This window comes from Chenopodium quinoa, unplaced genomic scaffold (genome assembly GCF_001683475.1).
Source record: "Chenopodium quinoa cultivar QQ74 unplaced genomic scaffold, ASM168347v1, whole genome shotgun sequence".
In the NCBI taxonomy this organism is placed as follows: domain Eukaryota; kingdom Viridiplantae; phylum Streptophyta; class Magnoliopsida; order Caryophyllales; family Amaranthaceae; genus Chenopodium; species Chenopodium quinoa.
Genome location: NW_018742616.1, coordinates 4,801,866 through 4,946,044, shown reverse-complemented (window position 1 = coordinate 4,946,044; position 144,179 = coordinate 4,801,866). Strand labels below are relative to the sequence as shown.

General features: G+C 35.6%; 9 protein-coding genes and 2 pseudogenes across 10 annotated transcripts; 10 read left to right on the top strand and 1 right to left on the bottom strand.

Moving 5' to 3' along the window:
* The first annotated feature begins 17,639 nt into the window (after positions 1-17,639).
* Positions 17,640-24,842, top strand: LOC110721703 (prostaglandin E synthase 2-like). The gene is made up of 6 exons (XM_021900905.1): positions 17,640-18,179; positions 22,580-22,714; positions 22,808-22,895; positions 23,148-23,242; positions 24,032-24,199; positions 24,292-24,842. Exons 1-6 carry the CDS (start codon positions 17,840-17,842, stop codon positions 24,450-24,452), a joined length of 987 nt encoding a protein of 328 aa, XP_021756597.1. The 5' UTR covers positions 17,640-17,839; the 3' UTR covers positions 24,453-24,842.
* Positions 24,843-32,435: 7,593 nt separating this feature from the next.
* On the bottom strand, positions 32,436-34,653 carry LOC110721359 (probable BOI-related E3 ubiquitin-protein ligase 2). The gene is made up of 2 exons (XM_021900495.1): positions 33,863-34,653; positions 32,436-33,309 (listed from the first exon to the last, which is right to left on the bottom strand). The coding sequence occupies exons 1-2, from the start codon at positions 34,154-34,156 to the stop codon at positions 32,758-32,760; spliced, it is 846 nt and encodes a 281-aa protein (XP_021756187.1). The 5' UTR covers positions 34,157-34,653; the 3' UTR covers positions 32,436-32,757.
* Positions 34,654-45,336: 10,683 nt separating this feature from the next.
* LOC110721392 (glutathione S-transferase T3-like) lies at positions 45,337-53,784 on the top strand. Its single transcript, XM_021900526.1, has 2 exons — positions 45,337-45,506; positions 53,355-53,784. Exons 1-2 carry the CDS (start codon positions 45,337-45,339, stop codon positions 53,782-53,784), a joined length of 600 nt encoding a protein of 199 aa, XP_021756218.1.
* Positions 53,785-55,000: 1,216 nt separating this feature from the next.
* LOC110721390 lies at positions 55,001-56,347 on the top strand. Its single transcript, XM_021900525.1, has 3 exons — positions 55,001-55,435; positions 55,502-55,816; positions 55,928-56,347. Exons 1-3 carry the CDS (start codon positions 55,001-55,003, stop codon positions 56,345-56,347), a joined length of 1,170 nt encoding a protein of 389 aa, XP_021756217.1.
* Positions 56,348-60,704: 4,357 nt separating this feature from the next.
* On the top strand, positions 60,705-70,066 carry LOC110721702 (protein FREE1-like). Its single transcript, XM_021900904.1, has 10 exons — positions 60,705-61,965; positions 63,948-64,034; positions 64,123-64,254; positions 66,549-66,680; positions 67,476-67,541; positions 67,652-67,762; positions 68,612-68,704; positions 69,275-69,308; positions 69,514-69,584; positions 69,679-70,066. The coding sequence occupies exons 1-10, from the start codon at positions 61,054-61,056 to the stop codon at positions 69,754-69,756; spliced, it is 1,716 nt and encodes a 571-aa protein (XP_021756596.1). The 5' UTR covers positions 60,705-61,053; the 3' UTR covers positions 69,757-70,066.
* An 18,578-nt stretch (positions 70,067-88,644) lies between these two features.
* On the top strand, positions 88,645-98,865 carry LOC110721701 (GDSL esterase/lipase EXL3-like). Its single transcript, XM_021900903.1, has 5 exons — positions 88,645-89,085; positions 92,130-92,260; positions 92,885-93,118; positions 96,482-96,737; positions 98,326-98,865. The coding sequence occupies exons 1-5, from the start codon at positions 88,800-88,802 to the stop codon at positions 98,517-98,519; spliced, it is 1,101 nt and encodes a 366-aa protein (XP_021756595.1). The 5' UTR covers positions 88,645-88,799; the 3' UTR covers positions 98,520-98,865.
* Positions 98,866-100,813: 1,948 nt separating this feature from the next.
* LOC110721700 lies at positions 100,814-103,449 on the top strand. 2 transcript variants are annotated; one of them, XM_021900901.1, is made up of 3 exons: positions 100,814-101,122; positions 102,071-102,538; positions 102,645-103,449. In XM_021900901.1, exons 1-3 carry the CDS (start codon positions 101,012-101,014, stop codon positions 103,281-103,283), a joined length of 1,218 nt encoding a protein of 405 aa, XP_021756593.1. In that variant the 5' UTR covers positions 100,814-101,011; the 3' UTR covers positions 103,284-103,449. The 2 variants fall into 2 exon arrangements, with proteins under 2 accessions (XP_021756593.1, XP_021756594.1); XM_021900902.1 differs by having other exon boundaries at positions 102,018-102,538.
* Positions 103,450-114,757: 11,308 nt separating this feature from the next.
* On the top strand, positions 114,758-119,377 carry LOC110721389 (protein MID1-COMPLEMENTING ACTIVITY 1-like). The gene is made up of 8 exons (XM_021900524.1): positions 114,758-114,847; positions 115,236-115,673; positions 116,227-116,612; positions 116,834-116,943; positions 117,172-117,243; positions 118,555-118,661; positions 118,758-118,851; positions 118,962-119,377. Exons 1-8 carry the CDS (start codon positions 114,758-114,760, stop codon positions 119,012-119,014), a joined length of 1,350 nt encoding a protein of 449 aa, XP_021756216.1. The 3' UTR covers positions 119,015-119,377.
* A 902-nt stretch (positions 119,378-120,279) lies between these two features.
* LOC110721699 (SKP1-like protein 14) lies at positions 120,280-122,016 on the top strand. Its single transcript, XM_021900899.1, has 2 exons — positions 120,280-120,711; positions 121,332-122,016. The coding sequence occupies exons 1-2, from the start codon at positions 120,406-120,408 to the stop codon at positions 121,506-121,508; spliced, it is 483 nt and encodes a 160-aa protein (XP_021756591.1). The 5' UTR covers positions 120,280-120,405; the 3' UTR covers positions 121,509-122,016.
* Positions 122,017-124,537: 2,521 nt separating this feature from the next.
* On the top strand, positions 124,538-126,347 carry LOC110721698 (annotated as a pseudogene).
* A 7,583-nt stretch (positions 126,348-133,930) lies between these two features.
* LOC110721697 lies at positions 133,931-136,962 on the top strand (annotated as a pseudogene).
* Positions 136,963-144,179: the final 7,217 nt, after the last annotated feature.

Genomic DNA, 144,179 nt, shown 5'->3' with positions numbered 1-144,179 from the left:
AATGCATTCTACAAAGCGAATTGAATCAAAAGAAAGTTAAACACGATCAAACAAAGCTAACTGAATCAAATAAAAGTCAAACATATTCAAACAAAGCTTTTTGAATCAAATGAAAGTAAAATGCATTCAACGAATCTAATTGAATCAAATAAAAGTCAAATGCATTCTACAAAGCTAATTGAATCAAATGAAAGTCAAACACATTCAAAAAAAGCTTTTTGAAACAAATGAAAGTCAAATGCATTCAACAAAGCTAATTGAATCAAATAAAAGTCAAATGCATTCTACAAAGCTAATTGAATCAAATGAAAGTGAAACACATTCGAACAAAGCTTTTTGAACCAAATGAAAGTTAAATGCATGCAACAAAGCTAATTGAATCAAATGAAAGTCAAATGCATTCTACAAAGCTAATTGAATCAAATGAAAGTCAAATGCATTCTACAAAGCTAATTAAATCAGATGAAAGTGAAACACTTCAGACAAAGCTTTTTGAATCAAATGAAAGTCAAAAGCATTCAACAAAGCTAATTGAATCAAATGAAAGTCAAATGCAATCTACAAATATTGAATTAAATGAAAGTCAAATACATTCAACAAAGCTAATTGAATTAAATGAAAGTCAAATGCATTCTACAAAGCTAATTGAATCAAATGAAAGTCAAAGACATTCAAACAAAGCTTTTTGAACCAAATGAAAGTTAAATGCATGCAACAAAGCTAATTGAATCAAACGAAAGTCTAATGCATTCTACGAAGCTAATTGAATCAAATGAAAGTCAAACGCATTCAAAGAAAGCTTTTTGAATCAAATGAAAGTCAAATGCTTTCAACAAAGCTAATTGAATCAAATGAAAGTTAAATGCAATCTACAAGGGTAATTAAATCAAATGAATTCAAACACATTCAACCAAAGTTTTTCGAATGATATGACAGTCAAATACATTCAACAAAGTTAATTGAATTAAATGAAAGTCAAATGCATTCTTCAAAGCTAATTGAATCAAATGAAAGTCAAACACATTCAAACCAAGCTTTTTGAATCAAATGAAAGTTAAATGCATTCTAAAAAGCTAATTGAACAAATGAGAGTCGAACACATTCAAAGAAAGCTTTTTGAATCAAATGAAAGTCAAATGCTTTCAACAAAGCTAATTGAATCAAATGAAAGTCAAATGCAATCTACAAGGCTAATTGAATCAAATGAATTCAAACACATTCAACCAAAGTTTTTCGAATGATATGAAAGTCAAATACATTCAACAAAGCTAATTGAATTAAATGAAAGTCAAATGCATTCTTCAAAGCTAATTGAATCAAATGAAAGTCAAACACATTCAAACCAAGCTTTTTAAATCAAATGAAAGTTAAATGCATTCTAAAAAGCTAATTGAACAAATGAGAGTCAAACACATTCAAAGAAAGCTTTTTGAATCAAATGAAAGTCAAATGCTTTTAACAAAGCTAATTGAATCAAATAAAACTCAAATGCATTCTACAAAGGTAATTGAATCAAATGAAAGTGAAACACATTCAATCAAAGCTTTTTGAATCAAATGAAAGTCAAATTCATTCAACAAAGCTAATTGAATCAAATGAAAGTCAAATGCATTATTCAAAGCTAATTGAATCAAAATGAAAGTCAAACACATTTAATTATAGCTTTTTGAATTAAATGAAAGTCAAATGCATTCAAATAAGCTAATTGAATCAAATGAAAGTCAAACACATTCTACAAAGATAATTGAATCAAATGAAAGTCAAACACATTCAAACATAGCTTTTTGAATCAAATGAAAGTCAAATGCTTTCAACAAAGCTAATTGAATCAAATGAAAGTCAAATGCAATCTACAAGGCTAATTGAATCAAATGAATTCAAACACATTCATCCAAAGTTTTTCGAATGATATGAAAGTCAAATACATTTAACAAAGCTAAGTGAATTAAATGAAAGTCAAATGCATTCTTGAAAGCTAGTTGAATCAAATGAAAGTCAAATACATTATAACCAAGCTTTTTGAGTCAAATGAAAGTTAAATGCATTCTAAAAAGCTAATTGAACAAATGAGATTCAAACACATTTAAAGAAAGCTTTTTGAATCAAATGAAAGTCAAATGCTTTTAACAAAGCTAATTGAATCAAATAAAACTCAAATGCATTCTACAAAGGTAATTGAATCAAATGAAAGTCAAACACATTCAAAAAAAGCTTTTTGAAACAAATGAAAGTCAAATGCATTCAACAAAGCTAATTGAATCAAATAAAAGTCAAATGCATTCTACAAAGCTAATTGAATCAAATGAAAGTGAAACACATTCAAATAAAGCTTTTTGAATCAAATGAAAGTCAAAAGCATTCAACAAAGCTAATTGAATAAAATGAAAGTCAAATGCAATCTACAAAAATTGAATTAAATGAAAGTCAAACACATTCAAACAAAGCTAATTGAATCAAATGAAAGTCTAATGCATTCTACAAAGCTAATTCAATCAAATGAAAGTCAAACACATTTAAACAAAGTTTTTTGAAACAAATAAAAGTCAAATGCATGGAACAAAGCTAATTGAATCAAATGAAAGTCAAATGCATTCTACAAAGCTAATTGAATCAAATGAAAGTCAAACACATTCAAACAAAGCTTTTTAATCAAATGAAAGTCAAACACATTCAAACAAAGCTAATTGAATCAAATGAAAGTCTAATGCATTCTACAAAGGTAATTTAATCAAATGAAAGTCAAACTCATTCAAACAAAGTTTTTTGAAACAAATAAAAGTCAAATGCATCCAACAAAGCTAATTGAATCAAATGAAAGTCAAATGCATTCTATAAAGCTAATTGAATCAAATGAAAGTCAAACACATTCAAACAAAGCTTTTTTAATCAAATGAAAGTCAAATGCATTCAACAAAGCTAATTGAATCAAATGAAATTCAAATGCATTCTAAAAGGCTAATTGAATCAAATGAAAGTCAAACACATTTAAACATAGCTTTTTGAATCAAATGAAAGTCAAATGCATTCAAATAAGCTAATTGAATCAAATGAAAGTCAAACACATTCTACAAAGCTAATTGAATCAAATGAAAGTCAAACGCATTCAAACATAGCTTTTTGAATCAAATGAAAGTCAAATGCTTTCAACAAAGCTAATTGAATCAAATGAAAGTCAAATGCTATCTACAAGGCTAATTGAATCAAATGAATTCAAACACATTCAACCAAAGTTTTTCGAATGATATGAAAGTCAAATACATTCAACAAAGCTAATTGAATTAAATGAAAGTCAAATGCATTCTTCAAAGCTAATTGAATCAAATGAAAGTCAAACGCATTCAAACAAAGCTTTTTGAATCAAATGAAAGTTAAATGCATTCTAAAAAGCTAATTGAACAAATGAGAGTCAAACACATTCAAAGAAAGCTTTTTGAATCAAATGAAAGTCAAATGCTTTTAACAAAGCTAATTGAATTAAATAAAACTCAAATGCATTCTACAAAGGTAATTGAATCAAATGAAAGTGAAACACATTCAATCAAAGCTTTTTGAATCAAATGAAAGTCAAATTCATTCAACAAAGCTAATTGAATCAAATGAAAGTCAAATGCATTATTCAAAGCTAATTGAATCAAAAGAAAATTTAACACGATCAAACAAAGCTAATTGAAACAAATGAAAGTCAAACACATTCAAACAAAGCTTTTAAAATCAAATGAAAGTCAAATGCATTCAAAAAAGCTAATTGAATCAAATGAAAGTCAAACACATTCAATCAAAGTTTTTTGAATCAAGTGAAAGTCAAATACATTCAACAAAGCTAATTGAATCAAATGAAAGTTAAATGCATTCTACAAAGCTAATTGAATCAAAAGAAAATTTAACACGATCAAACAAAGCTAATTGAATCAAATGAAAGTCAAACACATTCAAACAAAGCTTTTAAAATCAAATGAAAGTCAAATGCATTCAAAAAAAGCTAATTGAATCAAATGAAAGTCAAATGAAATCTACAAAAATTGAATCAAATGAAAGTCAAACACATTCAAACAAAGCTTATTGAATCAAACGAAAGTCTAATGCATTCTACGAAGTTAATTGAATCAGATGAAAGTCAAACACGTTCAAACAAAACTTTTTTAATCAAATGAAAGTCAAATGCATTCAACAAAGCTAATTGAATCAAATGAAATTCAAATGCATTCTAAAAGGCTAATTGAATCAAATGAAAGTCAAACACATTTAAACATAGCTTTTTGAATCAAATGAAAGTCAAATGCATTCAAATAAGCTAATTGAATCAAATGAAAGTCAAACACATTCTACAAAGCTAATGAATCAAATAAAAGTCAAATGCATTCTACAAAGCTAAGTGAATCAAATGAAAGTCAAACACATTCAATCAAAGTTTTTTGAATCAAGTGAAAGTAAAATACATTCAACAAAGCTAATTGAATCAAATGAAAGTCAAATGCATTCTACAAAGCGAATTGAATCAAAAGAAAGTTAAACACGATCAAACAAAGCTAACTGAATCAAATAAAAGTCAAACATATTCAAACAAAGCTTTTTGAATCAAATGAAAGTAAAATGCATTCAACGAATCTAATTGAATCAAATAAAAGTCAAATGTGTTTCGGGGTTTTCTGATGTCCTGCGGGAGAGTTACAATTCCGAGACTGGAACCGGACGCCTGTACCTGCAAAATAACGGAGACTCCTGAGAGCTCCGCCTCCAACGGTCAAGTTAGTACCTGATTAAGGAGTAATTAATACGGAAATTAAAGTAATAAGACCTCTCTAGGTGAGAGTGTTTAATGTTGGTAATCTGCTTTGTTAGCGAGATTAGCCGGTTATTAGTGTTCCGTAATGTTTTTGTTCTTCTCTGTTCTTCAGGTGAGATTAATTGCTTGATCAATTGCTCTCTCAATTGCTTCATCCCTTTTAATGAGGATTAATTAAGTATTTATAGTCTTGAGAAGCGTGCCACTCTCTAGGTTTAGGGTAAACCTAGGGCTGACCGGGCCTCTAGACAGGATTGGGCCTTGTTGGCCGGTTTTCCCATTTGGCATGGGTGGACACGTGGCGTGCCTCGATTTGTCCGTAGAGGACGTATCTGTGATTGACACGTGGCAGGCTCCTATTGGCCTACGTGAAGGACACGTGGCGGAACCTGGTTGGTCCACTTGTCAGACGGTGATTGGTGGATAAAAATCCCCTAATCATTTGCCCCTCACAGGTGGCACGTGACTGGTCACGTGTCGCCTGTGACAGGTGTCGCACGGTGACAGGCGACGGCCTGCTACAGGTGTCACCTTGCAAACGGCCGAGAGATTTTCCCGCCCAAATTTTGAATTTGGAAGCGACCCTTCGCCTTCTCACTTTGCCTATATAAGGAAGTGCTGACTTCGGTCATTTTCACATTTGAGAACTTTGCGAGAACATTCGGACCCCTGAACTTGCTCTGACATTTCGGACCTTTTCTGCCTACCGCCTGTTCTGACAAGCCGACTGCACCGGATTTCCAGAACTTCATCAACCGTCACTCGTTCAGGTAACTCAGTTCTCTTACTCTTAATTTTCTTTTTATTTTTTGAAATGGCACCACGGAAGCACACGACACGACCTAAGTTAGTGATCAGCCGGTCACCGGGGACGGCTGAATCTAGGACTAGGAGTGCCGCCTGCCCTTTTCTGGACCCATCTTTGCCCTTTATACAAAGTCCGACTGTATCTGTGTCTATGTAGAACGTGATGGCCAGAACAAAAAAGACTGCTATGATCTCAAACTCAGACGGCTCCTCCCAAAGGGTGCTCATTAGTGAAACATCTGACCAGGCGCCAGATGTAGAATTGAAACGAGGCGGCTGCCAAGCCGACAGTTCCGAGAGAGGGGCCAAGGTGGTCCCTTCCCATTTTACCGCTGATATGTCTAATTTTCCTCCTGCTCCTTCTAAGGGAGAGGAGGCGGGCCCCTCTGGGAGAGGGGAGGAGTCGTCCTCTTCGGACTCGTCAGAGGACGAGTCCGAGTCCAGCTCTTCTGGCCACAGTTCTCCAGGCTCAGAAGAAAGAAACAGCCGCCTACAAGAGGCGAGACTTTCTCATGCAGTTGAGAAGGGGGACAATTGGGCGGAGCCGTCCGCCTCTTACAGAGAGGAAAACGCCCCCTACTACTGCATGGTACCCCGGGGCCGGATCGCAACCATGCAAGACAAAGTGGAGAGCTTTATTGCTAACCACAGAATGGGCCCGGAATTTTTACTGTTCGTGCCGGATCCAGAAGACACTGTCGTCTGGCCGGCTGGTACCAGCTATGATGACGGCTGCTTTGGCTGCTATGTGGCGGCCATCAAAGCTGGACTGCGCTTCCCATTACATCCGGCTGTTCAGCGGATTTTAGATGGGTATGATTTGGGGTTATGGCAGTTAGCCCCCAACTCTTGGGTAAACGTACTCGGCTATGTGGCCGGGTGCGAAATGTACGGGGTGGAGCCAAGCTTTGAGGCTTTCGCCCACATGAACTATCTCAGCCGGACCCCTAAGTCGGGAAGTACCGGCTGGTATCAATTAACAAGCCATAGGGGTTACCTCATGACGAGAGGTAAGGCGAACAAATGGAAAGATTGGCGGAACACCTTCCTTATCATTGAGGGTTCAGACACGGAGCTGAACCAACGTTTTAACAAGTGGAATAGGGATCCGCCTCTTCTCGCAGGCGGCCGCAGCATGCCGCCTGTTCCCGCAAAGGCTAAAAGAGAGATCCTAGACAAAGGACTCTCCAAAGTAGAGACTAGGGTGAACTCTACTTCAGGGGTACGAGAGCAAGTACCCCTAAACTGCGTCCCGAGCTTCAAGTGGCTCTATGACGAGTACTTTTTGGCCGCCTGTGGCCTCAGCAGTCGGTGCTCTAGAGGTAGCCGGCCTGTCAAATACTCTGTTTTTTCACGCTTTGTTTACTTGGGATTTTACTAACTTTGCTGTTTATTTTTTGCAGCTGACGCCATGAGTAAAATAACAGCATCCAAGACTGCGGCGACCATGTTGCGGGCCTCTCTCATGCAACAGTCTTGTACCGACTCCCCCAACAAGGGGGCACCCTTGGTAGGCTTCGAAAACTCTTCTTCTTTTAGGAGTTGTCTTATGCATATACTAACTCTTTTTATTTTCAGTCGGGCACTCCAAGAGCTTCTTCCTCGCAACAGCCGGACCCCAAGGCCCGGAGGACGACTGTTGCAAGCTCTCATGGGTCTTCCAGGAAAACAGTGGCGGCTGAGAAGCAGCCGGCCACTTCTTCTAAAACCCCGGCGGGGCCGCCTAGAAGTATGGACAATTACTTGTAAAAACTCACTTGCTTCCTTCTTGACTAGGTCTAACTTGCTTTTTTACGCTTGATGCAGCCGGCCCTCAGGGGCTTGACTTGGTTGAGGTAGCCAAGTCCATGATCAAAGTAGTTCCTCCTTCTGAAAGGGAGGCGGTCAGGGGTGCCGGCACCCTTGACCTTGATGGGATTGCAGGGGTCCTTGCTGAGGTATACTTTTTTGAGTATTTGAATTCCAGGACGCTTGTTATCTTTTTTGTTTGGAAACTGACGCCTGTTTTCTTTTTGTACTTAGGCCCTGCTCCGAGTGAACAGCCTTCGCAAGCCGATTGATCGGAAGAACAAAGAGGTAAAGGCCGCAAAAGCTATGGCCGCCTCTAACTGTGATAAGGCAATGTTTCAAATTGCCCAAAATGAAGTACTGACCATTGATATTCTTTATTATCAGGCGGCTCCGGCGCGGGCAGAGAGCGGCCCAGAAGAAGAATGACGAGCTGGAGGCGACTATCACAAATCTTAAGGCCGAGCTGAAACCTCTTCGCCAAAAAATGTACTCTTACGAAGCCATGGAGAAATCTTTGGCCAACGTAAAAGAACGCCTGGTGAGCCAAGAGAAGAGTCTTACCCAAGAGCTCTCGGAAAAGGCCGAGCAAGAGAAGAAAGAGCTCGTCCGGGAGATGATGGAAGACTCCGCTCAAATCCAGCGCATGACCTGGGGCCGCCTGTTCCCCAATGCCGACTTTGCCTCTTGGGAAAGAACGTACCGCCAGTGTTCGGAAACATATAATCAAGAGATCCTGGCGGCTGCTGAAGAAGAGGCGTTGGGAGATGCGTTGGAGGAGGAGGAAGAGCCGGTTGTGGCGCTTGTGCCACTTGGGGGTAAGGCATCAAAAGAGGATGCAGCTGAAGCCGAGTCCAGCAAGAAGAGTGCTGACCAGGCGGCAGCTGCTAATACTGAACTGCCCCCTTCTTAAGCTTAATGTATTTTTTCCACGGCCTGCGTGCCGTTTGCTTTGTATTTACCCGGCCAGGAGGCCGGGGCTTTGAATATTTTGCTGGTCTTTAATGACCGGCTTATTTTTAATGAAATTTTTGTTTTGCTTCAAATTTGTATAAGTATTTCATATCTAATATCCCATTGTTCACTAGACCGACTGTTGTACATGGCCGAACGTTGCAGACAGGTACAAATAGTTAGTACGCCGCCTATGCCCTGGACGACTAGTTGTCTGTTTCCAGGATAGACGATCAGTCGGCCATTTATTCAATCGGTATTCGAACTATTTTGTCTGGATCCTTTTTAGCAGGCTCCTGTCTTTTTGTAATTTTAACCAAGTAGAAAGTGTCTGACCAAGTAAATAGAGTATTACCTAGTCGCCAGGAATTAAGTGGTAGAGATAACAAGCGGCGGGTACCGGTTGTTTCCCTTTATTGCCAATGTTGGCTTTGAACTCATAATTTGTTAACCTAGCAAGAGTAGTGGTTGAGAGTCCCTGTTTGTTAAAAACAGGCGGACGACTCATACCTTTTAGGCTCCATACTAAGTTTGAGTGACTGTTAAGTTAACATAGGAGTTACTTAGTCTTCGTCACAATCTAGATTGAGTAGTAGAGGTACCAGGCGGTGGAGGCCGGCTGATCCTCTTGATTTGCCAATGTTTGGCTATTAACTCAATAGGTTACCTAGTAGGAATAGGGGTTTGAGTGCCCTTGTTTGTTAAAAACAGGCGGACGACTCAAACCTTTTAGGTTCCATACCAAATTTGAAGGAGTGACTATGAGTTAACGTTGGAGTTACTCAGTCGCCGTCACTTTTGTTTGAGAAGTAGAGGTACCAGGCGGCGTAGGCCGGCTAGACCCCTTGATTCGCCAATGTTTGTTGGCTATTAACTCAATAGGTACCCCCTGCATTTATCCCAAGTAATACAGGCGGTCATCTGACTCAGATGTCAACTGCTACCACTGGTTTGGTTAGTGATAGAGTTATCCTTGTCTCAAAAACGGCTACGTGGTTGCCCTTGGGGACAGTCGTATAGGTGCCGTGTAATTAGTTTATAGAACAATGTTCCACCCAAAAGGGAGCTGCTCTCTGCGACGAATTTCATCCGGAGGGATGCCGTCGGACGCCTGCTATGATGTTGGGACAGATCGTATTAGTTTTGTAGATTTGATCAGTTGGCTTGGCGCCTGGTCTGATCATTCGGCCGGTGGCCTTGGAAAGTTCTTGGTGAACGTAGGTGCTAAGTAAAAGAAGGGTAGCCGCCTGTTAGGCACAGGGTCGGCCAGGCCCTAATCTTTTTAGCTAAGTATTGTGAGTAAAATACTCAATGGAGAGTAGCCGACTGTAAAGGTACAGACGGCATGCCCCTCTGAAGATAGAGTGAAAAACTCAATGGAGAGTAGCCGACTGTAAAGGTACAGACGGCATGCCCCTCTGAAGATAGAGTGAAAAAACTCAATGGAGAGTAGCCGACTGTAAAGGTACAGACGGCATGCCCCTCGTAATACAAAATTGAATAGTAAGTGCAAACTTTATTAAGTAGCTCTTTACTTTACATCATTCAGAAGAAATATTTTTTAAGATTATCTACATTCCAAGTTTGAGGCAACGGTTGTCCGTCTGGTGTTTCCAGACGGTAGGTACCGTCCCTGACTTCCTCATAGATTCGGTAGGGTCCTTCCCAGTTGGGAGTTAGTTTGCCAGACTCATTAGCCCTACCAACTGCTTCCATTTTTCTAAGTACAAAGTCCCCTACTTTGAGTGGACGCCTGTGTACTTTTTTGTTGTATGATCTAGTCATTCTCAGGCGATAGATCTCATGGCGCAAAACAGCATTGCCCCTCTTTTCAGGAAGTGAGTCTAATGCCAAGCGCATGGCTTCCTAGTTTGCCTCTTCGTCATATAGCATTACTCGAAGAGTCGGCTCGTAGTGTTCTATTGGAAGAACAGCTTCCGCACCGTAAGTTAGGAGGAATGGAGTTTCTCCAGTCGCCCCTTTTTCAGTCGTCCTAATGGCACAGAGAACATGTGGTAGTTCATCCGCCCATAGGCCGCCTGCTCGTTCAATCTTTTTCTTGAGACCGTCTGAGATGATTTTATTAAAGGCTTCTACCTGGCCGTTTGCTTGTGGACGGCCGACAGATGCAAAGTAGTTTGCAATTCCTTGGTCTCCCAACCAGCTTTTGAGAACAGGCGTCTCAAATTGGGGACCATTATCAAAAACCATAGACATGGGAACCCCGAACCGAGTGATGACATTTTTCCAAATGAATGAAATTACATCTTTCGTCTTGATTCCCTTTACAGCCTCCGCCTCTACCCATTTAGTGAAGTAGTCGACTGCAACAAGTATGTACCTTCTGCCGCTTGTAGCAGGCGTATATGGACCCAGAATGTCCATGCCCCACTTAGCAAACGGTAGTGGGCTGTGAATGGTAGTGAGGTCAGTAGCCGGACGGTGAATTAGTTTGCCAAACCTTTGGCACTTGTCACATTTTTTCACCATCTCCATTGCATCTGCTTCCAAAGTAGGCCAAAAGTAGCCCTGCCGCCTTGCCCTTTGAGCAAGCATCCTACCACCTATATGAGAAGCACAGTAACCAGAATGAAGATCATCTAGTATCTCTCGTCCCTTTTCTGGAGTAACACACTTTAAGAAGGGTTGAAGGTACCCCCTCTTGTGAAGTTCTCCCTTAATCATTTCAAAACAGGTGGCTCGTTTTTTCAGTGCTGCCGCCTGTTGAGTATCATCCGGCAGTGTACCGTTTGTCAGATATGCCCTAATTGAATCCATCCAGGTTGAGCTTCTGTCTAGGATTCCAATAGGGCTTTCCTCGATGCTTCTCTTCTCCATTACTTCCCAAAAAACAGTTCGAGGAGTATCAGAGGAGGCGGATGATGCTAATTTTGACAGTGCATCTGCCTGGTTGTTTTCTGATCTCGGCACTTGGATCAGATGGAAATCCTCAAGGGAGCCGACTGCTTGTCGGACCGCCTGTAAATACTTGATCATGGCCGGATGGGTTGCTTCATATTCGCCATTGTACTGACTCACTATCAATTGTGAATCAGAACAGGCGTCTATTTTTCTTGCCCCTGCCGCCTTGCACATGCGGATCCCGGCAAGTAAAGCTTCATATTCTGCCTCATTGTTTGAAGCCTGAAAATTGAAGCGTAGAGCATACTCGAACCTGTCGCCCTCTGGAGACTGACATACGACGCCTGCTCCACAACCATTTGAAGTAGAGCTACCGTCCACATATACCTTCCATACTTGGTCTGGAACTTGAGAGTCAGGAGGACGAGTCATCTCTACAATAAAGTCAGCAAAGGCTTGCCCCTTTACTGCTTTTCTAGGCTCGAAAGTAACTTCGAGGCTCTGTATTTCTATGGCCCATTTGATCATTCGGCCTGACGACTCCATGATGGTCAGCGGCCGCTTGATAGGTTGGTCTGTATACACGACGACTGTATGTGCCAAAAAGTAGGGCTTCAATTTTTTAACAGCCATGAAGAGTGCAAGACCAAATTTCTCCACTAGGGGATACCTCAACTCGGCATTTTTCAGTACGTGACTGACAAAGTAGACCGGGAGCTGACAGCCGTCCCTTTCAGCAAGGAGAACAGCGCTTAACGCATGATCAGAGACGGCCAGGTACATGTAGAGAACCTCTTTGGGCAAAGGGCTGACCAGCCTCGGCAAGGAATGCAAGTGAACTTTTAATTTCTGGAAGGCGGCCTCAGCATCCGGCCCCCATTCAAACCTTGCCTTTTTCTTAATTGCCTGGAAAAAGTATAGGCATTTGTCGCCTGATCGGATTAGAAATCTTCCCAAGGCCGCCAGACAACCCGTTAACTTCTGAACCTCTCGGATGGTACGAGGCGACTGCATGTCAATGACCGCCTGCACCTTCTCAGGGTTCGCTTCTATTCCTCTCTGATTGATAAGGAATCCGAGAAATTTCCCAGACTCAACTCCAAATACACATTTCTTGGGATTTAGCATGACATGGTGCCGCCTGAGTGTGGCGAAAGTTTCTCGGAGATCTGACAGATGATCTTTCTGAAGTTTAGTCTTGACAATCATATCATCAATATATGCCTCGACGTTTCTCCCAATATGATCAAAGAACACTGTGTTTATCATTCGTTGGAAGGTAGCCGGGGCATTCTTAAGACCAAACGGCATGACCGTGTAACAGTATAACCCCTGATCAGTGACGAAGGCCGTCTTCTCCTGATCTTTCTTCCATAAGGGAATTTGATGGAAACCAGAGTAGGCGTCCATAAAGCTCATCAAAGCATGGCCGGCTGTTGAGTCGACCAGGTTATCAATTTTAGGCAGAGGGTAACTGTCTTTGGGGCACGCCTTGTTTAAGTCTGTGTAGTCTACACACATTCGCCAGGTTCCATTCGGCTTTTTAACAAGCACCACATTTGCAACCCAGTCTGGGAAGTAACATTGCCGAATGAACCCTGCATCAAGTAATTTTTTAACTTCGGCTGCTGCCGCCTGACTTCTTTCTTCGCCATGGTTCCGCTTCTTTTGCCGTACCGGCTTCTTTTTCGGATCCACAGCGAGTTTATGTACCGCCAGATCAGGACTAATGCCTGGAATTTCATGGACTTCAAATGCAAAGATGTCCTTGTATTCTTTCAATAGGTTGTGAAAGTCGTCACCAAGGTTTCTCAGAGCAGTCGTCCCAACTTTGACTGTTCGGTCAGGACGTGAGTCGTCTAAGATCAGGTCCGCATGCTCACCAGCCGGCTGAGGGCGGAACTCATCCGGCCGCTCCTCTGCCAATGATTGCTATTTTCTCGCTTTTCTTGCGGACTCTGTCTGGGACGCCTTTCTCTTTTTGCCGCCTGCTTCCTGAACAGGCGCATTCTCCTTGACATTGTCAAGGTCTGTTTTTTCTCCACTTGACCCAGTGGCCACAACAGTGGGCTTGACATCCGAGAGATAGCACTCTCGGGCCATCCTCTGATCTCCCCTTAGGGAGCCGACTGTTCCATTATCCCTCTCAAACTTGAGCAACATAAGAGACGGGATTATAACAGCCTTGGAATTATTCAGGGTTGGTCGACCCAGAATCATGTTGTAGGCCGAGAGTTCCTCTACTACTAGGAACCGGACTACCATGTGTCGTCCTTCCCCTTTTTCGCCCAGGCGAATGGGTAAATCTACTCGTCCCAGTGGGTGGACGACTCCTCCTCCAAACCCTATTAAAGGGTGGGAGGCCGGATGTATGCAGTCAGTCTGATATTTCAGTTTCGACAGACATTTGCTGCTGATGAGATCGGAGGAGCTCCCGGTATCTATGAGGATTCGGCCAACTCTCTGGTTGGCCACTTTACATTCAATAACGAGAGGGTCGTCATGCGGCCCCCTTACCCCTCCTAGATCCTCTTCAATGATGACAATCTCAGGAAATGTATATTTGGACGGCCGTTCTTGGTGAACGGAATTTACATCTAACCGCCTTATATTATCTTTGTTGCCCCTAATAGTGGGGCCGCCTCCTGAGAAGCCGCCTGCAATAGTGTAGACGACTGCATCATCTGTATCGGAGCTGTCGACCTGTTGATTCTTTTTGGCCGACAGCTTTCTTGAGGAAGTGTTCCCCGTAGATTTTTTGACATAAGTGTCAAGATCACCTTGCTCAGCCAGGCGGTCTAGGTACCGCATGAGACTGATGCAGTCATTGGTGTGATGACCAACGTCATCATGATAAGCACAGATTTTATCTTGGTTCCGGTTGTTTGCAGAACCCTTCATGGGGACCGGCTTCTCAATTGAGATCCGTCCCTTTATTTCTTTTAGGATAAACTGGTTATCCTTGTTAAACGCATACTTTGGGGAGTATGGTTTGAATTCTTTTTTCTTTTTCTGGGCCGGCTATTTAGAGGAATCAGCCGCCCAGACCTCTTTTCTTTTCTCATCTTTGTTTGACGACTGTTTCTGTCGTCCTTCTCTTTTGTCGAACCTTTTCCCATCCGACTGTTTTATCGTACACAGATCAGTCGCCTGTATATAGGCTTCTGCTTCAATCAAGGCCTCTTGAAGAGTCGCCACCCTTTTTCGAACCAAATCAAATTTGAAGGTAGACCCGTCTTTGAGACCTCTAAAAAAGTCGGTATAAGCTACCTCATCCGGTAACCCTTGAATCTGTATTCTCATCAGGTTAAACCGCCTGATGTAAGAACGAAGCCCCTCCTTCTCGCCCTGCTGAATTGTTCCCAAATCAAGGGTCGTTTTCTTCGCAGGGATGTTAATGGCGAAGTTGGAGGCAAACAAGTAAGCAAGCGTCCTGAAGCTGTTTACACAACCAGTCGGCAGGTTGCCGAACCATTGCTGTGCGATTCCCTTGAGAGTCGCTGGGAAACACTTGCACCAAGTGGGATCATCCAACCCTTGAAGGTACATCAGGTTGGTGAATGCCATCAGATGGTCTTCTGGGTTAGTAGTGCCGTCATAGGTGCCTACTAGTACATTTTTTACTTTGGCCGGCTGAGCGGCTTCAGTAATTTCCTTGGAGAAGGCCGACGGCTGTTCACCAAGTCTAAGCAACCATAGCTGCCAGTCCATAGGTTGGACGTTTTTTGCTGCAGGTCCACCAAATGGAGGTGGCTGCATAAAATACTGTTGTTGCGGCACAAATGGTAAGTTTGGTACCGCCTGGGCACTATGAAAGCCGGACTGACGGGAGGTGCCGCCTGACTGACTCTCATGGTACGACTGAGTATGCCTCATCGAGGCATTTCGCAAACTGTCTTGAAAGTCTGAAGTAGAAGCCGACTCTGACAATCGGTCACTCTTCTTCTGCTCTAGCAGTAGCCGAGCATCTGTGAATGTTTGCTTTGACCCGTCCGCCTGAATATGACGAACCGGTTTCCTATTTCCTGTAGGATAACGGAATTTTGTGAAATCAAGGGCAGGTGGCTCCCGCTTCCTAGATTTAGGATGAGGAGTCTCCTCTCGCCCTTGAACTGGCTTCCTCTTCAGTGAAGTGGAAGGTTTCTTGGCCGACTGCTCCTTGACTGAAGCAGGCGGCTTCTTGTTGATCAACTCTTGAATCTCTCCATTGAAGTCCCTCATGAAGGTCATGAGTTCGTTCCTTGTGATGGGAGCAGACCCATCAGTCGGCTGTTGCCGAGCAGGCGGTGCGCCTGCTGGCTCGCTTCCTGTTTGAAGATGCTCCCGTTCCCTCCTTTCGGTATGACGGGTACGTCGGGCCCTTAGGGTCCCGTCTGGAGCTGTATGAGTTTCAACTTCAAATTCACTTTCGGTGTCATGGTCCGACTGAACTTGAGGGTCGTTTAGGGGACGCCTCTCTTCAGGAGTCGGTACAGACTTGGATGCCATCTCTGAAGTACTCTCCCCACAGACGGCGCCAAATGTTTCGGGGTTTTCTGATGTCCTGCGGGAGAGTTACAATTCCGAGACTGGAACCGGACGCCTGTACCTGCAAAATAACGGAGACTCCTGAGAGCTCCGCCTCCGACGGTCAAGTTAGTACCTGATTAAGGAGTAATTAATGCGGAAATTAAAGTAATAAGATCTCTCTAGGTGAGAGTGTTTAATGTAGGTAATCTGCTTTGTTAGCGAGATCAGCCGGTTATTAGTGTGTTCCGTAATGTTTCTGTTCTGTTCCGTTCTTCAGGTGAGATTAATTGCTTGATCCCCTTTAATGAGGATTAATTAAGTATTTATAGTCTTGAGAAGCGTGCCACTCTCTAGGTTTTGGGTAAACCTAGGGCTGACCGGGCCTCTAAACAGGATTGGGCCTTGTTGGCCGGTTTTCCCATTTGGCATGGGTGGACACGTGGCGTGTCTCAATTGGTCCGTAGAGGACGTATCTGTGATTGACACGTGGCAGGCTCCTATTGGCCTACGTGAAGGACACGTGGCGGAACCTGGTTGGTCCACTTGTCAGACGGTGATTGGTGGATAAAAATCCCCTAATCAGGATCTACAAGCATAACACAAAAAGAACACATAATTGTACCTTTGAAGCGTGATTCCACGAGTGATTGAGCAAGAACAATGAGGAGATCTAGAACCCCAAACGTGATTCTTTTACTTGGTCCACAAGTACAAATTGAACCTCCACTAATGCTAGTTAGCTGTGATTAAACCCTTTAATCAACCTTCTACGGAGAGGAGAGGAGACAAACGAGCCACGAACCACCACCACCACCATGCGTCCACCGTGCGCCGGTGTCCGTACCGTACGGACAAGGGGGGAGGAAGAGAGAGGCGGCGTGAGAGAGAAAGGGGTTGGGAGTTGGTTGCTTGCTTCACAATTCACTGCTTAGATTAATTGTGACTTGTATGTCGACCCTAGGCATGAACTCTATTTATATATCACATATAATTAAAGTCCATATGAAACCCAAACTCCTAACCCAATTGTAACTACACCAGCCCTACTCCTTACATGGCTTGTCATTACCTCATGAGGCCCATTAATGGGCTTCATACTTGTTCAATCCAATACTCTTGTGTATGACCTCATAAGATCCATTTTATTGGGCTTTTGGGATTGTTTGACTAGCCTAAAGATCATTTATCATATCTAGCAACAGATAATGACGACCCAAAAGAATGAACTAATTATCTCTTTAATAGTGATCCTTGATACATATATAGTAATTGCACTTGACGAAGACATAAATCCTTCACATTCATCTCATTGATGGCACATGAAAAGTGATAGCCGTCTGATCTTAGTTACTCTAACGGTTGTTCTCATACATGAATACGTTCTTAATCTTCTCATACATGGAAGATGTTCTTACCAAGTAGTAATTGGTCTGATGGTATGATTATCATCTCACAAGCATGTGGTTGTGGGATCAATCCCTACTAGAGGTAACTTAGGGATGAGGATTCCTAAGGACAAAACCCGCATACCCAAGTAGAGTTAAGTATGAAAGATTTTGATCCAATAGGACGCCCTCGATCTAATAAGGCACCTTCTCCTTTTACAAATGCATGGTTAAATATGGAAAGTCATCAAGCAATTGTACATTATTACACCGTATAATATACACAATTACTTTTACTAATTCTCTAAAAGGATCCAAGTTTGATCTACATCTATATTCCCTATATAACTCAAATCCTTATAAACAAATTTAGATCACTAAATTTACATAGGGTGTACGATACCTAATTCTTTAAATCAAACTAACTTATCAAACCGATTAACCATCAACAAACCCATATTTTGAACCATTACATCTAAACCGATCTCGATCGAAATAACCCAATTGTCACCTCCAGTATATACCAACTCATGCTAGTCATTCCTATTGGCCCATCACTATAGTTACACCGACCTATGTCAAAAGACACGACGTAGCCAAATTTAGAGCCCTTCTTCAAACGACATTTCCCCCACTCTTTCTTTCTTCCCTTTCTTCTTCATTCTTCATCCTTCATCGCCGTTAAATCTCTCTGTCCGAGCTTCTTCTACCACCATCATACCGCTTTCAAATCCCCTCATCACCCCTCAAAATGAACAGAATCACCAGCCTTGCCGCACTCCGGCGCGCCACCGCCGCAACAGCCGCAGCTTCATTCTCCCAGACCCGATCCCTTCAGCAAGCGGCTCCCTTCAGCAGCTCCGCCTCCTCCCACTGGTTTTCCGGGAGGTTTATCCGTCACTTTGGGTCGACTTCTCCGGCATCTCATTCTCTCCCCTCTAATGGCATCGCCGGAACTATGTTCTTCTCTGTTGCTGCTGCGACCACTTTAACTCAAGAGGCTCATGCTAAGGAACCCATTCAGTCTCAAATTTTTAAGGACGTTGTTCTTTACCAGTATGAAGCTTGCCCTTTTTGCAACAAGGTTAAAGGTATTATATTTCTGCAATTTTTCAGCATTTTCTGCTAAATTTTTGCTTGTCTTTGTGTGGTTGGGATCGTTTTTCAATGTTGGTATTCTGATTTATGTATGCAGAGCAATGTGGAATTTATTTATGTTTGTGGGTGTTATTTCTTTAGTTTAAGCAAGGGAAAAATTATGCTTTTTGGTTGTGCTCACCAAGTGTTCGACGTATTGTTTGAATGAAATCAAGTTGTCAAACTTGGTTTCTACCGCAAAGAAGAATTTTGGCATTGATTACTTTCAGAAACACTTTCTATGATAGTTAGGGATTAAGTCGTGCCAGAGATTTTATAATCTATATTAGTGGTTTAGTCTTGTGCTTTTGTTGTTGGATATGGAGCATTTCTTTCTTGTTATATTGGTTAGAATAGGTTGATTGCCTTGAGATATAATTTGGAGATGCTAGGGGTCTAAGGGGATCTCTTGCTTGTGCGGTTGTGCCTAAGTTATTAAATGTGAGCAGAGGAGTTGATACACTTTACCTTTGAGGTTTTAGTGATATGCGTGGATGAGTTAAGACTAATATGGAAGAGTTTAGATTCGTTACACTTGAGCTATTAAAATATGCAACACACGGGGATGAAGAGCATTATCCTTCTGGTACGAGGCTATAAATAATGGAACCTTTGCTTTATGTAACCCATCATGGATTAGCTAACTAATACAATCCAAGGAGATGTGTCTTGCTCTATGTTATTTGTGATTTATTCTAATAGATGGCATAAAAAGAAGAAGATAGTAATGTGCCATTTGACCCGTAAGAGAGAATCATTGATGGATACTCTAAACTAGTGCAGTCCTAGGAGATGTGTCCTGCCTTATGTAATTTGCAATTTATGCTCTTTTAATGGATGACATAATGGAAGAAAATAAAATGCCATTTGATCCAAATGAGAGAGTTGATATACTTCAAGTTATTTTTGATGCCCTTCAAGTTCTAGGCCTTCTAGCTGGAACTAAGCAGGAAAAAAAAGGGTTATTGCCAGTTTGCCACAATAAGGTAATATCACGAATGCCCCTCCAACACTCTTGTTAGACATACTTTCTAGAAAGGGGATTAGAAATTGTATTTTCGAATCAACAATTATGAGAATGACCCATTTATATGGGGTTTAAGGGTAATGGATGTCATGATCTAAATTGTTGGGGGCTATTATACGCGTGAGGAAAAGTTTTGGGTTTAAGTAGGTTCACTATATTCCCTATCGAGGGTAATTCATCATCGTTTTACCTGCAATTGACCATGCTATGGACTTGGACCCTAAGCACTCTCCTAGACCAGCTTATGAGTTAGGGACAAATACTCCAAAATATGGAGGGGTGGCGGCAAGCAACTATAGTAAGGCTAATTCTTATGGACTCCTCCATAGGGAAGTTTGAGGGGGATGTAAGAGGTAGCGGTTTTCCTATAACAAGCTAATTTTCCTACTCTCAAGCAATGAGTCAATTAATATAGCTTGAATCAATTGGTTATGAATTATTGTAATCGGTTTATAGCCTCTCGGCTCGTGGACATCATCCTTACTTATATAAGTAAGCACGTAGAAACAACCTTAGAGTACTCAGTTTGATTGGATTTTCATTTGTAGATCGGGTCAATGGCCTTAGAATCAAAGTACCTTTGAGATGTATACTACATAAGATCAAAAGAGGGGATAAACACTAAGACTCAAGGTTGGATAATTGTCACATAGCTCAAAACAGTGTATAAAAGAGAGCTTTTTTTGCTCTAGGGAAGGTGCACTCAAAGAAGCACACCTCCGGTGAAATTTTTAGTTGTTTATACTATGTACCCCAATTTAAAGAGGCCCGCCCAAGACATGCCTAACCGGATCAGGACCTTTATTGCTTTAATGTGCATTGAGATTTTTTATACATCAGCTCGAAATTAACCAATGAGGCAATATATTCCATAGATAGTTTTCATACATTTTCATTCACCAAAGGAGCTATATTTCATAATGGCTAAATTTAAGCTAGTAATTAAGCCCTAAGGAAACTATTTTTTTTTTGTTTTTAAAATTTATACTACATTATTATATATTAAAAATATTTTCCTAATATAGTTTAAGATAAATTTAGCCAGAGTTATTGCATTTAAATCAGTATATTGTTTGAGAATTGATGATCAGAGTTTATAAGTTTGGACTTTAGACCAGAAATCAAAATTGTACATCATTTTGGGATGGATGGAGTGAACATGACTTCGTAAATTGAGATAAATGTACTCTCCATCATATCTCTAAATTGGATTAGCTCAGGGAAAGATGTTCACTTATATTTATTCACCCATAGGCTTCCTTGAGTCCTGTCATTCTATGTGCATGAGGTTTCAGTCTTCATGCATAACTTTCTTGGTTGTAGGCTGCTAACTAGGCAAACATGCACTACTCTTGTTCAAGCTATTTCAGGAAAACTATTACATATATATTTCTTGGTGCTTCCATATAATGCAAGTTGTGGCTCAAATGGAAGTTGTTAGCACCTCAAATGCTTCTTCTATTGCCAAAATACTGCAGTGCCCAATAGCTTTGCTGAAATTACTTTCCTGGCGTGTTATCCTAGCCTCGTGGCTGCGGCAATCTTCACTGGTGCCCAGCGTAGGTGTGCCTAGGTGCTAGGTGATTTGGGTAGAGCCCCTTTTTTTGCTCTAATCAAGGCGCATGAGGCACAGATAAGCAAATTTCTTTAACTGCTTTATATTGTGCACCTCAGTTCAAAGAGGCGCACCAAAGCACTCCTAGGCACAGCAGGACCTTCATCTCCTCATCATGACTTGAGCCTTTTTATACATTGCTGGCGCCTGTGGAACTGCTGGGAATCTGCAGTAGCTTCAGTTTCCACATTCTGGACAGCACTTGCTTCCATTAGGATCTCAGTTCAGAATTTATGCAAAACGGCATCTTTACAAATCAAAAATTATTGAGGTTTTTCTTTTTCCTCTCTCTCTCTCTTGCACATGCACTGACTATCGCAAAAGTTTTAGTTTGGAAGGTTTAACCATGTAATATTTCTATTTCGGAGCTTTCCTTGCAATTCTCGGAATAGTAGCTTAAACTTGTTTCATAGGCCATGGCCATGAGTCACAATAGGATTGAAATGAAAGCTGTCATCTAAGCTTAACCGTCCAAGTCTTATACCCCTGCTGTTTATAACTTTAAATATTGCAGCGTATGTGACTCCGTTATGGACAATTGGACGGTGGGAATCAGTTGCATTAGGGCAGGTATCCTCAATTGTGGCCTAGCCTATAGCCAATATGTGGTTCTCACTGGCCTTGTTGATGCTGTTTTCTAGCTTGCTGGAAACTCAAAGGCAAAATTGCAAGGCCTCCACAACTGGGGGCTGGACATAACGAGCCTTTGGTGCTCACTGGCCTTGCTGATACTCTTATGCTGGCCTGCTGTTCAAGCACAATGGCTGTGGTAATCTCCATTGTCAAATGTAGCTATCTGGAAACTGTAGTAGTTTTACTCCTTGGTTGGCTTTTAATTTATTTGTCCTTGAAACTCTCAAAATGCTTAAGATAAAACTGTACAAGGTGAAAACTAGCTCTTACTTTCATCTGACCTCTTTGCATCCTCTAGTTTCGAAGTGTAAAGTGAAGCAACAATCGTATTTAATCTTATATTTCGGGATAGCTGAATAGTAACTTGATGAGAATGACACTGTCACCAAAGATTCAAGGGAATTTACTGGACGTAGGATTATATTGAGCCAATCAACTTAAAGGCTCACTAATTTTGTTGCGCTTATTGTTTATTGTGAAGTAGCTGAGGGTCTTGCAAGTTGGGTCAAGGGTAATGATCTAACTGATTACCCCACTTATAGAGGGAGCCTCTATCTAGGCATTGAGGCATATTTGTTGCTGATGTTATAATGTCCTAACTTCTAGATCCAATCATGATCTAGTGAAGTTCGATCCAGAGTAGCTTATGTGAACTGAAATTAGAATTTTGTCCAATTACTGTACACTACTAGCAAGTTATGGATCTCCCAGTGCTCTTTCTCCCTGAGTCTGGATTATGCCAAGTTAAAGTGCAAACTACCTTGGCTCTTGTTTTGTTTTGGTTTGCAGTTGTAAATGTTGGTATTTGGTGTTGTGTTGCCACTGTGGACGTCTTGTACGCGTTCTTATTATTCTTTTTCGTTTTAATATAATTTTACTTCCGATATAACAGTGCATACTGCTCAGATAGTTGCTTGAATTTGAAAGGGGGAAAAAATCTGGTACCCAGATTGCCATTTGGCCCTTGGGCTAGTGTTTGACCTGCTCATTATAACATGTAACTTAAGATGATATTGTATTAACACTACTGAACATCTTGTTTACCATGTTTAAGTGTTTTTCTTTCCTTTAAATCCCAGCTTTTCTCGATTACTATAACATTCCATACAAAGTTGTGGAGGTTAATCCCATCGGCAAGAAGGAGATTAAGTGGTCAGATTACAAGAAGGTGCCTATACTGACTGTTGACGGTGAACAGATGATTGAGTCATCAGGTTTGTGATCCTGAATTTTTTAAATCTTCTTCTTAATATTAGCTTCTACCATTCATTAGTCAAAATCATGTTAATTTAACTCTGTGGTTGCAGAGATTATTCAATCACTTTACAAAAAAATTCATCCGGAGGGATCCACTGGTTCTAGCACAAGCACTGAGGAAGAGAAGAAATGGCTGGGGTGAATACAATCTCTTAATCCTTTAAGTTGTTGCCTCATTGCACCTGTGTATTAGGCGTGAATTGGTGGTTGTGATTTTATGCTGGCTTTCAGCTCATAAAAGAAGTCTTCACTCAAGACATTTATAGTTTATTTATATCTATTTTGATTTACAAGAGCTCTTGAGAATAGTTGACTAACTATTCCTGCGACTATGCAATTTTAGTGTTAGCTTTGAGTTACACATTGACTGAAATTCATCTCTGACTATAGGTGGGTGGATAGTCACTTGGTGCATGTCTTGTCACCAAATATCTATCGATCAGCGGGTGAGGCTCTCGAGTCATTTGATTACATCGCAACCCATGGTAAGTGCTTTAATGGTTTCCCAGTTTCAAAGTCTCAGTACTGCTGCATATTTCTCATTTTTCATGGACATTAGGACACTTTTCCTCTTTTTTGTCGCCATTGTCACATAGATGATATTCCAACTTCCAAGCATTAAAATTCACAATCAGGACCATAATCACAGTTGGGAATTCTTTCAATTGCCGGATTGAAAATGTTATGATGCAATTTGAAGTAGTACTCTTCAGATGATAGTATTAGAAACTATCATGGCAAACAAGTTCAGAGGGACCTGCACTGATGTAAACTTTGATGGTACATCTGTCTCCCAAGTTCTGGCAATCTGTCTAATTCCATTGGAGCAGTCGAAGAGATCCTGAATTTTTAGCTCACCCTTGTGTAAAGAAAGAATATTTTTCTATTAATTTGGAGGCACACTGCTCCAATATTATGGTATAGTAGGATTAGCTACACTAGTTACTAATTTAATAGTAAGACTGTAAGATTTTATATGAGTTGTAAGGACATTGTGGGATTGGTATGTGTGGCCAGAGGTTCACTGATATGAGTGACCATCAAACAACTTAATTGACTTTGGGACAAATTTAGTCGCATAAAATTCCTTGCTTGACCCATCTTTGATACTGCAAATGTTAGCTTGCTATAGCTTATTGTTGTTTGGAACTAAGTATGATGGTTAACAAGTAGAATTGTAACAGTGACGACATGACATGGGGGAGTTGGGACTGGAAGAGATCATTCTTTCTCCAATTTGTACAACTTTGGGCTTATTCTTGTGTAATGTGCAGGGAATTTTGGCTTCATGGAGAAGATGGTAGCAAAATATGCTGGTGCTACAGCCATGTATTTTGTGGCCAAGAAATTGAAGAAGAAGTATAATATAACTGATGAACGTGAATCTTTGTATCAATCCGCAGAAACATGGGTAGATGCCCTCAAGGGTCGGCCTTTTCTTGGTATGCATTAAGTACCTACCTGTTACTCTTTATTCGATCTAAGATATCACTGTAGATAATTTTATGGTTAACGTAAGATGTTATTGTAACAGGTGACTCAAAACCTAATCTGGCTGATCTTGCTGTGTTTGGTGTCCTGAGACCAATACGCAACCTACAATCTGGCAGGGACATGGTGGAGCACACACGCATTGGTGATTGGTACTCTCGGATGGAAAAAGCGGTGGGGGAATCTTGTAGAGTAACTGTGTAGCGCTATTATCATCCAGCATTCCGCCTCTCAGTAACTTTGTAGTCTTGTTTGTCTGGTTAAATCTCTATATGCAGTGATAGCTGAAGATATCTTAATTTCAAAAAGTAAATAAAGACTAGGAGTCATTAGACGTGTACCTCATATACACAGATTTGTGAGGATATAGACATTTTTTCATCGCATATACATTTTTTGCAGGGTTACACGGCTACCAGCCCCTATTTCTTGTAGGTAAAATTGCCACACCATCAGGAAGAGATATAGCTCGTTTCTCCCAGTTGTTGACATAAACGGTGGTTAAATGCAAAAGAAATGTATTCTTATTCATAGTATGCAAAAGATGCTTGGAAAAAGTTTTGGAGTTATTGCTGTATGCATTTTCAACCTTCTCATCTTTATTTTTTCTCATCTCTACACATCTCATGCTTTTTATTGTGACTCGACTAGTCTATTAGCTCAAGTACCTAAAATAGCTGAAAGGATACGGCTAATTCTCGGTTCTCCTCTGCAATGGCTGCAACTCGTCTCCAATTCTTGGATGTTGTAACGCGTTCACTGCTTCCTAAATCCCCTGAAGAAAAAACATTGTGCCTCATTCTGTATTTCTCTTGTCTTGGTGGTCATACTTTTTGCCCCTTTTTTAATCATCGACCTATCCTTCGGTTTGTATGTTTTTTTTCTTGCATTACATATAGATAGCACTCTATACTTTATTTTTGAAACAAATTAACATTATTATTATGAAACTACTTTATAGTTAAGATTTTAATGAGAAGTTAGTGAGAAAAACTTGTTGATCTTCGTTTTTCTTCCAAGATTCATACTCTATCCCATTAACACAATTTTCTTAAAAAAAAATCTATTTCACTTCAGCTGTTATATGATGGCTTTTATTACATCTATTCTTTGTTTTGTTTATTAAGTTATTTCAGGGTAGCATACTTATCCAGGGATAAATTGTACCGTAATAATATGACTTGATATCAGTTGTTTCAAACGTAATTTGAAGTTGAAAATCATAAAAAGTTAAATGGGAAAATATTTAAGAGAGGGAGTATACTCGTAGCTTTTTTCTTTGCAATTAATAAGATGTGTACAGTAAACAACACTGCTATAGTTTGTTGCCTCTAGTAGAGGCATGCAAGACATATTTTAATTTCCAAAATTTAGTAACTCCTTGAGTATTTGACAATCTCGAAAAGGAAACGATAGCTACTGGAAGATCTCTGCCAGATTTGTTGAACAATAACTTTCAGTTGAAACAACTTCATTGAGATTTTGAGGTTAAAGTACAACCTGTATCCCTGTTAATTTGTTGCAGTAACAGTAAGGCTGAATCACTTTGATACTTAATTGTCCTTTGGAAAGAGCAGTGTCTCTTTTTTGTATGCAGCAATAATTGTAGAGGATATTTCATTCCTGAAAGAGATCTTAATTATTTACATCACTCATGGACTGGGTTTACTATTATAGATATACAATGCTGGCTTTAAGGTGTACTATGGTGAAAATAAGTTCATCAAAGTTCATTTAAAATTAGAAAAAAAAACCCCAAAAAAATTCTAACATAATAATTTTAACCTCTCTTAAATAAATTCAAATAATACAATTTCAGACAATATTATTTCTTACAAAATAAAATTGAACCAAATGAAGCCTAAGTGTATTCACAATTTCACATCTAAATGTAACTTGGTTTAGAGGAAATGAGAGCATCATCTAACCATGAGGTTGAAGGTTCAATCCCCACTAGCGACAATTTAGGGATGGGATTCATCCCCTCCAAAAAAATCTCCCAAATTGTCTAAACCGGTAACCCAATGGTCGTTTAAACCCTATTTGTTGTTATTGAATTGTTGTTTAAGATAAGAATAATGATTTATTTTTTTTCTAAAAATCTTATATTAAACGGTTCCATGAGTCATTTAAGGACCAACATCTCTTACACGCTAGCTTGAGTAATGATTAATGAGACATGATCTCTACTTATTTATTTAATAATAAATTAAAAAACTAAAAATTATTGTTTAAAGTACAATAGTTAGCCTATAATCCCAAGTTTTCTCATTTGATAAGTATAAAACCATACAACATCAATATTGATTCTCATTTGATAGAGTATAAACCATGCAACATCAATATTGATTCACGCTTCAAACCAAAGGGTTCTCAAACATGAGGTGGAGAGGATATAAAATCAATTGTGGGAATCCAACCATAAGCTTAAGGCTTAGGTAAACTTGAGTAACTCTTATCAAAATTTATTTATAGTATTTTTTCAAAGATAAGTGAAAATTAAGCAAAGTAACTCACATCTAAATGAAATTGGAGCAATAATGTTAGTATTAAGGCAGTCCCAAAAAATAGGAACAACGTTCAAGGATTGGAAGAAGTAGATATATAGCTACTCTAGTCTCTCTGCCCTATGGTTATGGTTTGGAGTCATGCATGCATCTCTTTTTCATTATTTTCAATTTTTTTTTTTACTTTTTGAAATTGAAGGTTTATGTCATCCAACAAAACAACAAAAATGGCAGGTTTATCTATGAATTAAATTACCTAAAATACACTGTACATGTTATAAGCAACATAATGGATGAGGCAAAAGAGTGTAAACAGGAAACAGTGGACACCATAATTAGACTAAGCTGCAATGTTATGGTCTAGTCCATATAACCCTACTTACCTACTCATCCATCTAAATGTCCACTTTCAGTCTTTTCTGCAACTCATTATTTTACACTTTTTAAGTATTTCTGAAGAGTCTAAATTTGATCCTATTTTCACATAGGTTAAGCTAGATTTATGCAACAGATACCAAAAAAAGAGATGAAAAGCTTAAAAAGGTGATGTTTAAAACGAACTACTACAGTAGTATGCTACTATATTAAGCATTTAAAAATACTCCAACTATGATAAAGTATTAATGTACGTTTCTTTTTTGTTGATAGTAATAATAATAATAATAAGGTCCCATCCTTTTCAAATCTCTTCAGTCGTGTAATGGCGTAGTTGCCAGTACACTGTTTAAGGCCAATGTCAGACTAAAGATTTAAAGAATTTAAAGGAGGAATGCAGGCTGCCTAATCTTTTCTTTCTCTCATCCTCAATTCCAATACAATGTGACACAAAGTTGATTCAGAAAGGTTCCTTTCTTTTTGGTGGTGCATGTAAAATATTATAAGGTGGATTAATGGATTATGTTCTCTTCTATCTTAAAATTAAGGTCCAATTGATAATTAGCTAGCAGTTAGTTACTAAGAATTGATTTAATTAACTAACTAGTTGCATTATATGTTTGACGAGTTGGTATTCATTATTGTATTAGGAGTAGTTGTTTGTATTAAGTATTTTTTTTTTTAATGTTTAGTAAAAGTCATTTAATTGACTCTTTACCGAGCAATCATATGGTGGATTTATAGAGTCAAACCTCTAAATTAGTTAAATTAATTTATGTTTGGCAAAATTTAATGTACCAAATAAGTCCCTAAAATAAGTTTGCATTAGTCCCAACAAACTAAGTTCGAATAAGGTTTTGTTTGATTCATATGATTTTGTTGGAATTAGAGTGTGTTCTATTCACCTGATTTTTATTTATCTGAACTTATTAGACTTTAAAACTTAATTTAGTTGTAATTTGAACTTGGACAACCCTTATCAGAACTTATTTTTTCTAAACTGAACTAAACTAAACTTAACTTATTTGAACTTATTAGACTTGAAATAAGTGAAAATAAGGTGAACAAAACAAACCTTTTGTATGAGTTTATTTAATTTTACATTACATAAACTTATTTCATTTTATCTAAACTTATCCGGACTTATTTTTTTTAGTTCATTTTTTATGATCTTGCCTTATTATATCTGAACTTATATTTTCTTTGAATATTTAATATTTATTTTATTTGAACTTATTTTTTCGAAATAAGATAAAATTAGTACAATTAAAATAAACCAACAGACTTAGAGCCAATACATTAGAGTGTTGTTTTCTTTCTTATTATTTACACTGGATGTAAGCCCCTGCAATGCACATTTTTTTTAAATAAACCTCACGAAAGATAATTTTTGTATAAAATTTTGATTGATTAATTATTGCTTGTTAAAAATAATTTTTATTATATTGCGACCTTATTCGATGTTAGTCGTGTGAAAATTGAATTTTAAATTAATAACTAAATTTTAGGTATGATATCTTATTCGTCATATATTATAATAAAATATTTAATTTTAAAAAATATTTTTAAAAATAATTTAAATCATAAATCATGTAGTTTTTTTTTTTTTTTTTATTTTTTTTACCAATGTGACACATTATATTAAACTCTCAAATCTCATTCGTTTATTTTGCTTGCGTGCGATTGATTTTTTCAAGTTTTAAATAATTTTTTTTTCATTGGTCAAAATAATGCCTTTTTATATGTTATATTATTTGTCGAATTTTAGGATAAAAATTTTTGACGTGATTTTTTTTGTTTTTGTTTTTATATAATTTAAATAATCCTAAATCTAAATCACTATTCGTATTTTCTTTACCTACGTGGCACATAATATTAAACTCTCAAATCTTATTCGTTCATCAGTGTTATATATAGGCTCATGGTGTGGCCAACCACACACAATACGCGCTTTATATTTAATGTTAAAACATATAAACATTTATATTTTTAAAAATTTTAAATCCTAAATCATAGTATTTTACCTAGCACTTGAAATTACACTGTAAAATTTTATTCATTAGTTTTGTTTATATGACAATTTATTTTTTTAATACTAATATAAAATTTAATTTTTTTTCATTGGTCAAAATAATGTTCTTGTATATGTTATCTCATCTAATGGATATTAGGATTAAAATTTTAATGTAAAAAGAAGATTTTCTAAAACATAATTTAAATGCTAAATCACTATTTGTAGATTTTTTTTAACTTACGTGGCATGTAAAATAAATTATATGAAAATTCATTAAATTTGCATACGTGGCGTTTTTTTTTTGAAATAAATCTTTTGCTTATGTGGCGCACAAAATGCTTCAAAAAATGTCTATTTTATTTATATACTAGTTTTGTGCCCGGACGATGCCCAAATTGTTGATAAATTTTTTGGTTTGAATGTTAAAATTGGTCTTATAACCCCTTTTGATAATGCTAGATATGTTGAGACATACAATATCATATCGCTTATTTATATAATAATTGTACTTTTTATAGTTTTGTTTGTAAATAGATATCTATGTTATTATGGACTTGAAATTATTTTTATTGAACTTTGATTATTTTGACTGAACTCAAGTATTTAATTTATACCAAACTAAAATTATTTTTACCAATTAAAACTTATTTTTATTTATTTTTAAAAATAAATTAAATATATTAAAAATGGATCTTATTTTAAAGAACTTTTTAAAACAAATTTTGTTATGGAATTAGAACTGAGTTATAGGATATTTATTAAAAGTTATGATTAATTTTGTATATATGAAATATTAGAAGTATATCAATAATAAAACTCTATATAACATTTTTATCTTAAAAAATCTATCCATAATTCTCTTCCTTACGTGGCTCGACACTTGGAGTTTAATCATAAGTAAAGATAATTTTAATATCTAAAGATAATTTTTAGTTCTTAAAAAAATAGTTTTTTAAATAGTTAAATCCTAATAAATTACTATTTGTTGTTTTTACCTACGTGGCAAATTTCTTAAATCTCATTTGTCACTTTTGCTTGGGTGGCGAGTGAATTTTTTAATTTTAAAATAAAATACAAATCTAATTTTTAATTGGTCAAAATAATACCTTTGCTTATGTGGTGCGTCAAATGCTCTCGAAAAATGCCTACTTTATATATATATATATATATATATATATATATATATATATATATATATATATATATATATACATACTAGTTTTGTTCTGGGCATCTAGTTTTGTTCCCGGGCGATGCCCAGAAGCTTGATAAAATTTTAGGATAAACTTTTTGGGTTGAATGTTAAACACGGTCATATTAATGATGCTTGATATTTATACGATATCATGTTACTTATATTTATATAATTTTGTTTGTAAATAGATATTTATTTTATTATTGACTTGAAATTATTTTTATTGAACTTAAATTATTTTTACTAAAAATATTTTTACCAAACTAAATTATTTTACTAATTAAAACTTATTTTTACTGATGGTCTATTATATTTTAAATAAACTAAATACATTATAAATGGATCTTGTTATAAAGAACTTTTTAAAATGAATTTTATGATGGAAATAGAAACGAGTTATAGGATATTTATTAAAACTTAAGATTAATTCTGTATATATGACATATTAGAAGTATATCGATAATAAAATTCTATACAACATTTTTATCTTTGAAAATCTATCCAAAATCCGCTTACTTAGCATCATATGTGTCAAAATAATTCCTATTTGTTGCCTACCTGGCTCGACACTTGGCAAAAAACTGAAATGCCAAGTGTCGTGGTCTCGTGTCCTGACTGCGAGACCGACTTTATTTATTAGTGATATGATATGATATTAGATTTTAAAAAGTTGATAAATAATATGTTAATTCAAACAAATTAAGCTATATTATTGTCTTCACTAACTTAGAGGGCATTATACTAATTTTTTCTCACTTATTAAAACTTTGTTTAGTTGTAAAATAAACTTTGTAGCCTCATTAGCTTTTATTAGATTTTATTTTCTTTCCTATTTTCTTGAAAAGAAAATATTTTAAAGTAATAATTATATTATATGTATTTCATTTGTTTTCGAAAGTTCCTAATTTGCGTCGCCTTTAGCACAATTTCAATGCACATCTTTGACCATTATTAAAATCTTCTTCTATGCATGTATATATAAAAAATTGAAAAAGTTTATATTTTGAAAAATTACAGTAGGATGAATGTAACAATATTCCACATATGAAATATATTTCTTTGTATAAATCAAAAAATACGATGAAAATTATTTGTATTTTGTCCACATAAATAGTGAGCCGAACTTATAGTATAGAGGAAGACCGGGTGGTGCAAAAATATAAAACATGAAAGAGTATTAAATAATTTTACTAATCCATAAATTATTTTTGGCTAAATTATTGTGTGAACTTTTTGAGCGAAATAAAAATTAAGTTTAAATTTTGCTAGAAATAAATCCAAATCATATTTACATTCAATCATTATTGTTGCATATTTATCATTCTCCGTTTTAAGATAGTTACTATAGGATCTTCTCTCTTAGTGTGAATTGGCTTTTAGGTAAAAAAATTGCAAGATCCAAATATTCTAAAATAACACTTGTACCTATATAGAAATCTCTTTAAAAAGCATATATGAAGTTGTACAATGCATGTAATCGTATGAAAACAAATACTTTGTATAAGGAAGGTAAACCAATTCAATTTGTGTAAATGTTGTTGCTACACGTTATGAACACTTCCAAAGAGCAAGAGTATCATGATACGTTGCAATCAAAGAGTAGTGTCTAGTGTGCCTCCTTCCCAAGGCTAGTTTCTCACTACCTACCAAATTGTGTTCTTATAGCAAAGAAAACTTGGAGCTCTTAAGGGAGAATAGAAGAATGATCATGAGCCCTATATATGGCTAACTTTTTATTACCCCAAAAAAAAAGTTGGAATTATATAAGCTTAATTAAAGTTATATAGAGTACTAAATAAAATATATATAAAAGAGAACATTTATACGAGTTACAAGTTAAGAATTTGGATTGCAGTAACAAGTGCATAAGTCATAAGATTCAACTCTTTAATTTGTTGCACACACGTCAGTCTAACAATCATGCTTGCGATTACTACAAGTATTAATTGAAGTCAAATTTTTATTTTCCTTTCATGCCGAATAATGAATAGATACGTCATATGTAAGTTAGCGCTCAGAAGACGACAGGAATCACAACGAACCTATAACATAAATCGAGGACGGGCACATGAATTATCAACCCCAAGCACCCCCCCCCCCCCCCAACCAAAAATCAAAATTTATGGAAAAGAGGACACAAAATTCCAATACAAGTACTAAGAAAAACTTTTTCTCCGTCAATGCAACAGTTTCACAAAAGTTTACATCAGTCATCACCATCATTTCATTTCCACATCCACCAAAACTAAAATGGCCCCTAAAAAGAACAAAGACAAACAAAATTTGGGGCTGTCCTTTTTTGTACAAACAAAATACAACCACTACTAAATTAAACCTACTCCTAATTTTAAGTCTAAAAAAAAAAACACTAATTACTTATTTATTTAAATTTTTTATTTCTTTTTTTTTTGGATTTTTTTAGAAGAATACTTCCACACTATCCTGTTTAGCAGAGTAACAAACAGGACACAACCCAAGAACAGACTCACAGTTTCTGCAGCAACAAAGATGTTTACAGGGCAGAAATACAACACACAATTTTCCACTATTACACCATTTGCAAACCATCTTTCTATTTACTTCTTGATGATTTTCTTGAATAGCTATATCATTCTTGTCAATAGCTTCACATTCATTGACACTCTCTGCATCATCTTCAACACCATGATTACCATTAACAATGTCGTTTCGAGGCGGTGTCGAAAAGGCGAGGTTTTGCTGGATTACAAAGAGCATATTGTTTAGTTCAATCACCATTTCTTGTTTCTCCCTTGCAATACTCTGCCACATCTCTGTTTCTTGTTCTGATTTTTTCAAGAATTCTTCTAGCATCTTTGTTTTCCCCCTTAATTTTTCAAGTTTTTCATCTTTTTCTTTCATTATTGACATTGTTCTTGACTCAAAGGTGTTTATAAGATACTGCATTTGCTGCCTTTTTTGTTGGTGTAATGCTTGCTTCAGTCTTTCTCCCTATTTCACATTACAAAAAATTTAAGAGATTTACATAATTTCACTATTTTTTTTCTTAGAAAAATTTATAAAATAATTCATAATAAACCCAAAAAATGGAAATATGGCATAAATTCTGAAATTACACGTATAAAATATAACAGGTTGTTATATTAAACATGATTTTTTTTTTTTTCCCTCAAAAAAAAAAAACATGATTTTTTTTTTAAGAAAAATATAAAACAAGATTATTAAACACAAGTTATTAAAAAACAAACGTGGGTTATAAATTTATTATTGGTAGTTTTTTACACACGCCACGCCATAAATATAACATAAAAATAATTTAACAGATGGTTATTAAACACAAATTATTTATAAATCATATCATAAAAGTCTCTTCTATTTTTACTCCCAGTAACACAAATCATGCAAATATTCAAAACAAGCTTGGAAAAAATGTCATCGAACCTTTTTTTTAGGTAGGTAATTCTTATAAAACAATAAATCGTTACGTTAAAGTTTAGACCGTCTGATACAATAGTTTACGAACAACAAATTAACAATGGCGTACCTGGGCATGGAGATAAAGATCAATTTCACGCTTATGTTTATCAAGCAAAGCAGAAAAAGGCAAAGAATTCTCAGAAACAGCAGTTGTTGCAGTAGAAGAAGAACCAATTCCTTGATTATTACCAACGTTGTTATACCCCATTCCCATTCCGGGCTCGAAACGGTATCGCTGCGGTTGCGTTTGAGGTAGCCGTCGGTGATTTTGAATAGGATTAGAGAGATTGGGAAATGTTGGTATCATATTACTTTGAGAAAAACCCAGATTTTCTGAGAAAAATTCAGTCTCAACCGCCATTCTATAAGAAAAAAAATGAGATTAGAGAGATGTGGGTGGTTTAGTTTTTTTTACGGAGAGGTTTTATAAAATCAAATCAAGTTCCGCCAAAGCAATGATATTGCGGGGGTAGGTTATGATATGAGAGGAAGAAGAGGAGGGGGAGCAAAGAGCAAAGATTTCATGACTAATATTTTTGGTGTTCTTTTATAAGGCAAAAGTGAAGCAGATAAGGAAGGATTATAGGGAGTAATAATAATATAATAATAATAATAATGTAAATAAAAATGCTGACAGAAAGGAAAAAAATATTAAATTAGAAAAGAAAGAAATCGATCAGATTTTAACGTTGTTTTGATGGGTAAATTAAATTAGTAAAAATAAAAAGTAAAAAAAGGAGGAGAGAGAAAATAAGACGACGACGACGTACACATGCAGATATTGTGACAGTCAATCAGTCATAGAGGAAAGGCAGTAGGTCAAGTTTTGATTTATTTGAGGTGCGAAAAGGACATTTTCAGATTTTAGAGAGAGAATTTTCAGAGAGAGAAAATTATTTATTTTAAGGGAAAATAAATTAAAGGAAGAAAAATGTTTTGGATTTTTACTTGTCAGTTGGTCATTGGGAAATGTTGACGATTTGATTTACAAATTGCAAAGACTTTGATTTTTCTTCTTTCTTTTTTTTTCTTTTTTTTTTAAATTTTTTTTTATTTGGCTTTTTCATTTATTTTTTTTGGTGGAAATTGGCCTTTTCAATTAGTGTGTTGGAAATCTTTTTTTTTTTTTTTAAACCGTGTGTCGGAAATCTTTTTCTTCCTAATTTGTTGCTTTAGGTGACCCGTTGCATTTATGATTGGGACAAAGAAAAACAAACCATTATTATTAGAAAGAAAAATTATTTTAGGTGAATGGGAGTTGACATATTTTTTACATAATTATCTTAAGTTTTTATGATTTTACATTATGTGTTTGAGATATATTATGATCTTACATTACCTTTGACAACTCAAATTTAGGTAATTTTATTTCGGGGTTTCTAAGGTTTACAAATCTACCCATTTTGAAAATCTCATTCTGATTTATTTATAATGTTGACGTTCAAAACAACCTATTTAATTTTGAGATTGAATATCTCAGTTGATATTATTAATTTTTAAAATTGTAATGCTAACGCTAATATCTCAGTTGATATTATTAATTATTTTAATTGTAATGTTGACGTCGTGCAAAACCAACCTTTTCTCAAGATAAAGACTTAAATTTTGGATTCTCTCAAAAAAAGACTTCAAATATTTTTTTATTGTTTTTGAATATAAAAAAAAAACCTTCAATTTTGAATTTCTAAGTAAAAACCTTTAATTTTAAAATTTATAATTACGGTCTTGATAATTCCTTCAATTAAACTTCCCAAAAAATTAGTGATGGAATTCTCAACAAATTAAAATCAATCAAAAAATGGGAAAATAGTGATGGAAACAATCTCAAAAAATTAAAATCAAGCCAAAAAGTGGGAAAAAAAAAAGAAAAAGAAAAACAAACACACACACACAAAATTAATAGGTGAATGAGATTTGACATATTTTTTCTTTAATTATTAGGTTTTTATAATTATATATATATATATATATAAGAGACAAGTTTGTTGTATGCTGAAGGTATAGATTGAATTTTTCTAAGCTTGTCATTATGGATAGCCATGAAAGAACGTTTACTATTCGTTATGAAAAAGATGATCATCAAAAGCTGGTACGTAAAAGTTGATACAACATAATTTACAAAGTTAATCCATAATTGAAAATAATGATCATCCTTTGCTCCCTTCCTCCTTCCTTATTTAATGATATAGTAAAATTTACAAAGTTAATCCATAATTGTCACTCCCCTCTTTTCAGTTCCCTCCTCACAATATTCCATCTTCCTTTACATTTTAGCACTTGACTTATATAGTTTTACAATAATATTGAGAATATTTTTGAAAAGTACCTAATCCTTTTTTACATACTAAAGATGATCCTCTAAAGAGTTCTACATCTACCTCTTTCTCTTTCCTAATAAGTTAGAAGCCCCTCACGATTTTCCCAGTATATACGCTAATGAATTCCCCATTATATTATAGAAGGGGAAAAAAGGGAAAAATTCCACATTTGCACTCAAAGGTAATTGCATTAGTTCAGTAATAAAATACAAAATTGAACACAAAGCATTAGTTATATACGTTAAGAATGGTCTCTTGAAATGCTTCTCACCTCTTCCATCATCTGTTGCTCTAAAATCTATCTTCTCTTCCCCAACCCATCTATCCCTATACCACTTTATTTTTCTCTTTCTCAGACCCTTTCTCTCTCCCTCTCCCTTTCCCCCTCTCTCTCTATTTCTCTATTTTTTTCTCTTTTGACCGTTGTCTTTCTCTCTTGCCCCTTTCTTCTCTCTCTCTTCCGCTTTCTATCTCATTTTTTTTTTCCAACCTCTATTTCTCCCTTTCTCTTCTCGGACTCCTCTCCCCAGTCCCCTAACCTATCACTCTCTTTCTCTCCCGAGTCCCAACCCTTCTCCTTTCCCAGAATGCTCTCTCCTCTTCTAGCCTGCCCTCTTTCTATTTAGACTTGCCCTTTCTCCCTCTCCTGATCCCTCTCTCCCTTAGCCTATTTCTCTCTCTCTTAGACCTCTCCTCTTTCTCGGCAATCTCTCTCCTAACTCCCTCTCTTTCTCGATGCAAAAATGTTAAATATTTCTAGCTATGATTATCTAGTGTTAACCGAGAGATAGTACATTTCTTCGGATATTTTGTAACTTCACTTTTTGGAAAAAGAAAATAAAATAGATTGCAAATATTTTAAAAAGGTTTTAGGGGTAAAATATCTTGTAAATTCTTTGAATTTCTCATAATTTTAATTTTTGTAAATGAAAATATAATAGATTGTAAAATTATAGCTAACACTTGCTCCTTCCCCCTCGACCCTCCTTCCCTCCCTCTCTCCCAAGGTCTCTTTATTTTTCCCAGCTTCTCTCTATTTCCCTCTTTCTTTCGGCCTCCCTCTCCCTTCTTCTCTCCTGAGCCTTCTCTCTCTCCCAACCTATCTATCTCTTTATCACTCTATCTATCTATTTATCTTTCTCCCCTCCATCCCCTATTTCCTTTTATTGTTCTATTTCTTTCTATTTCAACTCTTATCTCTCTTCCGTGGTCATCTTTCTAATTCTCTTTTTATTTCACTATCTTTTTCTCTTAACTCTTCTTTCACTTTTTCTCTTCTTCCAACTCCACTGTCTATCTCTTTCCTGGTCACTCTTTCGTTTTCTCTCTCATGACCCCTCTTTTCTCCTGACATGCCTTCTCCTAGCCTCTCCTCTCTTCTCTTCTTCCCTCCTAACCTGCCCTTTATCCCTTGCCTCTTTTCTTTCACTTGGCCCCCTTTTCTCTTTCTAGACCCTCTTCTAACTTCGCTCCTTCTCACTCGACGTATCCCTCTTTCCTTGCCCCTCTCTCGCTATCTCACATGTCCTATCCTTTTTTTCTCTCTCTCTCTCCCTTTCTCTCCTTCTCCCCCTCCTCCTTTATATATATATATATATATATATATATATATATATATATATATATATATATATATATATATCTCCCTTTCTCTCCTTCTCCCCCTCCTCCTTTATCTCTCTCTCTCTCTCTCTCCCTCGGCTCTCTCCGTCTCCTTTTCCTCTATGTATCCTATTCCTTCTCCCCCTTTATCACGATTTTACCTTAAGTTTTAAATGTGTTATTAATCAATTTGACTTTATATACAAAGTATCACATTAATATTAATTTTTAAGCAATCAAGATTAGCAATTAAGTGACCATATCTCTCTTTCTCTCTCCTTTGTTTCATCCTTATCTCCCTCCCTCTCTACTTTATAATATTGCAAAATTTATTTAGATAATCTTAACTTGCGTTCAACTTTCATCCTCACTCCACAATTCCTACTTGCTCTCCTCTAATAAGGTTTCGATGTTCCCCAACCATCCTAGTTTAGCACGGTTTTTTTTCCATCTTCCTCTACATGTTTTACACTTAACTTATATGGTTTATTAAATTTTAGAATCTTTTCAAAAGTACTATTTATCTAATCTTTGATTACATTCCAAAAAATATTCTTCTAATTAAAGTTCTCTTTATCTCTTTCTCCTTCTTTTGTAGCCGTTGTACTCTTCTACAATTAAGCACTAAGAATGGTCTCTTAACGTGGTTTGTTCTCACCTAATCCTTCCTTTATTGTCCCAAGCCTCTCCTCTCTTTCTCTGTTTATCTTCCCTTGACCTTGTCTACCTGCTCTTGCTTTGAAAATTATCACTTGTTCACCTCTCACAAATTCCTTTCCTAGTATGCCTTCTCTTCTCCTGGCATGCCCTCTCTTGACTCCCCAATATATGGATAATTTGGTGGGTACAATTTGGTCTCACCTTTTTCCTTCTTCCTTTACATTTTAATACTTTACTTATATGATTTTACAAAATTATGTAAAATCCTTTTGAAAAGTATTGTTTACCTACTCCTTGATTACTACTAAAGATGATTCTCTATTGATTTTTTCATCCTTTTCTCCTTCCTTCAAACCCATCGCCATTTTACCTTATTTATTTCATGTTCTCAATTTTTTTTTTCTCCATTTTACTCCTCCATAGCTTCTAAGTCTCTTCCACAATTAAACACTCAAAGTGGTCTCTTGGATTGTTTCTCACCTCTTCCTTCCTCTGTTGCCCTAAATCCCCCCTTCTCCCTCCCTCCCCCTCCCCCTCTCTCTCTATCTCCCCACACACACTTTTTTTTATGGCTCTGAAAATTATAGATCAAACTTATACCCATATCACTCATTCATTCCTTTATTAGCCTATGGCCCCATACTCTTTTTCTTAGTCTCTTTCATTCTTTCTAATTCTTCTTTTCCCTATTCCATCCTCTAAAAGGCTTTGAAAATTATAGATTAGACTTGCTCCCTTTCCCCCCAACCCCTCCCCCCCTCTCTCCCCAATCCCCTTTTGTTTTCTTAGCTTCTCTCTATCCGCCTCTTTATCTCTTTCTCTCCCGGGCCTTCTCTCTCTCCCAACCCATCTCTCTCTCCCATCCCCCTTTTTCCTTTATTACTCTATTTTTTTTCTCTTTCGACCCTTATCGCTCTCTTATGGCCCTCTTTTTTCACTCGCTTGTTCTCGTAACTCCTCTTTCTATCTCTTTCTTTTCTTCCGGCTCCTCACGTAAACCTGAACCCTTTTTCTCACTTTCTATCTCTCTCCCTACCCCTCTTTCTTTCTCTCTCTCTCCTAACCCCTCTTTCTTTCTCACTCTCCTGACCTCTCTCCTCTCTCGGTGTGCCCCTTCCTCCCCTCTCCTAGTTTGCTCTCTATCCCTTGGCCCTTTTCTCTCTCTCAACCCCCTCTGTCATTCCCGGCCCTTCACTAACTTGGCTTTTTCTCTCTCGACACATCCTTTTATCCACGCTCCTCTCTCGCTATCTCCCATGTCCCTTCTCTTTCTCTCTCTCCCTTTTCTTCTCCTTTTTATCTACCATTCCCTCCCCCTCTATCATGATTCTATAGGTTGAATTTTTTGTTCTAAACATATTATTAATCAATTTGACAAGCAATCAATAAAGATACTTAATTTAATAAAAAGCTGGTTAAATGTGTAGGACAAGTTATTAAGTGATTGTTGACTTTAGGGAGTGATTATTGGAAGTATTAAATAGTGAGATTTATTTGATTTTTATCCAACCAACGAAAATTACAAAACAACCAACAAACCAGGTGGGACGCCTCAGTCTACATTAGTCAAGTATACAATATTGTCTACTTGTTATCTTAGGTGAGGCAACTTGGAAATGTGGCTGAACAACGTACTTTAGTTGCAGTGACTTAGGTAATTGTCAATGAAAGAAGCAGCGCATAGTCAAGTATACAATATTGTCTACTTGTTATCTTAGGTGAGGCAACCTGGAAATGTGGTTGAACAGCGTCCTTTAGTTGCAGTGACTTGGGTAATTGTCAATGAAAGAAGCAGCGCATATGTCAAGGGAAGTGTTATCTCTTGAACTCTGGACCTTAATTCTTGTTGCACTTAAACAGATTCCTTCCTTTTCTATTCGCTTAAAGTATGTATTTGTATTTTTATTTGCTTGGAGTGCAATGTTGTTTTTGTTTTGCTATTTGTCAATTATATTAAGGGGACTTTTGTAGGCTAAGTTCAGTTTTCCTATTAACAAATGGTCAAACCTTGAGACAACAAGCTCCTCAAACTGTGGTAGACAATTGTATACTGGACTAATGTATACTGAGGCATTTGGTAGCCGCATTTTTTTATATAGATTTATTTGAATAAGGAGTGATTATTGAAAATATTGAAAAGAATTGTATTTTTAGAATATTAATAGGGTAGTAAAAGCATATGTGGAAAAATAATCTTGTTACATTATATAAGTGGCTCCAAGCTTATTTTTTTATTTTACTTTCCTTAATTGTATTAGATACTTTGCTTTGGTTGGGCTTGGTATTTTAATGTAAATTATTTATTATGTTGTAAAGTTTTAGCCCAATCTAAAGGTATAATATGGAATATTGTATAATATTAATTCTTTTAGGTATTTGGAATGTTCATTGTGGTTTTTCTAAAAGTGATAGTTCTCATACAAATCGCAGAGTTCATAACTTAGAATGTGTCTAATTCTATATAATTATGGAAAGTTCAAATGTCAATTTTATTTTTTGTGAAGGTATACAAAAGGAAAAATCAGTAATAGCTTTTGTATATGCAAATACTCATAGTTTTTGTAAGGTGTACAATCTTTGATGAAGGTAATGAAATGGGGTACAAAGGTTGAAGGTAGAGGCAACCATGGGAAAAAAATTAGATGTAGTGTTAAAAAATGCAATAGAAGGTGCCAAGGTGGCAATATTTCAAGCGTTTGTTGTGGTGGCTAAGTTTGCTAATTATTTGGATTGGTTAGAACGGACTACTTTAGAGGGTACTATTGTCCTAAGCTAATTGCTCTAATTTTCTTAAGTGATCTCTTGATTTTTTAAAGTGATCTTTCTTAAGTAGTTTTTCTCCCACTCTTTCCTAAGCTAATTACCCTGATTACCTTAATTATCTTAAGTGATCTTTTTTAAGTGGTCTCTTGATTTTCTTAAGTGATCAACCTTTTCTTAAGTGACCTTTCTTTTTAAGTGATCTTAATTCTTAATTAATCTTTCTTCTTAATTGATCTTTATTTTCTTAATCAATCTTTCTTCTTGGGTGATATTTCTTCCTTCTTGAGTGGTCTTTCTTCTTAAGTGGTCTCTCTTTCTCACACACACGCACACACACTCAATTCAAGCATTTAGTAGCTCTTTTTCTTAAGCTAATTTCTCTGATTTTCTTAAGTGTTCTATCTCTTTTTGTTAAGTGATCTTTCTTAAGTGGTCTTTCTCAAATGATCTTTCTTAAGCAGTCTCTCTCGCTCTCTCTCTTTCTCTTTCAAATGATCTTTCTTAAGCGCACTCTCTCTCTCTCTAAGCTAATTGCGCTTTCCTAATCTAATTGCTCTGATTTCTTAAGTGCTCTTCCTCTCTCTCGCATTTTAGTAAGTATTTCATTCCTAAGCTAATTGTGTCTTATTTTCTTAAGCTAATTGCCTAATTTTCTTAAGTGATCTTTCTCATTCTTCTAAGCTAATTGCCTTAATTATTTTTATGTTATCTTTCTTAATTGGTCACTCTCTCTCTAAAGCCAATTGGCCCGATTTTTTTAAATGTTTTTTGTTTCGGGGTTTTTTGTGTCCCTCGAGAGAGTTATGTCACTAATTCTGGACTCCAGGCGCTTGTACCTGCAAAACAACGGAGAATCTGGTTGGGTGGAGTTCTGCCTCCGACGACCAAGTTAGAAAGTGTACGGAGAATGTAAAAAAGTGCGGAAAGTAAAGTGGGATCTTCTCGGATTCCGAGATCAGGTGTTTTTCTCTCATGTGAGAATTAATTATCATGCAATCATTAAATGCTTATGTTCCTCGTCCCTAGGTGGGGTAAATCTCCCTATTTAAAGAGTCATTGGGATTCGTGCTCCTATCTAGGTTACAGAAACCTAAGATTTACAGGCTGTCTAGGGAATTGAGCCCTGAAGGCCGCCAACTCCATATATGATATCTGCCTACCTTGTGTCTGGCCCTGGTAGGTCCACTTTGGGCTCTCCCTAGGGTGACACGTGTTAAGGCTAGTTGGTCCACGCGGCGGGGTAAAAATACCCAAATCATTTGCCCTTCACAGGGGTGACGTGGCGTGCCATGTGGCGCTTGTGACAAGTGTCATACATGGACGGGTGGACAATATTGTTCTATTTTACCTTCTAGAGTAAATGTCAGGATTGCCTCTGAGATTTTTACCCCTCTATATATGTTTCCTTATCCCTTCATTTTCGCATATTCACGAGAATTTTTCGGACAAAGAATCTTTGACTTTTGAAAGAATTTTTCTGTTTATGAGAAAAGCACCTGCCACCTGCAACTTGTCCGTCTGTTTCTTCAACCGACCAAGACTTTTTCAAGCGTCCTCAGTACCTTCAAATCTAAGGTAATCACCTGCTTTTCTCTCTTATTTTAATTTTATTTCTTTTCTTTTTGAAAATGGTTTCCCAAACGCACACGACACGGTCTAGGTTAGTGATCAGCCGGTCACCGGGGACGACTGAGTTTAGAACTAGGAGTGTCGACTGCCCTTTCTTGCACTCCCTTTGCGAACTTCCCCGAATCTGAGTGTCTCTGTGTCTGTGCAGGACACCATGGCTTGAACAAAACAAACAACCAGGTAGCAAAATCCGGACGGCTCTTTTAGGGCGCCTGTGAGTGAAATTTCTGATATGCCGCCTAGAATCCCAGTACCCCCAATGATTCGATTTTGCAAGAATCAGGGGAGGAGTTAGAGAGCGATGTCTCCAACTCTGTTCATCAGGCCCCTCATTCGGACGTTAGGTCCGACAACTCTGACGATGAATCGGAGTCGTCTACTTCTGGTAGAGTCTTTGAGGACTCTAATGAAAAGCGTTCTCGGTTGGAGATATCAAGAGAGTTTCTCTCCACTTAAATGGGTGAGGGATAAGCCGAGCCTTCTGCCCATTGCCGAGAACAATTTGCTGCTTAATACCACCACGTTCCCACAGGCAGGCGGAAGACTGTGGCTGACAAGGTGGGAAAGTTCAGAGCTGACCATGTCATGGGACATGGTTTTATTATAAGTGTCCCGGATGCTGAGGACACCGTAGTCCGGCCAGAAGGGTTAAACTACGGGGACGGATGCTTTGGCTGTAATGAGGCAACCATTCAAGATGGTCTTAGATTCCCTCTCCATCCGGCTGTGGAGAAATTTTAGATGGATACCAGCTCGGTATCTGGCAACTTGCCCCCAACTCTTGGGTAAACATTCTGGGGTTTGTTTCCGCATGTGAGATGCTGGAGGTAGAGCCAAATTTTGAGGCCTTTGCCCAAATGCACTATCTTAGCCGAACCCCGAAAGCAAGTGGGTCCAGATGGTACACCCTTTCAAGCCACAAAGGCTACATGATGACTGTCGGGAAGGAGTCCAAGTGGAAGGACTGGAGAATCAAGTTTTACATTATCTCCTCCCCTGACCGGATGAAGAATAAAAAATATAAATGGTGGAACCGGAATCCACCTTTGCTATCAAGCGGAGTTGAATTGCTGCCTGTCCCAAGAAAGGCTAGAGAGCAGATCTTGGACAAAGGTCTCTTTAAAGTGACCATTCGGTCCAATGAGGAGACTGGGGAAAAAGAAGTCATCCCCCACAGCTACATTCCCCGCCATGATTGGCCTGGCTGGCTGATAGGAATTACTTAGCCGCTTGCGGCTTGAGTGTTGAGAGGCCGAGAGGTAGATGACCAAATGCGTTTTGATTTTCAGTAAGACTTTGATTGTTTTGTTCATCTTACTAACCACTTCCAACTTCTTATGCACACAAAGTAATGGAAAATCTTTCGCCTCTAAGAAGCCGACCGCCCACTCCGCCGCTTATTATCGCTCCATTTTGGGCAAGCGGAAGAACGAGGATCCAAAGGCTCCCAAAACGCCCAAGGTGAGCCACATTCTTTAGTAAAGTAAGTTCGATTTCTTTTTCCTGCCTGTTTACTCATTCTGGTTTATGTTCAGGGCGATTCATCCAAACCTTCCCCCTCTTTTCAGCTGGACTCGAAGCTTCAAAAGCAGTCGGGCGGCGATGTGAAGACTCCTGGCAAGCCCAGGAAGCATGTGGCCCAGAAGCCTGAAAAGACCCACCGCTCGACTGGGGGAAAATAACAAGCAGGCCTTGAGGCCTTACAAAAGCCAGACGCCCATAATGTGTCGAGAGTGGTAAGGGTCCACTCGATGCTGCTGTTGGCTCAGCAGCTGGGGGAAGCAAACCCCCAAAAGACTGGGAGGATGCCGGTAGGAGCAAGACCCCCAAGGAGAAGGCGACTGCTGGAGGTATTACAAGTCTTAATCCCTTGCCCTATCCTTGTAGGGTCAAGTTCAATCAACAGTCGACCAACACTTCTGAAGACAGTCGGTCTATAGGCCAGATTTACGTCAACTACTTATAAAGTGTTGAATGTGCATATGTCCCCAAAGCCGGATATTCAGCTGCCATCTCCCCCGGGGACAGGAAGTCTATGAAAGGAGTTAGCTCCCTCAACTTTGATGCCATTCTTGCCCTCCTTGCTGAGGTACAATAACTTGTTATTTTTCTTTTTTGTGCAACTCTTCGAGCCGCTTGATATTAATGTTTTGCCACTTTGCCGGATGCAAGCTATGTTGCGGGTGAACGACGTTAAAAAACTGTTTGCTAAGAAGACCAAAGAGGTAAAAGCCGTGAACGCTCGGGCCGCCTCTTCTCTAGATACGACCGCATTTCAGATTTCTTAAAATGAATTACTAACCACTGATATACTGTATTCTCAGGTAGTAGCTAATCTGCAGGTCAAGGCCGATCTGTACGTAGGGAAAAGGCGGATATCTGAGCTGGAGAAGGAGATTAGGGACCTCAAGGCCAAACTCGAGCTCCTCCAGGAGGCGGATGCATAGGCAGACAGACTCCGCACGCGGGTGGAGAGCCTCAAGAAGAAGCTCAAAACCAGGAGGTCCATCTCGCAAAGAAGTATACCTTAAGAGCTGAGGAGGAGAAGGAGGCCCTGGTGAAGCAGATGATGGAGGACTGTGATGCCATCATGCGGATGACTTGGGAGTCCCTCTTCCCTGGTACTGACTATGACGGGTGGAAGCATCAATTTGACGCAGCCTCCCTTGAGTTCAATGATAGGCTCTTGAGAGAAGCCCAGGAGGAAGAGGAGGAGGATTCGTCCGACTCTAATGAGGGGTCATCCGGGGGGTCTAATTAGGAGGAGGAGCAGGAAAATGAAAATGACCGGCAGCCGACTAGGGAGAAAGAGGATGCGGCTGTCGATAATGGAGAGCTCCCTCCTGAAATTAAGTTGTTTGTTTCTGCGGTCAGACGACCATTTATTAATTTCTCCGGCCTGTGTACCGTCTATTTTTGTATCTTTACCGACTGAGGAGTCGGGTAACCTTGACAATTTTTGCCGGTTGTACCGGTTAACTCTTTTTTAGTAGACCATGGGATCGGCTAAGTTATTAAATGAATCATCTGGCCATATGTCCGGTTTTATCATATTGCACTTGCTTTTTGAATTTTTGATATGCATAGATTTTAGCTAAGTATTTAACTTGCTTTTTTTCTATGAATTTTTTCAATGAATTTTTTCACTATGCCGGCTGTTTTTGCCCCTGGACGGCTGTGCGCTTGGTTTCAAAGGTGAATTGATTGACCTGGAAATTTTTGATACCTGTAATTTTTGAGTCAATCAATCACTAAGGTGATTGCCCCAAACGAAGGGGATAGTCTTCCATCAAGCATCCGGATAGAGTATCAGACGGTCATCCGGATAATCTCATGAATCAATTATCATGAGATTTTAATCTAAGTTGGAATGACGGCCGGTTACCAGCTGGTGTCTATGAAACATGCTGTTTTTGTAGACCGTTTAAGTTTCCTTTAGATTGCTCATGTTAAACGGCTATGAGTGCGCCTCAGTGGGCTAATCAATCTTTTCCGTTTGCAATAAGTTTATAGAGCAATATACCACCCGGATGGGAGATGCTCTATGCGACGAATTCACCTGGATGGGCGTCGCCGGATGCCTACTCATGTTGGAGCAGACGATGATTTTTAATATTACCCGGCCATTGGCCTCATCAGATCGTTCTAAAACGAATACTTAGCTGCTAAGTTTTTTAGACTTAGCTTATATTTATTATTTGGAACTTTGCCGCTTGTATTGCCCTTGTGCAATAGCAGCCGTTTAAACAGTGTATCGAAATAAGGTTGTATCCAACCAAGATAGTAGCCGGTTACTGTTTGTTGTAGAATAGGCGGTGACCTTTAGCTATCTTGCTCTCATTCAAACGGCTGCGAGCTTATCTTAATCCAGACAGTCGGTAGGGCCGTTTGTTATTAAGTTTATAGAGCAATGTGCCACCCGGATGGGAGGTTCTCTCTGTGACGAATTCACCCGGATAGGCGCCGCCGGATGTCTACTCATGTTGGAGAGACTATTGGTTTTAATAAGGTCGTCTGCACATTGCACAGACGGTATTCCCTTTAGGAGATATATAATAAACAGAGTTGAAAATAAAAAGCAACTTTTTCATTGATAGGCTCTTTATTTTCAAAAATTTCGAAGTCTTAGAAGTAGTACTTTTTAAGTTATCTACATTCCAAGTTCTGGCTAGCTGCCTGCCGTCTGGAGTTTCTAGGTAGTAGGTGCTGCCTCTCACTTCTTCATAGATCCAGTAGGGGCTTTCCCAATTTGGGAGTCAACTTTCCTTGCTCATTGGACCTACTGGTTGCCTCCATTTACAGTAACACAAAGTCCCCTACTTTCAAAGTCCCCTCACCCAAGTGTGCACACCCCCCTAAGCTAGTCTCCTTATATTGCAAGGCTATTCTTGAGGAAAGACTCGGTCATGCAAAGTCCAAAGTCTTATCAACCAAATCTGCATAGTCGATTACTATCAACATGCTTGTAAAGATTTAATAATAATAATTCAATAAATCCTTTTTAATTCAATAATTCCAATCTTTATTATAACAACTAGAAACTCAGCTCTTTATTTAATTCAACATGCTTTCGAAATCAAACATTTTTAAAACAGGATAAATAATTTAATTATTCGAAACATGATATTAAATCAATCCTTCAATTTACTCATTAAAACCAATTATTTAAACATACTTTAGTTTTATTTCATAAATCATAATTCAATTCAATTTAATTCAATCATCATAAAAATCATACAAAATATGCTTATTAAATCCAATCAATTTCAAAGGTATCTAGCCACCTAAACGTACCTTTGATCCTTTCTAGCAACACAAACATGAACTTCAGTCACTCTTGTCAAACACACCCTACAAATTAATGTAACCTTAATCAATATAAGGTTAACAATCATCACCACAATTAAAATAAAACCCCCAAATATATGTACATGAACCTAATAAATTATTTTTCATAAACTTGAATAATAAATATTTAATTAAAAAACTCATTATTATTTTTATAAAACCCCCATAATAATAATATAATTAATTAAGAGAAGAGAAGAATAAGAGGTTGAAAACCAAGGAAAAGAGGAAGAAAGGTGGCGGCAAGGAGGGGCTGCAGGTGGCTTCAAGGTGGTGGTTAGCGTCGGGGAGGGTGGCAGCCGGCGTGGAGGTGGTGAATGGTGGTGGCGGCCGTGTAAAAAGCAAGAGAAAGAGAGGAGAGAATTAGAGAGATTAAGAGAGAAAATTAGAGAATTTGGTGTGAGTGTTTAGCTATGATTAAAGAGGTATTTATAGGCTAGCTCATGCAAGAATTATGGTAAGAGAATGTAGGAAAAATTATGGTAAAAAGAATTAAGGAAATTACTTGGAGAAGAGAGCTAAAGAATTATGGAAAGTTTAATATTAAGGTGACTAAGAAATAATTAATTTATGGAAAGTTTGTTGTCATGAAAAATAATATGGAAAGTGGCTTTGCTTGGGGAATAATCAAGGATGATATAAGGTAAGGAAATATGATGATAAAATATTTAGGAGATGGGAAATAAGAATTAATTAAGAAAAAATAATAGAATTAAGGAAGATAATTAAAAATACAAACTACCAAATAAATTACCCAAAAATCAAACAAGATGGCCGAAAATTTTGAGCTTCCATAGATCAAATTTTCGGACCTCTTTAGTAGTATTTAGGAAGTTATTTTGCTAGATTTTAAGGATTAAAAATGATTGTGTAAATAATATATATTGCATAAAATAATTAATTAAGAGAATACCAATTATTCACTAAATATATTAAGTAAGAAAATCAGATTTCCCACACTAGGAAAATCAGAAATTAATAGCCAATCATTAGGAATTTTCGGACCTCCTAATTAAATAATAAAATATAATTTTTTTTGCTTAATTAAAATATCAGAAATATGTACAAATAATCCAGTTTTTTAAATAAAATAAATGGATAATAAATCTTATCCAAAATCCAAAAATAATTATTAAGTTTTAAAATACTTTTGGCACCAAAATTCAAATATCATTTTGGCTCAAAAATTCAAATAGTGAAATAAATTACTAAAATACCATTTTTAGAAAATAATAATTAATTAATTAATTAGCAAAATGCGTTTCTAAAATACTAGGTACTATAATAAAGCTCAGCTCACTTCACCTTATTTTTGCTGAACTGAAATTATTTTTACAAAATTGAAATCATTTTTGCTAAACTGAAAATAATTTTACTTTTCTTCTGCTTGAACGCCTTAATCACATACATGGGGTCAGCTACATGAACCAACATGAGGACTTTCTAGGAGGTCACCCATCCTAGTACTACTCTCAATCATTGTGGCTCATGTTAAGTGATGTGACAAAGTTTTACACTACAGTCCCTGACCTACCGTAACCCTCCTCCTTTATCTAGGGTTGAGATTGGAAGCGGGAAACCCACTGGCGAAGTTACTGAAATTAAATTTACTTAAAGAATTGAAAATATTTTTACTGATTCTCTATCAAAATTATTCAGGAGCAGTTCAGAAGCGATGCCATTAGTTTAGGGGTGATTAATTCTTGTATTGAGAATTTAGATCTATTAAGGGATGATTGTAAGTGCTAAATGACTATTATTATTTAATGAAATCAACCCTCCCTATTCCATTCAGAAAAAATAAAAAAAATCTTTAAATTAAGTCACTGATTTTTAATGAACTAATTATTTTTACTAAACTGAAATTATTTTTACCGAATTGAACTTAATTTTATTGAACTGAAATTATTATTGAATATTTTTTTCTTTAAGGTGAAGTGAATAATAGTGCCTAAATAAGAGTGAAATAATTTCATAAAAACGAAGTGTAAGTGGGGTTAGTAGGAGAGAGAAATCAATAACTTAATACTAAAAGCGAAACTAATGATGACTCATGTCATCTGTTTCGGGTTTTTTATGTCCTGCGGGAGGGGTTACAACATCAAGACTAACCTCCGGACGCCTGTACCTGCAAAATAACAAAGACTCCCATGGGTGGGAGTTCCGCCTGCGACGATCAACTTAAAACGTGTACGGATGTAATAAGTGCGGAATGTAAATGGGATTAGGCTCCTCTGAGGAGAGGAGTGATTACCTGGCTGTCTGAGACAACCTCAATATCTGAGCTTTTAGCTCTGTGATTTGTGAGGATTGAATGTGTATTCAATTGAACCTATCTCTTCAACTGATGTAAATGATCAGTATATATAGAGTCTTTGGAATAGGTGCCTCTTAGGTTATTTAACCTATTTGATGGGCTTCCACCGTTTTACGGTTTCTAGGGTTATGGGCTTAAAGCCCGTTTTCCTCCTTGAATGACACGTGTCATGCTCTAATTGGCTCATTGAGCGCTCAGCTTAGGGACACATAGGTCCATTTGTCAAGGGTACTTTTACCCCCAAACATCATCCACTGGTTGAAAATTTTCCCTTCACTTTATCTTTCCCTTTTTTTTTGTCTATCATTCATAATTAGTATTTAGGTCCTGTTCACTTCACCTTAAAAAATAATATTAAGTAAAAATAATTTCAGTTCAGTAAAAATAATTTAAGTTAAGCAAAAGTAATTTTAGTCAGCAGAAAAAAATTCAGTTCAATAAAATTCAATAACTTTAAAGAAGAAATATAATAGAAAATCAGTAAAAAAAAATTCAGTTCAGCAAAAATAATTTAAGTTCAGTCTAATTAATTTCAGTTCAGTAAAAATAATTTCAGTTCAGCAAAAATAAGGTGAAGTGAACAGGGCCTTATAGCCTATAATATTCACCTTTCACTTTGGCGATTATATTTTTTCCATACACACTCAAACGAAATATTCTTATATGTTTCTTCAAAAAAAAAATTCTCATATTGTATATATCTTACATTAAGTAATTTTGTTATAAAAATGAGCGAAATAAGTAGTGTATTAGGATACTATAATTCTTTTTTAGTATATCATTGTTAAATTAATGTTGTACTTCACTATATAATTTAGTAAAATTCGTGGACTGTATGAGACTTTAACTAGTAATAAAATATTACTGGGTTCTTACCAAATAAGGAAGTATTGTAATTATCATGAAACGGATGAAAAAAGAAAGTGTTGCAATTATTATGAAACGGAGGGAGTATATTTCTTTGAAATTACGGATTTTTACTAAATTGAACTTATTTTTTACTGAACTAGCTGAACTTATTTTTACTCAATTGAAACTATTTTAACTAAGTATATTTTTATAAGGTGAAGTGAACAGGGCCTAATTCATCAAAATTGTCTCGAATCAATAGAATAAAAAAATCTAAACAAACTTTAGCCAAAAACAAAAGATTCCATAGAAACACTAAAATAAGATGACATGGTATGATTATAATAAGGTCTAGGCTTGTCTGATTTGATGTGTTAATTTGACCAAACAACTTTCATAAATTTTTTTAAATACACAACTAAAGATATTTAGCAATATGTAATAGAAAATTAATACTTCATTTGTTTCTCTAGTTGCATTACTTTCCGTAAACGAAAGTTTTAAATTAATTAGTTGCATCATTGTCCTTTTTAACTAATATGTTTTCTCTATCTTTCTCCTATCACATGAGCCCTATTTATTTTCTCGTATGATTCGATATGATCTCGACAAGACAAGCAACTAGCATCTGAAATGAGAGTGGGGGATAGCTCAGGTGGTTAGAGCTTTCCTTCCAATTTCAATTAATAAAATATATTTGATATGATTTTATTTTATTTGATGTGTCAGAGATCTATCATGATTTATTTTGGACATCTCAAACATTGGTAATTTTGTTTTGGGTATCTAATAAGGTTTACTATACATAATTAATAGGTGAATGCATGATGTTTGACAATTTTCTTTAATTATATAAAGTTTTTATGTAATTTTACTTTAGATGTAATTTGCATTGGATATATAGCAAGTTTTTATTTTTATGATTTCGCTTGGGTGTCTAAATTTACAAATTTTTCTCTTTTTTGAATACTAATTGCCCTATCGCGCATCCCGCGCATTAGATTCAAAATATGTTATAGCTAAGAGCACTTACAATGGTGGGCAAAATAAAATGCTCATGAGCATTTTGGTAGAAGTAGTCTTGCAATGGTGGGCAAAATTGAAAATGCCAATGGGCATTTGTTATTTTGCCCATGAGATGAGAAAAAAATAGGATGAATAGTAAGTATGTGGGGCCCACGAATTTGCTGACCCAGCCAAAAAAATTTCGGTGACCAGCATGCAAAACGCTGCATTTTGGAGTGCAGCAAGAAGACCCCCGCATCAAAACGATGCGTTTTGCTGAGCGGGAATTTACAAAAAAAAAAGGCAAGTGGACTGACGCGTACAGGGATTTGACGAATGGCAGCTCGCCACGTGGCGTGTGCAGGCTCTTGACCAATAGGAAAAATATAGCTGTTGCAACGGTTAGTTTTTTTGTAATTCAATTTCTGAAAAAAATATTGAATAAAAAAAAAAAAATTACCAACGGTCATAATTTTTTTTTTCTCTATAAATAGACATGCATTTTGATATATTTTGGTATAATTTCAAAAAATCCATAAATCCTCTATATTCTTTATTTTTCTAAATATTTTGCAATTTTAAAAGAAGATTTTGTTGTATTTCACCCATATTCAGGTAAATATGTTTTTTTATATATATATAAATTCAATTATTTATTAAAATTAGTATATACGTGATTTTTTTGCAAATAAAAAAATGTAAATCATGTAATGTAATTGCAATTATATATATAATTGAAGAAAGTTGTTGATATTTTGTCCATACATTACTAAATTTGTAGATAATTAATTTGAAATTATTTGGTAATTTTTTTGAAATTGGGGTTGTTGTTTTGTATATGCGAAGTAATTTGTTATGATAAAATATATTGTATATGTTATTTTTGTGTAGGTTCTTAATTTCGTTACATTAAATTATGTATTATATGTTTTGTTTATATGTTGTTGAATGTGAAAGTTGTATATTTAATAAATGTGAAAGTTGTATATGTGATTTTTTGGCAAATAAAAAAAATGTAGTTCATGTAATGTACTAGCAATTATATATATAATTGAATTTAGAAAGTTGTTGTTATTTTGTCCATCCATTCATAAATTTGAAATTAATTTAAGTTGTTTTGTATATATATAATTTAATTTAGAAAGTTGTTGTTCAATGTGAAAGTTGTATATTTAATAAAGTTGTATAGTTAATTTCGTTACATTATATTATGTATTATATATTTTGTTTATATGTTGTTGAATGTGAAAGTTATATATTTAATAAATTAAGTGGTATTAGATTATTTTTTACTATTTGTTGTCATTTTAATTTGTTGTTTAAATTAATTTTTTTACAATTTTTTTTTTTGTGATGCAGAATCTTTTAATGGATCCAAACAACCCAAATTTCCGTCAACAATTTTCTGGTTTAAGTGATGATTTCCTAGCTAATCCCGAGTTTCAATTGTTCTTGCAAAGAATGGGCAATACGTCTTTGCAACCACCTCCACAGTATCAGACACCCACTCAGTTTCCCCTATGAAACCATGTTAATGAAGAATGTACACCTGAAACTGATCATGATAGCAACACACAATTCGATGAGAGTGAAGAGGAAAGCGTACCAGAGACGCCGCAGTATCCTCCAGCAGTTCCCAGACTGGAATCCAACCAGGTTGCTGCACGAGCGACTCGAATTTGGTCTGTTGCGGAAGATGAAACTTTGATTAGGTTGTTCATGGAGATCAGCGAGAATGCTATTAAAGGTACGAGCCAGAAAGCAACTTCCCTTTGGCGCGATGTACACGCAGCATATCAAATGGCTCATGCGGAGAAGCCGCATATACTTCCGCCAAGACCTATGAAGAGGCTGACGTCGCACTGGAGAAGGTTGGCAGCGGACACACTACAGTGGATATCTTGCTATGATGAAGCGGGTAGACTTCCGGAGGGAGGGAGTGGTTACAACGAAGCTGACCGTATAAAATGTGCGTCGAAGCTTTTTCATCTCGCCTAAGGTCGCAATTTCGCTTTTCCTCACGCGGTTGAAATGCTTAATAAAGATCCAAAGTGGAGGCCAAAGCTGAGATGGTCCTTGTCAAAGAAGGAAAGAAAAGCTGCTTGTGATGTTGAGGAGCAAGGTAGTGCTGGAAGTGGGAAGAGGTCTAGAGATGATGGAGGGGATGAAACCCCTACGGATGGTTTTTCATCTGGAGGAATACAACGACCCGAAGGTGTGAAGAAAGCAAAGGCCAAGCGTAAAGGGTAAAGAAGTAGCTTCAGAAAGTGGTTCGTCTGAGCTTAGCGAACGAATGAAGGAATTTGCTACAATTCGCGAAAGGGAGGCCATTCTGAAGGAAGAGAGGATCAAAATTGAAAAGGATAAGGAACAGAGGAAACGGGAGGAACTTGACATTCATAAGATGAGAACCATGTTTGATATGCTGCAAACTCTGAAGAATTCGCCTACGCCACTCACTCATGAAGAAGAGTCGTACAAGAATTTTTTACTAGGTAAATTACAGGGCTTTTAAGCATGTTTGGTTGTAGTAGGTGTACGCTTGTATTAGTTAAGTTTTAATTATGCGCAATGTAGTCTTTTATGTTTAACTTGTATTAGTGGTGTGTTTAATTTCAATGTCATATGTAAACTTGTATTCTGATTTTCCAATATTGAATGACAAGTTGTTTAACAAGTTGATTTCAGTTGTCATTGTTACCGACATAATTGCATTCAATTGTTGTCATTGGGTAGTCACTTTTTTTTTTTTTTTTTTTTTTTTTTATTTCACTTTAACTTTGGGTCATTCATACCAACATAATTGCAATAACTGTTTGTCATTGTGTAGTCACATTTTTCTGAATTCACTTTGTCAAAATGCTTTAACTTTGGTTCATTGATACCAACGTAATTGCAATTAGTCTTTGTCATTGTGTAGTCACATTTTTCTGAATTAACTTTGTCAGTATGCTTTAACTTTGGGTCATTGATACTGACATAATTGCAATAAGTCTTTGTCATGGTGTAGTCACATTTTTCTGAATTCACTTTGTCAAGATTTGTCATTGTCAACTAGCATAGTATACCTATTCCGTGGCTGAAACTTTGATTCCTTTAGTTGGTGTGGTCATTCAGATTTGTAACCACATATTCATTTGATATATTTGCTATATATAGTAGGCATGGCACATATCCACAATCACACCAATTCAGAAAATTACAATATTAATACATGATGTATTCCGGACCATCATCAAGTTCAAGTTCAAGTTCATCTTCTTCAAATACAGAAGAATATGATCAACTCGTTGATGAACTCTTCACATACCAACCCCCATCTTTCCTCATGCCCCAAACACAATCCCAACCTACTTCAAAAACACGTAGAGGGGGTACGAATAGAAGAGATAGGGAAATGGGACATGCCAGGCTGTTTAATGATTATTTTTCCGATAATCCTGTGTACAACACCACCCAATTTAGAAGAAGATTTCGTATGCAACGACCTTTGTTTATACGTATAATGAACAAGTTCGTTAAAGGTGATGTTTACTTCCAGCAGCGTAGGGATGCAGCTGGAAGGTTAGGCTTATCACCTCTGCAAAAATGTACAGCCGCGATAAGAATGTTAGCCTACGGCATGGCTGCAGACGCCGTGGATGAATACGTTTGAATCAGTCAGTTAACCGCTCGAGTTGCCCTACAACGTTTTTGTGCCGGGGTCATTGATCAGTTTGGAACTGAGTACATGCGAAACCCTACAACTGATGAATTGGCCCGGATACTGCATCAAAATGAACTGCGTATTTTTCCAAGCATGATAGGTAGCATTGATTGCATGCATTGGGAATGGAAGAACTGTCCAACGGCTTGGAAAGCGCAGTACGCCGGTAGGAACAAGAAAGAAACGCTAATACTGGAAGCCGTTGCGGATCAGGATTTATGGATATGGAATTCCTTCTTTGGTATTCTCGGATCTTGTAATGATCTTAATGTGTTGTATCGTTCACCAGTGTTCGATGAGGTTCTACATGGTCGAGCTCCTCCGGTAAATTTTACAGTTAACGGCCATGAATACAACATGGCTTATTACTTAGCCGACGACATTTATCCGAAGTGGGAAACTTTTGTTTAGGGTATCACATTCCCTCAACTTCAGAAAGATAAAATGTTCGCTGACCACCAGGCTGCTGTTCGAAAGGACGTTGAAAGAGCTTTCGGTGTTTTGCAAGCTCGATTTGCAATAATACGAAAACCGTCACTGGCGTACGATGAGGACATATTGCGGGACATAATGAAAGCATGTATCATTATGCACAACATGATTGTTGAAGATGAGCGCCACAACTACACTCGAGCCGAAGTTCTAAGAGCCTTCTACGAAGAAGATCAACAAGAATTAACACCAGCATCAACGTCTACAACACCACCGTTTGAATTCAATGTAGGCCGACCTACTGACTTTGACTTTAACGCATTTCTACAGCGAAAAGCTTCCCTGCGTGATAGAGAAATTCATCTATCTCTGAAACGTGATTTAGTCGAACATATTTGGTTACAATACGGGCCACGTAATTAGGGAAAAATTAGCACGACTTTAGGCCAAGTACTATGGCCTACCTACTTTTCCGTACGCAGTCGAGTTATTTTTTTAATTGTTTTGTTTATTTTATTTCCTAAGTTTAATTATGCATGACGTTGCAAATGTAATTGGTTTCTAGTATTGTACCGCTTTTTAAAATAAATAAAAACAATTAAGAAATTTTGAGCAAATATAAGTTACACAAATTTAAACTAGTTTTTATTTATTTGGAGTAATATTGTTAAAATATAAATGAAATTAATAAATAAAGAAGTGTTGTGTAGGAGAGAGAAAGTAATGGTGGGGTATTGAAAAAGTAAGAGAGAGAGAGAGTGGTGGGTGGGCATTTTTTTTGCTCACCATTGGGAGAGAAATTGTGAAAAAAATTTGCCCATAGGCAAAACTGATTTGTTGAGAGAGAAAGTGGGTAGAGAGATAGTTGGGTGGATATTTTTTTTGCTCACCATTGAGAGTGGTCTAAGTTGTAATTTGCATATGATTAGTGTTTTGTTTGTAACATATTTCGTACGTTGACAATATAGACTAAAAAGATATGTAAATAAATTGTTAAATGTAGTTGATCATAGTTAGTGTATCTAATTAATTATGTTATTTGTTAAATGTATTACCAAATTCATAAACGGCAATTTCATGAAATGCCACTGAGTACTTAAAAAATTCACCAAATGCAATCGTGTTTTCAAAATTTACCAAATGTCATTGTGGTTTAGTACAATATCACCAAATGACATTTCCGTTAGTTGGTCGTCAGTGTCCGTTAGTTGATCCCACCACTTGCCACGTGTCACCTTCTGATTGATCCGTTTTTTTTTAAAAAAATTATTTTTAAAAATTAAAAAAAAACCAAAAATATTTAAAAAATAATAATAATAATAATAATAATAATAATAATAATAATAATAATAATAATAATAAACCAAATTAAAACCAGCCACCCTGCTCCCCTCCTTGACCACCTCCCGCCGGCGCCGTACTACCCGAAAACGTGCGCCAGATCCAGCGACATCCACCTCAACCTCGAACCACCCTCCCCTTCCCCTAAACCACCTTAACCCCTCCCTAAAACCCCCTGAAATTGGCAACCCAAAACCCCAGCCATCCCCGAAACCCCCGAAATCACCCTTCCTCTCCCTTTCCGATTTCTAGCCACTCCACCCAAAGACCAATTTTCAATTCCAAATTGACACCAACCAATTTCTAGCCGCCGCACTGTTACCAAAATCCCCCGGTGACTTCAGAGGAGTGACAGAAGCAGAAGAAGCGGCGAATCGGGATGAGAAATCTGGGTTTGGGGTCGGTAGGTTTTGGGAAATGGCCTGGGGTTTGGGAAATGGGTTTTGGGAAATGGTAAAAGAAACAACAACTTACCTCAGAAGTTGCTTCATGGGGGGATACAAGGTGGTCGGAGTGAGGCGACGGCTGCCGGAGATTGTGGAGGAAGGGGGGCTCGAAATCGTGGAGGGGGCCGGGAAGCGCTACAATGGAGAACTGAGAGAGAGAGAGAGACGCGAGCAGGAAAATGTAGAAGGTCGCCGAAATGAGAAGGTGGTCGGAGTGAGGCGACGGCTGCCGGAGATTGTGGAGGAAGGGGGGCTGGAAATCGTGGAGGGGAAAAAAAGGAGGCTGACCGGAGGGGGAGATTGTGGAGGAAGGACGAATGTTCCTCATTTTCTCTCTCCTCGTCCTCTTTTTTTTTTTTTTTTTTTTTTTTTTTAATTTTTTAATTTTTTTTGGTTTTTTTAATTCTTTATTTTTAAATTTTTTTTTTAAAATGGACCAATCAGAAGGTGACACATGGCAAGTGGTGGGGTCAACTAACGGATACTGACGGTCAACTAACGGAAATGACATTTGGTGATATTGTACTAAACCTTAATAACATTTGGTGAATTTTGAAAAATATGATGGCATTTGGTGAATTTTGTAAGTATTTAGTGACATTTCATGAAATTGCCGAATTTATAATGCATTGAACTTAATCTAAGACCTAAAAATTAAAAATATACGGAGTAGCTAGTTACATTTCATTCTTTCTAAATGAATAAATAACAAATGATAATTATGTAAATCAATGTAAGATAATAATATGAATATGAATAAAAAAACCTAAATAAGAAGTTTCATACTCTAATACCAATATTAAAGTACTTATATTTAGTATATATTTCATTTGTTTTATGAATTGAAGTTATAATCACTTTCTATCCTGTTTTTCAAAATTCTAATCAAAATTACTTTTTCTGCCCTTGTTTAAGGCTTTCTTAAATTTTTATTTTTTATTTTTTATTTTTTTTATCATCTAATAATCGACTTTGTAAGACCTAACTAATATCATAATTTAAGAGTTTTTTTTATTCCTAACTTTTCAGCACTAACTCTCCGAAACCTCAATTCTTCAATAATTTTGTGTACCTTGTTTATTTTGGAATAACCTTCAAATAACTTTCACCTCTGAACACACACAAAAAAGGACTCTCAAGATGTTTTAACCAATCTTGATTGTCAATTGAGGCTTCAGACCTTGAGCAAACAATATATCTTGATGAGAACCACTTGAATAAACTGAAGGCAGATTAGCAAGACAAGAGATTGTATACTTATGCTCTAGGGTCCAGCAAGGTAACAACCAGATACTTAAGTAAAAGCTCTAGCTGCAACAAACTTGGACAAATGTCAAAAGCAAATCAAGGACTACAAATTTTAGTGTCAAAGTATCACGTACAAGACCAAATTGCATGCAATTTCAATAAGAGAGAATGAACTCATGAAGGCTTTGTTTAAAAAAAATAATAAATTATGGTTCTTGTGCAAATTGGGGATTTCTCCAAATTGTGAAAAGATTAGAGTTATGGGATATTTATACTCGTAGAATTATTTCATACTTGTTAATGTATCATAGCCAACAGATGAATTACTTACATTATACCGATAGGAGAGATGTACGGGGTTGTCGTTCGACGGGTGGCCACCGTTCGATTTCGACGAGCCGTTCATCACTGACCCTTCCGTGAATGAGCTATTCATCGTCGACTTGTAAATATTTTTACGGAGGAGAATAGAAATACTTTTCACGGCAAACCTAATGCTTATGCCTGTATTTATACCTTTTTTTTAAAAAATAAAATAAAAAATTAATTATGCCTCTATTTATATTACGTACATAATCAGCCGTGGATCCAAGTTTTCTAATTAGAGGTTGCATTGAACAATAATAATAATAATTAAAAAAACGAATTATTATATGTATTAGGAAACTTTGACCGTGTTTGGTAATTAGCGGTTAGCTGATTGGTCATAACTGGTGGCATTAGCTGATTTGACTAGCTAGTTGCATGAACTGTTTTGACTAGCTAATTGGTAAGAGCTTATTATGCAGAGTTGTTTGGTAAAATTAGCTTATTAGTTGTAGCTATTTGTTAATTAAACACGTGAAATGACAATTTAGGACATTGCAATTTTCTTATTTGTAAATAATAATACCATTGCAAACTTGATACCATATATGTATCTACCAAACAAACGTTATTTTTAAAAAAAAGCAATAATTAAAATGAGAAATATTTGTGTTGTCATAGAAAGTAAGTGAAATAAAATGAGAAATTGAAAACAAAACTAAAGTGGGTATTCAAATGATTTTTGTAAGATGAAAGTATTAATTAATTTCAAGTAGTGTTTCATTTTCGATGCGATTGACGATTATGAACACTTTCAGGATTAGAAATTATGAAGAAATTATGAAATTATGATTAAAAAAAATTAAAAATTAAAAACATAGAATGTAAATTATGAACAGGAGGAAATTAGCTTACCTTAGTGTAACTATGGATAATGAAATTGAAAGATGCTTAATAGTGGGCTAACTTCCACACACCTTCAGTAGCTCCATGGAAGAAAAGAAGGAGAAGAGCTTTGTTAAAAAAAAAAAAAAAAAAAAACGGTTGGAATGCTGGATAGTTTTGGATTGATTAGGGTAAGAAATTGGAAGGGTGAAAATGTTATTTGACTTCTATATTCAATCAGCTAACTCAAAAAGCTATATTTAGCTTTTTACAAATTAACTGATTTGCCTCAATCAGCTCATTTAAAAAGCTCTTTTACAAAATACCTAAAATAGATGATTCATGTAGCCAAACCTCTAACTTGGTCAAATAAGCTATTTTTTTTGTCAAACTCTAATTACCAAACATCCCCTTTGTCAAAAATAACTCAATTTTTAGTCGATATTCTCAAAATAAGTTAAGTATTTGATTAACTCAAGATAAGTCAATTTTTAAATCTCTTAACTTTATCTTTATCAGTAGGTTATCCAAATACTATCTCAATCACTAATCTTTACCCTAATCACTACGTTGCAGAGTACTATTTAATTACTGATCTAACAGGACCTAAAAATATTCCGGAAAAAAAATAAAACCGAGCCATAAGAACAGAGTGAAAATGTATTCCAAATCTTATGAAACTCAATGGAAACTCTAACCACGGAAGGTATTCCTCCCTCGGAAACTTAACAACTCCATGATAAACCTCATAAAGGGTCCCACACAAATGTGAAAAATTACGCACACCCCTTACCCTTTCTCATCCTCGCTGACAATTTCACAATCTTTCTCTCTCCTCTTCTTCCTCCCTCTTCAACACCGCCGGAATTCTTCAATCAACCCCTTCTCCGGCGATCAAACTCAATGCAGCAAGCCGGTGATTTCAACTCTCCTCCTTACTATCACCCCCCACAACACCACCACCACCACCAACCACCACCCCCTCCTACTCAATACTACGCCGCCCCTGATCCCTCTCTTCCTTCTCCTCCGCCGCCTCAACCACCGTCCTACGCCTCTGCACCACCTTTCTCCGGCCCCAACTCTTACTCCGCCGCCGATTACTCCTCTTCGTATTCCCAGAATTACCCTCCTTTTCCTCATTCTTCCGATCCTCTTCCTCCTACTGCTCCTCCTCCTCAACCCCACTACCCTCCAGCGCCGGCGCCTTCTGTGGGGCCTGATTCATATGGGGCTTACCCTCCTCCTCCGCCTCCGCCGGCCCAATTGCAGTATCCTGCTACGACGCCGTATTATCCACCCTATGATCCTCATCAATCAGCTCCCCCTCAAAATTACTCTAACCCCCCTCCTCCGCCTCAAAATTACCCTAACCCCCCTAATTTAAATGCTAATTCTAGTTATTATGAGAAATCGTATGATAATAGTGCGAAATTTGATTATGGGGCGGGGTATAATGATGAGAATTTAAGTGGGTATGGGAGTTTTGGGGGAAGTAGGTCTAATGCGGGAGGTGGGTATGATTATAAGGATGATGGGGCGTATGCTTATCAGGGGAAATCGGAGCCATACGGTGCTCGAGGGACGGGGTCGAAATCGTCTAATTGGTCTGGGTTGTTTGATGATTATGGGAGGGCTATTAGCTTTCCTTCTGGTACCTCAAAGAAGGAGAAGGAAAAGCCTAGTTCTTTGAAGGTTGTTAGGGCGGTGCCGAAGGCGGAGTCGAATTCTGATTCTAAAGGTGGAGTTCAGAAGTTCAGGGTCAAGCTGTTGCCTGAAAGTGGTGGTCAGAGTGTCATGGATGTTCTCTGTATGGTATGCGATTTCTTGCTGTTCTTTATATGCATTTTATTCTGTTAAAGTTAATGTTGTTGCTGTTGTATATATTGGCTTTAAATTCATTGTCACAAGCTTAATTCTAGAACAATGTATTATAATAATTATAATTGTTGTGATTAGAAATTCTTTGAACCGATGATGATGGTGTTGAATGTATATTTATAGCGGGTTTTGAGTGAGTTATCTAGGAACTAAGTTTAGTTGATTGTGGTTTGTAGGACTCAGCTAGAGTGTGATTTTTGTGACTAACTTAGTGAGTTTGAGTGCTGAAAGACATGATCAATTGCTTAAATCTCATTTTGGAGGATCGCTATTTTTATTTTTAGAATAATTTAAAATGGTGGACTGGTGGTGAGTTAAAGCTGTTAGTTTGATTGAAGTGCCTTGAAGAGAAAGGAATGTTATATATATTGATAGATATGACAGATTGACAGGGGATGAGTGAAATTATGTTAGCTTCCTTAGTAGATTGTGGCTACTAGATTGAATTTGTTGTTAAATGCTTTGCGAAGTAAATTGTGGAAGAGCTTTGTTTGTTCAACATAGCTTGCTATTGCAGTGAATATCAACTATGTATGCTAGTGGAAACTAGGAAACATGAATTTTGTTGATGGCCAGACTTTCTTCAGTTTTTTCCAAAATGCTTCAAGACAATAGTAATGATGGTTGATTGAAATCTATATGAGGTAATGAGTAAAGTTGGAGTGCTACGTGTAGCTTCTATTGCATCTCATGAAATGTACCCTTGGTTCAGGAAATAAAAAATCTTGGCGAGAAGTTTAATAATCATGTTTGGAGAGGATACTTTGGTTGATCTTTAGAAGATTTTTGGATTATTTGGCATTTTAAATCTTGAAAAACCCCCAAGTACTTGATTTTATTTCTTGGTAAAAGTTCCAGGAAGATGCGCTCTCACTGTAATTGATGCGTAGAATGGTTCGTGCATATTGTTCCCTAGTGGCACTCTAGAAGTGTGTATAAAGTTGGAGCCTTGTCATCTTGTTGGTGAGAAACTAGGGCTTGCTATGTTAAATGGTGTAAGGGTTGCCATTCTTGTCAATATGGCTGATAATTCTATATGCTTTGTGAAACAATTTGTTTTTCTAAGTGGGTATTAGACAGCTACAATATGCTTATTCTTGTAAGAATGTAACACTTTCCACTTTAGTTTTTTAGGACTTTGGGATTTAATTCAACATTCCTCATTTGGTAAAGGTTTTTCTCTATCTTTCTCCTCATAACTCGAGACCTTATCCCATCTCACTCCATCTCTCCTTTCATCAAATTGGTGTCTTTAAACCTTTTACTAATCCTCTGTATTCTTTCAAGAATGGAGGTTTAAATAGTTGTGGAAATAATAATATGGCAGAAGTGAGGGGCTAATTCTCTTAAACAAAAGAGATGAATAAATATTGGCCTTGTCAATGATGCATTATTTCAATCAAGACATATGAAATTACATGTTTTATCAGCCATAGCACAAGAAAAAAATCTATAAAAATAAAGCACTCATTTGAAGCCTTTTATACCCCCTGGCAGGCCCCAGCTCATTCTTGATGCATTACTGTAAGTAAATTATTTTACTCTTACCCAACGTATTAAAAAGCTCAAGGCACATTCTTGGTGATAAAGGTTAAATTTACTATAAGGATAATGGTGTATAGAAGACAGCTGTGTGCCTCTTTGAACGGTGATAAAACTTATTCGTTTGCCTTTTCAGTAGTCTCATATGATGTTAATCATTTTGTAGGGCATATCATTGATAATTAGTAAACATCATGTATCGTAATCTTTTGAAAGTTGCCTGTGGATACCAAAATTCTCTCTCTCTCTCTCTCTCTCTCTCCTGCCTTATAATATTCCATTTGATAGAATTTGGTGTCTTGTGCTTGCGGTGGACTCTACCATTTGGCTTGTTATGGAGGAATTATATTAGATTTTGTTGCTTCCATTCTCAGGTTGGCTTGGATGGGATACGAATGCTTGATCCTAACACGAGTCGTACTTTGAGGATATATCCACTTGAGACTGTGACAAGATGTGATGTAAGCTGACTGAAACTCAAAACTTCCATATTTTTTTTGTAATGGTTTATGTACTCATTTGTATTCTCTGTTTTGTTTTCATGTGTAGAAATATGATTCATCTACATTTGCATTCTGGTCCAAGGCTCCTGTTGATATTGAGCCTAGGCGTATTAGACTGCAGTCCAATAGCTATACTACGAATACACTTTTGGACACAGTGACAGCTGCTACTGTGCAGGTTTGTTACCCTAAGCAATAAGCAATATGTATATTCACCCCTTTCCTCCTTCTTTTAAGTTATGTTACTTAGATTTGGGTACAAGTTTCAGGTATAAGTATTTATCCAAGTGTCAAGACACATCCGTGTATACAATTTTGAAAGTAAGGAGTGGAGACACCAAATCCATGAAACATATTTCCTGACTGAAAGACTTTTGCATCTGTCTTTTATGTTACAAATGCATTAATATTTTGAGGAGTTTGCAAGTTCTTGTTGAAATTATCTTTTAATTGTATTGTGAGCATATATAACATAGCATTCTATTCTTTTCACTTATTTGTACATACCCTTGTTGGAGTGATATGAGCATGTAAGATAAAATGAAGAGTGAAACTCACATGAAAGTAGCTTTAAAGTGGCAAAATTCAGTGTACCCTAAATTTTAGACATTTATCTGTGCCGACGCTTGATTTTGAGACCTAACTTTCAGAAGATAAGAGCATGTGAAAAGAAGCTTCCTATGTTAGGTGAAATTACTCGTCAGCCCACATCCTTAACCATGGGAAGTGGGAAGGGACATGGAAGAATGAGAAGCTATTGTAACGAAAGTTTGTGTTCTCGTGGTTTTCTACTGAAAATTTGTACAAGGGGTGGGAATGCTGACCACTAGGCTCTCATCATCATATGTGCAACTTTTGTGTGATATAGGGCACATACAATGGTAATTGGTAAAAGCTCTCCAGTTGCTTTCCATTCTATCACCTCAAACCTTAAAGGAAAAAAAGACCTAAGAATCTCTGATTCTCTGAAATGGATTTCTTATCTCTTTCTAACTTTGATCCCTGAAATTTTGAGAACTTGGGCATATGTCAGCGCTTGGTGGTTGACTTTTGATCTTTATTGATTCCCTTCCAAGAGCTTTTTTCTTGCCCATCCAACATATCCAAATGTTTATTTTGGTTTGAAGCTCCTTCTTAGGTGTTGTTTTCTCTCTCTAGAGAGAATGTGTGACACACAACAATCTGGAGCATTGCTCGGGTCAGTTGTTAGTTTGCTTGAGGTGTGACAGCCTGACAGGGGAAGGATTGACCTATTATAGCCTTTGCAGTTTGCACCCTTCTAAATTATGAAGTTTTGATCTGGTTAGGGCCAGCCCCATTAACATAGTGGATTAGGTCTGACTTGGTTATAATACATTTAGACCAGGGATGCTATTGGGGTCCATCTTGTTGAATTGGCTTTATCCTGACTAAAAGAAGCAAATTTCTTATGAATAGAAAAGCTAGGGTAATGCTACCTCCTTATTGCGGGAATTGTAAAACCTTCAAATCATTAAACCAGTTGACCTAGTCAATTTTGCTTGCTGGATAATCGCTCATTCTCTTTCCAAATTTTAATATTTGCACTATGTTTCATAATTGTAAGGGATAAAGTATATGGTACCTCTTTATTGTGTCAATTCTATATAGTAGACCAATTTGAAAATTACTTTCTTCTTTTTAATATTAACCATCTTTACATTTCACTGACACACATTGTGGCAACATGGAGTCAAGGACTTGAGTGGTTGCGTGCACAATGAGAGAAAATGTAGACGATAGGATGTAGTGGTTACTTCGATTGTCATGATGCAAAGCTCCTGATTAGAATTGAAAGTGGTTTTCAGATTTTGCATTCACACCTTGGTGGTTTTGAAAATTTCCTGAGGATCTAGATTAAGGAACGTCAGGTTTTAGATAAGTTTAGTCAGGAAATTTTGGCGCTAAAGTCAGCCTCAACAATTAATTTTATCATTCCACATTGATACGTTTATGTTAGCTGCATACTCCATGTCTTTAGTAGTCGTTCTTCCTCTAACCGCAGCAATCTTTCTTTGCCAGTGTGAGACTCGGAGACTGAGTTATAAAATTAAATATTGTTGAAGTATTCAATGTCATGTTTTGAATTTTCCATTTGATAGAAATTATTGTTGCTAGAATGGGTTTGCCTTTATTTCGTGGAGAAAGGACTTCAAATCTTTTGGCTATTCTGATCAAGGATCTACTATTAGCAACCTCTATGCAGGTGTAGGGATGATGCTGATAGAAGCTTCATTTATAATTTACAGGACCCTGCCTTAGGCTGTAGCCTCTAGATGCATTGGGGATAGTGGTTTAGTATGGTAGTATATAACAGATTCCCTGCAAAAGTTGTGTTGCACCTATTCATATATTATGTCTTTAGGATTATACATTGGTGTGATAAATTAATGATTTATGTATTATTTTGAGGATGGTGTATGTATTTCTGAATATTTCTGTGTTCGTTTGCAGTTCAAGGAGATGGGTGGGAGGATCAGATCTTCTGAACCACCCAAAGCCCTGGATCAGTCTGCAGAGAAGAAGAAAGGTTTTGCTGACTGGATGAACAAGCTAAAACCAGTCAATGAAGAGAAAGATCATTGGGTAATGATTTCCCCCCTCCTCTTTCTTATCACTTTAATATCTGTTATTTATAAATGCTGAAAGGTGTGTCTGCTGCTGTTTAAGCTGAAATTATGTCCTTTGTGGCGTGCTGCTTTTTAAGATGAAATTATGTCCTTTGTGGCGCTTTAGCCAAAAAGTTATGGTTGGCAGGATATTCTTGAATAGTTGAATATACATGATTTATTGATTTATTTCTATATACTGTATTTATTCGGGATGTAGCGTAAATGTGAAATGGTAAAGTGTATGGCTATCCATTATGCTGTACACCTTATTTTTCAGGACTTATCTGTTGCTGGAGGGCTTTCTGTCAGAAAGTAATTAATAACATTTAATTTGGATACTTTTTCTTAAACGAGTGAATACTGGTGCTTTCAATATTTATTTAATTGATTCCTATGTACTAAGTAGATATTAATATAATGGAGAAGTAGTTATGATGGCATGATGTATGTTAAATTCTACTTATATTCTGTCACTTATTCTTGCCATTTTATGTGGCCAGTCTTTGTTGTTTTGCAATTGGACCCCCTCTTGAAATGTGTGCTGATTTGTCTGCATGATATTTTGGCATACTGGTATATACTTGCTAATTAGACTGTTGCTTGGTCAACGTGTTTTTAATGGATGAATTAATCATAAAAGGGGAAAAGCAGAGGCAATGGTAGCATCGCTGGCTCCTTATGCTTTTTGTATCACCATATACTATATCTTTATATTGCTTATTTTGGGAGGTCTTTTATCTTATAGCTGTTTATTTGCACGTTATATTAGGTTCCTGATGAAGCTGTATCCAAGTGCACAGGATGTGGAGGAGATTTTAGTGCCTTCAACCGTAGGGTATGTTATTTACCAAGTATTGAGAATTGTGGTTTCTTCTGTTACTTGGCATGCCTTTTAGTTGAAAACAAAATGGTGGACTTTGACTGACTTGTGGTTTCCTTGTCTAGCATCACTGTCGAAATTGTGGAGATGTATTCTGTGACAAATGTACTCAGGGTAGAACTCCCCTCACTTTGGAAGACAATGCTCAAGCAGTTCGTGTGTGTGATCGATGCATGGTATGCATTTTCTTGGGTTATTTGGACTATTCCCTGATACTTGCAAATTATGTTGTGGTGGGAATTTATAATGATTGCTTGTCCTGTTCTTGGTTTTTCTTCTTTTCATGTCTTTTGATCACATTACTTATTTTGTTCATTGGGGACTTTTACTGTTTATGTAAGTTGGTTGAGGATTTATTTTGCAGTTGATGGTTGAAAGGCATAAACATGCCACATCTTCCTATTCCCCATTTTTCCTTGGTGCTTTTTTTCTTACAATTTTTTTTAAAAAGGAAGGAGGGGGGGGGGGGGGGGGGGGGGGGGAACCATTTTGTAATGTTGAAAGATCTTTCTTGTGAAATTTTGAATAGTACAAGGTCTTTGCATGGTTATGTGTGTGATTTGGGCATTCATTATTGATTCTTAGACTTGTTGGCATGTACCAAGCTTTTCAAGGTGGAACCTGCCTTGTTTTTATTTGTAAAAAAATTAAGTTACTGGTCTAAATCAATATTATCTTGACTGTCTTAATAAATAAGTTACTGGTCTAAATCAATATAATCTTGTGCGTCTTAAATTTTACGGACAGACACCGGCATTTTGCCGTGGAAGACAAGTCCAGGTAATTCAATGTATGAGCAGTGGTGGAATGCAACACAAAATGTCTTGATAGCTCACTGCCATGGATTTTTAGGATATGATCTAAAGTTCACTCATCATGATAAACACATTATTACTCCAATATGAACGTTGATTCATGGATAATATTGTGGGAGTAAGCTGTGTGTAGTAGGTTTGATTATATAAAAAGGTTCACAATACTACACCATAGGATCAGGATTGTAATAATGTCTTCTCATGATACAGGCACATGTCACTCAGAGGCTTAGTATGGCGAAGGAAGCAGCTAGCAGACCAGTCTCTTTGCAGAGTCATGAAGACCTTGCCAAGAAGCTTCAGGTAATTTATTGTATTCCTTTTTAATTTATCATGTAACTTTTTTCCCAAATGGGAGAGTGTGGGCTTAAAATCTCAATAGCCTTTTATATATATATATATATATATATATATATATATATATATATATATATATATATATATATATATATATATATATATATATATATATATATATATATATACATTGCTGGGGATGTGACACCATGTCATCTTTAGATAGGGGGTGACACATGGCGTGGTTGCATTTCTTTGCTTCGGTTTTGGAATGGTATTGGTATAGATTAGTTTTAACAAGTAGATTTGTTGGGTTTCTTAGTGTGTGTGTGGGTGGGGTACATTTTAAAGACATCACATTTGGCAAACTTGTTTCTTTTGTTAGTTTTTGAAAGGCCAAAGGCAGGGTTTGTGAGGGTACTGTAGTTGTTCTGACTTCTGGGGAGAATCTTCGACAAATAACAGATGAGAAATTATATAGATCGGAATAACTTATGGGGGTATAAATGTGAGCATTAAGTGATATTATTATTTCTTCTAATATTGGTGACTGTTCTCGTTTGATGATTGTTGCAGGAGGAAATGGAAAAGAACCTGAGGATTTCATCAGGTAATTATTGTTTCTTGCTTTTGAATGCTTGGAAAAAGAATGACAACTATTTCGCTTCTGGATTGCTATCAAATGAAAGTTAAATAGAATGGTTATGATTATGCTCACTAGAATACTCCAAATATTACTCCTAGAATCAAGTATTACATGCTTTATATAATTAGCTCCATGAAACATGCAACACTGACTCTAGTAATGTACGCAGGTACAAAGTTAGAAAGTTCTGGTAAGCGAATGAGAGAAGTTGCTTGTCCTACATGCACTGTCCATTTGCAGGTTTGTTCGAAAGATTTGCATCTTTTTCTAATCAGAATATTTTAACTGAAGCTCTCACCTAATTAAACTGCATCCTTTCCCCTTTTCAACACAGGTCCAAGTACCATCCTCGGGTTCTGAAACCATTGAGTGTGGCGTTTGTCAGCATCCATTCCTCGTGAGTGCTCATTAAGATCACATCACCTCAATTTCTCGTATGATGTCCTGTATCTTGTTCAATATATTCATTGGCTAAGCACTCAATAATTAACGAATAACTTTTAGTTGTGATATCCTCTTCCTCTATCCATTTCTCTCTGACTGAGTTTGTATATGAGTTTCGGTTTCCTTATTTCGGTTTTTGGAAGAGCATCACCAGGGTGTTATCACTGTTGTGTCAAAACAAAGATTCACATGTTTATTTTATATACTTCTGTGTTTCGCCCTGATATGGTTGCGTTATTGTTCTGTTGGATTACATATGCCAGATACTATTGCCCTGACATCATTGCTTCTCTCAGTTACAATATGTTAATTTACCTTTGATTGGCCGAATCGCCACACCAATATTTATAATAACGGCTATTTCACCAAATGCCATTGAGCAATTGCGAAATTCACCAAATGCTATCCGACTTTTCAAAATTCACCAAATGCCACTGAGCTTTAGTGTATTATCACCAAATGCCATTTCCGTTAATTAACCGTTACTGACCATTAGTTGACACCACCACTTGCCACGTGTGACCTTATGATTGGTCCATCTTAATATATATATATATATATATATATATATATATATATATATATATATATATATATATATATATAGATTTTTAAAAAAGAAACAAAAAAAATTAAAAATTAAAAAAAAAAAAAAAAAAAAAAAACAGAAAACCTTGAAACCACCGTAGCCACCACCTTCTCCCTACCGCTGAACCCTGAAACCGTGCCGCTGGCGATCTGCACCCTCACCGGCAGGCACGCCGGCGGTCACCGAAGCAACCCCTCCCCCTCCCCCTCCCCTCCTCTTCTCTTTCCCGTCGCGAATGAAGCAATCTCTGTTCTACAAAGAACAAACTCAAATGCGGTCCGATAGAAATCCGAATGAAGCCCGATTAAAAACTGAACAAAGTTGGTTGCTTGATTGCTTACTATTCACCCAGATTGACGGCAGTGGTGGTGGCTGATTGTGGAGCTTCAAAAATGCGGTGTTGGAAGCGGCCTGAAGGATGGCGCTCGAACAAATTTATCTGGGTTGGTTTGAAAAATGGAGGAATGGGTTCAATTTTTTTTGGGTCTTCAAATTTTGGGCGAAATTGAAAGAAAATGGTAATTCATGATGGTTTCTCGCTGGAAAATGAACTGAACACAAAATTGAGGTTGCTACTGCGATTGGTGGTGGAAATTATATCAATCGATGGTCGGATTGTTGTTTGCAGGTGGCTAATTGGTGGAACAGGGGAAATTAATTGGTGAACTAACGGAGAGGGAGAGGAAGGGGGGTGGGGTTTCGGGGTGGTGGAGGAAGGAGGTGGGGTTTCGCGGTTAGGGGTTTGGGCTAGGGTGGGTGGCGCGACGGCGGAAGGCGTGGGGGTTGGCCGGCCGCCGGTGCGCCTTTCGGTGCTGGCTTCGGCGGCAAGGGATGGCTGGTGGCTGCCCACCTATGATGAGTTCCTTTTTTTTTTTTTTTAGTTTGGAATTTTTGTAATTTTTTTTAAAAAACGGACCAATTAGAAAGTGACACGTGGCAAGTGGTGGGGTCCACTAACGGTCAACTAACGGCTGTCAGTCATTAATGGCACTCGGTGAATTTTGTTAAAACTCGGTGGCATTTGGTGAATTTTGAAAAATCGGATGGCATTTGGTGAATTTCGCAATTGCTCAGTGACATTTGGTGAAATAGTCGTTATAATAATTATTTTTATTTAAAATATGAGAAATATTACTTGTTTAACTGGGAATTGGTGGTGCTCAAAGAAAATTAATATTTCTAATCAATATAATTCGTTTTATCTTAATGAAGTTGTTTTCAATCAGGTTTCAAGAATCACTTTATTACTTAAGGGCCATCCATCAAAGTGTGTCACTTTCTAACCCTACGAGGCTACGAACCTTCTTTCCGCTTCCAAACACCATTCAATCTGATTGTAGTTGAGCCCATTTCCAAATGAAAACTTGTGCATAAAGAAGGCCCCTGCTTAAGTAGTAGAACGGCCCACTTATCATTATTTTTCTCTTTTCCAATTTAAACATTATACTACGATTACTACTTGCGCATTTTTTAGTTGTATCACTTTCCTAAAAACAAAAGTTTTAAATTAGTTGTATTATTTTCCTTTTTAACTAATAAATTTTCTCTATCTCTCTCTTACCACATGAGCCCATTTATTTTTTCTCTCCATCTCTCTCTACTCTAAAAATTGTCTAGACGTCCGCAAAAACAAAAGTGATGCAACTAAATAAAAACAAAGGAAGTACTAACCTTAGGGGCGTTTGGTATCCAAGAGAGGATTTGAGAGTGGGGTTGAGATTAAGAATTGATGGTTGGGAATTTATAAAAACTTTCTCACATTCATTAAGGGGAAATATAAGTTCTGTATTAGTATTACATTTGTTCCAAAAAGGTTTTACGATCTCTCATTAAGGAAAAAATAAGTTGTGTTACATTTGTTCCAAAAAGGTTTCACTTTCTCTCACATTCATAAATAAATAAAAAAAAAAAAAAAAAAAAAAAAACCTTTACTATCTCTTATCAGATTATTTATTCAATAAAATAATATTCTATTATCTCCTTCCAAACCAAGTTTTTCAGTAAAATAACAATTGATAATTTTCCATTATTAAACATCAACTTTTCACTTAAATTATGTGCCATAATATCTGTAAAACAAAAATTCTTGTGTGGACCTGGTCTACAACAATATTATTGTGAACCCAAATTTTATGCTCATGTAACTGACGTTATATGTAATATAGTTACTCTAATTTTAACATAGTAACCTTTATTAAAACTTATATAACATTTAATATTATTGTGGATTGAAATACGACGTTACGTTAAATATAGTAACCCTAATTTTAACATAGTAACCTTTATTATTTATAGACCAGCATATAAAAATTTTTATTAAAAAAATAAAAAAAACCTCTTACAGTCTTTATAATATCACAATGACTATTATTTCAATATTATAACCTTTATTTTAATATAGTGAACTTTTTTTTTTTTTTATATTAATAAAACAACCATATTTTAGTGGTTCACAATAAATTATTGTGAACCGAGTCCATTTAAGAGTTTATAACTGTAAAAACTAAATTGGGATATATTATTCTCCACTTCCCCCTTATTTTTTTTCCTCATTTGGAATCAGGGCGAAATTTAAGAAAGTTGAATCTTTTCAGAGAAAAATTATTTTATTATTTATATTCTATATTTTTGCATTTAGTAGTGGAGCAAAGCTTACCAAAACATAAAAAATAGGAAAAATAAAAATAAATAATCTCACCTTTGCATGGTCTGATAATAATAATCCCATCTTTTGATATTACGAGACAATCCACCTTTGTATGTCATCTTCTTTTAATGGACGTTAGTAATTGATTTTATTAGGTTGTATGCCACGTGTCAAATTTTAATTGGTGCTTTTCATTATTTTGATAAAAAAAAAAGCAAAAAAAAAAAAAAAAACAAAAAAGAAAATAAAAAAAAAAACCCAGCCACCAACCCCCACTAGCCACCTTGAAACCCTAACCCTGACCCAGCCACCACCATAAACCGACTGGCCGCCCTCCTTAACCTCCGAAAATAGCCGGCTGGCACTCACCCAACAAGTGATGTGTTTTTAGGGTGTTTAAGGGGGTTTTTCAAGGCTGAGATAGTGAGATGAAGATTTTCGTGTGGCTGAGATGGGGATTTTCCGGGCTGGGATTTTTGGCGGTTTTAGAGGGGATTTTCGGGGCTGGGATGGAGGTTTTCGGCGGTTTTTTGAAGGTTAGAGGGGTTAATCGGGGCTGGGATGGAGGTTTTCGAAAGTTAGAGGGATTTTTCGGGGCTGAGTGGTGTTTTAAGGGTGTTGATTATGGTGGTTTCGGGGGTGGGATTTGGGTCAGAGGGGTGATTTCGAAGGTGGACTTAGATCGGCGGGGTTGTTGTTGGTATTGAGGAGGTTCCGGCCGGCCGATTTCGGGGGTTTAGGGTGGCGGCCGGCCGGTTTTAGGTGGGCCTAGGGTTTCGCGGTGGCTGGTGGGTGGTGTGTTTTTTTTTTTTTTTTTTAACTTACATATTTTTGTTTTAACTTTTTTTATTTGGATCAATTACTGAGCAACGCATGGCTTAAAAAAAACAAAAAAAAAATACATTAACTTGTTTAACAGGTTGTAGGTAAAAAAGTCGTCTTTAAAAGAAGATGGCATACAAAGGTGTGATTATTATTGTCAAACTACGCAAAGGTAGGATTAATTATTTCCATTTTTCCAAAAAAAATAATGTCTATTTAACAACAAAACTCAATTTGTAATCAAATTATACTTATATATATATAATTAAATAAGAGACCACTATCGTATTCTCTCTCCCCCATTGTTTTTTATTTTATTTTTGAGTAGGGAGCCTAGGGCAGAATTATAGACCAAACTAACATGCTACTTTGCTAGTATTAATTATGAAGGGCTGAAAGCTGACCTTTTGAATTATAAAGAAAAGGTCGGTACACTGATGATCTTATATCCCATCGTTGAAAAAAAAAACCAATTAAATTACAAGAGATGTATTTTTTAATTATGTACAGTCGAGTGATCTACTAATGTTTTTAACTTTGCTGGTCAATGACAGCCCAATAACCAAAATCGAAGAAAATCCCTTTTGTCGCGTTGATATTATAATAAGCTAGCATCAATTGGCATGTCATTTTTATGCAAAGCGTCAAAACATCAACTTTGTGGAAATATATTTTTGTTCCTAAAATATGTTTATACTACTTGATTCTTGTAGACAAGTTTCAACCATTTAGCACGAAAATGACAAAACATTGCCCAAAAAAAAAAAAAAAGAAAAAAAAAGAGCATGGTTTGGGCCTCTCCCCTTTCACAATTCATTGTCTATCAACTTCTTAAGAACAACAATATTGTTACTTTGTTAGAATATTCTCTTACAAGGTGTCGGATGTATTTTGTACATATTCTCTATCGACCAAAATCCAAGTTTCTTAGCTTCGATAATTGATAGTTACATGAGTTTTGGACATACATACTTGCTTGCATTGGAGATTTTGAATAAATTTGGCCATTCTAACTTATTGTGAAAGTAATAGAACATTACTGCATAAGGTAACGTAAAGTAGCCCACTAAACTTAAGGCTAACTAATCCTCTTTCCTCTTTTGCGTTCATGCGTGTTCAACAAAATCACAAGTAGGGTTTTGCCCTTGATTGCCACTAGGCTCCATTAATTCAGAAATAAGGGGAAATTGCGAATAGGAGAAGATCATTCCCTTCACAAATCACAAACCTCACTAAATTTGGCCCATGGTATTAATGGTTGGTTAGTTGTTATGTGTAATAGGAACATTCGTCGACAAAAGGATCACTCTAAGGTGCTCATTTCATGGCTATTGAGAACAAATCAAATCAGATGGTTCTATTTTCAATCTTTCTGACTTCTTCATGTAGGTCTTCTGTAGAATCCACCCTTCTATGGCTATAGTCATACACTCTACATCAATAAGAGTTGACTCAAGTGGTAAGCAGCTTGATGTCGTTTAAGGAAAGTTTTGAGTTCGAGCCTCACCGAATGTAGAAAACACTTGTTGGGAGACTCACCCATCATAGGTGTGCAATTCGGGTTGAATCCAGATGTAGTCGGAGCTAAACTCTGGTGAACCAGATGGCCCAAACTTAAAAAAAAAAAAAAAAAAAGTCATTCACCCTACATATACTTCCTCTACTGCTTTTCTTTGTACTTGTGGGTTAGGTAGTTGTTAGTCTTGCAACGTTTATAACGATTGTTGATGCATAATTTGATTACTAATTTATATGATTATCATTTAATCAGCAAATCAACATCGTAAAAAATTAGTATTATAAAGTATTGAGATGTACGAATAATGCTATATTTTATATTGATTATAAATCACAATATTTACAAATATAATCAAAGTAGATTACTAGATTATGTGAACAATGTCAAAATCCGAGCATATCGGCCTAAAAACATCATTATAAAAAATAAAAAATATTCATATCAAACTTCTTGTCGAAATGTGCCAACATCTTAGCACGATATCAAAGACAAAAACTTTCAACCTCTTAGTCATAAATAACGTCTAAATCAATATGGATAGGAGTATTTGCTTGTTAACATATCTCTTTGCATTTTTTATGATATAATTTCCCATGTGATCCTCTTTAATAGGTTTGTTCTAGAACTCTCTTAATATATGTACATAGAAAAACTTCCCTTGATTGAGAATATTATTAAGCCCCACTTAATTTAATTTGCAAGAGTTTCATTTCTATAATTCTCTATATAAATGGTTCGTTGTATGCTATATATAGTGGCTAAGTATCTAGCTGTGTTATTCAAAGAGCCATGCCACAATATAAGATTAAAAACTTTTGTTCTAGGAGTGTTTAATTAATACCCTCTTTTAAGTACATACATCGGGTCTTAGGTGCTACCAGCAGTCTTACCTTATTTATGGATGAAACATGTAACAAATCATTATTGAACATTAACCATTCATCCCCTTAACAATACGGAGAATAATGAAGATCACTTCACTTTTTACGTACTACCCGATTATAATGAAATAAAAAATAAAGTCATTCAACCACTGTATGATAAGTCACCGATTAATGGAAAAATCTTGCGTGTACCTGGTCTACAATAATATTATTGTGGACCTGAGGCTTATAAGCACGCAACTGACATTACATTAAACATAATGACCTTAATTTTAACATAGTAACTTATTTTAACATAGTAACTTTTATTAAAACTTGTGTGACCTATAATATTATTGTGAATTTGAAGTACGACGTTACGTTGAACATAGTGACCTTAATTTTAAAATAGTGACTTTTATTATTCATATTGACCAGTATATAAAAACTTTCATAAAAAAAAACCTCTATAGCTCTTATAATACACTAATGACTTTTATTTCAACATAATAACCTGTATTTTACAATGACCGTTTTTTTATTAATAAAATAACCATAGTCTCTCTAATATTAGTGGTCCACAATAAATTAGCGTGAATCAGATCCATTTAAGAGTTTGTATTAACGGTATAACAAGTTACACCATATTGGTCTCACCGACAAGGCGACAATGACAGATCTAGGGACGGGCCTACATAGGCTATGCCCGCCTTATGCCCTAAAAATACAAGGTGTATATATGAAATTGTTGTGTTTGTTTGATTATTCCCTCTGTCCTAAAATAACTGATATGTTGGACTATTTTTTTTCACTATTCATATACTACATATTAGTTTTGACTTCAGTTTTTTCTGCATAATAACAACATATTTTATCATAAAATATGTTGTTAAATAGGTATTGATATAAAGTTTCATAATATAACTTTTTTTTGTTAATAATTTTCATTAATATTTACTCATGCAAAAATAAGGTCAAACTAGTGCATTGACATCTGTGTAAAATTTGCCTTTGTCAATTATTCTGGGACATAGGAAGTATTTCACAAAATAGAGTTACTGAGTAGTTGAGTTAGTTATAGCTCTTTAATACGGAGTATCTATTCTGGTGTTGTAGGTAGTGAGTTCAAATCCCACAACAAGCATGTTTGTATTTTAAAATTTAATTTTTTTTTTTTTTTCTATTACTTAATACTCTGTGCAGCCATAAATGCTACATCTGTCATTGCTCACCAATAATTATACGCTGAACCAGTCGCATTTGTTTTAGAGTATGGTATTGTGGACCTTTATGGTTTTATCCAATTTAATTTTGTAGTGTTATTAGGCGGGCGTGGATAGTATACTCATATACTCCCTCTGTCCCTTATTTTTTGCCCCATTTGACTTTTCACGGTCTCCAATACACGTCTCCAAACGTATATATCTCCATTTTTATACGCGTAAAAATTATAAAATTTTGATATTAATAAACTATACAATGAGACAATTCTAACAAGATCCCACATGAATATATTATCACTTATAGATCAGCGAGAATCCATAGTCAAAGTTTTAAAAATTTGACTCATATTTTTACAATGGAGCAAAAATTAAGGGACGGGGGGAGTATATGATTGGTGGTGCCAATTTTAGTTTTGTAGCCGTGGGGATTGTGGATGAATTGAAGATGAATATTGTACATTTGTACCTGTCAATATTGTGTGTGTGTGTGACGTGGATTTATTGAGATATGAATGTATATTGATGTGATGCGGATTTCTCGTAATATCATATCAGTATACATTCATTTCTCAATAGGCTTGGTCATGAAAATTTTTTGGTGGGGATGGAGAAATAATATTCACATCCTCCACAGTACCCGTATTGATATCCCTGTAACACTTTGAATTGTGTTTATTATTTACATAATGTGTTAATATACATTTATACATGGTTTTCAATGCACTTCTTAACTAATCATGATTATTTTCAAATTTTTTTAAAGTAAATAATAGTAAGTGAGTTTGGGAACAAAAGTAATTTTTTTTATTTTTATTTTTATAAAGATAAGAAAAATAGAGGGCATTAAGAGACCCTCCTCACGAGGGGAACTCCTAATGCATCAAAGGAGAGAATAGTAGAGAGACTAGAGTTATTACAAGAAATAATATCTATACTATCACTAACTAGATGACCTACATTAGCTATCCAACAGCTGCCCAATTTGCCTCTCGAAAAATATGACGTATGCTCCAATTATCAAATTTGGTGAGAAGAGTGCAAATGTCTCTAATGATGAGCTGAATTTGCTAGGGAATTGACCAAGTGCCTTGAGAGAGTTGATGACAAGGAGATTATCGCCCTCAATATGAATATTTTTTATCCCAAGCTCAAGGACCAAAAGAATACATTTGTGAAGTGTTGTCGCCTCAGCAATGAAGACTTTGGTGTTGCCGAGATTGAAGGTACGTGCTCCTAAAGGAGTCCCGCTGCTGACTCTGCTGATGAATTCTGCTGCTGTCGAGTTGTTGAGAACCGAGCCACCAAAGTTGAGTTTGTGGAAGTTAAGGGGTGGTGCCTCCCAAGAAACCATGATGGAATTAGGTGAAGGAGGATGGGTAGAAAAGGAGGGGGGGAGTCTCTGGATAGGAGACCTCGAGGAAAAAAAAGGTATCGGTGAGAGTTCTATAATGCCACTCAGTGAACGCAATATGCGCTCGGTGGTAAATTCTCGATATATCAAAGGAGTCTTGCCTGAAGATAATGAAATTTCGCTCTTTCCAAAAACTCCAAACGAGGAAAATAAATTTCTTTGTAGCAATTTTGAATTTTTTAAGAAACATAAATGCTTCTATTAAATCATTGCAGGAATGGTACAATCTAACCATTGTAAAACCAAAGAATGATTCCAAACGTCTATAATGCGAGAACACGTAAGGAAGAGATGGTTTATTGTCTCACTTAGACTATTGCATAGAATACAGGTGCCACAAGGGGCTATCCGCCGTTTATGGAGAATGTCGCGAGTACTAATACTATTATGCTAGATTTGTTGATGCATAAATCTGATGAGTTTATCTCCAATGTATCCAACTAATAACAGATGTTGAACAATTAAAGAAAATCTACCAAAACAAACTAGCTAAAGTTTGATTAGTTAACCTTGATTTGTTTACAGGAACTTCCACCCACATACCCCGATCAACTAGGATTAAGTCTACAGGAAATAAATCTACCAATTTAATTGAGAATAAAAAATCGAGTGTTTTACTTAACACACAAAAGGCTGGAATACTATTTTCTTTTTTTTACCATTCAATGAATAATAAAACGAGTGCAATACTCAGCTTAAATACTGGCCTAAGAACAAAATCCACCAAAACTCAATACTAGCTAAATATTATCTTGTAAATAAGATAATATTTACAACGAACTGTTATGTGCTAGATATTATCTTAGAATAATATTCATAACTTTTATTCCCTACCAAACTCACACTTATGTGTAACAAGGGTTGACAAAATCCAACCTCACAAGTGCCAACACATAAATTGACATTAAAACAAAGAAATAATAATAATATGTAACTCCACCAACTACAAACGTGAAGTAACCATGCAAACATCCCCCACACAAGAGCCTTTGATGAACTGACTCTCGAACCCTGCTACTGCTATGTCAAGAGCAAGACTGATGTTGTCATTATAGAGGCACAACAAACTCTCGCAGTCTTCATCATCAATACCTGGATTATCCTCCCCTTCTTCAAAAGAATTTGTCCTCAAATGTCGAAGTTCATCATCCAGAACATAACGAGCCAAATCACCAACATTGAATGTAGCATGTACGCCATATTCCCCTGGTAATTCCAACTTATATGCATTATCGTTAGCCTTCTCAATGATCTTGAAAGGCCCATCACTACGAGGCATCAACTTATTTTTGCGTTTACTAGGAAACATTTCCTTCCGAAGATGTAACCATGCTAAGTCACCTTCCTTGAAAGTTTGTGCTTTGCGATGTCTGTTAGCACGTTCGTTGTACATGGAATTAATTTTCTCAATCCTTGCTCAAACTTGAGAATGTAACTTTTGCATAGCCTGTGCTTTAGCCTAGCATCTGGATTGACAACCTTGCCTTTAGGGAAGGGAATAAGGTCAAGTGGTAGCTTCGGATTAATACCATAAACCACCTCAAAAGGGGAGTGATTGGTTACATAAGTGGGTGACCTATTGTATGCGAACTTAGCATGAGCCAACTTAACATCCTAGTCTCTTTATGGAGAATGTCGCGAGTACTTATACTATTATGCAAGATTTGTTGATGCGTAAATCTGATGAGTTTATCTCCAATGTATCCAACTAATAACAGATGCTGAACAATTAAAGAAAATCTACCAAAACAAACTAGCTAAAGTTTGATTAGTTAACCTTGATTTGTTTACAGGAACTTCCACCCACAAACCCGATCAACTAGGATTAAGTCTACAAGAAATAAATCCACCAACTTAATTGAGAATAAAAAATCGAGTGTTTTACTTAACACACAAAAGGCTGGAATACTGTTTTTTTTTTTTTTTTTTACCATTCAATGAATAATAAAACGCGTGCAATACTCAGCTTAAATACTGGCCTAGGAACAAAACCACCAAAACTAAGATACTAGCTAAATATTATCTTGTAAATAATATAATATTTACAATTGTTATGTGTTAGATATTATCTTAGAAAATAAGATAATATCCATAACTTTTATTCTCTACCAAACTCACACTTATGCGTAACAAAGGTTTAAAAAATCCAACCTCACAAGTGCCAACACATAAACTGACATTAAAACTAAGAAATAATAATAATATGTATCTCTACCAACTACATACGTTGCCAAGTAACCATGTAAACATCCTCCACACAAGAGCCTTTGATGAACTGACTCTCGAACCCTACTACTGCTATGTCAAGAACAAGACTGATGTTGTCTTTATAGAGGCACAACAAACTCTCAAAGTCTTCATCATCAATACCTGGATTATTTGCCATAGGAAGATTTGGAGTTTTGGTGGAATATCTAGTTTTCAAATCCAACGATGAGTCCATTTGTTGTCATCTAGGTTGAGATGATCATGAGCTAGCTATGTGGCTGTTTTAACTGAGAAGTTTCCAGATGGAGTAAGACCCCACACAAAACTGTCTCTTGTCGGGATGGAGGGCAAGGGGATCCCAATAATTTGAGAGACAATATGAGAGGGAAGAAAAGCTCTAAGTTTCTGACGATCCCATTGATTATTTTCGGAGATAAAATCAGAAACCCTGGTGTCTAAGTCTACAAGGTTGGGGTCCATATGTAGGAGCTGCAATAAACTTTGGGGTGTGACCCAATTGTCAATCCAAAAAAAGATATCCTGTCCATCCCTAAATTTCGAACGAATGCCCTTTCTCAAAAATATCTCATTGGGCTAGGATCTTTCTCCAAATAAAGGAGTCTTTAGAACTTGGCGTGTATTCAAAAAAGGAATCATTATGAAGATATTTATCTCTAACAATCTGAAACCATAGGTTGGTCGGGTCTGAAATTATTTTACAACGCAACTTTGCTATGAAAGCTTTATTAAGAGGTAGAGTACGCCGTAAGCCTAAACCCCCAAAATCCTTTGGTCTGCACACCTTATCCCAAGAGATAACGGGAATGCTATTCTTGTATTGTTTTGCCTCCAGAAGAAATTTCGATGAATGGAATCCATGTTCTTTGCAACTTCTAGTGGAAGGAGGGAGGAGGAGCATAGATAAGAGGGTAGAACCTCTAGGTTGCTTTGAATAAGTGTATGTCTGCCGGCTTTGGAGAGGTAGTTTGCTTTCCAATGCTGGATATGCTGCTCTGTTTTTTCTATAATATTCTTATAGTCACGTTTAGTTGGATCATAGGAACTAAAATGCACCCCTAAGTATCTACCTAGGGAAGCCTTTGGCGTCATGTTAAATTTGGCAGCTTAACTCGCTTTTCGATTATTGGCAACATTCTTGGAGAAGATAATAGATGATTTATGGAAATTTACCAGCTGACCAGATAACCCACAAAACTCATCCAACACTGCTTTTAGGTTACGACAAGCAGCCGATGAGGTGGCCTTGCAAAAGACAAGGCTATCATCAGCGAATAGCAAGCAAGGAATATTGAACGATCTTGGACAAATTTTAAAACCAATACCTTATTTGTGATCCAAGCTTTCTAAAGAGAGTTTTCTGATCATTACCTCCATACATAGGATAAATAAATAAGGAGATAAGGAGTCTCCTTGCCGGAAACCTCGAAAGGGCTTAAACCATCCGATTGTTTCCCCATTTATTTGTAGAGAATATTACACAGTAGTAACACATCCTTTAATCCAATTAATCCATTGTTCGGGGAATCCAAAAGCTTAAGGCAATCCCAAAAAGAGTCCCACTCGATCCTATCAAAGGCTTTTTCCGTATCTAATTTTAGTGCACACCACCCCGTTTTATTCATCGATTTTTGAAAAGTCTTCAGTACTTCCTAAACGACAAGTATGTTATCATGAATAGAACGATTTGGCGTGAAAGCATTTTGCAGCGGGCTAATAGATTTTTTTAGAATTGGACATAAACGGGTGACCAATATTTTAGAAATGGCTTTATAAACTGTGTTCACCAAGCTAATGTGGCAGAAATGGTTAGGTGACTCAGGTTGCTCGATTTTTGGAATCAGAGAAATAATAGTGTGGTTCAAGGATTGGAGTAATAGGCCATGGGGAAAAAAAACTTTGGATTGCATGGGTAACGTCCTTTTCTATGATGTTCCAGTAGGATTGGAAGAACTTTTCCCCAAAACCATCTAAGCCCGGGGCTTTATTGGGGTTCATATCAAAGAAAGCATTTTTTTTATTTCTAATTGGGTGACGGGAGAGAGAGGAGAGAACAACAATCCTCATTTGAGGTGATGGGTTCAATGAAAGAAAGATCAAGGTGTCTTGCTGCACTATAAGTCGAGTTGAAATGAAGGTGAAAGGAATTACGAAGGAGTTTTTTTAATGTCGTTTGAACCATCAATCCAATCATTATCCTCATTTTGAAGCCTATGAATGGTCGTGGAAGCTATTTTTTGCCGCATGCGATTATGGAAAAACGAGTATTTCTATCCCCTTGAACTAGCCATTTTTTCCGACTTAAGGCGCCCCAATGCTGCTGTCTAAATAAGAGAAGCTTTTCCCGTTGATGGATCAGTCTATTGATATGACTAACTAGGATCGGGTTAAAGGTTGGAGCTGAAGTACCTGTTCAAATTGTTTGATTTTTTCTTCGTTATCTAACAATTTATTCCTATTATTGCCATATCGATTCTTTGCCCACGTTAAGTCCAGTCTTAATTTAAGCCAGTTTTTGCTGAATGCGATAAAAACGTGACCCTTGAATTGGGTGAGGCCACATTTTTTTAGTTATCGTGTGTGATTCTGCATATAGAGTCCAGTAGTTTTAAAACGAAATGGTCTTGGCATAAAAGTAGCGGGGTTGAAACGTGAGTCAAAGAGAAGAGGGATATGATCCAATACTATGAAGGTACTATATGACGATAAACTATTAGGAAAAACGGGATTAAAAGGATGGTTGGAGATGGCTCTATCCAACCTTTCATATATTACTTGTTATTTTTGGCATTATTGCTTCCAAGAAAAAGCATTTTGAGTGCAAGGTACCTCAATGGAATTAGTGTTAGCAAGTAAAGCTGGTAGACGTTGGAGTTGTTGACAATGCTCTACCTCCCAATTTATCCGAGTGGAATAACATCTCATTAAAATCACCAAGGACAAACTAAGGCAGACTTGTGTTAATACCGTAAGAGGTTAAACAATTCCAAAACAAAGGTTTTTCAGCTTCTGTGCAAGACAATATACCCCTGTGATAATCATATATTTATTTAAAGGCTTAAAATTTACTAACAAATGAGCACATCTCTCCTTAAGGTCAATACTTTTCATAGTTATATTAGTATTGTTCCAACAGACTCACAAACCACCAGAATGATTAACAAGATCAATAATATATTTGTTCTCAAAATGAAGGGCTTTTAAAATAGTTTTGCTATTATTATGATTGTTCTAGTTTCCAAAACGAAAATGATATCCGGATTATGTTTATTTTTTAAATGAATCAATTTGGCAAGAGCCTCGAGCTTTTTACCCCCTTGAATATTCCAACTTAAAGACTTTCATCTAAATAAATGTCACTGGAAAATGTGACAAAGTCACAAAGATGTCAAAGCGAGCGTCAAACACTCGGTTCCTGGTAGGTGCACGCACCCCATATCCAAACATTGAGATATTACAATTATACAAAATGAATTTGTGGGCAGAAATAAAGAAATAGATCAGGCATGATTGTAAATTAAATTTGCTATGGACAAAGAAAAGACCATAGCTACAATTTATCCCCGAATAAAAAGAATTTGCAAGAACAAATAAATTGTGTTCGATCCAAGTCAGTGGCGGTTTCAGGAATTGCTCGTTATGGGTTCGGACTCTCCAAACAAATATAGGGATATCAAATATCATGATTCAAAATAAAATTTGCATTTGCTAATTCGGGTGTGCACAATACAAGTCAATTACAAAAAAAAAAAAAAAAAAAAAAAAAGTTTAACTAAATTACAATTGAACTCGACTTTCTATGATTTTTGTGATTTTGACACACATTCTTTCCAAAAAATACTCTAATTCTTTAATCTCCAAACTGTAAAACACAATGCCAGAATATATACTTCCTCTGTTCTTTTTTACTTGATCAGTTTCTTTTATCACGCTTGCCAATGCAAAACTTTAACAATTAATAACTTTAATTCTCCATAAGTAAAAATTATAAAAGTTATATATTATAATATGGTACTTATGGAGACGAATTAAAAAAGATCCCGCATGAATATTTTTTTCCTTACATATTATTCACAAAAGATGGTCAAAGGAGAGGGGGGGGTGATGAATAGTGTAAAAGTCAAAGCGAGTCAAGTAAAAAAGAACGGAGGAAGTATATATTAACATTCTAAATTTACGAGATGCTGAGTTAGTCGATTTCGAACCCCTGACTTTTCTCCTAAAAATAAAGCTCTAACCACTGGTCCGCGCGATGCGTATTCTATATTATTGCATAGTTTAATATTTAACCCTAGTTTTAATTATTTTCTTTTTAAAAAAAACCTATTCGTTTTTTTTTCGGAGCCAGTATGGATTCACCTGAACTCACTAAACCCATACTGGAACCACCACTGATCCAAGTAGACATGGGGAGCCGAAGGTTGCTAGTAGGGCACCAACACCAGTTTGGTTGGTAAGGAGAAGGGCTCTAATAGGTCGGAACCTCTCATAGGTCCTCCCGACCCGAGTTAGCAGGCTAGGCACTTTAAAGTGGGAGGAAGGTAATAAAATCTCTACCCCAAAGCGCTTTTAGTGGGGTTTAATTCCACAACCTTTTGGTTGTGAGATGCAAACACTAGACCAAGTTTGCTTGGTGTATAGATATATAACATATATTGAATGAAACATCATAGTAATATGAAGGGATTATAGTGATGTGTTACCCTACATTAAGTTGTATTGTTGAGCTGTCACCTAAATTGCCGTTGAACTAACAAGCTACTACTAATTAAGAGAATGAATGAACACGTAGATGATTAAGAAATTTAGAATAGATAGATGACACCTGTGACCTGTTATTAGGTCCTCTATTATACCAAGTAACTTTAATTGGGTATACTATTTTGAAAAGCTTAGCTTGTATATACTAATAAATGTGCTTGCGATAAGACATAATTTAATTTAAAGATTGATTATTATACTTTCGTCATTTTCGTGAGTGTCAATTAGTCTTTCCCAACTGTCAACTGTTACCTCACTTACTAATTATTGTATTCATCACTAGTTACAAAGAATAATACAATACAAAAATTTATAGAACTATGATCGATACTAATAGGGTATGTGCACTGAACTAAGCTTGGTCTAATAGAAACAAGAGCATATGCTAACCTTAAGGATGAGGTATAATTCTTATTAGGGACAGTTTGGGGAGGTGATTACTTGATCTAGACTAGATTGACCACCCCAAAGTGTTTAAGCTCGCTAACCTAGACTAGATTGACCATCCATGAGGAATTTTGGTCCGATTAGACCCTTTATCATACATATTAAAAAAAAAAAAAAATACGAGAAGGTAGCTAGTATAAGCAACATTAGTGATCTTTCCTCTAATTATGTAGCAAAGAAAATTGAGGCCATTTGTCCAATTCTATATAATGTTGGATGTTGATGTTAGTTAAATGCTAAACGTAGAGTTGCACACGTTATTTGGGAGCCTAACTAGCATGTAGTTTGTACCATGCATGTGTATGTCTAATATCGATCTTAACATAATAATTTAGATTTTTTAGTCAATATTAAATTATTCATGGATATTTAATTTGTTACAATGTAATTTGGATAATTGATTATGAACATCGGGGGACCGTACTTACACTTACAAGTAAGACTTACGACAGCATTGACGGATTGTATGTTACTTTGTAGTGAGAAAGAAAGAGCATACAAAAAAAAACTACGTATGAATATATACTTCATAATAATGATAATGATAGATAGTGAGGAAAAAAAAAGAAAAAGAAATCTGACCTAGAAATTGATAAACTGTCACATGAAAGAAGGTAAAAGAACAAAGATGTATACTTTTATTAATACGGATTTAAGCTTTTCATCTTTTAGTTTGAATACAATACGAGTTAATCAGATTATTATTATTATTATTATGATTATATTATGATTACTGTTACTGTTACGACTCGTTTTATTATCCAATATCCATTAAAAAGTGATTTATGACAAGAGTGAATAGGTTAATTTGGCCCTATAAAATTTTGTTTACAAGTTTTACCATTGACTATAGTATAAAATAATTGGGAAATCACAAATTCACAAAGTTAAAGCAAGTTTTACTTCACCAATCACCACCATTATTATTTTAACAAGACCAACTGACTGTAAATTAATATACCTACTTATTTTTGAATTTTGATATTTAGATCGACATGCAATGATTAATGGACTCGAGAGCTAGTCAACACACTATAAGATTTACATTATTTTTAAGCATTAAACTTGAATTGTTCAAAAGACGAAGAGAAAATATATAAATTAAAAAGATATTAATGTACTTGTTGTATATTATAGGTGGTTGTTGTCCGATTAAGGCTTCCACCAACAAGTATTATATATAATGAATTTTCCGATCGTGATTGTTAGTCTTGCAATTTCTTGCATAAATGAAAATTCAATAACAAGATATGAAAGACTGCCTTTTCATGATCCTTGCATTGTGGGTTGATAGTTATTTTATGTACAATAAAAATAAAATTATTAATTATATAAATTAAACAATGATCTTGGAAAGAACAAGCTTACAGATGGATTAGTTACTTTGCTTTCTTTTTTTAGTTGTTTATGTTTGCTTTTCATGTTTGCCAACGTGCAACTATTATGATTTCTATAATTGTATAATTGTTGGGATAATATATCTTTAAAATATATATTTTCTTAAAATATAACAAAATAAGTTATTAAACATAATTCATTAACATGTAAATCTAGCTAGATTTGTATTATGGAGTATAAAATAAGAATTTCCATATAGTTGAAAAAACAATTGGTTTCATTTCTTACAAAAATTTGACGGTCAAAGTTGGATTTGGTAGCAACTTTTTTACAATAGGAGGTTGAGCTTGTGATACCTATGCTAAATGTCTAATTAATTTCTATAAGTCTAATTAATGCACAAGGTTACATTCTCATCTTAATTTTGTTGAACTTAATTTTCTTATGCTGAAATTATGTTTTTGTTAACTGTACTTATGCTAGTTTAAGCTCAAGATAAAATTTTTCTTCTTGAATGAACTTATAGTTGGTGAATTATCTTAATTTTACTGAAATATATTTAAATTGAGGAGATCGGACAAAATCTAAGGTTTTAAGTACTCACAAAGTCACAATCCAACGTGTTTGTTGCCGATTAAGATAAATAAAATTGTGTAACCTAAAGTGTATTTATAATACTAAAACATAAATCTAATTGATGAAGAAATCTAAAGTAAAGACAAATTGCATGCAAACACATCCATTTGGTCAGACTTTCTTATATTTAGAAGCTTCTTCATCACACGTATCATCAATTTATCATTGAATTGAGTCATTATGAGTATTTATAAAATTAATGTAAGGTGTAAAATAAAAGAAAGAAAAAAAAAAAAGAAACAACTTGTAGATTAATTTATGTAAGGTAGGTCTAATTTAATTACATTATATATATATATATTGACCTCAGTAATTAATTCATAAAATAATAAATATACAAGCTTTAAATAAAATGGTTGATTCATTTCTTATATAAATGCGACAAAAAACATACCTAGCCACACATAAAAATAAGTCAGCATTGAAAGGTAGTTTCCAACCTTGTTTTCCAACTTTAGAGGAAGAAAAAGAGCTTCATTAAATTTTCTTATTATTAAAATTATTATTACTAGTTAACTAGCTTGGAACCATGCAATATTCTTTTTCTTCAACTTCTTGTTCACTATGTTTATGTCTAGTCTTTCACCTCCTTATCATTTTCTCTACCACCACCCCGACGGTGGCAGTAGTAAAGCTGCCTCCGAATGTGACGGTTACTGCGATCCTGGCGTTCGGAGATTCGATCATTGATCCCGGGAACAATAACAACATCAAGACGATTATCAAGTGTAATCACCCTCCTTATGGTCAGGATTTCATGGGTGGCATTCCTACTGGCAGGTTCAGCAATGGAAGAATCCCTACTGATTTTTTAGGTATGAATGATAACACATGCATATGTACTAGTACTTCATGCATATGATCATCTCACATGCATATAATTTTTTTTTTTTTTTTTTTTTTTATCTTACTAAACCTTTTATTTTTGGGATTTTTTTGGGGGTTTATGGTTTTGGCTTTAGTAATATCACAATCTAAACTTTTATTTTAAAATTAAATTATTGTTTTATGAAGTATTAGTGAGAAGAGGGGGTGGCCCATGACGGGTATAAATTTTGACATTTACTTTGGTCCATATCTCTACACATAATATATATATATTGACCAAATGGATGACCAAAATAAAATTATTGTTTTATGAAGTATTAGGGAGAGTATGAATATAACGAATTATACCCACGTATCATCTCATTTGAATGTCTGAGTGATGAAGAACCTCAAGTGTCTAGCCTTAGATTATTTTTAAAAGATTGTTTTATTAATAAATCTAAAATGAACTCCATCGTATTAATAACTAAGGTTATTAATCTAAAATAATCGTGCGAAATTCGATATGTATGTAACATTTTTGTGTGTGTTTGTGTGAGTATTGTAAGCTAATGGAAATAAAATCTGTCAAATAATTAACAATAATTATTACAATCATATTTGAATATACACTAGTAAAAATTGAATTAGATACAGGGTTGTGGGGAAGCGGGCGAGGTTATTATATGATCGCAATATAAATTCATTTTATATCAACTAATTAGGTGCTTATTGGCATGCATACAACCACCTACTCAAATCACATTATACGATTTTTTTTTTTCTTGACAACGAAATCACATTTTATGGTTTTCCCAAATTATTTATTTTATGCAACATGTTGCGCCTACTTCTCTCAATAGTCAATACTACAAGTTGAACATATTAATTACAATCATATTTCTATTCATTCACAAAAGAATATGCATAAAACTTTGTAGGTAAAAAGAACGTACATTTCAGAATGATAGTAAATGAAATTAAAGTAGGATAAAAAATATACAAAAGAAAAAAATAAATCCTGGGGCGTAACTGCATAAGTGCATAACTGTGATTGCTCTACAGTACACCAAAATAAAAACTACTCCGTGCCTAATTAAGATTGTTAATTGCTAGTTGTTGAAAGCTAAGTGTAAAATCACACTTAAGGTCAATGGCGGATATTGACCAAAGATATTGGAGGGTCGTGATTTAATCTTTTATCTCTCGCTCAAAACTAATCACTATGTTCTAATATATTATAAGTAAAATAAGGTTATTTATGTTTATTAATTAATTAATAATTATAATTTATCGGGGGCCGGGCCCTAAATGGCTCAGGTGAAAAGTCCCTTTGCTTAGGGCAGTATTACTATACTTGTACGTACTATGATTTATGAAAAACATGCCTGCCAATTATTTGTCTTATCACAATGTTATTATTACTCAGAGAAAATTAGGTGAAAAATTTAAAGTGTAATCAACTAAATACATTGATTTTTTCCATTTTCGCAAAACACCAAACCTTTGGCATAAGCGTTAAATTAGAAAAAGAATTAAAGGTTCACGCAAGTTTCATTGTTTTAGGTTGCCTGATTATTATGTATCCTTTCAAAGTAGTGTAACAGTTTAAGCAGTGATTGATAGTGATTACTTAATTGTATTTCTTTTTCTATTTTATTCTTTTGAGAGCTTAGAACAAGTCTTTAATTACTAATTAAGTCCGGGAGCGAAAGATAGCTCAGTTGGTTAGAGCTTCTCTCCTAGTTTAAAAGGATTTTGTATGTGATCGATTAATCATTAGCCTTTGTGGCTCTCTAAACACCAAAATTTTTGTGTACACGACTAAAATTGTGTATAACAATTTCATTTTGACATACATGCGTGTACATAAGCACTAGACCTATCTAAGAAAAATAGAGTAGCCGAGCGGTGATTTCCACAATTGGCTTAATTGACAACCATGCATATTCATCATTCAATTAGTGTGATATATATATATATATATATATATATATATATATATATATATATATATATATATATATATATATATATATATATATATATATATATATATATATATATATATATATATATATATATATATATATATATATATATACACCTTTTTGTTTAGGGTTTGTGTACATAATTTGTACCCATATATATAACTATTGATCACAGTATGAGGTTGTTGCATAATCATTGGTTAATACTTAATAGGAAAGCGCTATTGAACTCGAAAAGTTAAAAATCGGAACTTAGCTAGGTTTTATGTAAAATTATACGGTAGCTTAATGTGATAACTCACAAGTGTTACGTGAGCTGAGAGTTAAGATAGAGTGGTCTATGCACAAAGAAAGCTCCATCATCTTGCAATTGTATAAGACCGATTCTTCGTTTTTTTGAAGCCACTCATTATTTTTATTTTTATTTTTAATTTTATTCTATTTATTATTATATGAAAAGATTGAAAACTACTTGTATGTTGTATTGCATAGTTGGTCTACATACACGTCTTGCCAAATGCCAACGAGTACATGCATGGCTTTTCATTTGATGTAATTGATCGTTGATGTGTTTTAAAGATCAAATTTAGGGAATAAATATAGTTGGTTGATGGTTAAGATGAGATTACATGTCATGAAAGACATTTGTCATATTTTCATTCATAGTTATAACTCGTATGTGAGGCTCATAGCCAATATACAGTATTAATCATATTATTCATTCGTATAATTAATACGTAACTGAACAAAAAAGGAAATAAATAACTCAAATTGAGTAATAATATTATCATACTAGGGAATAATGTACATGTTATTGACACAAGCTAAGTAGCTCATATAATACGGAGTACTTTTGTTGGTAAAAATTTCACAAGTAACTCACATTGTTTGGCTTAATTTGTCTTGAAATTTAAAGTGTTAGAGTACTTGTACAATACTCGAATTACTAGCTATCTCAACATCAAATGTGGCTCATTGTTGTAATATTTGTTTGGGTTGTACTTGATTGGTCTTAGTAATGTACACAATATGTTATATGGGGTGTATGTTGTTAATTGCAGCGCAAGAATTATCAATAAAGGATTATGTACCAGCTTATTTGGATGCCAATTTAAGTCCAGATGATCTCCTAACCGGTGTCAGTTTTGCTTCTGGAGCTGCTGGTTTTGACCCTTTGACTTCTAAAGTTGCGGTAAGCTCTTTCATAATTTCATGAAACTTCAAGGCAAAAAAATTTAAAAGTAATAATAAAAATTCATTGACTCTAGAGTACATTAATTACTCAGTTCTAAGTTAATTGCAACAAAATGCACAAATAATTTTTTATCAGTAGCATTTTTAATAAGTATGACTTATTTTCATTTGGGGATGTTTTAAAAATTAAGCTCACTTTTACTTAAATTTTATATTTTTATTATCACCTCCTCCCACAATATTTACGAAGTATGGATCGGAGTACATATTTCCAGTCTCTCTCTTAATTTATCCACATTTGTTCTTTAAGGCTGACCGCTTTAATTTTTTACTTCATCTCCTATAATTTATCCATCTTTTTTCACATATATGCTTATTCAATATAAAAAATATGTCACACATAATTAGTATTAAAGTCAATATTCCAATTAACATAATTTGGAATAATGGAGAAAACGAATGTTTTAAAATTTCAACACTATTATAACCACAAATAATATTGTGATCCCCCTTGATTGGTGTATTTGGTCTCATAATTAGCTGTTAGATCTCACCTACATCTCCTTATTCTAATTAATTTTGGTTATGTCTAATTGTTTTCTATGTTGTTGGATGTATGCAGTCAGTGATATCACTATCACAGCAGCTAGAACATTTTAAAGAATACATAGAGAAAGTGAAGCAACTAGTTGGGGTTGAGAAGACCAATTTCATTTTGGCAAACACTGTTTACTTTGTTGTTGCTGGAAGTGATGATATTGCCAACACTTATTTTGGTACTCCTTTCAGAAGATTTCATTATGATATTCCTTCTTACACTGATCTTATGCTTCACTCTGCTTCTTCATTCATCCAGGTATCGAAATGTTTTTACTTGTATGTTTTTGGTTGTGTTTCTTAAGTGTGCATCCGATGTTTTTAAGGAAAATGCTAAATATAGCCCTTAGAGCTACATATAAGGTGCTAAAAGTGGGGAAAAATAAATAAAAATATAACATTAGTTACATTGATGTACGTGTAAATTTGTCATGCATTTCTAAATTAATACAATACTAATTAGGATAGATATTAAATGCTTATTCTTATCCCTTAGGGCTACATATAGCGCTACCTTAATTTTAGTTATTGTTTTACACTTGGTTTAAGGTAATAATTTTAATTTTAACGAGTTTTAATGTGATATTTAGGCCCGTTCTCTCACTTTATTTTTGTTGAACTGAAATTATTTTTAATGAATTGAAATTATTTTTCTTAAACTTAAATTACTTTTAATGAACTAAAATTAATTTTACAAGAACTGAAATTATTTTAACAAATTCTCTATTATATTTTTTTCTTTAAAGTTACTGATTTTTACTAAATTGAAATTATATTTTTATTGAATTCTTGTATTATTGTTTTTATGGTGAACAATACTGACCATCAGAACATGGCCTTAATTTTATTGTTTATCTGTGTAAGTGAGGAAGTAAATTTATAGAGGTAAGACTTAAGTGTTTTTTATTTTTTTTTATTTTTTTTTTAATATTTTTTTTTGACGGGTTAACTTTTTACATTAAGATATTGGTTAAAGTTAGATCAGAGCATGCCTAGAAGTATGTGCACTCGTTTGCATAATTAGTCCCTTACAAAATCCTAATACATGTTTTACCTCATACTACTTCCGCATCCATTCTATTTTAGTTGTCAAGCTAGCATTCAAGCATCAACATGACAACTAATAATATAGTCACATACACTGTATATCTATTTGAAAAATAAATTGATGAATTTAATTAGAGATGATCATCAATGACCCAGCTCGAAAAAGACCGTTTTGGCCCAATAAGCCTGACGGATTTGGACACAAGATTTTATTCATAGGACCAGCCTAGCTCGTTTTTTTATCCCCTCTAAATTTAATTAAGCTTCCATTCATGTACCCTCAAAAGACTAAAATAGGGACTACTATTCAATACCACTCCACCATATTATACCCTTAAAATTCCTATTTAATGTTCTATTCTCATCTTTGGCATAGTAAATATGGTTGTTATAGAATATAGATCCTTCATCTATTTTATTAAAGCCATGAAAAATGGTCATTGTCATGACCGTGAATTTATAGTAAAGACATATTTGTACATGACAATAATAATGTCAAATAATAAAGTTATATGGTACGGTAGTGTTTGATCAACCATTTTAATTATATTGGGGACACATAATAAACTGTATCACTATTCGTACATAAATATGAAAAAGTCACACCCAATCATGTAGGAACCGTTTGGTTGGGGGTAATAATCAAAGGGAAAGGGAATGAATAGGCTCAATTTCCTTTGTTGTTGTTTGTTACTTTTTGTCATTCCCTTTACCCATTTTTATTTTTGAGTTCACCTAATTTTAGTCCACACTAATTCCTCACCCCCCCTACACTTTTCCATTCCCTTTCCATGACCATCACCTTCACCCTCTATCCTCAACACTAGAAAACCAGAACCACCGGCAGTAATCACTAAAGGCCACCGGAATCAACCACTAAAGGCCACCGGCGATGAAGCCTCTGGCAGAAACTCCGATAGATTAGCCTCCCTCGACCTCTTCCCGTAGGAACCACTCCCCGGCGAGAACCACGAATTGCCACCCCTCTCTTCCGGAAAAGCGCTCCCCCTCACTTGAAAACATTCACCCACCCGCGAAAAACACTAGAAACCTCTTCCCCTCCTTGTAAAACCGCCGGTCGACGGTTGTACAAGGAGGGGAAGGGGTTTCTAGGGTTTTTCGCGGGTGGGTATATGTTTTCAGGGAGGGGGAGCGCTTTTCGGGGAGAGAGGACGGGCGACGAAGGGTGGGGGATGTGTGGCGAGGGCCAGCGGGTGAGGCTGGGTGGTGGGGAGGCTGGAAAAGTGTCAAAGTGAAGGAAATAGGTGGTTCTATGGTGGTGGTGTGGTGGGTCGACTAGTGGTTTGTTTCCTTCTGTTTTTTTTGTAAACCAAACAACATTGTACGTGGAATGGTTTTTCATTCCATTCTCTTTCTTTCCCTTTGTTCATTCCTTTCCGTTTACCCTGTGCAAACTAAATGGCCCCTTAGCATATTGAGTTCGTGACCTCCTTAGTAAGCTTAATTAATTAAGCTGACTTTTTACACCTCACTCTCCAAGATCAAATCATCCAATTACTAAAAATATCATACAAGTAGATATATATACAAGTAGATATTTTCTCCATTCTTTTTTACTTGACCCGCTTTGACTTTTACACTATTCTCCATCTTTCCTTTCATCGTCTTTCGTGAATAATATGTAAGGAAAAACATATTCATGTGGGATTTTTTTGAATTCGTCTCAATATGTACTATCATAATATATAACTTTTGTAATTTTTACTTATGGAGGATTAAAGTTATTGATCGCTAAAGTTTTGCATTGACAAGCGTGATAAAAGAAACAGGTAAAGTTAAAAGAACAGAGGAAGTATATATAATAGCTTTGTCTTAAAAAGAAAAGTATTAATTATAGGGTAATGATATATATAGCCCTTAGTGCTATATATAAGCATTAAATATACTTCCTAAAATGGAATTAAATTGAGAATTCATGACAAAATCACATGTAGACCGGTGTAATTGATGCTAATTTATCCTTAATATTTCCTTTTTTTAGCTTCTTATACATAGCCCTTAGGGCTATATTTATCATTTTCCTTAATTATATACTTCCTTTATCACAAATTCATTACTTTTTTTTCTTTTTTCTTTTTTCTTTTTTTTTATTTTTATTTATCTTTTTTTTTTTTTTTTTTTTTTTTTGAGGAAATCACAAATTTATTGCTTGGGAAAATTTCAATTCAATGTTATAGTTTATTTGTAGCTTGAAAAATTAAAGTTGCAACTTGCAAGCAAGGTTACGTTGCCATAAAAAAAAAAATAGAGAGAAAGTAGTCAAATATTACATACGAAGTACTTTTAAGTTTAAAATATTATTTTGCGTAATTATTTTTTTGTAAGGTTAGGTTTCTTAACACAGTATTTTTTTGTAAGGTTAGGTTTCTTAACACAGTTTAGGCTGATCATCATCTAACCCCTACATAAAATATCAAATCAATTGTTTCATTCAAACTCATATATATCGATCACAATGAGCTTCTACTTATTATTACTAGAATTGACCTAATTAATTAATTTCGTATGTAATGCAATTATTATTGATAATACATATGAATTTGAAAATGAACAGGAGTTATATGGACTTGGGGCGCGAAGGATAGCAGTATTTGGTGCACCTCCCATAGGATGTGTGCCATCACAAAGAACCCTAGGAGGAGGAATTGTGAGAGAATGTGCTGCAAATTACAACGAAGCTGCTATATTGTTCAATTCTAAGCTGTCTCGTGAACTTGATTCTCTCACTCAAAAGCTTCCTAACTCAAGGGTTGTCTATATTGACATTTACACCCCTTTGTTTGATATTATTCAGAATCCGGCTAAATACGGTACTCTCCCTAACTTATTCTATTTTCTTCGCCTTTAATTATCATCACAACATATTTGGTAGGTGGTAATCCTTGACAAGTCAATCCATAACACTTTTCATTATCACATAATGCATTGTTTTTTAAAGTCGTGTTTTAAGTTATGAGTGGTTGTCTTGGATTGAATTATTTAAAACCTAATGTATATAGGGATGTTTGGTACGTGAAAATTGAGAAATTTGGGAATTGAATTAAAATTGAAATTAAAAGTTAGAATTTGTGGTCGAGTATATATAAATATGACTAATAATAAATTATAAGTTTACAAAAATATTCTTCTCAACATTTCTTCTCTTCCCTATTATTTTTTTGGTGCAAGGAGGGACTAGGCCTCAAAAGAATTTATTCTATTAGATATACTTTAATGGCAATTTCTTTGTTAAAAATATATGGCCTAAAATTCCAAGCCAAAGAAACAAACCCAACAGTTTGTACTTTTGACTATTAAAAAATTAAATTCTTATCCGATCCGATCCCCACCGAAAGTTCTCACATACAAAACACCAAACTTGTCAGTTGGTGTGGTTTTCATGTTTAAATTCCTTTAAAAGACTCTACACGTCAGTTGTTTTTGACATAAGATGACATAATTTGTAAATATTTGGTTGTGATTATTGCCATTCAAAGTAGGGCATTAAAAATTTTACAAACTTTAGAATGGTACTAGATATGTAAAGGCATGTTTTTTGTATCTTTAGGGTGCGATGGGATGAACAATTTACATGAAACTAACGGTATTAGAGTGGAATAATCAATAATGTCAAACACATTATTCCTATAACGTATTAGTAGTTAAATAGTAGAATTCCTTTTTTTTTTTATTTATTTTTTTTTTTATTTTTTAAATAGTAGTATTTAAATATAATTCAAGTCTTGACAAGTTTGCTGTGACGTCGCCGCCTGTGAAATACTCCGTAGTTAAGTTATTGATGGAGTGGTACGAGGAAATTAAATTCGATAATAAGTTCAGACTTTTATGTGCAAATATTCTCATCATAATTAATGTTTATTAAATATTCTCATCACATTGGTGTGAATCTTTGTGTGTTGTGTCTTAAAAACTCTACGGATCCATTTACTCGATCTCTTCATTATTTTTTTTCATTTTTTGTTTTATTTTCTACTTATAATTGTAATTTGAAATTTAATTTAATCCCATCTTTCTAATATAATGACCATATAAAAAATAAATAAATAATAAAATAAAAAAAACACAAATCAACATAATCTCTCAGCATATTGATGTGTATAGTTTGTATGAATTGTATCTCAATCCTTATGTAACCCGGCCTTACACGACCACGCATTAGAAAAACATTTAGATACAATTTTCATGTTGATATTAGCTTATAAATTCATGACAATATCACAAGTCACTCAGTTTTATTTAAATACATATGGCAATTTGCATCCCTAATTAGTTTTTCCATTCTCACCATACCATCACTAAATTTAATCAAGTTAACTACGGAGTGCAATTTTTTCTACCATTGTAAAAAAAGTGAGGAATTTTTAATAATTTTTTTTTTCTACCATTGTAAAAAATCAGGGTTTGAGCAAGTGGTGAAGGGTTGTTGTGGCACAGGGTTAATAGAAGTAACGTCGTTATTGTGCAACAAGTTAGATGCAGTATGTCCAGATGATACAAAGTACTTATTCTGGGATAGCTACCATCCCACTGAAAAAGGTTATCAGGTTCTCCTTAGCTTGCTCATTGACAAATATATCAGCCGCCTTTATTGATACATCATCGAGTTCAACTTAAATTATTACTAGTACTATATGTTTATAGTACTAATTTTTTTTTTATAATTTTTTATTTATTTTTCCCTATGTTATTAAATAATTCCTTTCGGCATTATTGGTAAGAAATTAATACCAATGCATTGCTCTTGAGTCTTGATTGTTGTAGCTTCATTCTATGTAATGATTTTCATTCATTTTTTTTCATTTTATTTTGTTCACATTTACAATACGTACAAATTCGTTTTACTTGTATATCAGCCCGCACATATATAAAATTACACACCCGCGGGAGTATTTGTGAAATTCACAATATAAATTGGTATTACAAAGCCCATGTTATCCATCTTCTCTCTTTTTTTTTTTTTTTTTTTTTTTTTTTTTTTTTGTTTTTTTTTTTTTTTTTTTTTTTTTTTAAGGTTAAACGAAGTACCAAATTAAAAAGTATGTATTTTTTGCTATATTAGTGTAAAAAAGATAGGTATAATATACAAAAGGAAGGACAATTATCTTCTTTCAAGACTAAAACTGACTTATCAAAGTTCATAAAAAAAGTATGCAATATGTCTAGTAGAAGTTAACTTGAAACAACAATACATCATGTGTAGTTGGACAAAATAGGGAATGCTTAGCATTAAGTTGATTTCTAAGGATTGACTCAATAAAAGATGGTCGTGTTGGAGTAGTTTTCATAATAAGTATGTTAATAACGGAAAAAAATGTCTTACATTGGTAGAATATAAGTTGGTTTATATAGTTTAGTATAGTTTAGTCTATATAGTTTGATGTTGGGAAGGAAGTCCCCACATTAATAAAATAGATCGAAAAAGTTAGCTTATTCTATATAACTTGATGTTGAGTAGGAAGTCTCACATTGGTGGAATAGAAGAAGTATAGCTTGGAGCAAGTGAATAAATTTGAATATTTGAAGCATAAACGAATATTAACGAAAGGCAAGGAATTTGACCTTGGGCCGATGGAGCGCGAACCCAAACTTGTTTTTTGATAGTTGTAAGACTCGATAGGGCTATTGGGTATGAATCTAGTTACACTTTCGACAGTTAATTTACCCGACTAGGCGGGCTTAGCCAAATCAAGCGCGTGAGTCTAATTGCACTTCCGTTAATTTATTCGCTTGACCGAGCGGGCTTAGCCCGATTAGGTGTGTGTTCATAGTTTCCTACGAATAATTAAGGAAGATAATCGTGACTATTCATTATAAAATCAGATTATCTTAATTAATTAAGATTAGGAAGTGGTGACTCTTGGAATTAATTTAAATATTCATGGCCAACTTAACTTGAAATTCTTCTTTCTAATTTTCATTTTCTATTTTCACTATTCTTAAGAAGTTCAATTATGTTTCTATAGTTGATCTCGATATTTAGGTAAATCTTGGAAGCATAATCAGAAACTCATAGCATTCATAGAACTTTTATAATATTAAGTATAGTTAGTGAAAAAAAGAATACTATGTTACATAATTCAGATCAATTGTTAGTAATAGATAGAAATAAGTGAAAAAAAGTAGTGCAAGTGCGTGAGTTTGGTATAGAGAGACACTAATACTATCTTCGTTTCATATCATGTGCAACAAATGCCTTGACACGGACTTTAAGGCAAAATTCGTTTAAGTGTAAAATTGAGAGAGAAATGTAGGGAATGCATGTGATGAGGAGAGAAATAGAGAGAGATGGCAACTTAAAAAAGAAATAAAAGCATTGCACATAATGTGTAGCATCTATTTGAGTAAATGTTGCACATAGTATGAAAAAGAGGTATTAGTGGTACTTTACCAAATAAAAAAATATTACAATATTTGAAATGAATGAAAACGGAAAATATTGCAATTATTATGAAAGAAGGGATCGGAGTACAATTTAAGAAAATAGAAGAAGAAAGTAATTACACCCTTCGTTTTATAATAATCGTAACACTTTGACTGGCACACATGTCATTACACAACTTTGACCATTAATATTTGTAAATTATATTTCCTAAAAAAAAAACAAAGGGAATATTTGTAAATTATATACTATTAAGAAGTATAAAAAGTTAATATGATAAAAATATACATAAAGACTAATCCAAATATATTTTACATGTCAACATATGTTATTTTATGTATTGGTAAAAAGTATTTTTAATGTAAACATATGAATAGAGCAAAAGTCAAAGTGTTGCGATATTTACGAAACGGTGGGGGTAAAACTTTAGCCAAGACCAAAACAAAAGTTGAAAAGCTAACTTATGGGCAGGTACAAAAACTAATATAGAAGTAACGAATAAAAGGAAAAGCCCATGAAAGTGGGCCTTAATCAACCTTCAGTCCATGACTCTCCTGCCGCTCCCTCTCCCTCTTTCTCTCTCATGAAGTTTTTCAACATTCTATCGCACGACTCGCAACGGAATTTAAAATTCGAAAACTTACACCATTTTTACTTTCAATCCACTCTTCAAACCCTGTTATTCTAAGGTTTAGGGTTTTCCAAATGGACCCAGTTGCTTCTATTGTCGATAATTTAAAGTCATTTGTAAAATCCGGCCAAGATTTCATCTCCGGCGTGTCTCGCCGCCGCCAGAATAAGTCCCGTCAAAATCCGGTACCTTTTGGTTTCTCAATTCTGTTTAATCATTCCTCCAATTTCATGCTGCAATGTTGTAAAATGCTGAATTTGGTCTTGTTTCCAGCTTATTATATGCGAATTATTGTTGCTTTGATTGTGTCAATTTTGATCTTAATTGCTTGAATAGCTCTTGTTTCGGCCAATTTTACGCGGACATTATGATTTTAGCCGGTCCACGTTTATATTCTTTATTAGCTATGTTGTTGGATTTACAATTTTTGATTTTTGGGACATTCCTTGTTGAAAGATGTCGGTATTTGAATATGGGAGCTTCCCTGTTGTTTGTAAGGATTTTTTTCCGTGGTATCGAATGCTTATGTTAAAATTTGAATATGATCATTTAGGTCCTTGTCCAAGCGATTTGGGATGTCAATTAGGCTTCCAACGAAGTTGCTGTATGTGTTTAAGCTTTGATCGTAATCATTTAGACCCTTGCATTGTCCGTGGGTCAATGTGAGAAATTCGCTCTTTGTTTCAATAGATGTGTATAAACCATCTACCATATGACAAAGATTGCAAATGCTTTAGCATAAATTGATTGTTATTTGCCACTCATCAAATTACCTACTAATGTACACCATTTTGTTCACTAATTTAGACAATCTTTGTCAGGGTTTGTATTAAGACTTGAAGGAGTGTAAGGGGAAAAACAATAAGATGCTACTTTACAGAAAAACGCAGGATTAGATGTTGAAGTGTAACAATGAAATGAATGGTTGTTGAAAAAATATATCTTCTCTTGAATGATTTTATTGATTTAGGCTATGTGACTTTTTGTCACCAATTGCTAGGTGTGGCGTCTATAAATGCAAAATGGCTTTAGATGTCATGGCGTGTGAATTGATGTTTGACAGATTTGTTGCTTTCATAGGTAACAAGCCGTCTGATGGGGCTTTACAACTCTTGCCATGATATAATTTTCAGATTGAAATCTTGAAGCGTTTGCAGCGAGAAGCATTTTCTGACTTGATGAAACTTAGAGACAGACAGGACAAAGTGGAAAGAATGCTTACTTTCTCTAGGACTTCAAAGGGTAGTCCGTTTCAAGACTATGGTACCAATGTGAGGGGCGAAATTGATGTGATGGGAACTTTATTCTTAACGGATTATCTCGACCAGGAGAATGTTGATGCAATCAAAAGGGCTGGAGTTAAAACAGGAATAAAAGCGAGAATCTCCTTTGAGACCAAAGTCCGTGAGAATGATATTCTTGAGGCTCAGTTCATTTCTAATCAGAGAACCCACACAGATTCTAGCAATACTCTAGGGGGTGCTCTTTCTCTTGCTAAAGTAAGCTACACAGCAAACATATCTGACTGGTGCTCAATGGTTGCAATTCCTATGGGGGCTAGATGTAGAGACTTGTCAACTTCAACGGATTCTTCATTTCAGGTATATGAAATAACTTTGCTAAACAGAGAAAATGGCTGGATGCTCTTTTCTATTGTAATTTTTGGTCTGTACTCCTATATTCATTTTAGTTTCATTTATCTGACAGGAGAAAGGCCTTACTGATTACTCATCTTTTGGACCACCTCTGCTGCATCAAGATCATGGATGTGCAATTGGTGTCACTGTAAGAAAATCAAATGTTGTTGCTTCTTTAGCTCAGTTAGCTGTTGATCTACCTGGTTCATTTGGCCATTGCTTCAGCACCTTTGGTCAGATCGTTTGTCAGCTCCCAAGGAGTGCAAAGCTCTCCCTCTTTGGTCTTCACCAGGTGCCAAAACCAAGACAACAGGCCAGTGCTAGAGCCTTGGCAATACCATTAGGCATATTGCGACGCCAGCAGCATTCTGAGGAACCAATGGCAACCTCACCCTCAGTTGCTGTGATGCTTGAATCTGAACTTGATGAAAGCACTAGAGTTCGAGGGTGGTTACAAATGAAGAACGACAATCCAAATCATCTCCAGTGGTCAGTTAGCATGTCTGACTTTCCAGAAGATGAGATTGGATGGGGTCTAAGTTTGGGCGGGACAATCCAAGGTTCAAAAAGGTGGGACCACTTTCAGGTTGAAGCGTTTCTGAAATTCAATTTGGGTAAGAGATTGAGCTTGCAACCAGTTTTTGTTTACTTCATGGATGGAAATAAGCAAATTCCTGCCTTAATGTTAAATTCAACTTGGTCTATTTGATTTCTTGTACCATATCTTGGGATTTGTGACATTTTCTGACCATGTTTAACCTTTTGTAGTCAGTTATTATCCTAATCTTCCATACCCAATTATATTTGGATGCATCATCATAGTGTATCTCAAGAACCTGCGAATGAAGTTAGAAAAAGTTTGTGCTTGTCTTGTCTGATCCTCACTACTTCTGTCGATTAGATTCTGTGGATATTTTCCAAAGAAATTTCCACATTCATTGCAATTTGGTGATAGAGGCAGTGATTATTGATCATATATTACTCACTCTAATCTTCTTTTTGTAATGCCTGCACTTTACAGTTATTCAGTTATTGCTCCTAATGCTTTGGCAGAAAATTATATAAAATTTTTAATGTACATGTTATGCTGAACCTAATGGTATAATTTTTACTCTATTGTTTTGTTGACATATTTAAAGACATGAGTTATCAATTACGGCTATCAGTATTCACTACTAGTAACATTTGAGTGAGGTGAACTGCTATTGCCTGGTGTTGGAGCATTGGCTTCATAATTTTTTTTGATTAGTTATTGTGCTGCTTTAGATGCAGAAGCACTTGGATTTAGGACGATCCCCTTTGGCTCATTGTTGCTTTTTTTTTTTTTTCTTTTTTTTTTCTCCACATTCCTCGGTCTTCCTTCTTAATTTTAGGCCTCCATAAAGACCATGATGTCTTTCGCACCAGTTTCTCAACCTCAGGTTCTCAGCCCTCTCAAATGTGATTATTTCCATTGTCGTTTCCTCACAATTCCGAACTAAATGAATAAATTGTTTGATCACGGAGCTTAATCATCCGTTAGTAAGTACTTATATTTAAGTTTATTAAAGACGGAGTTTATTTTTATCTTTTCATCATATCATTTGGTCTCAACTCTCAAGCTTAATTAGTAATAATCAAACCAGGTCAAACTGTCAAAGTAATGCAAAAGTTAATGTTTTACAAGTAATCAAGGAGATTAACGTGAAGAATCTCATTTTTGCCCCGAATACCGATTATTCTTAGTATTAATTAGTTATGTGATATATATATATATATATTTTTATAAAAAAAGTAAATTTTGATCTTTATGACTTTGCCTGGGTTGATGTAATTGCACCAGGGAAAAAAACACCTTGCAAATATCATGTTTTTGCATCTCCGTAGACACCATTTGAGATGATTTTATTCCTTACTGTATTATTTAATCAACCCATGTGACGTTGCCTTGGATATATAAATTCAGAGCATATTATAAGAAATGCATATGTACTTCCTATATATTCCGAGAGCACAATCAGATCATATGTAGTTAAGTACTGGATTTCATACGAAGTTTTCAGAAAAAAAAAGGGAAAAAAGAAAAGATTCTATAGTTGTTACTCCGTACGACCATACTTGTTACTGTTGTTAGTAATCGATAAGAAAAGTAAAAAATTCTTAAGTGAACGCGTAATTTACATTCATAAGATATAAGCTACGTATACTCCATATATGGAAGATTTAGTTTTTACAAATATCAGAACACAAATGGAGTAGTTGTGACAAGTTGTTTAATTATCATTTGTTATTTAATTAAAAATTGTTCAAAATAATCCATCTTTGGGGCGTTGTGTCACGACCAAGGTTATAAGGATCGGGATCCTACTTTGGATCGGTGAGAGGAGTAGGATCGAATCGGCAAAATCGAATCGTAGAATCGTAAGATTCTACAAAATTGATAAAAATAGTAATAAAAGGGTTGTTACATAATTAGATAACATTTTTTAAGCCATAAAAATGGTAAAATTTATAGTTTTAGTAGTTGGATAGTAATTTTCTTAGCTTAGAGAAAAGTTTGATTACATTAGGCTCATTTAAATAAGTTAAAAGGAAGATCGTACGATCTTAACCGATCTTACTCGATTCTGACCGATCATGCATGATTCTGTCCGATCCTAATCGATCCTGTACAAACTAATAATAGTTTAATTGAAAAACAGGATCGTCCGATCCCACCCGATCCTGTACGATCCTGTGCGATCCTGACTGATCCTACAACGATCCTGCTTACTCTGCGATTCTGCATCCGATTCGAAGCATTTGGCTAAAATGGGATCGTAGGATCGCACGATCCGGATCGCGATTTTGACAACGATGGTCACGACCCACACATCCCCACCCCTCACTAGGGTCACAAGGCAACAAGACATAATCGTGGCCTAGGGGGCTTGCCCTTGGTGCATGGCTGGCTAGACCAGAGCACATTCCCCCTATAGAGCTTTATATAGCAGACTGCCATTATACCTAGTGAACACGCCCATGACAGTAACACAATAATAGGCCATGGGCTGGGCCAAATGGACTCCAAATGAGCCCAAACTTGGTAATCCACCGTTTTTGGGACCAATGAGAATGATGGTGCAATCAAATTTGGAAGATGGGGCCCACAACTATCTAGAATGTACGGGAGAGCTCAAGATGCACCCGGAAGTCTCTAGAACACTCTAGGGATAACTTGTACATACTTTAGAGGCTAGATCTTTGTAGATGCTTCTAGACTATTGTAATTAAGTTGTATGTACTCAGAATGGTATAGAGGTCTCTAGAACCCTCCATTTGAGGAGGTCAAGAATTATCTAGGCTAGAACATTCTAGACAAAGGAAGGAGCCTATAAATCGGAAACCTCCCACACATTTTTGAGATATTCAACACTTGTACTCTCTCAAGCATTTATAAAAGCATCCTTTCTAAAGCTGTCTCTTACATTCTCACTTGTGCTTTCCAAGCCAACCACACTTAACCCACAACGCCAACACTTAGCTTTGTTGAGCATTCGAGGAGCCTTGACTAGTAGTCTAACGGGAGGTGACTCTAGTAGGCCGCGTGCAAAGGACTTGGGAAAAGTAGTCAGCACGTGACAAGTGGTATCAGAGCAACGTCGATCAAAGGGGACGATCTGTTACGTTTGTGAGCTAGTTGGTGTAAGAAGTTAAGTGCGGAGTCGGGATAATGGCACAAACAAAGGAAGATGTTCCTACCTCGGGGGTGGAGGAAGGAAACCCCGGTAAGAAGGCTAGTCGCACTACTGTGCTTGAAGAGAAAGTGGCTAGGGTAGTGCAAGCCAGCGTAGAGCACCGAGACAACATCAATGACCTCACCGAGCATTACGATGATATTGAGGGAAGGGTTAAGGACCTTGAGTCCGGGACCGAAGAGGCGAAGGTGGAAATCCAATCTTTGGTCTGTCAGGTGGCTGGAGATATTAGGGCAGAGATGGCCCAACTGAAGGATCTCCTCATGTCCACAATTGACTCGGTGGAAAGGAGGACCAGCTCGATGGAGAAGATTGAAACCTTGCACGCCGACGTTGTGCTATGCAAGTCGGCCATGGCCGGGGGTGCCACTGTTCGGGAAGGACCTAGGTTAAAGGTTTCCGAACCACCAAAGTACAACGGGAAGCGCAACGCAAAGGAGTTTGAGAACTTCATATGGAGCATCGAGAAGTACTTTGGTGCGATGCATTTGGAGGATGATGCATCTAAAATCAACACCGCTACTATGTACTTGGAGGATGGTGCCATTCTTTAGTGGAGAAGACGCGAGACCGACATCAAGAAGGGTGTTGTTCAACTCAACACCTGGGACGAGTTCAAGAGCGACCTCAAGAAGCAAGTCTATCCAGAAAATTCGGAGGAGGTTGCCATAAAGAATTTGCGTGGGTTGAAGCATACTGGGTCGGCCAAAGAATATATTAAACAGTTCACTTCACTCATGCTAGAAGTGACTGAGATGTCGGAGAAGACTCAGCTTCTCTACTTCATGGATGGTCTACAACGGTGGGCCGAGCAGGAGTTGAAGCGCCGAAATGTCCAAACTCTTGCTGATGCCATCGCTGCCGTCGAATCCTTGTACGAGTTCAAGCAAGAGTCGAAGAAGGAGAGAGGCAACAAGAGTAGCGGTAACAAAGGGAAAGGTGGGGGAGCCAAGCCCACCGAACGAAGCCACAATGGTGGTAAATCGTCTGAGAAGAAGGATAAGGATAAGGAGAGATCCCACTCGGACCGGAAGTCAAAGCGTTTGAATTGCTTCCTATGCGAGGGCGATCATTTGGCCAGGGAGTGCCCACAAAAGAAGAGCTAAATGCTATCATGGCTACTTCACCTAGGGAGTCGTCAGGGGATGAGGCACAATGGGGACGTTGCGCCTATGCAATAGTGTCAAGGCCACGGTGAAGGAACCCGAGGGGACAAAGACCTGGCCAAGGTAGGTACACTGCCCCGGGATATAAAGCCTTATTTTTTGTTTGTTGAGGCTATAGTTGGGGGGGGGAAAGGCTTCAAAAGCACTCGTTGACACTGGTGCTACCCACAACTTTGTGACACTTAAAGAAGCCACAAGATTGGGTATTAAGTTCACCAAGAAGAAGGGTTCTTTGAAGACGGTGAACACTACGCCTGCACCAATCCACGGTGTGGCTCATAGAGTCCCACTTCAGTTGGGTGAATGGAAGGGGACAATGGCACTTTACGGTCGTCGATATGGACGATTTCAACTTGGTGCTTGGGTTGGAGTTCATGGATTCAGTGAAGCCATCACTTTTAAGGAAGATGGTTCGTTGACCATCAAGAGGGGACAAGGAGCATGGTCAGTCCCTATTGCCCGAGAGAAAGCAGAAGCCAATATGTTGTCTACAATACAGCTCAACAAAGGCATCAAGAGGAAGCAAGAAACATTTGCGACGATTGTTGAATAAAAACCCGAAGGGCAACAAGAGGTGCCATTGGAAGTTTCCAGAGTTCTTAAGGAGTTTGAAGATGTCATGCCTCCGGAACTTCCCAAAAGGCTTCCCCCTAGAAGGGAAGTGGATCATGAGATCAAGCTGGAACCTGGGGCGAGACCTCCAGGCTCCAGCCATGGCACCTTATAGGATGGCCCCACCTGAGCTTGAGGAGCTACGAAACCAGTTAAAGGAGCTGCTCAATGCGGGTTTTATTCAGCCATCTAAGGCACCATATGGGGCACCTGTTTTGTTCCAGTGCAAACATGACGGAAGCTTGCGCATGTGCATAGACTACCGAGTGTTGAACATGATCACTGTGAAGAACAAATACCCCATTCCTCTTGTGGCAGATTTATTCGATCGATTGGGGAACGCTAGGTACTTTTCTAAACTTGATCTTAGATCGGGGTACTGGCAAGTACGCATCGCCGAAGGTGATGAGCAGAAAACGACATGCGTGACTCTCTATGGATCATTCAAGTTCTTGGTAATTCCTTTCGGTCTTACCAACGCCCCGACAACCTTTTGTACTGATGAATAAAATCTTCCAGCCTTTCTTGGATAAGTTGTGGTCGTCTACCTCGACGACATTGTTGTGTATAGTAACACCTTGCAGGAGCATGTGCAATACCTTGAGCAAGTGTTCAGGGTCCTACGGGAAAACGAGCTGTATGGCAAGAAGGAGAAATGCTCGTTCGCACAGGACGAGGTGTCTTTTTTAGGGCACCATATCAAGGCTGGGAAAATCATGATGGAGCATGACAAGGTGCGCTCCATCCAAGAGTGGGTTGAGCCTAGGAACGTGTCTGAATTACGATCTTTCCTTGACCTGGAATATTATTATCGGCGGTTCATTCAGAGCTACTCGGCCAAGGCAGCACCTTTGACATATTTGCTCAAGAAGAAGACTCAGTGGTGTTGGGACGAGAAATGTCAAAGGGCATTTGATGAGTTGAAGAAGACAGTTACTGAGTAACCTGTTCTTGCCCTACCAGATTACTCGAAGCCATTTGAACTGCACACAGATGCCTCTGATTTTTCCATTGGTGGAGTTCTTATGCAAGAGGGGCATCCCATTGCCTATGAATCCCGCAAGCTAAATGATACGGAGAGGAGATATCCTGTCCATGATAAAGAGATGACGGCCATAATTCATTGCTTGCGGATATGGAGGCACTACTTGCTTGGGAGTCGGTTTACCATCTATACCGACAATGTTGCAACCAACTATTTTCAAAATTTGAAGAAGTTAAGCCCTAAGCAAGCCTGATGGCAGGACTTCTTGGTCGAATTTGACTATGTCATGGTGTACAAGCCAGGCAAAGCGAACTTTGTCGCCGATGCTCTAAGCCGAAATGCTACCCTTGCAGCTATTAGTCGCGCCACGAGTACCATCTTGGATAGAATCAAGCATGGTCTTACTCAGGATCCTATGGCTAAGGGGCTCATGGACCTAGCCAAGGAAGGCAAAACCCGAAGGTTTTGGGTGGAGGATGGGATTCTCTATACTATTGGGCGACGACTACTTGTGCCTAAGTGGGATAATCTTAGGCGAGATTTCATGAAAAAGTGCCATGATTCTATGTGGGCTGGCCACCCGGGTATCTAACGCACGTTGGCACTCTTGGAGGTGAATTACTATTGGCCTCACATGGGGCATGATGTGGAGGCTTATGTAAGGACTTGTCTTGTGTGCCAACAAGACAAGATTGAACAACGTGTGCCGGCGGGATTAGTTGAGCTACTTCCTATACCTAAAAGGCCATGGTAGAGCGTATCCATGGATTTCATTTCAGCCCTACTTAAGTCAGATGGGTATGGCTCTATCATGGTGGTGGTCGATCGTTTCTCCAAGTATGGCACGTTTATACCGGCACCAAGGGATTGCACAACCGAGCAAGCAACCCATCTATTTTTCAAGAACGTAGTGAAATATTGGGGCTTGCCTCGGAACATCATCAGTGATCGAGACCCAAGGTTCACGGCAAAGTTCTGGACGGAGTTATTCAAGTTGCTTGGGTCCGGGCTTCATTTCTCAACAAGCTTTCACCCCCAGACGGATGGGTAAATAGAGAGGATGAATGCCTTGCTCGAGCTTTATCTAAGGCACTATGTGAGTGCCAACCAGCGAGATTGGGCCAAGTATATGGATGTTGTCCAATTCTCCTTCAATTTACAAAGATCTGAAGCAACGGGCAAGAGCGCATTCGAGCTTGTCATGGGACAACAACCCTTGACTCCACAAGGGGTTGCCTCAGGATATACAGGGAGTAGCCTAACTTCTTATAAGCTTGCGCGAGGATGGCATGAGCAACTTGATATATCCAAAGCTTACTTGGACAGGGCAGCAAAGAAAATGAAGAAATGGGCTGACAAGCATAGGCGCCCAATGGAATTCCAAGTAGGGGACTTGGTGATGGTGAAGCTACTACCACAACAATTCAAGGTCTTTCGCCAAGTACATAAGGGCCTTGTGCAGAAGTATAAGGGACCATTCCCAATATTGAGAAAGGTTGGGAAAGCATCATACAAGCTTGAGTTACCCGCTAGATTGAAGATTCACCCGGTGTTCCATGTGAGCATGTTAAAGCCCTATCATGCAGACAATGAAGATCCAACAAGAGGCGAATCACAGAGAGCGCCCACGGCTGTGGTGGCGTTCCTTCGAGAGGGACATCGAAACAATCGAAGCCAAGAGGCTTATAAGGAGAAGAGGGGTACCAAGCTATAACGAATATCTTATTCGTTGGAAAGGTCTTCCAGACAGCGAAGCCACATGGGAAAAAGAAGGAGACCTATGGCAATTCCGGGACAAGATAGCCAAGTTCGAGGAACGGCCTTGACGGGGTCACTTGGGTAGGAAGCATGTCACGACCCACACATCCCCACCCCTCACTAGGGTCACAAGGCAGCAAGACATAATCGTGGCCTAGGGGGCTTGCCCTTGGTGCATGGCTGGCTAGGCCAGAGCACCTTCCCCTATAGAGCTTTATATAGCAGGCTGCCATTATACCCAGTGAACATGCCCATGACAGTAACACAATAATGGGCCATGGGCTGGGCCAAATGGACTACAAATGAGCCCAAACTTGGTGACCCACCGTTATTGGGCCCAATGAGAATGATGGTGCAATCAGATTTAGAAGATGGGGCCTAAAACTATCTAGAATGTACGTGATAGCTCAAGATGCACCCGAAAGTCTCTAGAACACTTTAGGGATAACTTGTACATACTTTAGAGGCTAGATCTTTGGAGATGCTTCTAGACTATTTTAATTAAGTTGTATGTACTCAGAATGGTATAGAGGTCTTTAGAACCCTCCATTTGAGGAGGTTAAGAATTATCTAGGCTAGAACATTCTAGACAAGGGAAGGAGCCTATAAATAGGAAACCTCCCATACATTTTTGAGATATTCAACACTTGTACTCTCTCAAGCATTTATAAAAGCATCCTTTCTAAAGCTTTCTCTTACATTCTCACTTGTGCTTTCCAAGCCAACCACACTTAACCTACAACACCAACACTTAGCTTTGCTGAGCATTCGGGGAGCCTTGACTAGTAGTCTAACGGGAGGTGACTCTAGTAGGCCGCGTGCAAAGGACTTGGGGAAAGTAGTCAGCACATGACAGTTCGCTAAAAATAATCCCACCTTTGGGTTATTTTTATATAATTCGACCTTTATACTTAATCTGCTTTAAATGGTCTCAACCGGTTATTTAACTTGTTATAGCAAGGTACATGACACGTGTCGGCAACTGATCAGTCTAAAAAATAAAATAAAAAATAAAAATTATACTTAATCAATTAAAAAACAACTTGTTTCATTTAAAAAAAAAAGAAAAAAAACACCCCCACCAGCCCAACCACCCTCCATGGTTGCTCCCTCCCACCGGCCTTCCACGCTGCCTGCCCACTGGCGCCGGAGCGCCGTGCCGACCGCCCTACCCCTTGAAATGCCAACTCCCTTCCCCCTCCCCTGGAACCACCAACTACACTCGAAAAATCCTTCCCCGTCCAGGCATCCAGATCACAACCTCCCTCCCCTTCTTCACCACGTTTTGGGCTCCCTCCCCCACCCCTGTCCCTTTTCCGGCCACCTCCCCTTCCCCTCGCCCTGAATTTCGGCCCTCTTCCCTTCCCCTGCCTCCATTTCAGCCCCCCTCTCCCTCCTATGCCTTGATTTCGGATTTTTAGTAATGGGTTTGGTGGTTTAGAGGTGACGGAAGGGGCTGGGGTAGGGGCGGCGATCGGCCGGTCTGGTACGACACTCTGAGCGCGACGGAGCTGGCGTCTGGGACGATGGTGGGGCGGAGAGGTGGCCGAGGCTGGAGCTGGTGGTTGTTTTAATTTTTAATTATTATTATTTATTAATTTTTAATTATATTTAAACAAGTTAGTTTTAAACTAGTTAACTAGATTAGTGTCCGTGCGATGCACGATAGTAATAATCTTTTTCCCATATTAATTGTGATATAATATAAAAATGAGGCAACTCTTGTAGAATAAACAAATGCAATGCAAATAGAAAAATAAAACAATAAGACAAAAATTATTAAAAATGCAATTGAGAATAAAAAATTCTTGTTGATTAGTTGTGTTGAAAATATTTAAATGTAGTGTATATTATATTACATTAATGATGCATATTATTCCCGATAATTAAAACTATACAATCTAGTGACTATATGACTAAAAACTTATTTATATAAAATCTTCCGTAAAACTATTAGCACAACATACATGTAAATATATAAATTACAAATAATATATCACCTTTATATCCAATAAAATAGTTTCAATGAAAATAAATACTACTCGGATCATTAAAGGCAATAATAATAAATAAAATTTAGGCAACACAAACCTATATTATTAATAGTACATTTCCTATTTATGAATTGATGCTCTACATGATATCGTCGCTTTGTTATTATATTAAAATGTGTTTTAAGCTATCCAATAATTGCAGTTTGATCGTTGTTTGTTTATTGCCTGAAAAGTTTATTTGTAGATGATATCTATTTATCGAAAAAAAGGATACACAAGAAGATGTCACTTGTCACTATATCCGACGTGTCTTTTACTATGCATCTTATTTATAATGTCGAATGTAATAAATTTATTATCTCAATTACATGTTTTAAAAGAATAGCTCAAGTGGTTAGAGCTTCCCTCTCGGTCTCAAGAGATCTTGGAATCGATTATCACCCCCGCCCTTGTGGCTCTCTAAGCACCAAAAAACATGTTTCAACAAAAGATAATATTTTGTTTTTTTATATTACTAAGATATTAATTTATTTAATTACATAATAACAAAAAATTGATTGATATTTCACATTTTCCTATAATTGAATATACTCCCTCCTTCCCTTATTTTTTGCCCCATTGCCAAAATTATTTGAGTCAAACTTTGACCATTAATTCATGTTATTCTACAAGAAATTATAGTCGAGTGAGATTTTGTTTTATTCATCTTAATGTAAATTTATTAATATCACCTTTTAATAATTTTACGTGTATAAAAATGAAGATATAAATGTTTTAACACATGTCTTGGAGACCGTGAAAAGTCAAATGGGGCAATAAAATAGGGACATAGGGAGTTGATATAGTTGTCGAACACAACATTTATTATAAAAAGTGTTGTTTTAAGTAATTTTTTTAATATCTATTATATGAATCAATGTTATTATTACTTTTTGGGAAAAATTCAATAATACTCAGAATGTCCAGATGGTAATGATAGTATCTTGTACCTGAACCATTGGCTCTCTTTTTCTATAGTTAAAAATGAGTTAGATTAATATTGTAGGTAAATTGTGTAGGAAGAATTAAGAACACTAAATAAAAAGAAATACATTTTATATAAAGATACTTAAGATTTGGAATAATTTTATTATAGTTATATTATACAAATATTCCAAAAATAAAATATTTTTTGCTAAAAGGGGAAGGAGAGTTTTGGAGGGAAAATATAACATCAGGAAATGACATGTGTCATTCCGTGTGTCTGTTTTAGTATTATGTTATTGATTAAAATTAATTAATAATAATATTTTCTTAAAAAAAAAAATTAAAATTAAAAGTTATTTTTTGATCAATCACGTTGTGACACGTGTACTTTAAACTAAAAAAAACCTATTTATTAGGTAACCGGTCACTTAGGACCATTTTAAGCTGATTGGGTATAAAGATCGGATTATTTAAAAATAACCCAAAGGTGTGGTTATTTTTAGCAAACACCCCATAGGTGGGATTATTTTCGGCAATTTTTCCTAGTAAAATAAGTGAGTAACAAACCAAACACCCTCTAAACAATAACTAAGGGCTACACTTATACCAAATCAAATACTTTCTCGGTTTCTTTTTACTTGTAAAACTTTAACTTTTACATTTACATATACATATACATATTTTAACAATTAATATCCTTAATTATGACTACATAAAAAATATTACAAATTAATTTTAGGAAATTATATATATGAGACAAATCTAACAAATACGATGATACATTAAAAAAGACGAGGCACATATCCTGCTGCGAGTCTACCACTAACAAACACATAACACAGTCATAGTCATCATAGTGATAGAAGTCTGAGTATCAGTGCTCCGTGGTGTAACACAAGACTTTCGTACATACGCACGATTTCTAGATTTACAGATTTCCAAATAATTGTTGGCAGATCACAAACCGACACCCTCAAAGTCTTCTGATGGCAAGACTACAGCAGCTTGACGAGACTCCAGTTAAAGTGAAAGAGAAGAAGAATAGAAATCATGGATCCACTACATTCTTTGTGTTTGTAGATTATCTTTTTCTCTTCATTTTCTTCGCCTTTCTCGTCTTCATTCTCTTCAAGTTGTTCCCTTTCTAGATTCATATCTCTTCATTTTCTGTACTATTTTCCTTTTCCAATTTCCAATGATTTGTTGGAATTAATGAATTGAATTTATTAATTTTACTTTCGGATTTGCGATTGTTTGTTTTTATTTTTCTCTCGTTTGATCCCAACAAAAAAAAAGAAGGCAACTTTGATCTATTTATAATTGATTTGGGCTTTAATTCGTCTATATATTTTCTGGGGTAGTTGATTTCATGCTCTACATTGCGCAATTTATGCCTAAAACAGTCTCAATTTGTTAGAAATTGTACCAAATTAACTTCGGTTTAGTTAGTTGGGTGTCTGCTAGGTGTTTGATAAAAGTCCTAAAAGAGTGAAAATACCGAATTGGGATACTTTGGAAGATATTGGGAATGTTGGTCAAATAGCGGGTGTTCATGCGGTTGGGTTAATAGGGTTAATAGTAGATGCAGCAAATAGGGCTAGATTGCACAAGAAGAATTGCAAAAAGTTTGCTCATCACTTGAAATTAATTGGGAATTTGTTGGAGCAGCTTAAGATAACAGAGCTGAAAAAATACCCTGAAACAAGTGAACCCTTAGAACAGTTGGAAGATGCACTGAAAAGGGCTTATTTGTTAGTTCATAGTTGCCAGGATAAAAGTTATCTGTATCTGTTAGCAATGGGGTGGAGCATTGTGAACCAGTTTAAGCGCATTCAAGACGAGATCGATCGCTACTTGCGGATTATGCCTTTGCTAACGCTTGTTAGCAATGCTCGCTTCAAGGTGAAGATCAATTTCTTGTTACTTAATATTTGCATTGGGTCCTTTATTGGAATTATTTAGAATGTAATATCTGATGGCTGTATTGCGGTTTTTATTGCATTGTCATATGTTTCTTAATAGTTGTTTAAGCTTTTCGTGATTGCAAATGAGGATGTTACTTGTTTGCTGATTTTCTTTGATTTATTGTTGATCAATTGCTCATATGCTGCAAAGTTACAGTTGCTTTATTATAATTTGTCTCAAGTGTTTGTTGGGGTTTGCTTTGGCATTTGTTGATGCCAATGTATTGATGATTTGAGGTGATGTAACTTTACACGATAGTTGATATGATCCGAATACTGCTTGAGAGAAAAAATAACTGAATGACTTGAGGTGGTGTATATTTACATGATAGTTGATATGATCTGTATACAGCTTAAGAGATAAAGATAACAGAATGGTGGGCTAATTTTCTCTGGGTTATCCTTCGGGATGTAATTTGTTTAAATTAAGAGAGTGTGTTGCGCGGGCTGTGTGTTAGGTGATTCAATATATTCCTTCTTTTGATGGATAGGAAAGATTAGAACGTATCCAAAACGATCAATATGACTACACATTAGAGGAAGAGGACAGAAAGATGCAAGTTGCAATTTTGAATAAAGAACCATCAATGGCTGATACTGTGCTGCTCAAGAAGACCCTTTCTTGTTCATATCCAAGCATGCGATTTGAACAAGCCCTTCTAGAAGAAAATGAGAAGCTTCAGATGGAACTGCAGCGGTCGCAGTCTTCCATGAATGTCCAACATAGTCAAGTGATTGAACACTTGATTGAGGTAACCGAAGCTGCCTCTAGGCACTCCAGAAATCTGGAGGCAAGTTATTCAAAATCTCACGATGGAAAAGCATTTTCTGGCATTGAGACCTGCCATAAGAGTATTGGTGCTTTGTCTACTGTCAGGTAATTCAAGCCCTGTCCCAAAAGATTGATGTATGCTTAGATTTGAACTCTTATTGCATTATCTGTCCTTTTTTCTGCATACTGTATTTACACTAGCATGTTTTCTTGCCTGTGTAACTAGTTAAGTCTATTAGGTTTATCTGTTGAGGCGTGGTCTAGTGGAGCTTGACTGTGATGTCTAGGCTAAATTGTTTTGCCCATATTTGTACAATTGGGTGCAGGAATACTTCCATACCATCTCCAGAATATGAGGTGCAATATGCCAGGGGATCAGATGATATGGAGGACTGGCACACTGACCTGCTTGACTGTTGCTCCAAGCCCAAGTTGTGTATGTTTTCTCTATTTATATTCCTATATTACTACTTATGTGACATGCATACAAATATACAGCCTTTCAATTACAATAGTGAATTAGATCTGAGAAGCTATACTGCGATCAAGTTTGGTTTTTTTCACTTGCAATGTAGGGCATTAATATACCACATTCCTTGCCATCTTTGGATGATAAACTCTTAAGTCTCTAATAAGGCTAATTCATTGATGTTTACATTGTCAGGTTTAAAAACATTCTTCTTTCCTTGTGGAACATTTTCAAGGATTGCATCAGTGGCAAACAACAAGCACATGTGTAAGTAACACAGTTTTTGCTTTACTATTCTCAATTTAGGATCTGATAGTATCTTAGTAATGTTATCATGTAGATTATAGGTTCATATTGTAATAAAAAAAAAATTTGGCTCAGTAGTATTATGCTATCCTGTTCTTAGCAAGCTTTGCTTTCCCCATTTAAAATGGAAAACTGGAGTTGATCACCAAAACCCAATTATATACTCGTGCTATAAACCTCGTAATCTGATATAAAATGTAAGTTTGCTGTGCCTAGAATCGTATTAAGTGTATTGTTGTTGTAATGGAAAAAACATCTTTAATAGGTCAAGGAAGAATTTTGGTGGAGATTCGTGTTTACATATACTCAAAATTTTGTCTACTCCCTCCGTCCCACAATATAGTTCCTGTTTTTCTATTTTGGAGACCCAAAATATTGTTCCTGTTTATATTTTTGGATAGTATGTAAAGACCATTGTATCCTCATTTTTTTTTACTTTATTCATTGAACTTCTTAATTTACCCTTATATTATCCACTTGCATTGTACTTTTTTCCATTTTCTCTCTCTAACTTTTGACTATAATTGTACTTTTCACTTTTTCCCCTTAAAATATCCACTTGCCTTGTACTTTTGTCCAGCTTTTTTCCACTGTTAAGGTATTTTTTCTACTAATCCTCCCATTTCTTAAATACCGTGAAAAAAACTCATTAGGAACAATATTATGGGACGGAGGGAGTACTATTTAAGATTGTTTTTGACCTCTTCCATTTTCCTTAAAATGATTCGTGGAAGTGTAATTCAGAAACAAGATATGGGCTGAGCCGTGGGTGTATCTCGAGATAGAAAAATTGCAGCTATGAAAAGGAAAACTCAGACTTTAAAAATTAACTTTGAACTGGCACAAAGTCTCTAAGCGGTTAATTTGTTGTAAATGTCAGTCTTCTCCGAAGCATCACGCTTTCCTCTGCATTCTGCCATTCTTCATCAATTTAGATCGGCTGCCTCAGCCTGGCTTTACAGCCTCTTCAAATTCACATATTTCGAAATTATCCATTGTTTTGACTATTACAATTACATAAAAAGACTATTACTTCATTCATAGTGTCATTGCCACCTTTTTTGTTTTGGCATGTTCAAATCAACAATCATATCTAAAAGTCAATTTCCTTATATTTAAAGGTTTCTTTCCTCTTTTTGTTTTGTTTGAAAACGATGTAGTACAATGTTATTAGAGTTAAAATAGAGGGACTGCTAATGAGTTTGTCAATGATAATGACCATGAAATTTCTAATTTATTTCCCTGATTATTCTTGTCTCTGATGCTATATAGCTTCAGGAGATGCATGCAATGAATTGACAGCATACTCGTTGGTATTGTCATGTTGTTGCTACACTTGCTGTATTAGAAAAAAGCTTCGCAAGATACTCAATGTCAAGGTCTTACTCTTTCACTTAGCTGATCAACATGTCTTTAGCCTTCATGTCATAATTTCTGCTCTCCACATATTTTCTTAGCTCCAAATTGTTGTTCAGGGAGGCGCATGTGACGATTTTCTCTCACATTTATTATGTTGCTGCTGCTCTCTTGTCCAAGAATGGCGAGAAGTGGAGATTAGGGGAGTAAAAGGTGCTTTTTACTGTAGCCTAACCAGCAATAACTATGTTTGTCATTTTAGTTCTTGCGTTGCATGCTAGAAGTATTAAAATTAATCTCCTCTGTTTGAACCATGAATGTAGGTCCCATGAAGACCATGGCACACCCACCTTCGGTACAGCAGATGGAGTTCTGAATAAGTGACTGGAACATCAATCATAGATACTGCCTTCCACTTACATGCTTCACGCAATATACTCCGCATTTGCCATATGGAGAGCTGCTCTTTACATAGGTTGGCTGTGCAATCAACTGAAATCCTCTTCTTTGCCACCAACCACAGAGGGTGGGATGGGGAGAGAGCGAGAACTTAGGCTGTTGTTTCTATTTGCACTTAGAAGTAGAAAATGAGGATATTACATGGTAGTGTTATGTATATAGTTCAGTGTAGGAAACATAGTGCAGAGTAACTATGCAAAATTGGAGTATAAACAACCCTTTTATAAGTCCAGTTTATTACTCCTCTCACCGTAATGTTTAGATTTGAATCCTTTTCTTACCCCGAATGTTGCCCAAATTAGCATTATGTATGTAGTGCTACATCCAGGAGCAGAGAAGTAGAAGTTCCAAAATACAAACATAAAGAATATTTGTAGTAAACCTGAGAATAGGTGTGAATTATGCTGAAAGCACAATTGCTCAACAATCTCAGGCAGTCTCTTAACTCAGCAAAACCAATCAAATCAAGATTACAACAATATTCCAACAATTTTTGCAAAATAATGGATTAATGGTATACGTAGTACAAAATAAGGTAGCGTAGGTACAAAATTAGTAAACCCGTTTATGTATGCCTGGTAAGTATTCTTAAATGTAAACATGCACGAGTTAATGATCGTATAGTTCATATTTGAATACACCAGAACGTCAACTATTACGGTGGAGAGGTATATACTATAGAGTATCAATTTACATTAGGTTAATGTACGCCTTTTACACTTTCTATTGAAAGCGCTTATGAATTAACTCTATTTACTTCACCTTAAAAAATACGAGTAATATTCAGTGAAAATAATTTAAGTTTAATAAAAATAAATCTAGTTAAGTAAAAATTAATTCAGCTCAGTAAAAATAATTTCAATTCAGTAAAAATCAGTAACATTAAAAGAGAAATATCATGTACTGTATTTTAGATCAACAAAAAATAAGGTGAAGTGAACATGTTCTTACTACAACTCCTTAATGTCTCTAGGCTAAGACTTATTTAGTGGATAACGATTGAGGTCAAATAGGATTTTGTTTTGTTACCGACATTAGTTTACTTAATTAACTTGGGATATTATTTTCCCAAAAACACAACAAAATAACTTATTGTGTTAAAAAAGAAGGAAAGTTTACTTGCTTGTGCACCAAGAATTTACAATAAACTAGGATTAGGAAACGTAAAACCCTTGTTCCCATATTTTCTATAAATACTCCAAATAATCCTTCTTTTTTTTCGCACTCTTTCAAAGTCTAATCATATACTCTCGTACTCCAAATCATCCTTTTCCCCCCCTTAATATTCTAAACTTTTCAGTAGCAATAATGGCATCAACCTCTACTTCAACTTTGTCTAGGAAGCTAATCCTTAAGAGTTCCGATGGAGAGAAATTCGAAGTTGACGAAAACGTTGCAATGCAATCCCAAACCATCAAGCACATGATCGAGGATCTCGACGACATCAATAGCCCGATTCCGGTGTCTATTGTAACCGGAACAATACTCTCTAAGGTTATTGAATATTGCAAGAAACATGCTACCGAAGATTCGGACTCTGATGAGCAACTTAAGCAATGGGATAAGGAGTACGCCAATAATATGGACTTAAACACCCTCTATTATCTCCTTCTTGTAAGTACAAATACTTTTTCCTCTCTCTTTATTTTCAGCAATTAATTAATTATTTTTTCTTTTTTGACAGAAATTATTTTTTCTTGTTCAATATATCTTTTGTGCTTATTGTTTATTAATATCTGTAAACTTCTGTTTCATACAAAGTAAATAATTAGTTATGACAGAAGAATTCAATTCATTACGTACGTGTTGATCGATTTATTTGCTTAGAATTATAATTGTTTAAGTGTTCACGTACTTTCTTTTTCAATTTTCACGTTTGTCTAATATGAAATACTCTCTTTATTTTTAATATTTGTATCGATCACTTTGACTAATGCACTATTTACATACTCTTTTTAACTTATTTTTTTTACTATAAAAAATGAATAAATGTTACTCCATATTATGTAATATTATTGGATTAGTTACAAGGTTTATTTTCCTAATTTAATTTTTTTTACAATTTGGAAGGTAATGAGCTAGCATATATCTAAACTAATTAAAGAATTTGTTTAATATATATTTTTCTTTCTAAATGTTTTATTGAATATTATTTGTTAGTATTTTTATGCATTAGATTGTCAGTTTCATTAATTGTGTATACTAATGATGAAATTATGTGTGATGATTTGCAGGCTGCAAACTATATGGAGATAAAAGGTTTGTTGGAGTTGATAACTCAATGCGTGGCTGACATGATTAAAGGAAAATCGCCGGAAGAGATTAGGGCTCATTTTAACATCAAGAATGATTTTACTCCTCAAGAAGAAGCGAACATTCGAAATGAAAACCCGTGGGCATTCGAAAATTAAAGATTGATAGTTCGATGGATAAATCGATTACCAGTGTTTATTATCTAATATTTAGATTGTTTGTTGACACATTGTGATTGTTTTTATTTTGTGTATGTGTTTATGTTTTTAGTTTGAAATTTGCAGTTCTTCCCTTCTACTCAGAAAGTTTGTGTGGAATAAATTTATGTTTTATAATTAAAAGTAATTTTTTTTTTTTTTTTTTTTGACAAGACTGTAACAACATTCTTAAACAAAAAATAAAGTTCTACGGAGTATAAAGGATCTCATGCTTCAATTTCCAAGCCGAGTCAACAACACTCACTCGACTAATGTAATGAAAAACCTTATGCTTAATGTTACACTCAAATGTGAATGACTGACTAGTTTAGTTGATTAAAATCTTAAGAGATAGTACTCAAGACATGGAATTAAATCTCGTTTACATTATTTACCTTTACGACTCTTGCTCTTTACAACCAAAAATATAAAAAGTTAAATAAAAGTACGTGATAGAGTATAAAAGATATTCCTGGGCATCAAATATCAGCTTAAGTTTTTGGTTGAAATGGTTCTCTAACATGGTATCAAAGCCAACGTGACATAGAGGTCACGGGTTCGAATCTCATCTACCCCTCCTTCAAAGCGGAATTAATTCGCGTCGAGTATGGGGAGTGGTAGAGTATAAAACATATTCTTGGGCCTCAACCACCAGCTTAACCTTTTTGGTTGAGATGGTCCTCTCAGTACGTAAAGACAAAACAAAATAAAACCTTATCTTTTCTTGCATTTTTATCCTGATGATTTGCCTATGCTCTGCTATTGCACGGGTAAATTGTTAATGTTTTTAATTAAAAGAACTAACAATCCCATTATGTTTTACTATATCAAATGGTTCAAATCTCATTTACCTTTGTTTACATCATTCTATTTTTATATTAGTATAAACACACAGCATAACACAAATTCCCTCTAGAGAATGCAGTTTATCAATTTTCATATTAATTTTTTTTTAATGTTTCTTGACCACCTGAATAATTGTACAAAATATTTACCTGACTACCTCGACTTTATGAGTGCATTATGTTCAATTTCTAAAATTAAGTTCATCACTACTGAAGTAATGAGTACAGGATTCAACTTGACCCGAAAAAACTTATCCGTTTTGAATTATAATCGATCTAATTTGACCTGAGAAATTCAAAATTCAAACCTGATTTAACTCAAATCGAATACGAATTTGACTCAATCTGATCTTAACGCGACATCGATCTGACCCGTCCTGAATTCAGCCCAATTTGACTGGACTTGAACTCAACCTGACCCAAAATCGACCCGACAAATACCCGATCCAATCTAATCCGTTTTGACCCAGACTGATATTAACCCGAACCGATCCAATTTTAACCCAATCTGATTTCAACCCGACATGATTTTAAACCAACCGTAATTTAATACCAACCATAATTTTAATCCTACCTATAATTTCAAACCAACCATAAGTTTAAACCCAACCTAAAAACTCTAATTAATATCTTAAACAAATTAAATTAGTAATATACAAAATAGCAAACTAACATTGCTCGTAGCCTATTAAGATATCCTACGGTTGAAGAGTAATAATAACCTTAAAATTATGACATTCTTTTGTGTCTATATCACCATATGTGGCTATTATCTATCAATTTGTTGATAATTCATTACTTATCATCTCACTTATGTAGGTATGATAAGTCATTGATAATTTGATTTTAATTTGGCTTAAGGATATAAATGGCACAAGAAGTGATCGAATGAGTAAATTAAACTAATAATTGGTACCCCGTATATATTAATGACACAATATGAAAAATGACACATGAATGACCTAATATCGACCCATTAATAAGGTAATAACTCAATAATTACTCTAGTTCAAAAGAGACCTTATTTAATATTGAATTTAATCAACCCGACCAAAATCCAACCAAACACAAAAAGGATTTGAATCGGATTGGAATTGACCCAATACTAAATCAACCTTATGTTAATCAATCTAAAGTTAACCAAATCAAAATCGACCAAATCGGAATCAACCCCCCTAAGTCATCCGACCCAAAATTAACCAGTCAAACCCCTTTTGAACCTGATGTGAATTTAATATGAATTGATATGAAGTTGACCCTACCTAAACCCGACCTTGGATCAACAAGCTCTGATTGAAATCGGCGGCAAATTAAAAGGGTAATATTGATTTGACATCGACGGTGAATTAAAAAGGGTAATATTGACTTGAAATCGATGGTGAATTAAGGGTAATCATGACACGAACATACCCACCCTGTCCTAGGTTAACCCAAACTCCATCCGATTACTCGAATTGACACCTCTACTAATGAGGTGTTGTTAAGGTAGATTAGGTTCAATAAAGTGTATATAATAAATTGATTTTTTTTTTTTAATGAAATAAAAGTGAAAATCTTAAATAGCTAATAAAATTTAATTGGTAAACAAAATTCAGATGAAATAAATTCATAAGAAGATAGCACAAATAATCCTAATCTTGTACCAAAATTCTTTAAATCCTAATTATATAATTTATGCACAACCTTTAAATACACTCGGATACATATTTTTTTTTTTTTAAATCAAAAGTATTAATTACCTCACTAATTTTTTTCCCTAAAACTTAATCCTACAATCTAAATTTATTTAACTTTCCAAAGTACATTCATGTTATAATAATGATAAAAGATATAAATTGTGAAGAAGTATAAACTTGGAAAGATAGAAAGATACATAGTACGTAGTATAAATTTTTGTTTACAAAAATACATTACTTTCCAAAACAAAAGGATAAAGACTTAAAAAAGCCGGTTTGGGTGATTTCACTCTTCTCGTTGGCGAACATTAAAAAAAATAAAAAAAAATAATCGTGTTAAAAAAAAAATAAAGTATACTTCTACTAGAACTCCCTCAAAAAAAAAAAAAAATTAGTCTTAAAAAATCTATAAATACCAACGAAGTCTTCCCAAAGTCTCATCATCAATTCATATCCTTTCATACTCTCAACAAAAATTCTCTCTCTAATTTCTTAACTTTTCCGAAACCTTACAACACTCAACCTAATTAGCAATGGCAGCATCAACCTCATCTTCATCTTCTTCCAAGAAGATAATCCTTAGGAGTTCCGATAAGGAGACTTTCAACGTCGACGAAAAGGCAGCACCGATATGATCGAGGACCTCGGCGACAGCACCGATCCAATTCCGCTACATAATGTCACCTCTAAAATCCTCGCTAAGGTTATCGAATATTGTAACAAACACGCTGTTGCCGATAACTCCGAATCCGTAATACAATCTGATGTTGAACTCAAGCAGTGGGAAAAGGACTTCCTCAATGTCGACCAAGACACCCTCTTTGATCTTATTCTTGTGAATTTTTTTTTTTTCGATCTTTTGCTTTGATTTTTTTTTTTTTGTTGATTTGTGATTGACTTAATTTCTTTCTTTCGTTTATTTTTTATTTATTTATTTTGTTGCGTTACGATTGTATTAGGGCTAAATGGCTAATTTTACGATTAATCGATCTTTTTAGGGCTTAGGGTTGATGTTGTTTTAATTATTTATGATTTAGGGTTCGGATGTGTATATATGATTAATTATTTTATATTTGAAAGGGTTTGAGTTAATGTGTACTTTAATTTTTTAGGTTTTTTATTTTTTTATTTTTTTTATTTTAGGGTTTAGGGTTCGAAAGTATAATAATACGAGTACCTTAATCTTTTCTTGTCTTTATAAAATCTAGTTAGTCTTTAATTTTTGGGCTTGAATTATTTTACAAATAAAATAAAATTGATTAAATTTGTACGACTAAATTTTATTAAATCTTGATTTTGGGTCTGATTGGGTTGTCCATATTAATCCGATGAGCATATTGGAGTTCGTACGAGTTCTTTGTATTATTTTAGTAACTTATAATTTTATCATATATGATTATCATAATTTTTGATAATATGCTAATAGTTTAACACTTTGACTTCGCAATCATCGCATTATACATAATATTGTACCAAACTTTTTTGCTTAGTGTATCATGTATGAGTTGTTTGTTAATATAATTTAAGGGTTGTTACAACGGATAAATATAAGTGAACATGTTCTTTTTAATATACACTATTACGTGGTCGATTGATACAGTAATAACAAACGTTTAATTATTTGTGATGATGGTATGCAGGCTGCTAATTACATGGATATCAAGGGTTTGCTGGATTTAACTTGTCAATGTGTGGCTAATATGATCAAGGGTAAGACACCCGAGGAGATAAGGAAGACCTTCTACATCAAGAACGATTTCACACCGGAAGAAGAGGAAGAAGTTCGCAGGGAGAATCAATGGGCTTTCGAGTAAAACTCAAGTAGCAATTTAAGGTTCACTGCTTCATTGAATTAATTTCAAGTACTCACTATTTTTTATAATTTACTACTACATTTAATTAATTTCGAGCATAAGAAGTTTATTATATTTTTTTTTTTTACTTTTTTGTGTTAAATTTATTACTTGTGTATTTCAAGCATAAGAAGTCACTATGTTTACTGCTAGACTAAGAATAGGGTGATTGTTATACTTGTTACAAGTGGGCTATAATCAGAATGACACTCAAAGTTAAGATTACGTCTAAGCTATTACGGATTTTCTGGTTCTCAATGTTTTATATTGAATCTTTAATGACTTTTACTTAAGGGTGTGTTCTTTTTATCATAAGAAACAAAGTCTTAGGTTAGGTTTTATAGTTATAAAGGTTCAATCAATTATCTTGCGATAAGATTAAATCAAGTCCAGTAGGTTTTATTCATGTTTAATCGATTATGTGTAAATAAGTTACGTTACACAAATATAAATTCTAAAATTGTGTACAATCATTCAAGTTACATTACACAAATTAATATTCATTCTAAAATCAATTAATAGGTTCCATTCAAGTTACTACCTATAATAGGTTCCATTTAAGTCTAATATATATATTCCAAAATCGATTATATTTCATGTCTTTAACAACTTCATCCAATACTTAAAAACTAAAAACTATATCTGAAAAATTAAATTGAAATAATATATTCGTTTTTTTTTGTTTTTTTTTTGACGAGAAAAATAATATGTTTGTTAAGGAGCTGAGTATATATATAACTAAACTAAATAAAAAAATTATATAAATTTAGCATATAGAACCTCTAAAGGTATAAGTTGTTTATTATATAGAAGCTCTAATGATATTAGTGGACTAGCGGTTTGTTATAATGTTTGAGCAACGATATAGAAAAATAGATGTTATAATGTTTGAGCAACGATATAGAAAAATAATGTTAAATAAAAATTAGTATTAATAATAATTTTATGAAATAAACTGCTAATGTTAGTAGCAATTTTATTATATTAAATGAATCGTTAATAATGAAATTAGCGTTTTATTTTTAAAAAAACCGCTATAGTTATTAGTGAATTTTAGCCCTAGATAAAAAAAACCCCTATATATAAACATCTACCTATCCTATGTGGAATGTACCATGGAAAATATTTTTTAAAATTAACGCAAATAAGGAATTATTTATTAATTTATGTTTTTCATTATTTACGAAAATTGCTTATTTAAGTCATGTTGATTCACGATATTTTTCCACTTGACTTATGATAATCCAAATAAGATCGGACCAACAAGAAAATAAGTTGTCATAAGTTTTGTTACTCCCTTCATATTTTATTATTTGCTCCATATCTCTATGCGTGGAGTTTTAAAAGGAATATTTTAAAGTATTAAATTATGTGAAAGTGATAAAATATGTGAAAGTGGGATTAGTTGAAGAATAAAAAATCTAAAAAAAAAAAGAAAAAGTGAGTGTAAGAGGGGAGGAGAGAGAATATGAAAAATATTAAAATATGATGTGAGCGAACCACTAGTGAAGAGGAAATTAGTAACATATTGTTAAAATTTTCCAAAAAAGAAAATGGGACAAGTAATAAAATACAACAAAAGTAAAGTGGAGTAAGTAATAAAATGCAGAAGGAGTACCTGTTAATAAATGGTTATCCAAATTAAACATGTCAACTAATTTAAGGCTAAGCGATTTCAACGAATAAGGCTAAAACGTAAATTAATTCCTTATATGCATCAGTTCAAAAACTAATTCCTTGTGTAACGTCCACATAGACTCGATTTCAAGCTTTGTTTATTTTTAATTTTTTGCCAGTGTAGAACCCCTAATGATGATGGTGGTTTTAGATATATAGAACCTCTAAAGCGGTTCAGTATATAAAACCTCTAATGGTATGTATTAACGGTTCTTTACATAAAACTGCCATTACAATTACGAAAGGATTATTAGGAAGTTGACATGAATGAACTTCGAAGTTGAGTAATAATAAAGTTTGATCTGTTGTTGTTAAATGAAAACCGCTAATATTATTATATAACGGTTTTATGAAATAAACCGCTAATGTCTCTGAAAATTTTATCAATAAATCGCTCATCAAATTAGCGACTTATTTTAAAAAACCCGCTATTATTTTTAGTGGGGTTTAATATGGATGGTACAATGGGATATATAATTTTTAAATCAACACGTATAAGGAATTAGTATATTACATCACTACTAGAAAACAACCAATCAACGACGGAAAAAATCTATCGAAAAACCCTAAAATTTCCCCAGAATGCCCATTTCCGACGGAATTCCGTCCAAAAGCACCGTCACATTACGTTTTGTAGGAATTTCGCGATATTCCGAGGGAAATTCCGTCGGAAAGGTCCATTCCGACAGACTATGTTCTGTCGGAGTCAAGTTTGACTTAATTGGGAAGTCCGTCGCAAGTTTCCGACGGAACAGTTTCCGTCAGTATGAGTTAATTCCAACAGAAAATTCCGTCGCAACAAGCCAAGCTTCCGACAGAATTTTCCGTCGGAATATTCCTCTTCAGACGGAATTTTCCGTCGGAATCTACTACCTTCCGACGGAATTTTCCGTCGGAATCTACTACCTTCCGACGGAAATTTCCGTCGGAAAATTTAATAGAAAAAAAAGCCCCACCCACCACCCCCACCACCAGCCCACCCCCTGCCCCCACAACCCAAATCCCCACCCACGAAACCCCCACCACTACAACCCACCCCCTGGCCCCACAACCCACCCACCAGCCTACCCCCTGCCCCCACAACCCAAATTCCAACCCACAAAACCCCCAAAACCCAGATCCCCACCCACGAAACCCCCCTAACCCACAACTACCCACAACCCACCACCACTACAACCCACCACCGAATACCCAGATCTACCCACCCACCTTAAACACATTCCAAAAAAAAAAAACAAATTCAAAATCAGAAAAAAATCAAAATCCAAAATCAAAATCAAAAACAAAATCAACCCACCACCGAATACAAAATCAAAATCCAAAAAAAAAAAACAAAAACACGAAAAAAAAATGAATTATACAAATCTAAAGTCAAAATCAGAAAAAAAGAAAACGAAAAAAGCCAAAAAAAAATCCGAAAAAATAAGAAAAAGAGAATAGACAACTTACCTTGAATTCCATCAAAACCTCTAATTTGACTTGAATTTGGGTTTTAAAGGTCAAATTCGATCATGAAAACTCTAGGGTTTTCATGGTCGAATTCAACATGAAAAAACTTATTTTGTTCTTTGAAAAACCTTTAGAAGGCGGTGGTGGTGTGTTGCGGCGGTGGTGCGTGGCTTTGTTGCGCAGCGGCGGTCAGAGAAACGAAGGGGAAGGAGAAGGGGAAGGGGAAGGAGAATGAGGAGAGAGAAACGAAGGGGAAGGAGGAGGAAAGAGAAACGAAAGGAGAAGGAGGGAGGTCAGAGAAGGAGGAGAAAGAAACGAAAGGAGAAGGAAGGAGGAGAGAAACAAATGGGAATTAGAAAGAGAAGGAGGAAAAGCAGAGAAGGAGAAGAGAGAGAAAGAGGAGAGGAGAGTAGAAAGAGAAACGAAGGAATTGAGGGTTTTATTTTTTATTTTTTTTATATATAAGAACGTTCCGACGGAATATTCCGTCAGAATATTTGGGTTTTCTGAGGGAATATTCTGTAGGAAAATTCCGACGGATTTAAATTCTGTAGGAAAGTTATCTTTCCGACGGAATATTCCGTCGGAAGCCTGTAGTTCCGAGGGAATTAATTTCCGTCGCAAGAATTCCGACGGATTTTCCTTCGTAACGTACCTTTTTCGACGGAATTTTCTGATAGACCCTAATTTCGTCGGAAAGTTCGAATTTTCCGACGGAATTTAGGCCAGTCGGAACGATTCCCTCGGAAAACGGCCTATTTCTAGTAGTGCATTTTAAAATTACAAAAATCACTTATTTAGTCTTGTTTGATTCATGATAATTTTCATTTTTGTTATGATGATCTAGATAAGGTAAAACCAACTAGAAAATGAGCTATTATAAGTTTTTATTCATGTTCAAAAAGGTTGTCCAAATTCCGTGTGTAACATCCATATAGGCTTGGTTTCGAGCTTCACTTGTTTTTTAATTTTTACCAATGTGAAACTACTAATGGTGATGGCAGTTTTAATGAATGTAGAACCTCTAAAGGTATAAGCGGTTTAGTATATAGAACCTCTAATGGTATTTGTGGTTCTATACATAAAATTATCATCATATTTACGAATGGGTTATTGGGAAGTGACATAAATGAGAATTCGAATTTCAGTACTAATGTTTGAGCAGATATATGTGAAAATATAATTAAATGAAAACCGCGCGCTGTAACAATACAATTTTATGAAATAAACTGCTAATGTCATTATAGTTTTATTAAAAAAAAAAACTGCTGATGAAGTTAGCTTAGTGGTTTATTTTTTAAAAAAACCACTATTATTATTAGCAGGACGATTATAGGCTCGGATAATTTAAAAAATGAAACTTTCATCAATCCTACGTGGCTGGTACAATGGGAAATATTTTTAAAGTCGACGTAAATAAGAAATTATTTACGTTTTACCATAAATTAAGAAAACCACTTTGATTCACAATATTTTTCACTTGAGTTATGATGATCCTGATATTATATTATAAGTTTTTATATGTGTTAATGGGAGTTTGAGTTTAAGTAATAATAATATTTGAGCTATTGTATGTGAAAAATAAAACATTGTTAAATAAAAACCACTAATACCAATAACAATTTTATGAACTAAACTGCTAATGTCACTAGCAATTTTATGAAAAGAACCGCTAATGAAATCAGCTGTTTATTAAAAAAAAAAAAAAAAACCGCTAATAATATATTAAGCAAGTTTTAGCCTCTGAAAATTATAAAAACTATATTGCTAGAAACTTCCACCAATCCTTCGTGGATTCAATAATAAATAGTTTTTAAATCAATGTATGTAAGGAATTAATTTACGTTTTTACGATTAATTACGAAAGCACTCAATTAAGTCTTGTTTGATTCACGATATTCTTCATTTGGGTTATGATGATCCAGCTAAGATAAGACTAACAGAAAATGAGTTGTCATAGGTAATTATGAATGTTAATAAATGGTTATCCTAATTTTGTGTGTAACGTCCATATAGGCTCGGTTTCAAGCTTTGCTTATTTTTATTTTTTGCCAGTGTCAAACCGCTAATTGTGATGACAATTTTACTACATGTAGAACCTCTAATGGTATTAGTTCTTCTTTACATAAAACCACTATCATAAATATGAATGGGTTATTGGGAAGTTGAGATAAATGAGAGTAGTTATATGTGAACATATAATTAAATGAAAACCGCTAATAACAATAACGATTATATGAAATATATTGCTAATGTCACAAGCAAATTTTAATAAAAGAACAGCTAATGAAATTATTTTATTGGTTTATTTTTTTTTTTAAAAACCGCTGATATTATTAGCAGGTTTTAAGCTTGGATAATTTTAAAAATAGAAACTTTCACCAATCCTACATATGGATGGCACAATGGAATTTTATTTCATAATCAACACATATAAAGAATTAGTTTACGTTTTTAACATTAATTACGAAAACCACTCAATTAAGTCTTGTTTGACCCACGAGGTTTTTCACTTGAGTTATCCTTAAGATAAGACCGACAAGAAAATAAGATGCCATATGTTTTTATACATGTTATGATGTTAATAAAGGGTTATCCTAATTCAATACTTCATATCCAATAAATTCAGATATGTTAAGATAATTATGTTTAAGTACTAGAATTTAAATCAAGTTATAACAACACTTTTAAAACTGTGAAATTACATAGTTTAAAATAAACGTGAAGCCCCTTGTTCCAAAAGTTCTATAAATACTGCTCTAGTCTTTCTTAGTCTCATCATATTCTCTCATATCACTCAGGCTTTACTGTCTATGTGGATGCTTCTTTTAGGGAGGCCACATTATCAGCAGGCATTGCTTACATCTGTGAAGCCTCTGATGGAACCTGGATAGAGGGAATTTCTAGAGGCTGGGTGAATGTCACATGGAAACTACTACTACTAGGGGTGAGCAGAACCGGGTACCCGGTTCAATTCACAGGACCCGGTCCCAAAATCGATTGCACCGGGTATCCAGATCTTGGACCCGGTCCTGGAATCGGTTGCACTGGGTCCAGGAATTTTGGAATCGATCCCGGAACCGGGTACCCGGTTCTTCAATCTTCATCCTTAGATTATTTTATTTTTTTTTTTAATTTTTTGAGCTGTAAATCATGTAATCTTGTACCAAGAGACTAAAACAGAGAGGAGAGGAGAGGACGACACCGGCACAGACTGCATCACGGAGGGTCGGAGGCTGCTGCACGAAAGAGAGGAGAGGGGAGACGACAACGGCGGACAGCCGGACAGATCCGAGAGATTCAGAGAACTTACCGCTGTTACCGGTGCGAGTGTGGGACTGTGCTAGAGCGAGACACCGAGACGGCGACGGCGAGACTGAGACTGGTTGGAGTGGCTGCTGTGCGAAAGAGAGGAGAGAGAGGAAGAAATTACAGTGAAGAAGATGAAGATCTGGAGGAAGAGGAAAGGAAGGAGAGAAAAAGAGAGTGGCGATGGGTTTACATGAAGATCAGAGATTCAGAGTGTTAAAAAAAAATAAAAAATAAAAAATAAAAAAAACATATTAAACAAACGGGTATCGAATCCAATTTTTCAGCACCCAGTTTCGGAACCAGTTCCAACCGGGTCTGAAATTTTGGACCCGGTCCCGGAACTGGTGAGACCGGTTCCGAGTCTGGACCTGCTGGGTTCGAACCGGTTCCGGGCCCGGTATGAGATTGGGTTACTTTTATGTCGTTCCTTTGATTTTCTTTGAGCGTGCATTGATTTTATTTTTCTTGGCTTGATGGTATTAATATTATTGGATTGATTACAAGGTCTTTTTACCTAATTTAATTTTTATTACAATTTCGTAGGTCATGAGCATATATCTAAACTAATTAAAGAATTTGTTTAGTGCGAGAATATAGTTTTCTTTCTAAATTGTTTATTGAATTATATTTTCTTTATGCATTATATTTTCCATTTCATTAAATGTGTCTACCAATAATGAAATTATGCGTGATGATATGCAGGCTGCAAACTATATGAAGATAAAAGGTTTATTGGAGTTAATAAGCCAATGCGTGGCTGACATGATTAACGGAAAATGAATAAAACAGTCGAAATGAAAACCCGTGGGCATTCGAAAATTAAAGATTGATAGTTCGATAAACGATTACAGTGTTATCATCTAATGATTCTTTTGATATTGTGTATGTATTTCTGTTTTTAGTGTGAAATTTGTAGTTCTTCACTTGCTACTCAGAAAAGTTTGTGTAGAATAAAATTATGTTTTTAGACAAGATCGCAACAACATTCTAAACAAAGAATTAAGTTCTATATCCCTCTCTTCTCTCTCTTCACTTTTTAGGGTTTTAATTTTCTTAGTCGTTTAAGCCGGAAATAGTCTAATTTCTTCCGACCCTTTTTCTTTGATTTAATTTGCTTTTTTATGTTTTTGATTGGTTTTGCTTTGTTTTGTTCTCTCCGTTTATGAGAGTCTGTCCCAATTTTTTTGGGTTTTCCCAATTTTCTGGGATTTTGATTCTCATCTATGGATAAGAAATTTAATAATAGTTGAGAAGGTGATTCGGATTCATATGGGTTTAGAGTTCGTCATCAAATCAAAACATCAACGCAGATTGCGAAAGTCTCTACTTGGAAAGATGCAAAGACATCGAAAATCATTGCTCGCATCAAGTTTGAAGCGGTGGAGTGTGAGCTATGCCCGATATGCAAAATAGTTATGATATTGATTGTAAAAGTTATGTTATTTTCTCTAGATATGTGATTTACAAATCTTTATCATTGTTGTAGATGTCGTATGACTATTTATTAATGATAATATTCTTCTTACTGTAAAAAAAAAAAAAAAAAAAAAAAAAAGTTCTATAAATGATTCATTCACTAATGTAAAGAAAAACCTTAAACTTAAACTCAAATGTGGATGATCTACTAATTTAGTTGGTTAAAGTCTTAAGAGGTGGTACTCAAAACCTGAGATCAAATTCTGTCTACATCACTTGTCATTGAGACTCTCTTTACAACCAAAAAACAAGAAAAAAAAAAAGAAGCTAAACTTAAATAAAAGTACGTAATGACAAAACAAAATAAAACGTTATCTTTTCTTGCATTTTTATCTTGATAATTTGCCTATGCTTTGCTAATGCGCGCACGGGTAAATTGTTAAAATGTTAATGTTTCTAATTAAAAGAACTACAATCCCAGTACGTTTTACTATTGTCAAATCTCATTCGGTTTTCTTTACATCATTCTATTTTTACAATAGTATATAAACACAGCATAGCACAAATTCCCTCTAGAGAATGAAATTTATCAATTTTCATGTTAAAGAGTGGGTTATGTTCAATTTCTAAAATTAAGTTCATCACTAATGAGCAGAGGTGTCAGAATCAACCAGATCAAGCGATAATCAATCTGATTTGACCCGAGAAATTCAAGACCCAAACCCGATCTGTAACCGATTTGAACTCAAATCAAATCCGAATTTGACTTAATCTAATCTTAACTCGGCAGTGATCTTATTTGACCAAGCCTGAATTCAACCCAAAACCTATTTGACCCGACTCGAACTCAATGCGAACCAGGTTGACTCGACTTGAACTCAACCTGATCTGAAATTGACCCAATAAATACCTGATTCAATATGATCCGTTTTGACCCGAACTGATATTAACCTAACCCGATCTGATTTTATATATCAATCCGACATGATTTCAAACCAATCATGATTTAAAACCAACCATAATTTTTATCCAACCTATGATTCAAATCAACCATAATTTTATACCCAACCTAAGAGCTCTAACTAATATCTTATACAAATTGAATTATTAACTTAGCAAACTAACATTGCTCGTACGTCGACTCGTAAGATCATACGATCAAATAGTAATAATAACCTTAAAATATATGACCTTAAAATATATGACATTTTTTTGTGTCTATATCAACATATGTGGCTATCATCTATCAATCAATCACTAGTTTGGGTGATTTCACTAATGTCTTTAACAGACATTAAAAAATAAAAATAAAAAAAATAAAAAAATAAAAAATCGGGTAAGAGAAAAAAGGAAAGTATACTCCTACTAGAATTTAGTAAAAAAAAAAAAAGCTCTATAAATGCCGACGAAGTCTTCCAAAAGTCCCACCATCAACTCAGCTCCTAAACAATCTCTTGCTCTCTCTCTAAATTTCTCAAAACACTTAACCTAATAGAAATAATGGCAGCATCAACCTCATCTTCATCTTCGTCCGAGAAGATAATCCTTAGGAGTTCCGATAAAGAGACTTTCAACGTAGACGAAAAGGCAGCAATGCTTTCGCAAACCATCAAGAATATGATCGAGGACCTCGGCGACAGCATCGATCCCATCCCGCTTCATAATGTCACCTCTAAAATTCTAGCTAAGGTTATCGAGTATTGTAACAATTTAACAAACACGCTGTTGCCGATAACTTCAAATCCGTAATACAACCTAATGAACTCAAGCAATGGGATAAGGACTTCCTCAATGTCGACCAAGACACCCTCTTTGATCTTATTCTTGTAAGTATTTGTTTTTTTTATTTTTTTTCGATCTTTTACTTTGATTTGTTTTCTTTATTTTTGTTGATTTGTGATATTATTCTTTTGTTTCTTTGATTTCTTTCGTTTCTTTGATTTATTTCGTTTCATTGGTTTATTTCGTTTATTAGGGTTAAGGGCTAATGTTGCAATTAATCGATCTTTTTAGGGCTTAGGGTTAATGTTGTTTTAAGTGTTAACAATTTAGGGTTCGGATATATGTATGAAAATATGGTTATTATTTTATATTTGAAATTTTTTTAGGGTTTAGGGTTCGAAATTATAATAATACGAGTACCTTACTATTTTCTTGTTCTTATAAAATCTAATTAGTGTTTCTAATGTTTGGGCTTGAATTGTTTTACAAATAAAATAATATTGATTAAATTTTGTACGATTATATTAGTCTGATTTTTTTTGGTCTAATTGGGTGCTCCTTATGAATTCGATGTGCAAATTGGAGTGCTATACGCCTATACGAGTTCTTTGGAATCTTTGGCTTATTTTAGTTAATTATATAATTTTATCATGTATGATTTTACAGATTTCTTTTGGACGTATTTGTATTTTATCATAATTTTTGATAATATGATAATAGTTTGACACTTTAACTTCGCAATCGCATTATACGTAATATTGTACCCAAACTTTTTTGCTAAGATGTATCGTGTATGAGTTGTTTGTTAATACAATTTGAGGGTTGTTACAATGGATATATATAAGTGAATATGTTTGTTAATACAATTTAAAGGTTGTTACAATGGATAAATATAAGTGAATATGTTTGTTAATACAATTTAAGGGTTGTTACGTAGTCGATTGATAGAGTAATAACTTTTTTTTTTTTTGGTTTTTTTGGTTTTTTTTTTTTTTTTTTGACGGGAGAGTAATAACCAAATTAATTATGTGTGATGATGTTATACAGGCTGCAAATTACATGGATATCAAGGGTTTGCTGGATTTAACTTGTCAATGTGTGGCTGATATGATCAAGGGAAAGACACCCGAGCAGATAAGGAAGACCTTCAACATCAAGAACGATTACAGACCTGAAGAAGAGGAAGAAGTTCGCAGGGAGAATCAATGGGCTTTCGAGTAAAACTCAAGTAGCAATGGAAGCTATTGAGAACAACTCCATCTAGTCATCTACCAATTCCAAAACTCTTTCTAATTAGTTTAGTTACTCGCTACATACTTTTTTTTGCTTAATGTTTTAGTACTCACTATGTTTACTTCTTCATTGAAGAATTCACTATGTTTAGGATTTTTTTTACTGCTTCATTGAATTAATTTCAAAGACCTCACTATTTTCTTGTTTACTACTACATTTAATTAATTTCAAGCATAAGAAGTTACTTTTGTGTGTGTTAAATTTATTACTTTTGTATTTCAAGCATATGAACACCCTATATTTACTGCTAGACTAAGAATATAGGGTGATTGTTTTACTTGTTACAAGTGGGCTATTATCAGTATGACACTCACAATTAAGAAAACGTCTAAGCTATTATCAATTATTTGGTTTTCAATGTATTATATTGGATCTTTTATGACTTTTAATTAAGGGTGTGCTCTCTTCATCATAAGAAACAAAGTTTTAGGTGTAATAGTTATAAAGGTTCATAAAATCAACTATCTTGCGATAAGGTTATGTCACATCTAGTCAAGTTCCATTAAACAAATTAATTTTCATTTTAAAATCAATAAATAGGTTCCATTCAAGTTACTACGTGGAATAGGTTCCATTTTAGTCTAATATATATTCCGAAATCGATTATATTTCATGTCTGTAACAACTTCAATACTTAAATACTAAAAACTATATCTTAAAAATTTAATTAAAATACTGTTTGTTGAGGAGTTGAGCATAAAACTAAGCTAAAAATGAATCAATTATCTAATTTTAAATAGATTATAGAACCTCTAAAGGTATGATTAGTTGTTTATTATATAGAACCTCTAATGATTTTAGTGGACTAACGGTTGTATACATAAAGCCGCCATCACAATTAGCGGAATTAGCATTGATGGAATTAGCGTGTTATTTTATAAAGAGTGATATAGTTATTAGTGGATTTTAGCCCGGACAATAATGATAATAATAATACTAATAAAAATCCTATATATAAACACCTACCTATCTTACGTGGATTGTACAATGAAAAATATTTTTTAAAATTACTATACGTTTTAACATTATTTACTTACGAAAATTGCTCATTTAAGTCTTGTTGATTCACGATATTTTTCACTTGATTACGATAATCCAAATAAGATCAGACCAAACGAAAATAAGTTGTCATAAATTTTGTTACTCCCTTCACATTTTATTACTTGCTCCAATTCTGATCTCTATACGCGGAGTTTTAGGAGGAATAGTGTTGAAAAGTAATAAATATGTGAAAGTGGGATTAGTTGAATAATAAAAAATCTTAAAAACAAAAGTGAGTGTAAGTGGGGAAGAGAGAGAATATGAAAAATATTAAAATATGATGTTATGTGAGGGAATCATTAGTGGGGAGGAAAATAGTAAAATACTGTTAAAACTTTCCAAAAAAAGGAAATGAGGCAAATAATAAAATACGATTACAAAAGTAAAGTGGAGTAAGTAATAAAATGCAGAGGGAGTACATGTTAATAAAAGGGTTTTCCTAACTAAACGTGTCAACTAATATAATTTAAGGTTGAGCAATTTCAAAGAATAAGGCTAAAACGTAAACTAATTCCTTATATACATAAATCAAAAACTAATTCCATGTGTAACGTCCACATAGGCTCGGTTTCAAGTTTTGTTTATTTTTAATTTTTTTGCCAGTGTAGAACCCCTGTGATGGTGGTTTTAGTATATGTAGAACCACTAACTGTATTAGTGGTTTAGTATATAAAACCTCTAATGATATGTATTAACAGTTCTTTATATAAAACTACCATTACAATTACGATTGGATTATTGGGAAGTTGAGATGAATGAGACTTCGAATTTGAGTAATAATAATGTTTAAACTGTTGTTGTTAAATGAAAACCGCTAATGTAAGTATATAACAGTTTTATAAAATAAACCGCTAATGTCACTAACAATAATATTAAAAAATCGCTCATAAAATTAGCGATTTATTTTTAAAAAATCACTACTATTTTTAGCGGGGTATAATCCTGCATGGATAGTACAATGGGAAATGTATTTTTTAAATCAACGCATATAAGGAATTAATTTACGTTTTAACATAAATTACAAAAATCACTGGGTCAAGTCTTGTTTGATTTACGATAATTTTGAGTTATGATGATCCAGATACTATACGATAAGAGCAACAAGAAAATGAGCTATTATAAGTTTTTATTCATGTTAAAAAAAGGGTTGATTGTCCAAATTCCGTGTGTAACGTCCATATAGGCTCGGTTTCAAGCTTCACTTATTCTTTTTTAATTTTACCAATATAAAACTACTAATCATTAGTGGCGGAGCCAAGAATTTCAAACCGGGGGGACAAATGGATATTGCTTAGTTTTTGACAAAAATGTTAGAACAAATAAATACTTAATAATTAAAGTTTTACTACTCAAAAAATCCTAAATACGGAGTAATTAGTCAAAAATCAACATTATATACCTATTCTTCCTTCATAAAAGTGTTTAATTTCAAATTAAAACGTTAAATAATATAGTTAATTAAATATAGTACTTGTTATAATGTTGAATTATAGAAAAAAATAGTAATAAAAAAAAAGTAAAATGGCTGGCAACAAGAATTGAACACTAGTTAATTAAATGTAGTACTTGTTATAATGTTGAAAATTAGAAGAAAAAAAAGTAATAGAAGAAAAAAAATAATAAAAATAAAATAAAATGTCTGACAACATGAGTTAAACTCTAGTATCCACTATACAAGTTCAACTCCCGAACCATGAAGGTAACAGTTTATTCTTTGCATAATATTGCAGGTTTAAAATATATATTTAAATATTTTTTACTTATTAAAAAAAAGCTTTAGTTAAACTCTTCAGGAATCGATCCCGCGTTCCCGGCCTTTACAAGTCATGCACTGACCACTGCACCAATTCATTTGCCGTAAATTATTATTTATCAAAACATGTATTTGAACTAAATTTTTATTTTTTTTAAGTGGGGGGACACCTTGTCCTACCCTAGCTCTGCCACTGCTAATCGTGATGGCAGTTTGTATATATGTAGAACCTCTAAAGGTATTAGCGGTTTATTATATAAAACCTCTCATGGCGTTTGTATTATATTTGGTTTTAAATGTATTATATTGGATCTTTTATGACTTTTAATTAAGGGTGTGTTCTCTTAATCATAAGAAACAAAGTTTACGGTGTAATAGTTATAAAGGTTCATTCAATCAACTATCTTGCGATAATGTTAAGTCACATCTAGTCAAGTTACATTACACAAATTAATTTTCATACTAAAATCAATTAATAGGTTCCATTCAAGTTACTACGTATAATAGGTTCCATTTAAGTCTAATATATATTCCGAAATCAATTATATTTCATGTCTGTAACAACTTCAATACTTAAATACTAAAAAATGTATCTTAAAAATTAAATTAAAATACTGTTTGTTGAGGAGTTGAGCATAAAACTAAGCTAAAAATGAATCAATTATATAGTTTTAGATTATAGAACCTCTAAAGGTATGATTATTTGGTTATTATATAGAACCTCTAATGATATTAGTGGACTAACGGTTGTATATATAAAGCCGCCATCATAATTAGCGGAATTAGCGTTTTATTTTTAAAAACCGATATAGTTATTAACTGATTTTAGCTCGGACAATAATGATATTGATTTGGGGATTTTTACCCCCGCCATGTGGGCAAATAAGAGCGTGACACGTGTCACCTTAGAAGGAGTCCAAGTGAACCTCTCAGGAGTTGACACATGGCATGCAGATATTCATCAGGGAATGACAGCCTCCAGGGCCCAATTTCCAAGAAAGCCGCAAAGCGGCGCAGCCCACCAAATCTAAGTCAGACTGACCTAGGTAAAAGCACATTTACCAATGACCCAATAAATAGGGAGATTTACCCCATTTTGGGGGCACGTTCATTTATTACAACACAATTAATTCTCTCACATCAGAGATTACACCTGATCTTGGGATCCGAGAAGATCTACTTTTACTTTCCGCACTTTTTACCTTACTTCGACCGGTTCTAACTTGATCGTCGGAGGCAAAACTCCTACCAACAGGAGCTTCCGTTGTTTTGCAGGTATACAACTGATAGGGAATCCAGTCTTGGTGATGTAACTCTCCCGTAGGACACAAAAAACCCCGAAACATTTGATGTCGTCTGTGGGGAGAGTATCTCTAAGATGGTTTCTCAAGAGACAGTACCGCCTCCTATAGAAAAGCAGCCTACGGTTGAGGACTTTTTAGAACCATGATACGGATGAAGATCCAGAGGTCGAAACATATACGGCCGCAAATGGATCCCTCATTACTAGGCACGTCTGTTCAAAAGACAAGAAGGAGCAGAGCGATGGTCAGGCGGGTCCGTGTAAGTCATCCGACAAGCCCCAGGTGGCAGGAAAGACTGCTCACATCACCCGAGACGAGTTCATGAAATTCATGACAAGTTTCAAAGGAGAGATGAAGGACCTGATCTCCAAGAGGACGGTTGGTCCCAGCAAGGGTTAGTTAGCCAAGAAGCCCTCTCGCTCTGAGTAGGCTAAGTCAGTTAAGGACAAGGAGCCCACTCTGCATCCTAAAATAAAGGAGGGGACTCGACCTTTGATTGATTGGACCTAGTGCTGCTTCCCCGAGCCGGGGAACACTACTAGAAATAGGCTATTTTCCGACGGAATCGTTCCAACGGACCTTAAATTTCGTCGGAAAATTACAAATTTCTGATGGAATTTGATCCCTCAGAATATTTCGTCGGAAAATACCATTTTCGACGGAATTTCCCTCGGAAATATTCCGACGGAAATTAATTCTGTCGGAATAAATAACTTCCGACGGAATATTCCCTTGGAATTTTTCCGACAAAAGTTAATTCTGTTGGAATTACAAGCTTTCGACGGAATTTTCCCTCGGAAAATATCTTCCGACGGAAAATTCCGTCGGAAGCTATTACTTCCGACGAAAAATTCCGTCGGAAGCTATTACTTCCGACGGAATTAATCTCCGTCGGAACATGTTATCATCACATAGGATTCTTAGCCATAGGATTCCGCCTCTTTTTCTTTCCTCTTTCTCTTTCTCTCTCCTTCTCTTAAGAATCCGCTTCTTTTTTCTCCTCTTTTATTTCCTCTTCTTCTCTTTCCTCTTCTCTTTGCTCTTCTTCTTTCCTCTTCTCTCCCCTCTTCTCTCACCACCGCCTTTCATTTTCTCTTTCATCTCCTCTCACAAGCCTATCACCGGCCACAACAACACCGAGCAACACCTACATCCTCCAACAAATTCGAGCCAAATCCCCTCATTTTCGAGCAAAAAAACGAACCAAAAACCCTAGGAAATATGAGCAAAGAACAAACCAAATTAAAAAATCAAGCAAAAATCCCCCCATATTCGAGCAATGAACCACAGAATATTCAATGAATTTTTTTTAAGGAATTTCGCTACCCAATTCTCCAGCAAATTCGAGCAAATTGTAGCAAAAATAATTGAAATTCAACACAATTTTCGACATCAACATCAACAACAATTTTCGCCCTTTCTCTTTGTTCTCTTGCTGAAAACAAAGGTTTTCAAGTCAAATTCGACCATGAAAACTCTAGATCTAGAGTTTTCATGGTCAAATTTGGCCTCTTAAACCCAATTTCGAGGTTTTGTGTGGTCGAATTAAGGTAGTATCTGTTTTTTTTTATCTTTTTATTTTGTTGTTTAATCTGATTTTTTTTTTTTTTGAATATATATGGTTGTGGTGGGTGGTGGCTGCTGGAGTTCGATGTTGGGGGTTGGGTTGGGATTTTAATTTTTTTTTTTTTTGTTTTTTTTTTTTTGTTAATTTTTGGGCTGTGATGGTTTGTTTCGGCGGCGACGGTGGTTTTAGGTGGGTGGTGGGGTGATTTGCTTAGGATGGGTGGTTCGACCAAATTTGTTAGGGTTAGAGTTGTAGATCTGGGTTCGTTTGGGCGGGGTTCATTTGGGTGGTAGATCTGGATTAGGTGAGTTTGGGTTGATGGGGAATCTGGTGGTAGGTTAGGGTTCAGTGGTGGTCGTGGTGGGTTAGGGGTGGCTAATGGGGTTACGGTGGTGGAGTGGGTTGGGGTTACGGTAGTACGTTCTGGTGGGTGGGGTGGTGGGTTAGGGGGTGGCGGTATGGTGGGTTGGGGTGGTGAGCAGGGGTGTGGGTAGTGGTGGATCTGGGTGGGGTAAGGGTTAGGGGTGTGGGGTTGTTTTTTTTTTACTTTTCCGATGGAAATTTCTATTGGATTATACCTCTTCCGACGGGAATATTTCCGTCGGAAAATTGCGACGGAATTTCAAATAAAAAAAAGGGCCGACAAAAATAAATCCGTTAGAAACTAGCCTTTCGTCGGAAAAGGTCGAATTTCCTACAAAGGGTTTTGCAACAGACTGATTCCGACGGAAGACCATTTTCCGACGGATTTTTTCGTCGGAATCAAGCTGTTTTCTTGTAGTGGAAGAGGAAGGCCATCCGGCATACACAACTGGATGGCAGCAAGAAGTTTTACTCTGATGCTCGATTCTTCATTGAGTAAAAGAAAAACCAGCAACTGTCTGACTCGGCTTCAACGACGACTTTCCCAGACAGCTTCAAAAGTACCTCGATGAAGTATTCTCAATCTTCACAAGAGAGCCTTTTAGGGGGCCCGTTCGTCTATAGAGGTCCTCAGATGATAGGCTCGGTCCCGTATGTGCCCTAGCAAACATACAGATCGTTTGCCAGCCTTACCAGCAGCCTGCCCTCTTCGGGGGTCAGGCGACATATGACGTCCAACCACTAGGTTGGTAGCTCCGTCTACTAAAACTTGGAGAACAACATTATGTGTTCTCCAAGGAGATAACCGAGGCGGCACAGCTGGCCAAGGTTAAGAATTCATGGTGGGTACTTATGATGGTACCACCAACCCAGAAGACCACCTGTTGGCATACACCCACCTCATGTACTTGCAGGGGTTGGATGATGCAACATGGTACAGGTGTTTCCTAGCCACGCTGAAGGGCCTTGCCGAGCAGTGGTTCGACAATTTTCCGGCTAGGTGCATCAACAATTTTAGAACGCTTGCGTTCTTGCTTGCCTCAAACTTCTCCATGAACATACCCGCAGAAAGGACAAGCCTTGACTTGGGCGCGGTACAACAGGGAGGGGCTCCGTTCATACGTCAAGCGGTTTAATTTGGTGAGAATCCAGATCCAAGGACTGTCTGACGATGTTGCTTACATAGATTTCTTCAAGGATCTGAAAGATGGGTCGACTTTTAAGTTCGACCTCGTCCGGAAAGAATCTCAACTCTTCAAGAGGCGCTAATGGAGGCGGAAGGCTATATACAAGCGACTGAGCTCTGCTCCACCAGCAAGCAATCAGACTCAAAGAATTCTGACAAACCAAAAGGGAGTCGA

Coding starts and splice junctions, on each gene's coding strand:
- LOC110721703 (XM_021900905.1), top strand. CDS start 17,840: ATGAACAGAATCACCAGCCTTGCCGCACTCCGGCGCGCCACCGCCGCA. Junction 18,180..22,579: donor TTTTTGCAACAAGGTTAAAG/GTATTATATTTC, acceptor TTTAAATCCCAG/CTTTTCTCGATTACTATAAC. Junction 24,200..24,291: donor CAAGGGTCGGCCTTTTCTTG/GTATGCATTAAG, acceptor TTATTGTAACAG/GTGACTCAAAACCTAATCTG.
- LOC110721700 (XM_021900901.1), top strand. CDS start 101,012: ATGGACCCAGTTGCTTCTATTGTCGATAATTTAAAGTCATTTGTAAAA. Junction 101,123..102,070: donor ATAAGTCCCGTCAAAATCCG/GTACCTTTTGGT, acceptor TATAATTTTCAG/ATTGAAATCTTGAAGCGTTT. Junction 102,539..102,644: donor CAACGGATTCTTCATTTCAG/GTATATGAAATA, acceptor TTTATCTGACAG/GAGAAAGGCCTTACTGATTA.
- LOC110721702 (XM_021900904.1), top strand. CDS start 61,054: ATGCAGCAAGCCGGTGATTTCAACTCTCCTCCTTACTATCACCCCCCA. Junction 67,542..67,651: donor TTAGTGCCTTCAACCGTAGG/GTATGTTATTTA, acceptor TTCCTTGTCTAG/CATCACTGTCGAAATTGTGG. Junction 69,309..69,513: donor GAACCTGAGGATTTCATCAG/GTAATTATTGTT, acceptor TAATGTACGCAG/GTACAAAGTTAGAAAGTTCT.
- LOC110721699 (XM_021900899.1), top strand. CDS start 120,406: ATGGCATCAACCTCTACTTCAACTTTGTCTAGGAAGCTAATCCTTAAG. Junction 120,712..121,331: donor CCCTCTATTATCTCCTTCTT/GTAAGTACAAAT, acceptor GATGATTTGCAG/GCTGCAAACTATATGGAGAT.
- LOC110721389 (XM_021900524.1), top strand. CDS start 114,758: ATGGCAAGACTACAGCAGCTTGACGAGACTCCAGTTAAAGTGAAAGAG. Junction 114,848..115,235: donor CCACTACATTCTTTGTGTTT/GTAGATTATCTT, acceptor GGTGTCTGCTAG/GTGTTTGATAAAAGTCCTAA. Junction 115,674..116,226: donor TTAGCAATGCTCGCTTCAAG/GTGAAGATCAAT, acceptor TTTGATGGATAG/GAAAGATTAGAACGTATCCA.
- LOC110721392 (XM_021900526.1), top strand. CDS start 45,337: ATGGAGGACTGTGATGCCATCATGCGGATGACTTGGGAGTCCCTCTTC. Junction 45,507..53,354: donor TCGTCCGACTCTAATGAGGG/GTCATCCGGGGG, acceptor TGATCATGATAG/CAACACACAATTCGATGAGA.
- LOC110721359 (XM_021900495.1), bottom strand. CDS start 34,156: ATGGCGGTTGAGACTGAATTTTTCTCAGAAAATCTGGGTTTTTCTCAA. Junction 33,310..33,862: donor ATCTTTATCTCCATGCCCAG/GTACGCCATTGT, acceptor AATGTGAAATAG/GGAGAAAGACTGAAGCAAGC.
- LOC110721701 (XM_021900903.1), top strand. CDS start 88,800: ATGCAATATTCTTTTTCTTCAACTTCTTGTTCACTATGTTTATGTCTA. Junction 89,086..92,129: donor AATCCCTACTGATTTTTTAG/GTATGAATGATA, acceptor TGTTAATTGCAG/CGCAAGAATTATCAATAAAG. Junction 96,738..98,325: donor TCAGAATCCGGCTAAATACG/GTACTCTCCCTA, acceptor GTAAAAAATCAG/GGTTTGAGCAAGTGGTGAAG.
- LOC110721390 (XM_021900525.1), top strand. CDS start 55,001: ATGATGTATTCCGGACCATCATCAAGTTCAAGTTCAAGTTCATCTTCT. Junction 55,436..55,501: donor CAGACGCCGTGGATGAATAC/GTTTGAATCAGT, acceptor GTCATTGATCAG/TTTGGAACTGAGTACATGCG. Junction 55,817..55,927: donor TACATGGTCGAGCTCCTCCG/GTAAATTTTACA, acceptor CCTCAACTTCAG/AAAGATAAAATGTTCGCTGA.